Genomic DNA, 144,179 nt, shown 5'->3' with positions numbered 1-144,179 from the left:
AAGAGAATTTGGCTTTACAAATTGCCCTCATTTAGGAGGGGAAAGATAACATGGACTCAGGAGATCACAGGTTTGTTCCTTGCTTTGTCATGGATTTGAGACTTCAGGAAAGTCAGTTTAAGATCTCTGTGCCTCCATTTTCCCATCTGTAAAATGGAGAAAATGCTTTATCTCACATGGATGAACTCATTAACACGGCAAAGTTTTTCTGATGAAAGGTGCTCTATAGATAATTCTTTGTATTTATATCAAAAGATTCTGATCATACAATGTAAAAATGACATACTAGAGTTCATACTTTTTCAAAATTTCATAATTAACTTCCCTATCACTTTTTTGCTTGGTTCACAGTAACAGGCAATGCTAAGTCTATTAAGCTTAAAAGGATACTGTTAAGTCGGTTTAGGCCCCAAAGTCGTCTTGTAGTGAAAACAGACTGAAAGGCTAATGAGATGTTTCAGTGAATTTTTAAAAAGCGTTAAGCAGAAACTTATTTTTCAGGGAATTTGCAGTGTTTGCAATCCAAACTTTGGAATATCTTGGTAGTAGTTAGAAACCAAAATGTGAAGCTGATTAGACACTGACTATAAACAAAATTGAAACGTAATGGTCGACTTTCATTGACACAATCTGAATGAAAGGCAAAAACTACAATATCATAAGTAGTGAAAAGTTTAGATTTGAATATACAGTGATGATAGCTGTATTTTCTTCTTTGTGCATTCCAAAGTCTCTGCCAGCTACAGTAAACTTTGATTTCCAACAGTAATCTTGTTCATGCATATGGCAAATATGCATCTTATTTAAATCAACCATTAGTTCTGCTGTTCTGTATGTATTGGGTTTTTTGAACTACTAAGCAAAACAGATAGGAATTGGCGATGAGTGTAGTAATAAGTAGCACTTACAGTCATAAAGAATGATTATGAAATAGACAGGTACCTAGAATTATAAACTTGGAAATCTTTCAGTTGATATCCAGTTTTCCAGAAACTTCTTTGGAACAACAACATTTTGCAAATCAGAAAGACGTTTACGTGCAATTCTGGTGGTTGTAAAGGACATGTTCTGGCAGGGACAGAGATAGGTAGGAAAAGTTTTCTAAATTTTAAGAGAGGACCAGGCATGCATTTACCAGAATATTGAAAAGGTGAAAACAACTTTCTTCAAATGGGTTGTGCTTCATGAAATGTACAAATTACCATCTGGTAGGAAACCATAAGCAAAGAGTTTGGGTAAAGCATAGCTTCTTTTATGACTGTGGGTTTATTTGGGGCATGACTTGCAGAGGCACTGTTCATCTACAGTTCCCATTGATTTCAGTGGGAGCTGCAGGTATCCAGCACCTCTGGGAAACCAGGCCTTACATTTTGTAGGCCGCTGAAGAGAGTATTTGCATAAATTCAGAAACATGACTTGCAACAGTGGAAAGAAGCAGTTTCTTTGTGACTCATTGACCCACTTTTCCTCCAGTCCAAGTGTTTTATCCCATTTCTATACCTGCGTTCTTAGTAGTTTTAAGATGGGAAAGATGGTATAGTAGCTACACACAAATCATTTGATCAGCATATAATTTAAATGATCATATTGAAGAATTTATTTTTTATTACAAGAGGGGCCCTTTTTAGATCCTCCTTCCATGAAGTCTTCATATAAAACATTCTGGAATTGAGAATGCTATGAAGTAATTATATATAGGATAGTTTCTGTGTTTAAAGGGAGATAGACCTCATCAAATGTTTGATTCTCCATTTTAATCACAGATGTTTCCTATCTCTGAGGTCATAATGGAGTCTGTTGATCTTTGTATGTATTTTCTCTACCTTATATCTAAGATTATTATATTACTTGTAACAATAAGAGTTAAGAATTTTCAGACACAAATGTGATTGAGATGTGATTGGCTCTTTATACAGCACAATGTATTTTGGACAGTCCTGTATCAAAACAAAGGGCCCCCCTGTGCTTCCTATATAATACCCAGTCCCTCCCTCCCTAAATCTGATTTTTGAAAAGCAGTGTTTATGGCCACGGTAGCATGTTCACAATATATGTTATTACAGCTAAAAGAAACCTTAGCAAAGGTTCCGCCTGGCCATGTTGGAAAACCTTTACTGAAGAAACCATTGGGACCAGCTCACTGGGTAAGGAACCAAGTGTGTAAGAGACTTTTTGTCTCCCGTGTCTGGTAGCATTACCAAATACTTTGTGGGGGTTTTTTTTTGTTTTTTTTGTTTTTGTTTTTTAAAATCAGTTATCTTGAGTACAGACTCCTGGCAACAGATAGACAAGAATTCCCTTTAGCCCTAAATGTCTGTGTTTTTGCCCTAGCAGGGACCATTGCTTGACACCCTGAGAAGCCAAAGCGTTTTCAGTGGTATCTTCTCTTTTTTTCTGATTATGAATCATAAAGGAACGTCTTGTTGCTGCATGAGGCTGCCTTGTCTCTGCTGCATCATAGGCTCTAATCAAGATCCTTATACAGTATTTCAAACAATTATCCAAGTACTGCTTTTTATTCTTAGCGCCACATCTCTTGTCTTAAAGACACTTTAGTTTTGAGGAGCTGTGGACTTCAGACTCCCTAGCACTTGAGGGTATAAATCCTTGCATTTCTTTGAGTTTATACCTTGTTCATATTTTTCTCCTCCTTACTTGTTTGCTCTGGAAAATACTGGAGGAAGCAAACCAGCAGCTTAAAAAAAGTGAGACGTTTCATACCTTATGAACAACATTGAACACTGTGCCGATAGGAGGCTGTACTTGGGCTGCCATGAAGAAGGTAGAGCTTTCATGGCAGTCAGGGAAGTAGTGTTAGCAGCTGGGGCTTGCATTTGGGGCCCAATTCCATGACTGGAGAATGTTTAATAGGTAGATAATTGTGTGCTAAAGTCAAATCTGTGTTTAATATCTGAATCTGTTTATACCATTGTCTATCATTTATTGTTGCAATTAGAAAATAATCTAGTGTGTGTGTCACACTCATGAATCTTCATTTCAGGAAAAAATTGAAGCAATTAACCAAGCCATAGCCAATGAGTATGAAGTTCGGAGAAAACTCTTAGTGAAACGTTTGGATGTAACTGTGCAGTCGTTTGGCTGGTCAGATAGAGCTAAGGTACAAATTGCTTTCTGTAAACATGCTGAACATGCAGATCACTTATGCTTTATATAAAATATCTTTTGAAAACTGACTTTCCTTGCACTTAATGGAAAACATCCCCTGATGTAATATTTTTGGTTTATGGATTTCTGAAGAAGTTTACTACAGAATAAGTTGACTACAAAATTCTGTTTTAAAACTGATGATTATTATATGATTTAGTAACTACATATGTGCATATAACTATGTATAGAGAGCAAAAAATAAAGTTAAATGGATAAACAGAAGAATAAATATTAGGGATAAGAGGGGATTCTTAGATTTTTTCATTCATTAGCAATCTTACATTAGAACCAAGAAAACCAAGATTGGAATCTCTTCTTTGCATTGTTTCTGAAGAATCATGTCAGTGAATCCTGCTTCTGACCACCTCTTTACTTAGTACCAAAGTCTGTGCTGTCTGCTGAAGTGCTGACTTTTCCCCAAAATCAAGTTGCATCTGCAAGCCCAGATCCCTAGGTACATTACTGTTATGTAAGGCTGTCTTGAATGTTTCCATGCACTGCAATTTGCTCTGTCATCCTGGCTGTTAGGTAATATTTTGGTATATAATTTTGTTCTTGAATTGTACCATGGAGTGTGATGTGATTTCAACCCCTTCTGAAGTTAATTGGGTATGATCATTCTGGTTTCCAAACTAACTACCTGATCTCCCCTATGACAAAATTCCAAATATACTGATAGCAAAAATTGGGAATGATTATTTTAAACATAGCATGACAAGCATTATAAATCTGGCTTCTAAAATTATCACTATTGTCTAAATAATGTCCATAATGGTGCGATTAGTTAGCACTACCACATAAATTAGGTGGCCATCAACGTAGGTGAGTTTCATAGTCAGATGATGTAAAGTCTCATGTCCAATGTCTTTTGACTAAATAAGTTACTTAAAAATCAACAGCTTAAAAAATAAATTGTTCTGTATTTATCTTCTCTCTGGCTTGGGATCCTCTACCATCACACAGGCGGGGCTATAGGTGTCACACAAGTGATGGAAGGCAGTGGCGGTATGTCAGGTTTCATTGACAAACTTGGAAGAGCTGTGTAATACTTAATGTTTCAACAGAAACTGAAAGCGAGCAGTGAGTTTTGGGCTGTGTTAAAAACACCTTGGGACTTGTGGCTGTGTCATGGTTTTGCAAAACCTGCCTTTTTTTCAAAAGAAGTGTCTTGCAGGGGCTCCAAGTTTTGATCAGCTGTTCAGATTTAGTTCAGGAAAAGCACAGTGTTCTTCACTGTATTTTCAGTAGAAATGTATTGAAAGAGCTGTTATGAATACAACAAGGGAGGACTAAGGACAATGTCTGGGCTGGGGAAATAGCTTGAACTGTGTGAGATTGCAATTAAACTGCGTAGGGAAAACTATATGTGCACAGTATTTAAGCACTGGCAATACGTTATATTTAAAATTTTATTTTCCTAGCAACTTTCAAAGATATGGTATTCATTTTAAAATATGAACTTTTAAAAACTTCATTTTATAATTTCATTAAGAATCAAAGAATGCAGTAGTGGTAACTAATTGCTTAATTGTACAGATAAAAACAGTAAATAGATTTCACATTTGATGACAAATGACCTTGTTTTCTTAGCTGACTTATATTATGTCTTATGTATTAGAGATTTTTAAGGTTAAAGAAATAATTAGTGCAAGAATACTAAAATATTATGGCTGCTCTGTATATTGTATGTGTATTCACCTCAAGGTTGGCTTCATATAAGATCACAAGTGTTTAGATTGTAGGTCAAAAATGGAAAAACATACTGTACTTCTGTTCTTTTTCCCATGCTATTCTGTTCTTTCTGTCTTTGTTTAGTGTCAGGTAATAAAGTAAGGGTGTCATTCAGTTTTGCTATCTTTATGGTAAACATTTTACCTTTAGTTGCTAATGTAAAAGTGTAAAGTTGCTTACAGTGTTTTGTTTGTCCCTGAGTAACCACTTTGATCTACCCACTACAGCTCTTATCATTCCTGTTTCCTGCCTTGAAGGGGAGCTATAGATGGGAAAATTAAAATTTGTTAAGTCACCCTGAAGATGTTAAAATATCAGGAGTTCAGCTGGGAGAACAGATTCTCCCATCCACCTGCCCTCACCCAGTGTTGTCCTCCCCAGACAATCCACTGTTCAGTTACACTAACTATTCAGTTACATCTCTTTATTCCTTTGCTCCACACCTTTGTTATTCCCTCACTGTCTTTTATCCCCAGTTGCATCTCTGATCCTATTCAATTTGGGCTCAGTCTTGATGATATGCTAGTCAAAGCTAGATGCAGCTAACTTGTGTTGTATTGAGCATGTTACTTGGGGCGGGGGACAGGGGACCTTGCCATAGGTACATTTGGGCAGGAGGTCAAGAGAGCAAGCTGTTAATGACAGAAGGCAATCGGGGAGGATGCAAATGGGAAAGTTAATAAGCTGGTATTTTCTCCCGACTGAACTTCTGATTGCTCATATTCAGAGTGACTTACATTTATTTGCCTGTAATATCTCTTCTTGAAGTAGTTTTTTAACTTTCATTACCTTGGTCAATTGTAGCTCCCCTCAAACACAGGAAACAGGAACCGCTGATGGCAGCGGAAGCAGCATGTGAGCAAGAGTGGCTTCTTAGGAAAAAAACGAGGTAAAATATTCCTCTTTTAACTAAACGTTTAAAAAAAGAAAGTTACAGCCTTGAAAATTGGCATTGCAACTCTGCAAAATGTCCATGTAAACTTACCAGCCCATGCACATCTACTTACCTGTGGACTATCATAATTGATAAAAACATGAATATTTTACTAGCCTATCAAACAATTTACTCACACCAGGCAAGGAGAAATGTGAAAGGTTGTATCATATGTAGTAACCACCCACCCTTTCAAATGGCACGCTGACACACTATTTAATGTACGATGTAAGGAAACTGGACAGTTGTGAATTTCAGTAGATTACTTGAGGACGGTGCCCAGACGGTTTTTTGACCATTCAAAGGACCCATCATCAACACATTGGTTTACTGGCTCTTTCGTTCCCGCCCTCTTTGTAATATACAGAGTTTGTTACCGAGGGGAATTATATCTAGCAGTGAACAGGAAACAGGATTATAGCAGCAGTTGGGAAGAGTTAAATAGGTTCCTATTATTTAATATAACAGGTGACAGATTTAAGAAGTTAGCATATGCAAAGCAGTAAATAGCTTTAGCTAATTAAATAACGGTTAAAACTGTGAGGTGTTAAACACAATAGCCACATATTACCCCAGTGTAATGAAATCTGATTATGGTTCAACAAACCATCCCTAAAATAAATGATCCCTTTCCTTTTTATGACCTTCTACGCATTGGTATTATGTAATTAGGTGCTTTACAGACAAATGGGACATCATCTCTGCTTCAGAGAACTTACCGTGTAGGGAAGTTTATGGCTAGCATAAAACTGACTTGAGGGATGTTTTTTTTTTTAAACATCGACTGTTTAGGAATTGTGCGTGTGCAAAAGGAAAAGGAGATGTATACAGTCTGAATCAATAACTTTCATTGGCGTTGTGAGGGTATTGATTAGCTGGAATTCTTTTTCTGACATAGATAACTGATAATACTGACTGCCTACTCAAGACAAATACATAAATGCAGAATAACAAAATATCTTTCTCTCTCAACAATTTTCAGCTGTAAGAAGCAAATGTGTGCAAAGTAACATTTTGGCAATCAGGTTAGAATTATCATCCTTGTGTGACTAGAGTGAAAAAATAATTTGGCTCACGCAGTCCTTATTACAGTAATCCTTAAATTCAAATAAAGTGATTCTTAGCCATTTTGATATTCCTCTTGTATTTTAATAACACAAATATATTTTTATCTAGTTCATTTATTGATCTGGATCTTTTGGTTAGACACGGTCACATACTGATTCCTTTAGCTAATTGAATCATTTGTTTTTCTTTCCTCCAACAGAGTCAAACAGAGAAACTGGCTAAAGTTTACCAACCCAAACGTGCCCTTTTAACTACCAAGTGCACTATTTCCATTGCTCACCTCTTGGCAGCTCGGCAAGATTTGTCAAAGATTATGAGGACAAGCAGTGGGTCTATCCGAGAAAAGACTGTGTGCGCCATTAATAAGGTATGTCTTCAGTGACTGCTCTGAGATGGCAAATGTAACTTCGTACTAGGCTGTGAACATTAAGTCATTTCATTTTAAAATTTTAAAAAAGATTTTTGTCCCGTGAGAGTGAGTGTTTTAAACACCATAACATTCTGTATTTTTCATCAAAGTCAATGTAAACTGGAAAATACGTGATGAGAAACTTATCTTCTTGCTGCTGATCCTTATGCACCAAAGCAAAGTGCGTAGTGTACTTTGAATTAGTTTGTAATTTTAGGAATTGTAACTTCTAATATTTAGGGTCAAATTCTGACACACTTGCAGTGAATAATATCATACTCCACAAGCACCCCCTTTGCTTTCAGTGTGACTCATCCTGGTGTGTTATCCTATTCTGTGTGAGTAAGGGGTTCATAATATCTCCCTTAAGATCAATGTTACAGTTACACTTCATAGTCAACCCGCACAGGGAGTGAGGAAGCTACTTGTATATTTGTGGTGTTATCATTTCACTATCAGGGTTGCAGGTGCTGATATTGCTCTGATGTCATTAACATCACATCTAGAATAAAGAATGCAATCATTTAATTGAATGGATTTTAATTAGACGGGGTATAAATCTGTTTGCAAAATCAGTGTTTTGCTATTTAGATTCTCGTATGAGTTCTGATTAGATTACATTTATATAGTCAAGGTGCATATTTTTGTAAGAGCAAGTGTTGCCGTGGAAAGAATATTGCATAAATTAAGGAATTATACACATGCTCCTCCAAATACCGTTATTCCCCTGAGAATTCAGGCTAATCAGACTGACTTGTACCCTGAACTTGAATCTTATTAGCATTACACTATAGTGTATCTGTTCTTCAAAAGTTAACATGAAACGTCACCCACGAAGAACTAAAGAAAGTTTTTGTATTTCAGTAGCACTCAGTGACTGCAGTCAGGATTGGGTTTTGTTGTACTGAACTCTGTACAAACATAAAAACAGTCCCTACCCCAAAAAACTTGCATCTTGTGCCTATTTAGGCGACAGCAAGGAGGTACAGAAGCCAAAAGGAAAGAAGTGGGCCGACAAGGATGATAGTAATAGGAACACAAGGTTGCATATACTATTCACTAGGAAGATAAGATTTGCCATACTGGATCAGACTGGTGATTGCATGATGATAGTAGAACTCCTTAAACAATCTTTTTCTTACCTTTTCAGGTATTAATGGGCAGAGTACCTGATAGAGGGGGCAGACCAAATGAAATTGAGCCTCCACCTCCTGAGATGCCACCATGGCAGAAAAGACAAGATGGTCCTCCACAGCAAAGTGGAGGCAGAGGAGGAAGAGGTGGCTATGAATCATCATATGGAGGAAGAGGTGGTTATGAACAAGGGGGTCATGACAGAGGAGGGCGAGGAGGTTATGATTCTTCATATGGAGGACGAGGAGGTCATGAACAAGGGGGTCATGAACGAGGCGGTCGAGGAGGAGGACGGGGTGGTTATGACCATGGAAACAGAGGGGGAGGAAGAGGAAACAAGCACCAAGGAGGCTGGACAGATGGCGGAGGAGGAGGCTATCAAGACAGCAACTACAGAGATAGCAATTACAGAGATGCAGGTTTTCAAACAGGTGGTTACCATGGTGGCGGTGGTGGCTACCAAGGAGGCGGCTATGGAGGCTATCAATCGTCTTCATACACAGGAAGTGGATATCAGGGTGGTGGCGGCGGCAGCAGCGGCGGTTACCAGCAAGACAACAGATACCAAGATGGTGGGCACCATGGTGATCGAGGTGGTGGGCGTGGAGGAGGGAGAGGTGGCCGTGGAGGCCGCGGTGGCCGTGGAGGCCCAGGAGGAGGCTGGGGAGGCAGAGGTGGACAGAACTTTAATCAAGGAGGGCAGTTTGAGCAGCACTTCCAGCATGGAGGCTATCAGTATAATCAGTCTGGATTTGGACAAGGAAGACACTTTACTAGCTGAGGCTACTAAATCTTACACTTCAGCAGAGCTCAAGTAATAGAAACCTAGTGTCAGAGGCCTGATCTATTGCTTCTTGAATTAGTAAAAGACCATATGTGGTGGCAAGGCCCTGTCTGGGTGAGAGGTCTTGCTTCAAGCAAGCTGTAGGTTCCCATACAACTCTGATTTTTTTTTTGTTGTTTGACTGAAATAAATAAATTGCCACTCTTCACTGGGATTAACCAAACCTTAAACCAACAGCTTAGCTTTTCAGATGGAATCCCGTTGATCAAATCATTTTGTTCTGAAATTATTACCCTGCTGTGATTGCCTTCCATTCTGGGGGTCTATATACTGACGCTAGCAATGCTTTTCTGATCAAACTTGTAATACGCACACAACATTGAAAACTAATTAAATTATCGTTTATACGTTCTGCATTTCTCTTTTTAAATATCCTTTAGGTGTATATGCTCCAAACACAGTTTTGAGTATTGCTTTTGATTTGCTGCCCTGTCGTCATAATCAAGAAAAGGTTTCTCGCTCATGCTCTCACATACCTACTTTCAAACTGCTCTCTAACTCTCAGGTCTCTTGTATCTATTATATGAGCTCTACTGCAGATACCACATTCAGTAGCCTTATCTTCCACTAATTGAAAATTGTACTCCTGCTCAACTCTGGAGATCTCGCCTGCGGCCAGAATCTGCGAAGGTCATTTTAAAACCAATCTAAGTTGTGAACCGATAGTGTATGTAGGGCTGTAGTAAAGTATAGCAATTCAAACTGACCTGCATCCATCCAAAACAAGTTGCTCCTCTTACAAACCTAATTTTTACTTGAAATCAGCTAGAAGGAACAGCAAAGTGAAATTTGTTTTATGCACGAGTTAATACCACTGGCTCAGCAAATTCAGGGCAATTTGTTTTGGGGGTTGTCTTTTTTTTTTCTTTTTTTTTTTAATTTTATTTTTTTTTGAAGAAATGCACTACGGCCTGGAAAGACTAATTCCTGCCTGGAGGAAGCCCTTTTACTATTGCTGCAGAAAATGAAGCCTGGCTGAGTTTGATGTCTTGACATTTTTTTCCTTTACTGAAAGCCACATAATGCTTCTTGCTGGGATTTTGTGTACATAAACATTGTCAAGCTGTGAAAGAAAATGGCTGAAGGTGTGCTGTTGTATAAAAGGTGAGCAATAAAAGTATCTGTATGTTCTCCAGTTTGTTTGGTTTTCTTTAAATCATGGTAAGGTCTAAAAGAATTGTGCAGTAGCAGGAAATTTATAGAGGTTCCTGGCCAGGTATTTTAAGCATGGGATGGGATGAATTCTGCATCTCTTGACGTTTTCAAACCAAGACTGGTAGGATGCCTTTCTGGAAGACATGCTTTAGTCAGACACAAGTCTGGACTTAATACGGGGGTAACTGGCTGAAATTCTATAGCCTGTGTTATATGGGAGATCACACTAGATTAACCTATGAATAAATGTGCTCATTTTATTTTACATCGTTATCTATTGTTGATCATAAGTTATAGCACCTGAATGCAGCAATTCACAGCATAATAGAAGATAGCTGGACAAATAGTATTACTTGTCACTCACTATACTAATCAGAAGACAGAGCCAGAAGAAATTCAAATTATTCTCTGGCCGCTAGGTGTTGCTATTGATATACAAGTGAAGGTCACTTCAGAAGCACCAATAAAAATATATAGGAATCTAGGTCAATGTCCATTCTGTTCTCATTTAATCTATGGTCTATGTACAAATAGCTTGATGGAGGAAAATGCTTATTAGAGTAGATGGGAGCTTGCACAAGCCCTTTTTTGCAAGCTTAGTAATGTATTTGTCATAGTGTGAGCTTGGTGCTGTTAAATGAATTATGAACTTTCAGCTACAACTGAGCACTTTCACTTCACAAATGTATAGATGGCTTCCAGAGCCAGGCAGTTTGGAGTCTCTAGTTGATGCATTTGTTTTCTGATGGACTATAGTTCTTTGCCCATAGCAGTTTCTGCTGTCAAGTTAAATTTATTTAAAACCCTTCTTTCTCTATCCTCCTCTCCCCTCCCCCCCGATTCTCAGGAGGGTCTGGATAGCTTTGGATTAGCAAAAGGGTGTTGAGCCTTTCACATCTAAGGTCACTGGTTCAGATTTGGTTCAAGTTGGTGGTCGCTACTATTCATTGCTATCGGCACTTCATTTTATAAAATGGGTTGGTGGTCTCAACCTCCACATTTGGAATTTGCTCCTATTTGCTAGCTGCCAAAGATGGAAGGTGCAAGCTGGGTTTGTTCACAGTAGCTTTTTTTCCTCTGATCTTTGCTCTAGCAAGAGATCACTTCCTCACCCTGCTGATGGGTTAAGTAACAGGTAAGTACGTGAATAGAATACCATATTGTTAGTACTTGTCTAGTAGCCATGGAGCTCTCAAAGCAAAGAACTGTAAACAGATCAATCCTTGCCATGGGAGAACTACTTATTCCTTTTCAGGAACATGGTTTTCACTAAGAACAGATGTTTACTAACTTCTAATCTTGATAGGCCCACCTACAGTGTCATTTAGCTTCGCTTTCCCACTCAGATCTTCAGCTTCATGCACTTGTGTGTTCAGGCTGGAATGGCATAGTCAAACAAATGGCACTCGTGCTGAATAATAGTATGGAAGCTTAACCTTTAACTCTCTTCATGGCTTTAATATTTCTGGTTTCTGAAACTTATTTCTGTCAAATAGATGGTGAGGAGAGTCATGTTGGTAGCGTGTGTAAAAGGGTGTGGGAGTCTCTAATCCCCTCCCAGAGAGAGAGGTGTGTGAGTGAGAGACTTGGTTGTTCCCTCACAGGGCAGCCTGGGCTGGAAAGAGAAGATACAGAATTTCCCACACTACTCCTCATCAAGCAGTAGGAGGGCAGAGAGAAGAACAGAGGATCTGGAGGGAGAGCTGTGCCAAGGGAGTAACAGGGCTCTGCTAAGGGAGGGCAGGCAGCAGAAATTGTGTGTGTGATGGGGAGGAATCAGAATTAAATGGTGCTTAGAGGACAAGAGGGAGTGGGGGAAGGAAACCTTCCACTCTGTCTGACCTAAAGTGGACTCTTACCTAACCACTCCTCCTCCTCCTCCTCATACCAGCCCAGTTGTTTTCCTCTCCCACTTTACAGAATGAAGGATTGATAGGGGATGGAAGAAGAGTGCCCTCTTGTGGTGGGGGTGGAGCCAAGAATCCTAGCAACACTCATCCAATTCTTATGGATGTAAGTGGGAGTACATGCTGAAGGTGTAGCTTCCCTAGGTGTGGGTGGGGCCCCCCAATCATATGGGGAATAGTGGGAGCAGAATTGGTATATGGGACCCACTGAAGGGTAGCAGCTAATATCTACTTTGTCATTTGGTCCCCTACCTGCCCCAGGTAAAGAGCTGGAAACCTGGATGCCTTTAGCAAGTACTCTGTTTCCCATGGATGTAGATTCTCAATCTAGTAGCTGCTTGTAGTCAGAAGTTGCTGGCAGGACTGCATGTTACATATTGGCTGTAAAAGACTGCCATGTTTCACTGGTTTAGATTTTGATTACTATCCGTGATATTTAATTGCGCTTTCAAGGGGCAAGAGTGTTTGAAGTAGTTCAGGTCTCAAAGTAATGCCGTCTGTGCCTTCCACCTTATTTACCATCGCTTGTAGATGCTGATAGTCAAGACAGTATAAACTAAACATCAGGGTTTACTTTTCGAACAGGAAGAAAAACACTTTCCTTCTAACACTTGCTATGTTTTTCCTTAATGCTCCATTATTTCCTCTGTCATGTTGCGGCTCCTTGGTTTTTCAGGAAAGCAAATATGTTGCATGCTCTAAATCAGCAGTTTTCAAACTTCTTTGAGCTGAGCTGTTTCTCCCTCCCACCCCCACTCCCCAACCTAGACAAAAATAGACACAATACCTGCCCCTCCCCCTTACCTAGGGAGGTGGTGGAATCTCCTTCCTTAGGGCTTTGTCAAGCCTGACCTTGGCTGGGATGATTTAGTTGGGGATTGGTCCTGCTTTGAGCAGGGGGTTGGACTAGATGACCTCCTGAGGTCCCTTCCAACCCTGATATTCTATGATTCAGGTTTTCAGGGTGGGGGAAGGAATGTGGGATGCTCTCTGCAGGCAGAGCCAGCATTGGAGGTGGAGGCTGCCAGGAGCAGTGGTGGATGTTGACACTGACCCACAGGCTAGGTGGCCTGCTGAGATGAGTCAGAGGGTCAAGATGGTGCTCCATCCCTGAGTCTCACCATTCAGGGGTGGCCCATGCCACTTGGCGTCGCCACGCATCCCTGCCGAACATTCCTCTGTGCCCCTCTTTGAAAACCTCCGCTCTAAATAGAGAGAAGAGAGACACCTTGATTAATGGAAGCAAATAGGGATTGACTCATTATTGTCTGTTTTGTCTCATTAAGTCTCTCTGACTTTTCTGTCAAAATATTTTTCTGTGCTGTTTCACCTGTCCTATTCTCCTTGAGCTGGCAGAACTTGAATCAGGAACTTGCACTGCAGAGTAAGGGTATCAAACTTATATGGGGTGGAGTTTCATTGTCAGCTGGGGTATACATTCTGTATTTCATACGTCCCTCGATCCATAAGCAATCTCCCACTATGTGTTAGAGGGAGGTTTGCAGCATGATCAAGGGAAGAACACAGCCTTCGTGTACGAACTAAACTTTAATTTATTTTGTTCTATCACATTCAGCAGTATTCAGTGAGAAAGTCATTTATCTTTAGGCTCCTGCTCCCTTTCTTCCTCACCCCCAGTCTTGGGCAGTTTCCTCTGTTCTTCCCTTTTGTATTTCTGTCACTACAGTAACTCCCATTTCCGGCTTCCCTTAGGGCTTTGCGCCCATCCCCTTTCCAGGCCATCTGCTAGAATGACCAGCAGTGGATTGCTTAATGTTGACATTAAAGATGACACTCCAGTGCTGACACTTTAAAGCCTAATGAGCTGATTGGGAAGCAGCGCAGTTCACACCCCTCAGAGCTGTTGTAGCAGGCTGCCTACTGACTCTGCGACACCACTGTCTGTTTAGACTTGGGTCACATTTGGAAGTTTTTCTATGCAAGTGTGAGGCTAGAAACTTAGTTATTGTTTTTTCTTTAAATGAAAACTGACAGTCTGTTGACTCTGAATATGACTTGGTGGCTGGAGCTTTGTAATATCCTGTAAGGATATTAAAAATACATAGTAATAGTGTGCTCACATACTCCGCTTCGTCCTTGGATTTAGGTGATGAAGGGCAGAGTTAAACAGAACCGTTGGAGAGCTGTTCAAAATGTAGATCTATCGCCTTAATCTGACAAGCATGTTAGTGTGTCTTAGGAGACAACATACCATACCAAGCTTCTCCCAGGAGTAGTGTACACTAGGTGATATCTTTACCTGTGTAACTATACCTCTGCCTTGTTCTTCATCTTTGGGATTGAATTTTGTGCTGGGGCCTTTAACTCAGGCTGTGGAGACTTACGGGGTAGATCCTCCCTGAACCTGATGAGCTGGTCTCAGATGTTATAAGTGGTGGGCCTGTAGGGGGATGTGAACTGCTGTGGAATTCTGAAGCTCAGGATGGTAACAGCTGTGTCTACTGTCTTCCTAGTGGCATTTTGATGTGTTGTGGGAATGGACAGGTCCTGGTTGTATTTCTTAGAAAGGGGTTTGTGTAGGGCCTAACAGCTCAGATGGCAGTCTCCTCCCTCACCCCCACTCTGCCCAATGGCTCTTGCTCATTGGGTGTGAGCAGAGGCTGGGAGTGATGTTTTCCCTGACTGAGGTGGCCAAAGGATCTTTCCCCTGAGCCCAAAAATCTTTAGCTGACTGCTGTTTGAATTCGCAGCAACCTGTTCTCTGCAGCAAGGTGGAGCAGGTGATGCTATAGGGAATGACCACACCACAGGTAGGATAGGGGTTTCATGGGGGGAAAAGAAAGGAGAGTTAGATATGTAAGGAAGGGATTCTCAGTATCGAGCAACCTGAGCAGGGAGTTGCCTAAATTAGCCAGGAGTAAAATACATATGGCCCAGATCCACAACGGGATGAATTACGATTTATTGGGGCCCTGGGTACAAAGAACTTTTAGACACCATGCACTCTCTTGCCATGGGGCCAGGCTGCTCCTCCACTTGCCATAGGGCCAGACCAGAAGCTGCAGCAAGCTGTGGTAAGAGCTGTGGCAGCCACCCAGGGAGACGGGCTCCCCGCAGCAACCTAAAGGGACTGGAACCTTTGTAAAAGTGGGAGGGGGGCAAGGCCAAAGTGGCAGAGGAATCCATCTCCCTTTGCCCCCAAGCTACCTTCCATGATCTCACATCCCAAATCCACCCTGCTCCTCATGATGGTGCCCACCCATAAGGCCGGTCCCGTGTTCACCTTAGTTCCAAACTCCACCATCTTCATAGCTTGGCATCAGGATACACGTGCCAAAATTAAAACTCCCAGGCTTAGTGTGGCCTAACCGCTAAACAGTAGGATACTGCCCTCAAGATTTATCCTCCTATAGTGACCAAGATGCAGGCTTTCAATATGTTAGGATGCATACAACAGGGCCCTAATGACAGAGTTCACATTAGAGCGATGTGGGGGGTGGGGGGGGAGATAATATCTTTTTTTGGACCAGTTTCTGCTGCTGAGTGAGACACGCTTTCAGGCGTGAAGAAGTGCTCTGCATAAGCTCAGAAGCTTGTTGCTCACCAACAGAAGTTGTGCCAATAAAAGATAGCACCTCGCCCCCTGCTTGTCTCTCTCTAATATCCTGGGACCAACAGGGCTACAAGAACACTGCCTACAAAAATGGATGCTTCACATTAACAGCCCAGTGTGACCATCACACCAGGGCACTATTTTCAGGAGTCAGATGGCTAGCATAATGTTGTGGGCAGCTATGCCTCCCCAAACAGCCCGCCATGGCCTTGACCACACTACGCCTGGAAGGCCCCCTCCTGCTTGCCCTTCTCCCTTGGCCCCCAGGCAGGCTGCTCATCTTCAGGGAAGCGTGCCGGGACTTGGGGCTGGGTATGTGCTGCCCGGCCAGCACTCTGCAGCTGGGGGGAGCCATGCGCCACCTGCCCGGGACTGGGGGGCAGCACGGAGAAGGCATTCGCCACCCACCCAGCACTCTGGAAGGGGGGGACATGTGCCACCTGCCCAGCACTTGGGCTGGGAGGGGGCCATGTGCTGCCCACCTGGTGCTCTGGGGGGCGGGAGGGCTTTGGGCTCTGGTGGGAGGGTTGGGACCAGCCAGAGGCTAGCCTCAGTGGAGGATTTAGAGTTAGTAGAGTCCTGTGCTTAGCTTCATTTTTGAGATCCCCGCCCCCGACAGGACCCAGCCAAGAAAAAGAACATGCTCTCTTATTTCTTCCATCCCCTGTTTTTCATTTTTTTTTCTTCATCCTCCTCCTAAAGTAATAGGAAGTAAATGAAAATAACGTGAGGTACTTTGATTGTTTTGTAGTCTAACTTTTTTTTCACAGCCCACTTGAAAAGTGCTCAGGGTCTCGGTGGACCACTTAATGATCTTTCCAAGTATTTGTGCCATTTGCTAACTATTGTAAAGTGCTTTGGATAAGAGCGCTTTTTAAAAAAAACATCATAACCTTTCCTTGGTGCACCTGAATGGAGTTCTCAGATCACAGTTTGAGAACTTCTGGTCTAGATGAAAGCTAAAATGTGAAAAGTGTGTAAAAATAAAAAGTGTAGATGAATAGAAAAATAAAAGTTAACTTCCTCTGAGGAAACTTATTCAATGAGAAAAAAAATATTTATTCAGATAATTGATGATTTTGTAAAGAAAAAAAAGTTAAGAGGCTTTGTCAATATTGCTGAACTTGTTCCTGACTCATCATATTTCGCAAATAATTGTTAACTTATTTCAATACAGAAAAAGAACATTCACCAGAAGCATTTGTGGCAGGAATTGTAAAAAATATTCTCAGAATGGTTTCTACATTTGGAAAGGTTGCCTACAAACCCTCACGTACAAGTCTATACAAATCAACTGGTGCTCTTGAAGCACAGACCTCTTCATTTTAGATAAAATGAATGAAATATGTCACTTCATCCTCAAAGATTTATGTCTATGTCCTCTCAGTAGAATTCACTTAATTTCTTACTGTAGTGACTTTTAGCATTTTTGTCCATACTTCTGTCAAAAAACACACAAAATAAATCAACAGTTTTCTTTAGGGATTCACCTCTACTCTGCAATTGCACTATTATTGTATCACAAATAACACTGACTGTCTCAACAATGATCTTCTCTTTCCCTTTTAAATTGATTTCATTGTCTCTAGTTTCATCAAAAATAGCTTCCTGTTTTTTTTATGCTTCTCATCAGATATATCAGAGGAACCTATATTTACTGTTAATGTTAGTGCCTCTGCTTCCACCGTGCTATAGTCATTTCAAACTTCCATGACAAACAACTTGTAACTGAGGCTAACAATTGTGCAGCATATAAATAAATTTGTATCAACCTTTTGCAGCATTTACTGATGGCATTAATTCTTTGAAGTAAACGGTCCACAAAAGAGGAAAACCAGCAGCATCGTACTTTTCAAACTTTTCTGCTAAGGATTTTGCTTCAGTTTTCACACATGGTTTTTCAGAATTTGAAGTGGCTATGTCTGATAAGGTTTTCTGTATACCATCATAGCTCATTTTCAAAGCCAAAACAGCATCTGCACAAGCAGACCACCTGGTGTCACATTCTTTTGACTGTCAAATGTGTTCCATTTGCCTGCTCCAAGTGTGATTGTAGCCTACTCCACTGATGTGTGGAAACTGGAAAAAAGACATATGTGTTCTGAACAAAGTAAAAAAATATGTGTAGCTCCCTCACAAGATTCAGCTGCAGCATTGCAGATTAAATTTAAGGAATGGCCAGAACATGGTATGAATAAAGCAGAGGGATTTGCATTGACTAGTCTTGCCTGTAGACCTGAATATTTTCCTGCCATATTTGCGGCGTTATCAAAGCTCTGCCCACAACAATTTTTGATGTCCAAACCTAAATTTGCAATGATTTCTAGAACAGGTGTCTCTAGACATTCAGAAGTGTGGGATTTTAAAGGGACAAAACAAATAAATCGCTCTACAACTTCCCCATTGCTGGTCACATATCTTAAAATTCATGTTAATTGGTCTACATGACTCACATCTGGTGTTGAATAGACTATTATGGAATAGTACTTGACATCCTTTACTTCATCAGTGAATTGGTTTCTGAGCTGCTCTGCCATTATAGTGATGAATTCATTGTAGGTTTGGTGCGTTAAAAAGTTGGTCTTCCCTGAGCCACAATACTGATAATTTTTCAAACGTTCATTGAGAAAATTGTCAAATCCATTAAGATATTCAAGGCAGGTTAAAAAATTACCTTTTCGATTTGACAGTGATGACTCATCATGTCCTCTTAGAGTTAGGCCCAAAGAAGACAGCAGTTTGACTGTGGCAACAACACATCTCAGCACTTTCCTCCAATAAGAACGCTCCTTTTCAAACTGAGCCGATAACACAGAAGCAATTCTTCCAGATACTTTACATCTTTGAACGAATTTACACATAGGATTAATATGAGCTTTGGAGGTTTCATGATCAGCAATATGTCTTGCAACGCTTCTCCAATGAGAGTGCCCGTTGACAAATGTTTGTTTTTCTTTACTGTGGTCAGGGAATAATTTGCAAACATAACAGGAGACTGCCTTGGTGGTTTCCGAAAAAATCAACCAATTTCTCATTTCTGTCATCTCATTTTTCTTCTTCCTCAGAAAATGGGGCTCATGAAGACCTCTACATTGCTTTCGTCCTCCAACCTCATACTCTTTTCTCAAATTTTCCATATTACCGACATTTTTCGGTTTATTGACTAAGAAAAATACTATCATATCCAATTAAACAGATTTTGGCAATAATACAATGGCTTAAGGGTAGGTTTCTTCCCTTACTTCAAAAAAATTACCCATATTTTGTAGTTCCATTGACGCTTCAGAGTCCACTTGTTCAACTTTTGCAGTCGTCGTGGTATCCCCTCAACTCGGCAAGTGATCAGATGTTTCCTCGCCCATATTTTTTGACGAATGTCCACTATTCAATACTTCAAGCTTTTTAAAATAAGATGACAAACTGTCTTTTTGCTTAGCTTCATCTTCTTGCCTCGCCTTCATTTTTTGCATTTTTAACTGCCAGACTCATAGTGTTGCTTCATTATTGCTAAAAAACTGACCTTGATTTTAGGCAGATTAAAAGTGACTGAAAGAGCAGGGACATAGCCATGGGTGGACCGTGGACCACCGAATTAGGTTTAACACCAGTGATGCTGGAATGTTTTTAATAGTGGGGTGCTGAAAGCCAGCCTCTGTCCCTCCCAGGCGCGGGTCCAGACCTGAGCATGGGTCGCAGGGTGGCAGCCGGGACCATAGGCACAGGAACTAGGGGTGGGGGGCAGGGCTGCTGACAGAATTGCCAGGCCCCTGGGCAAGGTGAGGGTGGCTGGCTCTGTGTCCCCAGAAGGGTTGGGGCCTCGGGGCATGGCTGGGGGCCCAGCACATGAGCAGAGCTGCCATGGAGCTGGAGAAGGAGACAGGAGAGGAGACACCAAGATCTCCATGGCCACCAAGGACATCTTCGGGAGCCCCGGTGGTCCTGTGCTGGCTGGCCAGGAGAAGCGGGCAGAGACCCGTGTGGGCTGAACACCCACCTGAAGGTGGGCGGGGGGGGCACAGTTCCATCAGCAGCCACCTGAGCGCCCTGCTGCCTCCACGCGCTCATCTCTGCTCTCCTCCCCCGGCTGCCCACCCCGCCTGTGGGCTCTGGGCCAGTTCCTGCGGCCAGCCCCACCCCCAGGCTGACCCCTCCACCCCGTGGGCTGCACCCAGCCGCCACTCACCAGGCAGGAGAGCAGGGAGGGAGGCTCACCTGCAGCCTCAGAGGAGTAGGCGGGAGGTACGGGTGGCGGTGAGCAGCGCGAACGCGGGCCGGAGGACTCAGGAGGAGGAGAGGCAGCCACGCAGCCGGCGGTGGGAGAGAAGCGGCAGTTTCCTCTTCAAAGCACCGCTTCTCTCCAGCCAGCTGCGCGGCGGCCCCGTGCTCCTCCTGAGTCCTCTGGCCCACGTTCACGCCGCTCACCGCCACCCGTACCTCCCACCTGCTCACCTGAGGCTGCAGGTGAGCCTCCCTCCCTGCTCTCCTGCCCCCCACAGCTTCAACCCCTGCAGTCTAGCCTCCCTGAGCTACCAGGTCACCCGCTGTCCATCCATAATATTGTCATTACACAAGGGCAGTGGCTCTATCAGCACAATGAGCTACAGATAGCAGAGTGCAAATGCCAAAAATTCACAGTTCAAGTACACTGGGATCCACACAGCAGGCTAGCAGTGTCAGACTGCGTGGTCACAATATAGTGGGGACGCACTCAATGCCTGCGTATAAGGGGTCAGCTAAACATAAGGGCACCTGCAACCAGCTGTACTAACAGTAGGCTCTGCACTATTGGCCCAGTAGGAGTTGCATGTCAGGGCACTAATTCACAATCCCAGTGTAATGGGATCCAGGCACCAGGGTTTTTGTACTTCCAAAATAGTGGGACGGACTTACAGAAGTTAGAGGAGAAAAAGCCCTCTGTGATCATCCCGTCTCAGTCTATCTCCCTGCCAATGCAGGGCTGCTTCTTACAGCATGTTTTGTCCCATCTCCTTTTTAAAAAGTCCCAAGCCTTGGGGGTTGTTTACACTAATGCTTAAGTCGATGTAACGAAATCGCTCAGGGGTGTGAAAAAGCCACCTCCCCGAGCAACATAAGTTATATTAACTTAAAGCGTTGTCTACACTGTGCTATGTCGGCGGGAAACGCTCTCCCATCCACATAGTGTGTCTTCACCAGATGCGCAACATTGGCGTAGCTGCATCGATGCAGAAGCAGTGCGGTAGTGAAGACAAGCCTTTGGGGTTTTCAGCCCTTCCCTTGGGAGACTGTTCCACAGCTTAAGACAGAGATCACACTGCCAGGAAGGTTTCCCTGATAGCTTTGAGTTTCCCCCTCTTAATTTCATCCTTTTACTCGGAGTACTGGTTTGTGCAAAGCAGGGTAACAGTCTCAGGCGTCACCTTTCCAGCAATGTGAGAACCGCACGCCAGCCCTGTCAGGGGGATCCTCACCTCCATGGTCTTGGGGAAAGGCATCTGTTGCACCAGAGGGTGGAGGGAGAAGGCTGTCATGCCCTGGGCTCTGGAGATTGGGGAGTGGTGCAACCACTTCTTGCAGGCAGTTTAAACCGCAACAGGGAGATGTCCTGGGAAGGGAGGAGGCCCAGATGAGTGGAGGGTTCTGGTTGTGTCCCCAGGGGATGGGGATGAGGGACTGGATGTGTCCAGGAGATCCTGGTCAGTAGAGGATGTATCCCTCTGGGGCGAGGGGATTCCAGACTGTAGAGAAGGTAGCCCCCTGCAGTGGGGTGATCACAGGCCCTGAAGGCAGGTGTCCCAGGGGATATTGAGCTCTGTGCAGCAGTGCAGAGTAGGCACAGGAGGAGGCAAGGCAGAGGCTACCAGAGCCCCCAGGATTGGCTCTCTGCACTCCGGCCACTGCACTCAGCACTGTAGCCAGGGCCAGCCCACAACATTTTGGCACCTGAGGCCGGGAGCTCAAATGACGTCCCCATTCTCCCTCGCTTGGGCCAAATCTTTGAAAGGTCTCAATTCTGCCTTCTTCCTGTTCTACTCCTCTCATGGTACTGCTCTGCTACCTACCCCAATAAAGGAGAACTAACAACTTAAAATGCCTTGTTCAAAAATTTTAAGTAACACTTAACTTTCAAACGCCTGAACAGCAAATGTAACTTTTCTTGTCTGCATAGTAAACACTGGCATTTTTATCTGTTTGAATAATCAAAGTGGTGCTTTCCGTGCCTTCTTGGTTGTAAAGATTTGAACTGTTTCCTGCTGAAGGTCCACAGTCTGGGCCAGCTCATGCTCTACTGAGATGGTTGCAAGGCCGACCAGCCTCTCCTGTGTCATTGTGGAGCGTAGATGTGTTTTTATTAACTTCAGCTTGGAGAAGCTGCGTTCTCCACTGGTAACTGTTACAGGAAGTGTTAGAAGTATGCGCAGAGCAACAAAAGCATTTGGAAAGAGGGTGGTCATTTTATTTGTGCACACATATTCCAGAACAGCCTTTGGAGTTGATCCCGCTGAAATGTATCTTGAAAGGGCTTTCAGTTCATCCCCTAAATCACTCGCATCAATATCGCGCATGTCATCATGTGTCAGTGCTGTCTCTAGTGCCCTGCATTGCTGGTGTAGGTCTTCTTCAGGTATAGTGTGGAGTTTTGGAATATCATACAACATCCCAAATATACTGCTGTGTTCCTTGAACTGCGTGAAATGTTCTTCAACTGACTGTATTGCACAATCTAGCACCTGGTTAAAGAATTCAACTTTGAATTGTTGTTTGGGGTCTCTTATGGGATTATCCCGTGCCTCGTAATCCAAATGTCGTCTTCTTCGGTGACTCTTGTATTCTTGAATCGGTGGGAAAATAGCTTCAGTGTGAAGTTCCTCTGCCAACTTCTGTGCACTCTTCAGAACATTTTGAAATCCCTCATCTGACCAGTAAGACTGTAGGTATGACTTTGCTTTGTCCAGTTGTTCCATTGCTCCAGATATATCAAAGTCAACACCTTGGAGTCTCTTGTTTACAACATTTATTTCAAACAGTATGTCATTCCACAACACTAAGCCACACAGATATTTGAAGTTGTGTGTGTTTCTGGTGATTCCATTTCCCTTTGCCACTGTTCTCCCACGAACAGTTCCTGTCATATCATTATCCTCCATAATGGCAACTATAGCATCATCTATCTTCCCAATTTGGTGTTTGATAGGCTTTATCACCTTCACTCGACTTTCCCATTGTGTGGCACTCAGTGGTTTCAGTGTCAGAGAGGATGTTCCCAGATGTTGCTTCAAAATTTTCCATTGATGAGTTGATGCAGAGAAAAATTACATTAAAAAATTCAGCAGCCTCACTAGAAGCTGATTCTGCATCACTGACCACCAAGTTCAATGAATGAGAACTGCATGGGACAAAAAAAGCTCAAGGTTTTAACTCTCGGATCCGTGTCTGCACTCCTCTGTTCTTTCCTCTCATGTTGGCACCATTATCGTAGCCCTGACCTCTCATGTCAGCTATCGCAATTCCCATATCTTCCAGCTTTTTAACAAGCACATTTGTCATACCAGCTCCTGTAGTATCATCAATGTCAATAAATTCTAGAAAATGCTCTCTGACAGTCACCATTGCAGGGACATTTTCACTAGGTTCTGTTGTTATTTCAAAATGCACCATTAAAGTAATTTGTTCCGTATGGCTGATGTCAGGTGTGCAGTCCGGAATAACAGAGTAATATCTTGCAGACTTCAGATCTGCCACAATCTTCTGTTTGACTTTTATTGCCAGTAACTGTATGATCTCATTTTGAATTGTTTTTCCAAGGTAGTGGTGTGTGTACATTTCTTGGGTGGTGACTCTTCTTAGATGCTCCTGGAGTACAGCATCAAACTCAGCTCCACAATTTTAATGAAGTTTCCATTGTTTGGCACATACAGCTGATCTGAAGTGCCACGCAGTGCTGGGTTTTGGGTAGCAAGCATTCTCACAATGGCAATGAGCCTTTTCTGAACATTTTGCCAGTAAAGAGACTCTGATGCAATCTTCTCTTGATGCTGATCATCTGTGGTGGCCTTTAACCTTAGTCTCATCTCAAGCTCTTTCCACCTATGGAATGCTCTCTGGTGATTTGCTTCCTTCTCATGGCATGCCAGATTTCTAGCCAGATTTTTCCAGTGCTTTGTTTCTGTAGAACCCAATGTGGCTGGAACATTAGACTGGAAGAGTTTGCAACAAAAACAGTACGCAGCATTCTGGGTTTCTGAGTACATAAGCCATGGCCTCTCCACTTTGTCACCATTGGGGATTTCACGCCAGTAATGTGTGGATGGAAACTTCTATTTTCATTGTCTTTGGGGAACTTGAAGTTTTTCACTTGCTGAGGCCCATGCAGTACAAGGAAGTCCCTCAGGCTACTGCTCAAGTGGGTCCATAGTCCTGGATCATCTAGACTTAAGGAACTAAAATTCAGCAGTCGCTGTTTCTTGTGCCTCCACCACACACTTCTCTGATCTACACTTTTTTTCAGTAAAAAGAAAAGGAGTACTTGTGGCACCTTAGAGACTAACAAATTTATTAGAGCATAAGCTTTTGTGAGCTACAGCTCAAAGTGAGCTGTAGCTCACATAAATTTGTTAGTCTCTAAAGTGCCACAAGTACTACTTTTCTTTTTACGGATACAGACTAACACGGCTGCTACTCTGAAACTTTTTTTCAGGAATGTGCACAGTTACATCCATTTTAGATGGCGATATGGATGCTGCAGTAGCTGCCAGGTCACCTGCACTCTGACTAACTGGAAGATCTGGCATCTCCTCACCACTCACATCCTCACTGGGGCTGGAAGGCTCACCGTGAACATTTGTATCTATGTATCTCAGGAGAGCTCCTTCCTGCTTAGATAGAAAAGCTTCCTTTGCTTTCTTTCTTTTTCTGAATGTTGCCCCAGAGTGGCATTTTCTTCTTTCACTCATGACTGCTGTTCTGTGTCAGTTATATTGGCTCTCAACACTCAATTGAAGGGGACAAATAAGCAGGCTGGTAGCAGGGCCTGAGTGAGGGAAGATATCAGCGTCTTAAGGGCCTAACTGGCTTCTACTACTTCAGTTGACTGCCTGTTCTCCTCAAGTGGGTTCAAGGAAGCAGCAAGAAACAGGAAGCTCCCTGAGAAGCTGGTGTTAATCAGTCCAGGCTCCTGGGGGTGCTAGAGGGGTACATAAGAGGCTCCTCCTCCCCTCTCTCCCTGCAGCTCCTGCTGCTTTCTGTTATTCCCTCTCACCTTTTCTCCTGCCTGCCTGTTATGTCTCTTCTGGCCTCCTTCCTACAGCACAGCACTCCACCATCTCTGTGCATCTAGAGCAGAGAGAATACATATGCACCAGCAGCAGACACAAGTTTCTACACTCTGGGTCCTAGTGGCGCCCCACCCCACAGTCTGGCACCTGAGGTGGCCACCTCAGTCCGCCTCATGGTAAGGCCAGCCCTGACTGCAGGTGCCACAACCTGTGGCCAAAAGTTGCAAAGTCCCGTGCCAGCTGCTGCAGGAAGAAGAGCTCAGAAGAGCTGCAGCCAGGACTGGCTCTAGGCACCAGCAAAGCAAGCACGTGCTTAAGGCGGCACAATTCCAGGGGTGGAATTTTATTTTATTTTATTTTTTGCTTGGGCAGTTCTGCTCTCGGAGCTTGGGTCGGCAAAAAACCTAGAGCCGGCCCTGGCTTCAGCCCCAGCACCACCTGGAGCAGAGTGAGAGAGCAGGTGCCTGGGAGCAGCCCCCCTCTAGTGGCACTGCAGAGCAAGCTGCCAGGCAGCCTGAGCACTGAGGGCATGGGCAGTGGGTGAACTGGCTGTTGGGGGAGGCAAGCTCCCAGCCCCTCCCCTTCTCCCCCACAGGAGCCCAGAGCATCCCCACCACACCTGCTGGCCCCCCAGCTCCGGAGTGCCAGCACCCAGCTGCCCCGAGTCCCAGTGCAGGCCGGCCTGCCCCAGTCAGCCTGGGCCACGGAAGAGCGAGAACTGCAGGAGGGGGTCTGGGGGTGGAGCTTGGGCAGGGCCACACCAGGTTGCTTGAGAAGGCTCAGCCTCCCCTGGATTATGATACCCACTGCCCATGATTGGGGGTGCCAGAGTCAGCTGGGACAGGGGTCAGATGGGCCACAGCTTTAAACACTGCCTAAAGGGCAGTGAGAGCTGAGGTGAGCCCCCAGGGGCAGGTGCATCCTCTCCATAAGTGTAATTTGACTGCTATATTTGGGGTGGGGGGCAAACGTGTGCATGCTGAAGCCAATCCCCCTGGCTCACTGGGTCTCTCCCCCCACCTGGAGTGGTACCTGGGTTGCTGGTTCTGTAGGGGACAGCTTAACAGGTGAGTGGGGGTTGCTGCTATGGCCACTCAGGCACTTCAGACACACAGTGCCTCTCCCCACCCCATCCCCTTTCCTCTCCACACTGTCCTCTGCCCCTTAACCCCCCCCTGCTCCATCCTCATCCCACTTCCCTTCCCCCCCCGGCTGAGCAGAGCTGCTTCACGTGCTCAGAAATCAGGGGCGGGGGGGCCAGTGGCACATGACCCCACATACATCCCCCATGCCTTGACCCTGTTTGGGGGGGGCAATGCCCTCCCCAAACTATATCCATTCCCTCCCAGTCGCCCACCACTGCAACCTCCCCTTCCCCTGAGCCAGGATCCCTCTGCCCTGAGTGGGACTCACCTGCTGCCTGTGAGCCCATGCTGGACGCTGCAGCCACACACAGAGCCTGCCTGCCCGGCTGAGCAGGGGCTGGCGCTGATGAGGCAGCACTCCCTGCTCTCGCCTGCCCTAAGGCAGGTTTCTTTTGTGAAAAAGTGATCAGCCGTAGCCCTCCCACTTTCAAAAGCCGAGGGATCATGCCCCCCCAGCCCCCTCCCCAGTTCTGGCACCCCGTCCGGAGGAGGGGGAAGCTCACGGGCTGGGGGCTGCTCTCAGGCACCCCAGCCCCCCACCCAGGGCAGGTGGAGGATCTAGGGTCCCCCCACACCTCCCTGGGTAGCTCTGGCCCAGTTCTGGCTTCCAGCTTGGCAGGGGGGAGAGAGGAGGAGCAGGGGGAGGGGTCATAGTTCCTGCACTCCTGGGGACCCCCAAATTGGCTGGGGCTGATGGGAAACCAGGACCCTGAGACTGACAGTCCCCTGGGGCAATGCGGAGAGGCCCATGTTCTAGGTCAGCCTGATTGACAGGGCAGGCAGGCCAATGAGGGAGTCAGGAGGCCAGAGGTCCCGTCTCTCATGTGAGCTGGAGCTGCCTGGGCCAGAGTGGGGCTGAGCTAAGGGGAGAGCTGGAGCCTGAGCTGGGGAGCAGGGCCGCGCCAGCCAGAGGGGCAGCCCAAGGAGCTGCGCTGGAGGCAGAGCAGCAGCAGGTAGTGGAGCTAGAGCATAGGTACATGCGGGGAGCAGAGCCACAGCAGCCAGCCAGACCAGAGGAGCAGCCCAGAGAGCAGCTACGTGCGGGGAGCAGCCCTAGAGGCAGAGCAGCAGCAGCAGGGCTGAGACAGAGTGGAGCTGGAGCAGTCCAGAGCCGGGTGCGGTGAGCAGCTGGGAAGAGTGAGGGGGACCCTGGGCAGAGGGCCCAGCACAGGGCAACACCCCAACCAAGAGGCCTTGCAGGCCAGACTGGGAGGAGGATCATAACCTCGATGGGAGAGGCCAATGCTGGGAAAAAGGGCCCTGTCACCCAGACCCTGAGGGCGTGTGGCCACTGCCAGAGCAAGTGTCTGACCCGCGGCCAGGGTCTGGGCAGGAGGCGTGGGACGTGTGAGGAACAGACTGTGAACTTCCCTTACATTCCAGAGATGGCTGGTTGTGCTGTTGCCATGCCACAGAGCTGGGTTACATATATTCCTTTAACCTTTTCCTTTTACCATTTTTTCCTTATTTTTAAAATTGGTTGCTGTTTAATAAATTGTATTTGCTTGCTTGAACTATATGCAACGGTGAGTGGGTCAGGGAAGCATCCAGAGTGGAGAGATTATCCCGGAATGGAGACACCCTATGCCCTGGCCTTATAGACCATGACAAGATTGGGGGTCGAGCCCCACAGGAATCCTAGGCCCAGCCTTGTTGGGATTACAAGGATTTTGCCACACAGGAGAATGGACAGGGAGTCCTCGAGGTCAGGCAGGCCTCACGGTAAAGAGAGTGGGAGCGAGGACTCAGATCCTTTTGCTAGCCAATTCTACTGGTGTAGTATATAAGCCAAGAAAGTTCCCCACAATAGCAGGAACATACCCCCACTTACATAGGCACCAAACTGATAGGCTGGAGGGAGCTGTTCAGCTCAAGGTGGGAGTATCCGCTGTGAGGCTTATCCTGGAGTTAGGTGCCTAAACCGGAGCAGCCTTTTCTTATGAAAAAATAAGAGACAAACCCCTTGATAGCCATTAGGGTGTGGGAGACCTGTTTTTCAATCATTGCACTGCCTGAGTTAGAGCAGTGACTTGAACCTGTAGCTCCCACAGTTCACTAGACTATGGGGTATTGTGAAGTAAAGGGAGGCTCTCATTCTCTCCTGTTGAAGCTGGTGTTCTGTGTATTAACTAGTTAATGGCAAGAGAAAGGAAAAGTAAATAGTTAATCCTACAGCTCAGTGCTTGAGCTCTCACACAGTAGGTGGGGGAGTCTTGGTCAAGTCCCTGTGTTAATGATTAGCTCCAATAGAAGAGTTTGAGAAAACTCCTCCAGTGTGCCTAGTAGCCTGTTGATGAGGGCACTTTACGGGGAGCTGGGAGATCTAGGTTCAGATCTCCTCGTCCAACTCAGGCAGAACAGTGATTCAATCCTGGATTGTTTACATCTCTGCTAAGGACCCTAACCATCAAGTTATAACTTATTACTCTCTGATGCAGCCCTGGCTGCCTTTTGTGCAGCTTAGATGGGGCCTGCATAGTTTAAGAATCCTGCCAGGGCTTACATGTGAGCAAAGGCTCTGAGCAGCATTCTAACTGTGGAAAGGTATCTGGACAGAGGTGGCTTTGTGCATGTCCAGTGGCAGAGACTTGGGCAGCAGTGAGGTGGCACCTAAATGTTGGCCTGTGGTACACATCCTGTTGTGAATCTAGGCCAAAGAGACTTGCTCATGCTCAAACAGGAAGTCTGTGACAGAGCAGGAAATTGAGCTGGGGCTTGCTCAGAGTCCAGTCTAGCAGCCAAAATAGTGGACTGCCCTTCCGCTTATTAGCGCAGTCCTGCCATACCTAAAGAGGGCAAATTTCATCATTTTGATACTGTGGACGTCACTGTCTCATGGTCCACTCTCGTCACGCTCAGCTAATATCCCCTATGGCAGGGGTGGCCAACCTGTGGCTCCGGAGCCACAGGCGGCTCTTCAGAAGTTAATATGCGGCTCCTTGTATAGGCACCGACTCCAGGGTTATACAAGATGCCAACTTTCCAATGTGCCACAGGATGCTCAGTGCTCAACCCCTGGCTCTGCCACAGGCTCTGCCCCCACTTTGCCCCTTCCTGTGCCCTCCCCTGAGCCTGTTGTGCCCTCACTCCTCCCCCTCCTCCACAGAGCCTCCTGCATGCCACAAAACAGCTGATTGGGAGGTATGGGGAGGGAAGGGGAGGCGCTGATCGGCGGGACTGCTGGTGGGCAGGAGATGCTGGGAGCAGGGGAGCTGCTGGGGGGCTGCTGACGGGCTGCTGACGTATTACTGTGGCTCTTTGGCAATGCACATTGGTAAATTCTGGCTCCTTCTCAGGCTCAGGTTGGCCACCCCTGCCCTATGGCAACTACAGTAGCTACTTCTTTGGAAAATAGGTATGTATCTTTAAGTGTTTTAATGTACTTTAGCATTTGGAAACAAGGTGGCATTATAGGACTAACAGCTCTTACTCACCTGCAAACAACTTTTGGTTCACAAACTGCTGAGTTAGATCAAATCAGCATTGCTGCAAAGAGCATTACACTGAAATAGATATGAATATTCTATTTCCGAGGCTGGTCTAGTTTGGGAATCTGTACTCTGTCATTCTTTAGGTTGTGCCCTTTCAAAGGGATAGAGTAAGATGAAAAGAAAATCACACTGCTTGCTCTCTGAAATAGTTACTGGCTAAGAGCTCATAAAAAAACTCTCCCCTCCCCCACCAATAACAAACAATACCTCACAACACTGTACCAAGCAAAATGAGAATGGAAAATATTTTTCTCACTTATTTACTTTGACACCCCTGTGCACTGTAAAAAACACAGTGTCATGGTTTCCTCTTCATTGTCAGTCAGTTTCCTTTGTTGTCCACGTGGGTCTCTCTCACAACAGGTGTGAGAAAAACAAGTTTTTTAAACATTAGAAACTTATTGTAAAACCAGAGCCAGGGTTGTGGGAGTGTGTTCAGTACAGGTATAGGTCCTTTTCACACACCTAGGAAACTTGAACATCAAGTTGGTGGGGATCCTTTAAGCTTTCCAGGAATGACCTAACCTATTGACAGGTTTCAGAGTAACAGCTGTGTTAGTCTGTATTCGCAAAAAGAAAAGGAGGACTTGTGGCACCTTAGAGACTAACCAATTTATTTGAGCATGAGCTTTCGTGAGCTACAGCTCACTTCATGGGATGCATACTGTGGAAATCGCAGAAGACATTATATACACAGACACCATGAAACAATACCTCCTCCCACCCCACTCTCCTGCTGGTAATAGCTTATCTAAAGTGATCATCAAGTTGGGCCATTTCCAGCACAAATCCAGGTTTTCTCACCCTCCGCGCTCCCACAAACAAACTCACTCTCTTGCTGGTAATAGCCCATCCAAAGTGACCACTGTCTTCACAATGCGTATGATAATCAAGGTGGGCCATTTCCTGCAGAAATCCAGGTTCTCTCACCCCCTCACCCTCCTCCAAAAACCACAAACTCACTCTCCTGCTGGTAATAGCCTATCCAAAGTGACCACTCTCCTTACAACCTGCATGAAAATCAAAGTGGGCCATTTCCAGCACAAATCCAGGTTTTCTCACTCCCCCACCCCCATACTCACTCTCCTGCTGGTAATAGCTCATCCGAAGTGACCACTCCCCCTACAATGTGCATGATAATCAAGGTGGGCCATTTCCAGCACAAATCCAGGTTTTCTCACACCCCTCCCCCCCCCCCCCAAACTCACTGTCCTGCTGGCAATAGCTCATCCAAACTGACCACTCTCCCCACACTGTGCATGACAATCAAGGTGGGCCACTTCCAGCATAAATCCAAGTTTAACCAGAACATCTGGGGGGGGGGGGAGGGGGGGAGGAAAAAACAAGGGGAAATAGGCTACCTTGCATAATGACTTAGCCACTCCCAGTCTCTATTTAAGCCTAAATTAATAGTATCCAATTTGCAAATGAATTCATTTGCAAATTGGATACTATTAATTTAGGCTTAGCCACTCCCAGTCTCTATTTAAGCCTAAATTAATAGTATCCAATTTGCAAATGAATTCATTTGCAAATTGGATACTATTAATTTAGGCTTAAATAGAGACTGGGAGTGGCTAAGTCATTATGCAAGGTAGCCTATTTCCCCTTGTTTTTTCCTCCCCCCCCCGACGTTCTGGTTAAACTTGGATTTATGCTGGAAGTGGCCCACCTTGATTGTCATGCACAGTGTGGGGAGAGTGGTCAGTTTGGATGAGCTATTGCCAGCAGGAGAGTGAGTTTGTGTGAGGGGGGAGGGTGAGAAAACCTGGATTTGTGCTGGAAATGGCCCACCTTGATTATCATGCACATTGTAGGGGGAGTGGTCACTTCGGATGAGCTATTACCAGCAGGAGAGTGAGTTTGTGTGAGTATGGGGGTGGGGGAGTGAGAAAACCTGGATTTGTGCTGGAAATGGCCCACTTTGATTTTCATGCAGGTTGTAAGGAGAGTGGTCACTTTGGATAGGCTATTACCAGCAGGAGAGTGAGTTTGTGGTTTTTGGAGGGGGGTGAGGGGGTGAGAGAACCTGGATTTCTGCAGGAAATGGCCCACCTTGATTATCATACGCATTGTGAAGACAGTGGTCACTTTGGATGGGCTATTACCAGCAAGAGAGTGAGTTTGTTTGTGGGAGGGCGGAGGGTGAGAAAACCTGGATTTGTGCTGGAAATGGCCCAACTTGATGATCACTTTAGATAAGCTATTACCAGCAGGAGAGTGGGGTGGGAGGAGGTATTGTTTCATGGTGTCTGTGTATATAATGTCTTCTGCGATTTCCACAGTATGCATCCGATGAAGTGAGCTCTAGCTCACGAAAGCTCATGCTCAAATAAATTGGTTAGTCTCTAAGGTGCCACAAGTCCTCCTTTTCTTTTAACCTATTGAAAAACCCAATACAGCTAAAGCTGTATGATCTGGAAAAAGGGGTAAACGGAGGTGTCAAAATTTGCAGATGAGACAAAATTACTCAAGATACTTAAGTCCAAAGCAGACTGCAAAGAGTTACAAAGAGATCTCACAAAACTGGATGTCTGGGCAAGAAAATGGCAAATGAAATTCATTGTGGATAACTGTGAAGTAATGCATATAATAAAACATAATTCCAGCTATACATACAAAATGATAGGGGTCTAAATTAGCTGTTACCACTCAAGAAAAAGATATTGGAGTCATTGTGGATAGTTCTCTGAGAACATCTGCTCACTGTGCAGTGGCAGTCAAAAAGGTGAACAGAATGTTAGAAATCATTAGGAAAGAGAGAGGTCAGGGTTTCTCAGAGTGGAGTCCGCAGACCCCTGGGGGTCTGTGAGGGTACTCCAGGGGGTCTGCAAGTAACGTCTGGAGTTGCTGGCCCCGCTGATCAACTCCTCCTCTTCCCTCCCAGTGCCTCCTGCACACTGTGGAACAGCTGTTCAGTGGCATGCGGGAGGGGGAGGAGCGGGGATGGGGCGTGCTCAGGGATGGGGTGGAAAGAGGTGGAGAAGAGGAGGGGCGGCGGGGCGGCCTGGGGGAAGGCATAGAGTCGGGACAGGGCCTGGGTCTGAGGGGGAGCTTGGTGGGGGTTTGTGAAAATATTTAAATCAAAATAGTGATCCTCGGGTTGCTAAAGTTTGAGAACTGCTGGGATAGATAATAAGACAGGAAATATTATAATGCCACTATATAAATCCATGGTACACCCACAGCTTCCATCCCAGACACACCACATGATCCATTGTCTACAAGCACTGAGGTACAACTGCGTTTGCTCCAACCTCTCAGACAGAGACCAACACCTACAAGATCTTCACCAAGCATTCTCAAAACTACAATACCCACACGAGGAAATAAGGAAACAGATCAACAGAGCCAGACGTGTACCCAGAAGCCTCCTGCTGCAAGACAAGCCCAAGAAAGAAACCAACAGAACTCCACTGGCCATCACATACAGTCCTCAGCTAAAACCTCTCCAACGCATCATCAGTGATCTACAACCCATCCTGGACAACGATCCCTCACTTTCACAGGCCTTGGGAGGCAGGCCAGTCCTCGCCCACAGACAACCCGCCAACCTGAAGCATATTCTCACCAGCAACGACACCGCACCATAGTAACTCTAACTCAGGAACCAATCCATGCAATAAACCTCGATGCCAACTCTTCCCACATATCTACACCAGCGACACCATCACAGGACCTAACCAGATCAGCCATACCATCACTGATTCATTCACCTGCACGTCCACCAATGTAATATATGCCATCATGTGCCAGCAATGCCCCTCTGCTATGTACATCGGCCAAACTGGACAGTCCCTACGTAAAAGGATAAATGGACACAAATCAGATATTAGGAATGGCAATATACAAAAACCTGTATGAGAACACTTCAACCTCCCTGGAAACACAATAGCAGATTTAAAGGTAGCCATCCTGCAGCAAAAAAACTTCAGGACCAGACTTCAAAGAGAAATGGCTGAGCTTCAGTTCATTTGCAAATTTGACACCATCAGCTCAGGATTAAACAAAGACTGTGAATGGCTAGCCAACTACAAAAGCAGTGTCTCCTCCCTTGGTGTTCACACCTCAACTGCTAGAAGAGGGCCTCATCCTCCCTGATTGAACTAACCTCGTTATCCCTAGCCTGATTCTTACTTGCATATGTATACCTGCCTCTGGAAATTTCCACTACGTGTATCCGACGAAGTGGGTGTTCACCCATGAAAGCTTATGCTCCAATATGTCTGTTAGTCTATAAGGTGCCACAGGACTCTTTGCCGCTTTTACAGATCCAGACTAACACGGCTACCCCTCTGAAAAATTATTAGGGGTATGGAACAGATTCTGTATGAGGAGAGATTAAAAATCCTGAGACTGTTCAGCTTGGAAAAGAGACGACTAAAGGGGGATATGATAGAGGTCTTTAAAAACATGACTGGTGTGGAGAAAGTGAATAAGGAAGTGTCATATACCCCTTCATATAACACAAGAAGCAAGTGTCACCCAATGAAATTAATAGACAGCAGGTTTAAAACAAACAAAAGGAAGTACTATTCCACACAACGCACGGCCAACCATAACCTGATAATTGCCTTGTTTTGTTCATTCCTTCTGACTTTGGCCACTGTCAGAAGATGGGCTAGCTGGACCATTGGTCTGACTCAGTATGACTGTTCTCCTGTTCTTACTCACTAGCAAGATCTCCGCCTATAACAACAGCAGCCTTTCACTGGTGGTTTTTGCACTAGATTCACAAAGGGACATAGGCACCTGCCTGCCTCTTTAAGTGCTTAAGGCCAACATTTAGGCACTACTGCCATCCACAACAATCCTGATCAGCTGCCACCTACCCCTGTATCCATTTCAGCTGATCCACTAAACTTGTGGTCCCCAAACTTTTTCAATTGTGCCCCCCCCAATCTGGCCTGAACCCCCCGGGGAGCTGGGGTGGGGAAGGGGGAGTGGGGCAGGACAGGGGAGGGGGAGCTGCATTCTGGGGTGGGGGGTGACTGGGGAAGGGAAGGGGGAGCTGCACTCGGGGCAGGATGGGGGAGCTGCCAGTACCTCTCTCACCAGAGCTCCTCCAGGATCCAGCAGCACCTGCTGCTCTTCCCACTCTCCTGCTGACATACATACTGCTGCTCATTAGGGTTGGTTTAATTATGCTGGCGGGAGAGCTCTTTCCCGCTGGCATACAGTGGCTACACATGAGACCTTACAGTGGTGCAGCAGTGGTACAGCTGGGCTGCTGTAAGGTCTCTAGTGTAGACATAGTCTGGGGAAACCAGGGGAGGTCTGCAGACTCCCTAGGAGAGGTGAGGAAGATTCAAGAACTCTGGCTGCCCTGGCCATGCTGGGGCAACCACCTTTATCCTAGCTCCAGCTTGTCTTATTTTCATTACTCTCATTTGTTGAAATATGCTACCTGAGTCCCCACCCCTGGTTGGAGGCCTCCAAGATGATTGTTCCTGATGGAGGTGGAAGGTTGAAAGCTACCTCCTCAGAATGTTGAATCCACTACATCAAGGATAGCAGTATTTTTCTTGGAATGGTCAGCCAGGTGGGACATTCTATCTGCACTTCGTTTGTAACTTAACACCAGCCAGTGCTGCAGACTTCTTATCCTGAGCAGAGCCTAAGGTGTGACAAAAGTGACTGAGGCCATGAGACACAGAAAGAAGATTGCTTTCTGAGTAGGATTTTGATGAAGAATCTCTATGGTAGATTGAAACTTAAGAAATCTTTCCTCTGGCAGAAAGGCTCTACCTTACAGAAATAGATAACTGCTCCTTTAGAAGAAATACTTTGTATATGTCACACAAGAGATTTTTACTTGTTCATCTTGAGTCCTAACCCCTTGAAGAGGGAACATGTGTAAAATATGTCCTTGGGAAAGCCCTTCTTCTGAGGCTTTGATCAGCTAGCAATCTAAATAAGGATAGACAAATATACCCTGCCATCTTAAATGAGCTGCTACTTTGGATATGTACTTTGTAAACACATAGGGGAGTAGATAGACCAAAAGGTAAGACTTTGTACCAATCAGTAAACAAAGATAGTGGTGGTACTTGACAGAGATATGGAAGTATGCATCTTTCAGATAGAACCACAAGCCAATCTAGGGTAGGTGGGGAGAGTATGATGGATACTAGTGTCAACATGTGGAAACAGAATTTTCTGATTAAAGGAGCTGAGATTCCATAGATCTAATATTGGACAAAGCCCTCTATCTTGTATCCATATCAGAAAATATCAGGAGAAGAATCTTTTGACCTCTGAATTCCCTTGGCACGTCCTCTAGGACTCCTGCTTCCAACAGAATGTGCACCTCTGCTCTTAACATCGTCTCATGAGAGGGGTCCCGGAATAGGGATGGGAAGTAAAAGGGAATTTAATTGAATGGCATAACCATTTTCTATGATCTCCAGAATCCATTTGTCCATTGTGAATTCCAAGTGTTGACGTCTCCAAAAGGTAGGAATGAAAGGCAGATGCAGATTGGTTTGAAGCTCCTGATCTTACATTAAACTTGAGGCTTGATGGTTGAATCTAAAGTCAAAATTGAAGGTTGCTTTCCCTTCATTCGAGGCTTAAAATACATCCTCCTCTACTCCAGTTATGTATAAGGAGGCTGCTGGTGTTGAAAATGACATCTTTGTGAACAAGATGATTACAAAGAAGAAGGTGTTAGGACTGCCTATGGCACTTGAAGCCAAGTTCCAAGATCCTTCTCCTTGGAGGATGGTAGATACCCAGAGATCTTGCTGTTGACCTCTTGGGCTTCATCTTTTCCAGTGGCTCATCGGTCTGATTACTAAATAACTCATCACCTTTGAAGGGAAGGTCTTTTACCTTCCATTTGGTTTCAGGTAGGAAAGTAGAAGGTCTCAGACAAGCATGTCTGGGTAGCACGATAGTGGATGCAATTGCTCACACATTGCTGAATCTGACACATGAAAAGAAGCTCTAAGCATATGTTTAGCTACTGTCTGACCCTCCATTACCAAGGCATTGGCCAGCTTCCTTTGCTCTTTGGCAACCATGGACACTTTTTTCCCCTTTAGTGATATTGATAACCTAACATCACTGCCTGGTATTTTCTGAGGAGGATACTTACCACAGACCTTCCTTTTATCCTCTTTAGGGGAAAGAAATAATTTTTGTCCCTTGTGGATCCAGCAATGGATTCAACTGTGGATCTGTGTGGTGCACTTGCAGCACCACAGTAAAGGTTGGTGCAGAGTAGCAGGGTGATGTAGAGATGACTGCTGGCTCTGGAATGATCTTCAGATCCAATGCAATCTTCAGAACTGGGGGATGACTCTTAGGATCTGATGTTCCTGGATCCAGATCTGAGGAGTCTCCTGAATGTGATTTGGCTCTGCTAACAGGAGCTTTATCCAAAGGTTTTTCATGCAGTTTGGCTCTGATTTCAGAGGTCGGCACCAAGGGAGTCTCTGAGCACTTCGGGGTTGAATCCGATAACCTGGGAACTGACTGCCCTGAGGTGTTGAATCCTGATGTTGGGGCAGATATGGGAATCTTTTGTATAGCTCTCTTCATCCTAGCCCTCGAGGTGTCAAGAGCAGATACTCACTAGTCTTTTCACCTTAGACAAAGACCCCTTAAATGGAGTCAGATCTGGGAGCTGTTGCAGACAGAACTTCTTGCAGTAATAAGGCTTGCAGCCTGTTCTGCGTGCTCCTTATGCACCTTTCGGGTAAACATGCTGCAGACAGAACACCTGGAATTAGAGTGATTCTCTCCAAGGCAGACCAAGCATCTGGTACAGGCAATGGATTCTGGGGAGACCGCTGGACAAGAGGTGTACACCTTGTAAAGCCAGTCAGAACCAGTCTTCCCTAGTTTAATCTCAAGAACAACTAAGCAAGCCTAACATTATATTAATACACACTAAAGATTCACTAAGTGACTTCTTTTAATCTGGGTCCGATGGATCTGGAGAGGCTCACCTCCATCTGCAGTTGGCAGGAACTGAGGGTGCCACACCCCCTTTTATAGCCTTGCTCTCAGAACACTCAGGAACGGTGTGGGGTTGGGTCGAAGGGGCATGTGAGTACTCCCCCAGGCACTGCTCTGAGAAGGTTCCACCATCTGAGTTGCACCCACCAGCAAATCCCATGAGTGGGAATACCCCTGGGACACTCAAGGAACAATTTGTTACAAGAGAACTATTCTCCAGTTAGCTGCTCTATAATCATCTCTCACTATCCTCACCTTAGGCCCCTCTCCTGTGAAGACTTTTGCTCATAAGTAACTTTACACATGGAAGTAGCTCCCATTGAACTCAATGGGCCTACTCCAATGAGTCAAGTTAAGCATATGGATGACGTATTTGCCAGATTGAGGCCTGTTTAATCAAAGGAACTGTAGGATCAGATTTTTTGTCAGCATCTCCAGAAAAGGTAGGTTAGACTAAGCAGTGGCCAGCAATATTTTGTTAGAGGAAGGGCTAGCTCACAGCATGAGTAATGGGCTGTTCTACTCTGAAAAGTGACTGTAAAAATGGTACCTTCTTACTCAACAGATCTCTTTCCTGGGTGTATTCAAAGACCCATCTGCCTGCTTGAGTGGCCAAAATAAGTTTTTATTGTTTTACACTCCTCTTGGCCCTGAAGAGCCAAGAAAGATGAGGGACAGAGTGCACTGGATTCTGTTCCTGCTTGTCCATCATCAGTTGCATTAGTCACTAAATGCCAGTCAGTTACCCTTGTGCACAGTTGACACTGAAAGGTTGTAGAACCTTCATTTACTGATGTGTGAAATGGGAGTGAGCCCAACTTCACTCTCCAACCCCAGGCTGAGATTTCAGGGCTGGCACCTGGGAAGACACAGCTTTTGCTCAGAGTAGGGTTTCCACATGGCTGTTTTTTAATCAGCCTGGCCAGTTTTTGCCAGTGGGAAGATTTAATGTGCCAGGGTTTGTTTTTTCACTCGGGATTTTTCAACTGCTAAAAGTCTGGAGGAAAGATTGTTGCAGTTGCTTAGTTGACAGATCAGAGAAATGCTTTCAGGACCTGTAAGTGTCTCCAAGCACACATTCCTGGATTTGTGATGAGGAAGAAAAACAGGTAAAGGGAGAGACTGTGAATTTGAGCAAGATGCTGCAGCTAGTAGTCAGTAAACGTTTACACAACTGCACTGGGGCTCAGTGTGTGCTCTAGAAGTTACACAAAAGGACAAGTGTGCATTCTAACCAGTTTGGTTATTCATTTAAATCTTAACTGTATCCATTTCTGCCTAATTTATAGTAAACCAAACCAGGCTGCCAACATATTTCCAAATATGAAAATAATCCATGTTTTCTAATTTGTGAATTAGGGTATTTACTTTTCATTCCCAAATGAATGTAGTCAGTTATCTACATTTTATTTAAGAAGCATTAATAGGAGCAATTCAGGTTAATTCCATATTTCACATCATAGCCAATGTACTACAGTACATTAAAATCCTCTACCAGATAGATTTTGTGCATGTGGAAGCTGTGTGTACTGATCCCATCATGTGGGTCATGTGACACAGGTCAGGAAATCTAGACCAGTGCTTACTGGCACTTGTGTGTGTCACACACTGAGGTTAACACAAGAAGGACATAGGTCCCCTCCCTCAACCTGGCTTGGGAACTCCATATTGTCCCACAGCTCTTCCTCCTCCCAAAGTGGTGCAGCAAGAGCTCCTCCTGCTCCTATTTTAATTATGGGTCACAGCTTTATTACAAGCTTCAGTTACTGATTTCCAAGCAGGAGAAACATGCAGGATACAGGTTGTGAACCAGACAAGGCAGCCTGTAACCACAAACTTCATTTAGAGACATGCAATCACAGAGGAGTCCTTTGGAGGCTGATTTATGGGTCAGTTAGTTTACAAAGTAGTTGCCTGATCTTGAGAGATGAGATTCTAATGAAGAGATCCCACCTCTCAAGCCAAACCCTTAGCTAGCTCAGGTCCTCAGGATATCTTAGAAAACAGCTTCTTTCTGGCTGGTTTTTCCTCTTCTACTATCATGTGTAAACGTGAGTTAATCCAAAGCAGACTGTCAGTTTGAGTTGTGAACATTTAAGGGTGGGATTTTCCAAAGTGCCCAAGTGATTTAAAAACATAAGCCCCTTGGGGTTTTTATTTTAATAGGACTTGTGCTCCCAAGTTACTTGGGCCCAAACTAGTAATTCAATACACGTGGTTCATGGTACAGGTCCAAATACCAGCTCGTGAGGGACATTGATTATGATCAAGCTGACACAGAGACAGTGAAATTCCTAAATTCAAGGTTGCTGTTAATTAAATCTAGTGTTAAATTTTATTTAGGTATTTTCAGTTTGATTAAAAGAAGGACATTAAAAAAAAGTGAAACTAAAATGTTTATTACATGTTAATTTTACCATAATCAGTGCTGGGGGAAAAGGCATCTGTCCATTTATTGTCTAACCAGACATATGAATAATGATATTTGTCCTGAAATTCCTACCGTTCTTTGACACATGCTGTATGTTTGAAAGACCCTTCTCATATGGCCCTGTATTATAAACATGTGCTGCACATCAATACACTTAGGTTTAATGAGAACAATGTAAACATCTTAAAAGTTTGAAAAATGGTGTGCAAAGGAATGCATCCTAGAGAAGGATTTTTAATTCTGACATTTTCAAAATCTCCTGTTTGAGATTTAGCAATGAACATAAACTCAGTTCTTTCCAGATAAAAGAACATTATGAGCACCTGAATAAGGAGCTTTATCAAATAAACTTGGGTACTCAGATGCCATCCTCATCACCTTCGCCATGTATAGACACAATGAGCTGATGTTATGCTTTCAAAGAAGAGAAAATCCATCCTCATTGGTTTGTAGAACTGTAGGACTGGGTGTAGAGACAGTTTCCACCTTAGGGCATATAGCTACAAAAAAAATCATAGACCAGAAGACTGAGTCACATAACACACTGTTGTGCTCTGTCTAAGCAGTGTTCACCAGATGACTTACTCGTGAGAAAATAAATAGTGCATTTTGACTCTAACATCCTATTAAATAAGATAACAGGAAGGTCTGCTGGATTCATAAGGTTTAAACATGAGGTACAGGAATATTCATTCCCATGGCCAAAGGGTGGTCTACCGAATTCCACATCTTGCTGTGTTCTAATGGCCATCTTAATTGTCCTCCATCTTTCAGGGCAAGCGATCAGCTATCCTGTAACCAAAAAACAAGCACTCTTTACACCTCAGAGTTCCACTGCCATTACTGACCAACTGTGCTAGGATATCATCTTTTTTTACTGCTCCTTGCAGTAACTGGCCATGTTCTGCTTTCACATACACTAGTGTCCGTCAGGTCCAAATTCTATTGAACCCAGTGATTTACTCTGTTTTACACTGGCACAACAGGACAGAATATGATCTGATTATTCTCAGATTATTCTACTTATTTAATATCTCAGAAGGAAAATAATTCACAAAAGTAGAACATCTGACTTCTAAGAGCGCACTTGGCCAAAGCACAAAAAAATCATCCCCAGTGTTAAGAGTAAAAAATAATACACACAACGAAGTTTGGGTTTATAGAAAATAGAGGCTTATATATTTTGATAGTTTAGTGTTTAACGAGTGAAATCTTATTAAGTGATAGCAAAAAAGTAAGCAAAGAACCAGCATTTAAAAATGCACATAAAACAGTTTTATGCACTCCTTGAGTAGTAGCAGATTTTCAAGACATGCTCATGCTTTATTACCCACCTCAGGTTCTTGTCTTTCTTGGAGTGTTTCTATTCCATTCTCATCCAGCATATGTTCTGTGGTCTCTACCTCAATATCCACATGGGCCTGTAGGTTGGGTTTTTCATTCTCCCATTTTGCAAAGCCTTTGTTCTTTCCAGCTTTGCTATGGAACTTGGACTTCATTTTGGGGAAGGTGTGGGAACCCGACTCACTCCAGCCAGGTTCATGCCACAACGGTTCCGTCTGTGTTGCTTGGCTGGTGGTAGCCCGCTGGAGACGGACTGAAATCTTTCGAGAAGAGCCAGTCACTAGGGTGATTGCTCTGCTATCTAGGTCCTGATGCCCTGTTGCAACACTGGGGAATTCAAATACTTCATCTTGTACTACAGGAGAGAGATTGCAATAATTTATTTTCAATATACAACTTCAAGATCACTAAACGCTTCCAAGATCTTTTAGCAGGGATCTCCTAAGCCAAGTTCCAACTCTTACTAATTCATTTAACATTTAGGATTTGATTCTTCCACCCTTACTTAGACAGAGTAGCATCTTACTCCCTTGGGTAGCCCCACTGATTTTTTAGCAGGACTCTTCTTGGCGTAAGTTGCTACTCAATGTGAGTAAGGGTGGCATGATCAAGGCATTATATAGCGCAATGGGTTTGCATGGGGCTTTATAAAATGGTGTTGTTTTTTTTAAAGAAGGGAAAATTAGGGTTGGGGAGGGGGAAGAAGAAGGGGTCACTTTGCAGCAGTAAGCCACGAAGGAGTTCTATCAGACTCAGCCAAAATTCTTCTTGGGGTGGAATGGCAACTCTACCGTGATTTGGAAACACACCTCTGGGCCCCAGAGCAGCTCCAATAAGGAGGTGGTATGGATAGGGCTCCCAGACCCTATTTGCAGTGTCCATACTCCATTTTGGGACTGCCACTGGCCTTGCAACATGCAAATGGGGAGAGAGGGTGCAAGGGGAAGTAAAGGATTGGGTAAGGCTGGAGTAGTGTCACTACCTTTCCCAACTACTGACAGCAGAGCTGGCCTGCTACCAGGTGGAGCGAATTTTACTGAATTATTACTTACATGTTAGGGTGTCTAGAGCTTGCAATAGGTATATTTTTATTATTTAAATTTTTAAAAAGTATAATACAAGCTGCAACCTTTCAAATGGCAACAGAGCTGTTGCTCCAGCATTCGCTCCTTCAAAGGCCCCAGAAGCACTGCTGTTAGGAGTCCTGTCTGTGAGGACTGTAACTATGTCCTTGAAGGATACAACAGGTCTTAATGTAGCTGGGAACTACAGTAGGATGTGCTGATGAATTATGGGAATACTTTTAGGCACCCAAAAGTCTGCTCTATGTGCAGATATAATGATTAAATTAGAGCTAACGCAGTTTGGATGTTGGGTGCTGTCAAAAAGCATTCAAAATGAGTGTAAATTAGTAATAAAGGCTGCTTTTACCTGGTGGCAGAGATGGACTGTTAGGCAGAGAACCATGATTACTGCCCATGGAGGTACCTCTGGCAAACTTCCTGCATGCCAGCACAAGCAGGTCTCTACACTGCTTATGGCAGTTGGCACCACAATCTGTTAAAAAAAAATATTGCCAAACCATTGAGAGTTAGGGATTACCAGACACTACAACTAAGGGCCATGAACAAACATACACATGCAAAAGTTCTGATAAAAAAGATTTGGAGAAAACAAAAAGCAAGGGAAATTTGTGGGTTACCAAATGGTTAGTTTCCAGGACAATTAGCCGTTAGCACGAATAAGTCAGTCAAGGTGGGGTTTTTTGTTTTTAAACGGCACCAGAAAGTGCACTGAGGCTAAAGGCAGATCTGAGCAGGTCACCATCTTCAAAGAATCTGTTCCACTGGACCAACCTCCAAAATGGTGGATAAGTTGGGTCTTTTGTTTGGTGTGGCAAACACTGGGTGTTTCAAGGAGCTTCTATTTATGTTTAGGGCTTCTGAATATTGGGTTTAAATGATATGCACTGATAAAATACCCCCCAATTAAAAAAAATCAGCATTTATCCAATGAACACTTGAAAATCCATCAGATATGGTTACTTGTATCTAAGGATTTGTCTCCATGTATCAGTAATGTGGACTACGGTAGTGTGATTTCTAAAGCGCACTAACATGTTGTGTATTCATTGTTCTGCGCAGACCCTGCTTGTGTGCAGTAAGTTCCCTAATAGATTTTAGCTTAGTCCTGTTTCAAACATCACCATGTTCACGTTTGCTAGGAAACATTACAAAGAGATTATTCATTACAATATATACTACTGTAATGAGTAACGTACATAATATACATTACATTACTCATTGCAATATATACAAAGAGAAGGCCCCGAAAATCCCTGATTTTTGGACAGCTACATAAAACTCAAATATTGCTACAAATAAACTCCCCCAAAATTAAACAAACCCCGAAAAACAGAAGACCTATTTATATTCTAAATCTGCACGTTTTGGACACATTGTTACTTTCATACTCTGAGCCTTTGGCAGCGCAGTTGAGAAAGAAGCCAGTTAAAGGACGGGCATTTTTAAAGGAGCCTATAGAAGATCAATGCCCAAATCCCATTGACTCTCCCTCACTCTCTTAGGCTTCTTTGAAAATACATCTTATTTATGTCTCTCTTATAACTAACTCTTTATGCATCGCTGTTAAAGTACAGTTCCGCTCCGATAAGTGACTCTAAAAAGGACATTGACTGGATCCATGCTTATTCCTTTGCTGCAGCTTCCAAATCTAATATGCTCACTTTACTTGTACAAAAGTAAAGTTACCTTCCTTACTTGGAGTTTTATCTTCTCTGAAGGTAAAAACAAATAAAACTGAATATAGGATCCTGCTTGGAGATGGTTAATCTCTCCCAATGTCTATTAATCAGAACACAGAGTTATCTTCTTGGCTGTGGCACTTGGTTGGGGAACTGGGGGAGGGATGTAAGTTGTCATCTGAATTGGCAATTACCCTTGTTGGCACAAGGTCAGTAAGCTTAAAAATCGAAAAAGGAGACTGTGGCTTGGAAGATGAGGAGGAAGAACACATTTGTAATAGTTCATGGAGCAGCAGGTGCTCACAAGGACAGGTGGTTCTTGAAATTGCTGCCCTGCAAACTCAACTGGGACCTGAAAGTCAAGCTGAACTCTCTCCCGGTCATTCATCATTACCTGTCACCTGGGCTCTGCAGAGAAGCACATTTCAATTTCATGTTAATAAACAAAACAACAATAAACACCACCTGGCTCTTATGCAGCACTTATCAGTGGGTCTCAAAGCACTTTACAAAGGAGGTCAGAATCATTATCCCCATTTTACAGTTGGGGCAATGAGTCACAAAGATGTGAAGTGTCTAGCCCATGGTCACCCAGATGTCCGGAGTCCCACTCCAGTGCTCTAATCACCAGACCATACCGCCTTAACTACATCTCAGTTGAGCCACTGTATAGGTGATGACGTGTGAACAGGAGAGAGTTCAGCTTGACTTTCAGATCCCAAATTGAGTTTTCAGGGCAGGAATTATAAGCCCTGCCTACCCATCCTTTTATTAATAAAGATTTGTATTGGCTGCTTGCCCTTGTGCTGTTGCACATGGGAACAGAAGGCAGTAAAGATCCAGTCCCTGGCATGACCAAACAGTGGCTAGCCACAGTTGCTGCCATGGGGCTCCTGGGAACAAATGGACTGTGCCATGGATGCCTCCCCCAGGCGCAACTGAGCAATAGTGAGCAGGCAGAGATGGAGGATGGACAGAGCCATGGCCCCCTCAAATACAGGCCAATAGGAATGGGAGTATGCTTCACCTTGAAAACAAAAGTCCTAAGTTACTTGTCCCTGGGAAGTCTGGGGAGGCAAAGAGAAGGAGCCTGCATGCATCTAGGACCACTCAGCACCAAAGTGAGCCCTGGAAATCACAAAAGTGCAAGAATCATGGAATCCACAATGCTGTTTTCCATGTCTCTTACTGGAGTAGACCTGTACTTCATGAAAAATACATGCTGATTCAACAATTAGCGACAAAGTTTCCAGAAAGTGTTCAAATGCCAGGAGTACAAGAGTTGCAGGTTGTGTGGTTTTTTTAAATGAAATTTTTATTGGAGGGGGAAGAAACCTGGAAATGAGATCTCAATCTATCAGGTATTCTAGGAATTAAAAAGTTGACTATCTGTATTGCAAGTAGCTCATTCTTGCTATTGCATTTTGAGGCTAGTAGACTTATCTGACAGACAGATAGGAGGAAGACAAGAGCACTGCCAGCCCACATGGATCTCCTGAGCTTCAGGGCCAAATCAAAATGCTAAAACACTTCAGGATTTCTCTCTACTTCACATGGAGTGAATTAGTTTTACCAATATAAATTCTAATCACTAGCACTAAGCTACATCCTTGTGAAACCAGAGATCACACTGGATTTCTGGCTTGTAGTGTATGAGCATGCAGCTAGTGTTTTATAACAGTAAAACTTCACAGATTACTGAGAATTTTGTCGCAAATGACACATCAAAATTTGGATGAACAGAATGTTTTTGCCAAAAATAGGAGTCTGACTTATTTGTGCTAAACATCATAATACCTATGTCTTGAAAACAACATCCATGCATTATGTATTTACCTTTACATTTATATCCTTGTTTGATTATACCCCAGAGCTGTAATGAAAGACAAAAGAACATCAAGGAATCAGAAAAGAAAGCTGGAAGGAAAACAAGGTCATAAATGAAGGAAGTACCCATAGCTACAAAAGCACAAACAGGATATAACTGCTCTCAACACCCTTCCTGTTAGATAGAACTCCCCCTCCAGTTGTGATAAACTTAGACTGGCTTCCACCCTCACTTCTCTTACCTACAATGGAGCTAGCATAGGAAAGGAGACACAGAACATGCCTGCTTCCAGAAATGGGTAAAAAATTGCCATCTTGTCAGTTTACCTAAATGAATCAGCATAAAGTATAACACTGCTTGGAGTGCTTAATGTAATCTAGCTATGCAATGCTAATATAGCCATTCTCTGGCTACTTGGATGGCATGTGACGTGCAGGTATGTCAGGACAAAATAACACAGATTAAAAATTAGGCTCTCATTTACTATAGCAGTCACCAACGCATCCACTGTAAAGGACAGTTCTGGCCATCTTATTTTTTCCCAAAAATGGCTGAAGTCAAATGTCAAAACTGGCTTGAAAATAGGCTCTGGGGGTCAGCCCTGCAACCCTCCCTCCCATGATTAGTCCTTGCTCACCCCAGAAGTCCCCCAGAAGTACATGAGACGGCTTGCACAAGCAGAAGGTGTAGTATTAGACTCTTAACAAGCAACATGTGCATTGCTAAATTTGAATAAAGTTAGCTTGAATGTAAGATGTAAAAATCTAGATAAATTCATGGAGGATAGGTCCATCAATGGCTATGAGCCAGGATGGGCAGGGATGCAGAACCACGCTCTGAAATGTCCCAAGCCTCTGTTTGCCAGAAAGACAGAGAATGGATCACTAGAGGGGACAGCAGCAGAAATAAGGGTGGGTGGTGAATTTAGTCTATAATTTATACCCACTGCTATATTGCTAAAGTTCTCCTTTCCCTTTGTTTTCTCTTAATACTTATACACTAAAATTAAACTTGGTTTACGTGGCCAGATAATGAGAATGGTACGCATTTGTATTAGTTTGGAAAGTGACACCAGAACTGACACTTTTTGCTATTTTACATGGCTTTGCCAGCCCTTTTTGCTGATAGCTATTTATGATTCTTCATACCAGGAAATAGTTTTTGATAATTATTTGCTTCCATTAATCTTTGGACCAGTAACACTGAATATCATTTTGCTTTAAATTATCCTACCCATCCAACATAGTACCTTCTTTAGCCTCTAATTTGACATCACTATGACGGTTACACAATGGAGATTAAGTTACAGATTCTACTCCAGCAAGTTTGAACATGTTGGACACAGATTTTCTGAGAGCTAACTTGAGGTAGCTCTAAGCTAAGCGGAAATGTCTGAACAGTCCCCATTGCATTAATACAACACTGGATACAACTTTGACCTGTAATAGCCACATCAGTTCAGCATTGTCAAATGCCAAGAGATTTTAGCTTGACATTTAATGTTCACATGTGTTTAATAATAGATATTTTATTGGCTAGCATTGACCTTTAATTGTCATTTCAATTCAGCCTTGTACACTCTCTGTGCACATTATTTTGACTTTGAATCACCACATCAGTTCAAAACAATGCACTATCCCTGAATGAACAGAACTGAAATGCAGGAGTAATGCATGAAGAGCTTTTAAGTTCAATTTCTTTTGCTCTCATTACATACTCTGGGACAACTTCACCTCTGACACAATGTCACTGGATTCAGTGAATTTGCATCAGGGATATCTTTGACCCTCTCTCTTTACTCAAAATACCACCTTTTCTCTTCAGAAAAATACAGCTGTACTGAATTATTCCAGAACAGGACAAATAGTAAAAAGCTTAGTCCTCTGGAGAACAAGGATGGGCTTGTGGATAGGACACTGGAGATCTGGGTTTAATTTCCGCTCTGCCACAGACACACTGTTTGACTGCTATTGAAATCTCAGCTCATCTCAGGAGCAGGCCCCAAAAAACTACTCCTAAAATGACATCAATGGAAAAGGCAAGAAAGCAGATCAGAGAACTTGGGGACCATCTCAAGGTGATAAAGTTTTCTTCTGGTTTGCTTTGTGGAATAGCCTATTGTCTCATTGTAGGAGATTAATTAATAGATCTTAACATTCACAGAGTTTAAGCCCAGGAGGGACCATTAGTTCATCTAGTCAGACCGCCTGTATATCATAGGCCATGGAATTTCATCCAGTTACTCCTCCACTGAACCCAATAACTGTTGACTAAAGCATATCTTCCATATTAGAAGGGTGCATTATATGCAAAACAGCTTTCAGTGGTTTTCAGATCTTTAATAGCCTGTAAGATAAATGTATTGCCTCTTTCTAACCATGAGATTTTTAAATTAAAACAAAGCTGTAAGCCCTCCATAGTTTACTTGTCAATATACCGAGATCCATTAACAAATCATCTGCTTTCTCCACAACGAAATAAAACAAAAAGTTTTTGAACAGGCAATAGATCTCTTAACATGAAATGCTCTCATTCATAGATGCCTAACATATGGCCCCTGGGCCAGATCCATCTTGATTGGTGTATTTATGTGACCCACAGATTTTGCAGCATCACATTTCCATTTAAAAAAATACCAAGTTTTTAGCCCTCATGTTTGTGAAGAAAATCTTCCAAATGTGAATCAAGTGTAACCAACGCAGTGATGTCTTCCTGCAACTGCAGATAGCCTGAAAAGGACAGATCTAATAAGTGTGACCTCCTCTACTCTCATGAGGCCACTTCAACATTAAGTATTCCACTGCTGATCATTTTAGCAGTTAGAATGGGAAAAAGTGCGAGTGAAGACCATGGGGAGGTGGGAATTGCTGCAGGGAAGGAAATACAGAGGGAAGAACAGAGAAGACTCACAAAGATAGAGAAAGAAAGGAAGATGCAAAAAGAAGGGAAACAACGAGCAGATATTGGTCCTAAAGGAGAGTGGATTTTTGCCACCGAGTGATATGGAAACCAATTATGTGTTGAAAAAACAATACCTCCTCAATGGAAGTTCAAATGGGAAAATAGTAATCCAGCATAATATTTCAGATTGTACTTTACATTCATTTAAAAGTAACATTTAAATCCTAGGTTTCAGAGTAGCAGCCGTGTTAGTCTGTATCCGCAAAAAGAAAAAGAGTACTTGTGGCACCTTAGAGACTAAATTTATCTGAGCATAAGCTTTCATCAGATGCAGTGGAAAATCCACTGCATGCATCCAGTGAAGTGAGCTGTAGCTCACGAAAGCTTATGCTCAAATAAATTTGTTAGTCTCTAAGGTGCCAAGAGTACTCCTTTTATTTAAAGCCTACTGATTCATTCTTTTATTATGACTTGTTTGAAGCAGAACTGGTGAAAGGTTTATTATTGGTTTTAAAAAAATATTTGGTTTGCTTGACTATTCAGGAAATGCTTCAGTAAAGAGTTAATTTGTTTAAAAGATGGTACTCTATCATTAATTGATGGCATTCTGTATGTTATGTTGGAGAAATCAAATAATTTTTCATATTTTATACATGTTGCTAAAAGTGCCATTGATTTATTGGACATTTTTTTAACATTCTTCTCAATCTGAGCAGAGTTATGGTGCCAAGAGCAATTTAATGAAAAAGTTCTGCCTCTTCTTCATCCACATCATCTACTCCACACACCCACTTTCTCTAGTTAATTTGGTTTAGCTCCCTGTGTAGATAAGCTCTCTGTGAGGATTCTCTCCCTCCATCCTTTAGGAATCTCCAGACCCTTATTTCCTTGGCCATCACCTCTCTTTCCCAAAGAGAAAGTCTTAAAATTCAAAACATCCAAAAGCCAAAGGAAGAAAATATCGACAGCACAGAGTAAACATTTTCAATGTCTCATTGTAATGAGATATTAGGCCAGGATGAAGACACTATTCTTCCTTCTAGTGTTTGGGGCCCATTTCCTCTTTGTGGTGTTAGTTCATCATATCCTGAGTCTGACTAAGTCTATACGTGAAGCATGAGAGTGCTAAAAACATACTTACAAATCCTGCACAGTGCTCACAGAAAGTTGGTTTAAGATAGGTCATCTCATGAAAGTTATGAATAAAACCTGGTCCCATTTTACACTGTAGCTGCGATTTAGCCCTCAGAAAGTAGGCCATCATTTCTTCTTTGCTGATAAGACCATCCCTGTTCAAAGAATTTCAGGGTAATCTATTAATATGTCGCCACTTTGGACATTTTGGGGTTCAACTGTTTAAAAACGTATAGAATACACATGTACAGAACATAATATATAAAAGAGATGGTAGAGAAACCAAGTCTCTACTCAGATGCTCTAAAGAGATAATGTTGCCCCTTATTAAAGAGCTAAAACTAAATTCATTGCCTAGCAGGCATGGCTTTCTCTCCTGATGATAGATCAGCGTTGTAGTGCTAAACTTTATGGTGCAGGAGCCCTTCAGAAGTGATTGCAAGTTGCTAATTCTCTCACCCATGAGATAGATTTGGGAGATTATCTTGTGTTATCACCATAACAATCAACCAACATTTTACCCGTTCATTTTATCTAACTGAAACTGTGCAACAGCAGTTATGAGACTTCACACCTTAATAACAAACACACGTATCAAAAAAAGACATGCTTAACTCAATATTTATATGCCAAACTGTAAACTAGGTAGCAAGGCACATCCAAAGCACCCATGTAGTTTGTCAAAAAGCCCATTGATGGCATATGTAAGATACCGTTTTTACAACATTAATAGTTTGTACAAACTTCAAATAAGGGCAACAATTGTTGGTATGCTCCATCTATGTTTGGGCCACTCCATAAACCAATTTAACTGGCTGGCCAGATGAGGTTGGCAATAGTTTTCCATCAGCCCCTACTTATCCTGACAGCCCACCCCCAACCCGTGGCATACATGCCATTCACAGCAACCTCCCAACCCCTCAGTCCCACAAGCCACAGCCCCCAACACCCCCGTACCTTCACCACATCAGCACTCCCCACTCACTCCACAGCCCACCAGCAACTAGCCCACAGCCCCTCAAGGAACCCTTCCGGCCACTCATCAGTACTCACCAAGCACAGCATTTCACTCCTGTCCCAGGCTAGGGCAGCTCCTCCAGATCCCAGCCACCCCGTGGCTCCACTCACTCCCACGGCACAGGTCAAATTTGAGTGATGTGATCCAGCACATGGGATCATGGCAGCACTCAAGTTAGCCTGGGAGGTCGCGCCTCTGTCTTTATCGGGGGCAGCTAGGCCAAATTTGTGCAGCGTTGGGCTCCACCTGCCCTGTTGCAGTGCCACTTAGATTTGGCCCAGCTGCTCCTCTGTCCATGCTGGAGGGGCAGCCGTGCCAAATTTGAGTGGTGTTGCAACCCCATGCACCAGATGTGCCAGAGTGCTGCTTCATCCTTGATTTCAGGTGCCAGGGCAATGCTACAGCTCTCCTCGTGATAATGTTGTATTCTCTATCTTTCATACTGATTTTAAAGCATTCATATCATATGAATGTAAACCGATTTAGCAGTGCTTTTGTGATCAGCCAAATTAATATACTTATTATACTTACAAGGATACTGTCAAAACTTCTTAGGCCCAAAAAGCCTCCTACCCTTCTTCCAATGATTGCTGATTCCCCTTAATAAATACTCGATGTTTCCCTCTTCCTCTGTGCCCCACGCAAAAAAAAAAAAAAAAAAAGCCATCTCCCATTAATTTCCTTGAAGTGTCACTCTAAAGCCCAGCAAGATAACTTCCATGTCCTCATTTCCCTACAATACCACACCAGTGCACAGTGATTCAGGAAGGTTCTCTTATGTAACAAGTGTGTTGATCAGATACCAGACCTTCAGGACAGGCAAGGTGATTGTTCTGATGTAACTGTTCATGCAGCAGTCACACGGTGTACCATGTATGTTCTTTAGACTGAGAGATATGACATCTATTTCACCAACTGAAAATATTTTAGAGCAGCTGTACAAAGCAGATGGCTTGTACAATTTTGATATGAAAAGAGTCAGGCCTTTAGCTGTAGTGGCCTAAACTAACCCAAACATAGAACACCCCCGGGGCTCTTAGCTTGTAGAATCACTGGGTTTCATGAGGTGCTCAACTGGGGCAAGTTAGAGCAACTCTGATGTCCTGGCCCTGATCTGCTCCCAAGAAGATCTGGAGAAAAGGCTACATCTTGGTTTCAGTCAACAGGTCCAGACTACTCTTACTAAGTAATAAGGATGGCAAACAAGCATGTAGCTGTGTATCTGGATGGGACCTGCCTTTTAGAATTTGGTTCTGATTGGCTGGACATCGTTAACTACGTGGAGGTTGTGTCTCTTTCCTTCCAAAATATAAAAGTGGCCTTTGTATTTGTGAAAAATTGACAGATGATAGTAATAAAAAGTATTGAAAAGTTTTGAAATTTTGTACAGGTGCTCCAGAGTTTACAGAAAATTCTCAAACCTCCTCCCAAAACAAAACAAAAACCCCAACAAATTTCATCGAAGGAAACAACAAATAAATAATCAAAAACCCCTTCCAGTTCATATTCTGGATCTTTTCACTCTTAGCTACATCTTTAAGAGGAAGCAACTGAAAAAGTGTACAAGGTACTTCACATGAAGGCAAATCATAATAAGATATTTGTTCGTAGGGTGCTCATTGCCTAGGATCTGCGTGTCTTGCATTCCATTAAAAAAATCCCCAGTCACATCTAATAAATGTTAATCACTCAAATGGAGGCCTTAGAGTCGTACACCAAGGTACAGATCCAGCAATGGCACATCTCACATGCTGATGTGCTTTATACTATTGAGGGTTAAATCCACACCTAACCAAGATGTTAATATTTTCAGAGGCCTAATTAAACAGGAAAGCCTTACACCACATCACTCTGGTATTTTCAGTACCATTTTCTGTTCTTCTTTTACACGTTCTAAATGGTTTAATTAGCTAATCAGAGTCACCTACTTGTGTAATCTGCCAAATCAAATTTAAATAATTATGATAACCACTCCCAATTGGCTAAGAATTGTGCACATTCTGTACTATTTGTTACCATCTCTCCTGCCCCTACCTGCCTGCTTCTTTGTTTTATCCATCTGATATATCACATCTTTTTGACTGTAAGCTCCTTGGGGCAGGAATTGTCTAAATGTGAGCACAATTGGACCCTGAACTGGAGGGCTCCTAGGAACTTCTGCAATATAAATGATAAATAATAATAATAAATAATAAAAAAATAACAAAAGGTAAAAGATTAATCATCATTACTCTTCCAGTTTCTGAGTGAAAAGCCACATATATAAAAAGTTTGGAGGTCTGGGAGGCATTCTGTGTTCTTTAACTTAAAAATGCAGTGAAACAAAGAAAGAAATTAAAGAAAAATATAAACTTACTGGTCTTTGTCCAATACACAAAAGGAGTCCAGGAAAGGAAAGTTGGCAGCTATACTTTCAAAGTCTTCTTGAGAGATATAACCATCATGGTCATGATCATAGTTCCTAAAAACAGACTGAAAGATGAAGGAAGTGACTGTCTGTCTCACTGACAACACAATGGCAAAATAAAATCCAATCAATGCACATTTATGACTCCAAACCAGTTTTGGAGTTACATGAGTTAAATGTCCAACCCTATTAACCAGACACTGCTGAACTGGTTCATTTAATCCAATGCACGCTATTAGTACCTGGTACTTTCATGTTCAGATCTGTTAGACTGTAGGGAAAAGGCCAGTTCTTCAAAGAAAACTTGCCCTCGATAGTAACCTAATGTACATACTGCTGTGCTCCCACCACACGTACAATAATCCTACTACTTTTATTCACACATGCTGTCAAATCATCCCCCTGGCACCACCCTTTTCATCCTGCATCATGTACTTGGTAAAAACACCACACACCCATAAGAAACTTTCTTTTCAGTATTACAGATTTTCTTGATTACGTTTTATAAGTTTATGACCAGAGCTGTTCCTCTTCTCTCCAATATAATACTTCATAAATCTACTTTATTTATAAATACCCTGACATCCAGAACCCCTACACTCAAACACACACACTCAATCTATGACATACCGCCTAATGTAAACACAGATAGTGTCCCAAATTCACAAGGTGGCATAAGGTAGTGTAAGCAAGGCCCTCCCCCGCCACACTAATTTAGTTTCTTTGTAGCTATTTGCATTTGCATAAGGAACTCTAAGTCACATGCCATAAAACTGGGAGAAAAGTATATGTCAAAGTCAAAACAGTTTTATGGAAAAATAGATCTTGTTAAACCATCTGATTTCATTTTTTGATGCAGTTACAGATGTGGTTGGTAACGCTAACTATGTAGATTTATGTATACTTAGATTTTTGAAAGGCATTTGATTTACTACTGCATGATATTCTCATTACAATGTTAGCACTATACAGTATCAACAGAGCACACACTAAATGGATTAGGAACTAGATAACTGACAGATTAAAAAAATTAGCTGTCAATGGGAAATGATCAAATGGGGTGTTTTCAGGAGGGCTTCCACCAGCCTGATGCTATTCAACATTGTAATCAATAATCCGGAAGTAAATATAAGATCACTACTGATAAAATTTGCAGATGATACAAAATTGGAGGAATGTTAAATAGGGATGAGGGCAGTACAGTCATACAGAGCAATCTGGATTGCTTGGCAAGGTGGTCCCATTCCAACAAAATGTGTTTTAATACAGTCAAATGCAAGGTCACATGTCTAGGAACAAGGAATGGGAAACTGTATGCTGGAAAGCAGTGACTCTGAAAAGGATTTAGAGATCATAGCGGACAAGCAACTCAAGACGAACTCCCAGTGTGATGATTTGGCAAAAAGGGCAAATGCAATCCTTAGGGGGTATAAGCAAGGAAATAATGGATTTTTTCCCTCTCTATATTACCTTGGTGAGACCAAGGCTTAGAATACTGCACATTTGGTTTTGATATTCACACTGTAAAGAGGGTGTGGAAAAAGTGGAGAGGGTGCAGAAAGGAGTCACAAAAATGATTTGACAGTTGGAGAAATGACTTGAGTGACAGACTTTAAGAGCTCAATATGTAGATTATCAAAAAAAGAAAAGAGGTGATTTGATTACAGTGTATAAATACCTTTACAGGGAGAAAATCCCAGGTAATAAAGGGCTCTTTGATTTAGTGTAAAGGGTCATGACAAGAACCAATGGCTGGAAGCTAAGGCCAAATTCAAATTAGAAATAAGGCACACATTGTTTTTAACAATGAGGGTGAATACTCATGGAGCTAACTACGAAGGGAAGTGGGCGATTCTCCATCTCTTGACGTCTTCAAATCAAGACTGACTAAAGCGTATCTTCCAGAAAGCCATCCAGACACTAATGCAAGTAATTGGGCTCATTAGAATGGTAAAAACTGACTGAAATTCAATAGCTTCTGTTGTACAGGCGGACAGACCAGCTGATCTGATGGTGTCTTCTGGCCTTAAAAAATCCCAAAACAAACTAGCACTCTCTGGAAAGTAGAAACCTCCTACTTTCCATAGAGTGCTAGTTTGTTTTGGGATTTTTTAACTTTAATGTAGGTCTTCTGGCTCCTCGGTATGCAAATTAGCCCATTAAGAGTCTGTTACACTTCAGTGGAGCAAATGTAAGTAGTTCTAAAGGAATCTAAATTAGCAAAAAAAATGATTTGTTCCACCTTACATATCCCTTCCAAATTTGGTCCGTTAGCTCCAGAGCACAATTCTCAACCTAATTATGCCCACATGTCTGACATCAGCCTCTAAAATGGGAGACAGAGACTGACTATGCTACCTTCAGCGTGCACAATATGCTCCAGACACTCAACACCAGTCTAAATTTAAATCCGAGATGGGCCACAGATTGCCTTGTAGTTTTTATTTTGCAAATCCCAAAAAAACCAAAAACCCCAGGACTGTTCAGATCCAGCTCCCATTTTATCTGAACCACCAAGGTCTAGTTATAGCTCATCTCTAGGATTAATGCAGCCCAGATCTTTGCACTCAAAGGCCTGCTCCTGCTCCCATTTAAATAAATGGCAAAACTCCTATTGACTTCAATGGGAGCAAGAGCAGGTCCTAACTGTGCCGCAGCCGCAATTAGCACAGGCTTACGGTGGTTTTATATCACAGGATCATATGAGCTAATCTTAACCAATGATTAATCTCAACCAAGTCATAACAACAACAACAACAAAAAAACCTATTGACCATGTGGCCCAGAATAGAATGGAGTTGAGGTTTATAGTAGAAAATTGTTGTCCTGATGTTTGGAAATACTGCTGATGGCACCAATAGAATGCTCAGGCTACCAAATGCTGCTAAACTAGGCATGGCTTCTCTCTGAAGATGGCTCATTGAGGGGAAGGGAATTTAGACTAAGTTTGTCAGATCCTGAACAATAAAATAAAATAAAAATCATTTCTGCCCTTTTGGTTCTGAAGTACAAATTTGACTTGCCTGATTTTTAAGCTGTCAAAAAGTTGCATACACACACCAGTGCCAAGAATCGTGAGGTTTGCCAGCAAGTCAGGGCAAACATAAGTTACTGTAGCACTTACAGATAAGATTTCAGAAAGGGTTGCAGTTGCATTGGTGCCTGCCAAAATCCATTTGCACCTCATTTTACAAATAGAGCCCATAAAAAGGGAAGCCTGACTTCAAACTTCTGAAAGTTTATGCTTTGGCATCCGGATACTGGGTTGCTGACCTGATCTTTGATTTTCAGAGTAAAGTTAAAGTCTGACAGTACAAGCATGAAGATCACAAGTTACTATAAAACAGAAATTCATCTTGCTCTTGGAAATCTTAGGAAAGGCAAAGTTGCTGTCCCCTTTGAGTAATATAATCTCTCAAATACTTACATCCACTAGCTTTCTTATGTGCTTGTTAATGATGGTTGGGTCAGGTTTTGGTAGCACTCCAGATGCCCACTCCAGTGGCACTACTGGCTTGTTAGGGGTCGTTGGGGAGGTAGGTTGCTGACAGAAATTAGAAAACAGTATTTTTCAAATTTTAATGATAAAACAAAGTTCATTGCTAAAGTAACACTGCAGTCCAGAATGACAAATTATCGGATCAGCGAGGCTGTGAAAAACCTGTTTGGTAAGATGTCAAGTAAGGTCTCAAGGAAGAGGGGAGTTCCTTACCTCACACAGCTCCAGTTCTCAGACTGTATTGCCCCCATGCTGTTGGAGTCCTACACCTAAGCATGCAGCCACCAAACCTCCAGAAGCAGTGACAATTGAGGGTGCATGCATGAATAGCCTTTCCCTGCTAACTGTCTCCGGTTTCTTTCTACCGCCAGGTGCTTCAACAGTAACCAGGCTCCAAAATAGAGGGGCGGAGGGAAGGTCAGTGTGGCACTGTAGAGACAAGACAATCAGAGAACAGGAGTTACACAAGGTAAGTAACTTCCTTTTCTCCTTACTGAGGTTGCCTCCACAGAATCACACCACTAGCAGACAACTAGCATTGTCCTCTCTGAGGAGGTGGGACAAGGAGCAGTGCTTGTTCAACAGTGATGAAAGCAGCGCCCTCCTGAAATTAACATTTATGCTTCGTGTAGTGTCAAGAGAATAGTGGTTTATGAAAGCATTGACAGAGTTCCACATAGGAGCCCTATTGACTTCTGATAAAGGCATGTTACGACTGCCTGGTTGGCTAATCCTAGTGGAACAAGTCATAGATCTTTCTGGCACAGGGACTTTAGGGAGGTCATAAAAGGACTGTGGACTCAGCCTAATCCATTTAGACAGCCTTTGAGCAGGGGGACTAACCTTTGGATTTCTCTCCAAAGGCGCCAGCCAGCCTGTTTGATTTTCAGAATAGCATGTTCTTGTCTAAACAGTAGCTGACAGCTCATGTGACTTGAGTTGGGTGAATAACTGATTTTTTCAGTTCGTTGGCAGTTCTGAAAAGTTGGGAAAAAAAAATTCAGTTTGACCCAAACCGACAATTGTGCAAAATTTGGATGAATCAAAAAAATTGACAAAAAACTTCATTTTGGATCAAATGAAACATTTTATTTGACCTGCAACAAAACATCTCATTTTGTTTAGTTTCTGGGCACTGAAAGCAGAGGGAGAGTTTGGTGGTGGTGGTGGCAGCGCTGCTAGCGGTGACTAATTAAATAGTCATTGGAGCAGGGACTTGAACTTGGGCCTGCAATCTCCTAGGTGAGTGCCCTAAAACCTCCCTCCTGTTTTGTGAACAGTGCTTAAGTTCCGAAAAATTATTTTGCCAGAACTATTCACGAATTTGTGTCAATGTCACAAATAGTTTTGCCTTGACCAAAGCTGCATTATTTGGCAAATTAAAAAGAAAAACATACACCCAGCTCTACATGTGATACCTAGAATACAATCTGACTCACCCTGAGTGACTGTGTGGTTTAGGGAAGAAAAAGGACAAGATGGACTTGTTCAAGTGAAAGATCTGAGACAGCCTTGGTTATAAATTTCAAGGGAGGCCTCAAAATAGCCTTATCCTTATGAAAAATGCCAGAAGGTGGACTTGTTTATTTATGCCTGCAACTGAGAGACACCTGGCTGAGGCGATGGCAACCAGGAAAGAAATCTTCAGTGAGACATTGAAGAGAGATCAAGAGCCCAAAGGCTCAAAAGGTGTTTGTGTAATTTTAGCAAGCACTGAATTCGAGTCTCACAGATTGTCAGGCTTCCTGGTAGAAGGGTACTGGCTCATGTGACTTGAGGCAGAGCGAGTTAAACTATCTAAAACTTAGGTAGTGTTTAGAATTTGTGTTTAAAAACTATAAATATAGCTACATATAATAAAAGTATTTTACACATTGCCATTGAGGGGGGAAAAAAAGGGGTAAAGGTTCCTATGCAGCTGTGTTTGGCAGAAAGAGAGGACCTGGGTGCATCAGTGGGGTGGATTAGTTATACCGTTGGCCCAAGGCTGTTAGGAGTTGAGGAACACACACACATTCCCCCTCACTGCTCTTGTAGTTTCTGTAGCTGCAAACCTAGGTATATAACTCCTACAATGAGACTGTGGAGGCAAGTTTAGGAAAGAGAAATCTCTATACTCTCAAGTCCAGAGAGCTCAAGTTAATTCAAACAAGAAAGTAACGTGACAAATGACTCTCCACATCTACCGTGCTCAAATCGTTGTTTTATCCCAAGACTAACATGCAAGGAACTTTCTTTGCTAGAGTTCATGTCTCAGAGGAACAGTTTGCTGCACCCCTGCAACTGCAAGTTCCACATTTTTGAAGTACACAGTCTTTTAAAATTAACACACTAAACTTATAACTACTCTGAATGAGAGTCTAGCTGATATTACTGCATTCTTATTGCTGTGGTCACTCTTTGACATGTTCCTTCCCTTTAAAATAAAAAACACCCTCCCATCAGTAATAACTCCCAAACCCCAGAGCTTAGCAGAGTGATGTTAGGGTGTCTGGGAACCATTGCTGTATTAGGGAATGATCCTGTGAGGTACAGACCGCTCTCAACTCCTGCAGACCTCAGCATATAGAAGGCATTTAGTACCTCACAGTATCTCTCAGTGGAGCTGAGTGGGAGGTGCTCTTCCCACCCTGTGAAAGTTTGGTATTCTGAAAATGTTCCTGTTCTGCATGAGGATGAAAACTTTTCAAGCTGAAAAGAGAGAGAGCAAGGGAGACCCCAGAATAGCCAATAGCTTGGTGGTTATGGCACTCAACTGTGAAGTGGAAGACCCAGATTTAAGTCCCTGCTCTAAGTCAGGCAGAGTAGGGACTTGAACCTGGGTTTCTCACATAGTGGTTGAGTGCCCTAGCCACAGGCTATTGGTTATTCAGAGAAGGGGCCGGGATGGTGTCTCTCTTGTTTTGACCAGAAATTCCATCCTGGGCCTGAGAAACAATTTCTTGATGATGATGAAGTGTTGTTGACACTGTTAGGTTACCACAAAAAGTTCTGATTTTGATGAATTAGCTTTTCAGACAAAAAAAAATTGTTTCATCACAGTTTCCCGACCAGCTGTAACTCTCAGTTCATAGGAGTGCTGCCGCTCCTGCTGGGAGAGAGTGCTGCTTGTGACACATGCTGAAGGATTAGGCAGCCACCCAGCATGCACAGCAGGTCCGATTGGCTGCCCTTCCCTTGGAGGTGGGGTAATGGGGAAAGAGCCTCTCAGAAGGGAAAATCCCTAGTCCAACAGGGAATCCCTTGCAGACCCACATGAGGGTCTGAAAACTTATAGTCTGTGGGGAAAACCCATATAGCTGGCAGGAAGTCCAAGAGAGCTGGGAGGCACTTAGCATCTTGCAGGATTGGCCTGCAAGTTTGGTATCTTATTGCTACATGACTATTGATGGAGACTATGGAGGTTTGGAGATAATGAACAAACCAAAGAACCCCTGCCTTATAGGTCCGTTGTTGCTATCCCACATGATTCAACATGGATTCACCAAGGGCAAGTCATGCCTGACCAACCTGACTGCCTTCTATGATGAGATAACTGGCTCTGTGGATATGGGGAAAGCGGTAGATGTGATATATCTTGACTTTAGCAAAGCTTTTGATACGGTCTCCCACAGTATTCTTGCCAGCAAGTTAAAAAAGTACGGATTGGATGAATGGACTAGAAGGCGGATAGAAAGCTGGCTAGATTGTCTGGCTCAATGGGTAGTGATCAATGACTCGATGTCTAGTTGGCAGCCGGTATCAAGCGGCGTGCCCCAGGGGTCGGTCCTGGGGCCGGTTTTGTTCAACATCTTTATTAATGATTTGGATGATGGGATTAATTGCACCCTCAGCAAGTTCGCAGATGACACTAAGCTGGGGGGAAGAGGTAGATACGATGGAGGGTAGGGATAGGGTTCAGAGTGACCTAGACACAGGCCACACCTGGAGTATTACTCCAGTTTTGGTCCCCCCATTACAGAAGGGATGTGGACAAATCGGAGAGAGTCCAGTGGAGGGCGACGAAAATGATCGGGGGCCGGGGCACATGACTAATGAGGAGAAGCTGAGGGAACTGGGCTTAGTTAGTCTGCAGAAGAGAAGAGTGAGGGGGGATTTGATAGCAGCCTTCAGTTACCTGAAGGGGTGTTCCAAAGAGGATGGAGTTTGGCTGTTCTCAGTGGTGGCAGATGATAGAACAAGAAGCAATGGTCTTAAGTTGCAGTGGGGGAGGTCTAGGCTGGATATTTGCACACATTATTTCACTAGGAGGGTGGTGAAGCACTGGAATGGGTTACCTAGGGAGGAATCTCCATCCTTAGAGGTTTTTAAGGCCCGACTTGACAAAGCCCTGGTTGGGATGATTTAGTTGGTGTTGGTCCTGCTTTGAGCAGGGGATTGGACTAGATGACCTCCTAAGGTCTCTTCCAACCCTAATATTCTATGATTCTATGATATTTTCTTAACATCCCAGCTCATGGAGTTATGCAAGAAAATCAGCTTTAACCCAATAAATGGAGTGAACCCTAAATGCTCAAACCAGAAGATAAATAAAGAGAACCCCAAACATTTTTAAAGCTGTTAATTTTTAAGCCAACCTCTATTCTTTTTTGGGGGGCAGGAGGAAGGTGAGAAGAAATTAGGTTTGTTTTGGGGGCAGAGGGGTGGAGGGGAAAAAGAGGGATTGAAAAGGGCAATATAAACAAGATTGTGCAGTGGCTCAGCTATTGTGTACACTCTTGTCAACTTAAATTTTTTTATATAGTTACAATTAAAATATAATTTGAGCCCAATTTAAAGGATACACTAGCAGAATGCTGTTCCTTCTAGTAGGGTGACCAGATAGCAACTGTGAAAAAACGGGACAGGGGGTGGGGGGTAATAGGCACCTATATAAGAAAAAGTCCCAATTGATTGCAGTGCTCATTGATTTAAGAGCCTAAGTCGCTTTTGAAAATGAGACTAAGAGCTGGTTTATACTTGAGTTTTACCAATAGGACTACGTCAGTTAAGGGTGTGATTTTTTTGGCAACATCATTATACCAGTAAAAACCCTAGCATAGATACAGTTCTACTGGTATCAAGATGCTTTAACTGGCAGAACTTATTTTGCTTCCCAAACCAGAATAATTTATACAATATCAGAGCTTTTATACTGGTATAACTGCATCCACACTACAGGGTTTTGCTACTTTTTAACTATACTGGCATAGTTAAAACAACAAAAAACTTTCTAGTGTAGGTGCTTTTGAAAATGTTACCCCGCTTTTCTAAATTTGGGTTTATAACAGTATATCATTATTGGTACATTGCTATCAAATGAAAATTGCTATAGCATTTTTTGGTACTCTGTTGCAAATGCTGAGTGTCCCTGATTATTCATTAATTACTTATATAGAAGTCCCTGATCATTCATGGTATTGCTAAGGTCATAGAATCATAGAATCATAGAATATCAGGGTTGGAAGGGACCTCAGGAGGTCATCTAGTCCAACCCCCTGCTCAAAGCAGGACCAATCCCCAATCAAATCATCCCAGCCAGGGCTTTGTCAAGCCTGACCTTAAAAACTTCCAAGGAAGGAGATTCTACCACCTCCCTAGGTAACGCATTCCAGTGTTTCATCACCCTCCTAGTGAAAAAGTTTTTCCTAATATCCAACCTAAACCTCCCCCACTGCAACTTGAGACCATTACTCCTTGTCCTGTCCTCTTCTACCACTGAGAATAGTCTAGAACCATCCTCTCTGGAACCACCTCTCAGGTAGTTGAAAGCAGCTATCAAATCCCCCCTCATTCTTCTCTTCTGCAGACTAAACAATCCCAGTTCCCTCAGCCTCTCCTCATAAGTCATGTGTTCCAGACCCCTAATCATTTTTGTTGCCCTTTGCTGGACTCTCTCCAATTTATCCACGTCCTTCTTGTAGTGTGGGGCCCAAAACTGGACACAGTACTCCAGCTGAGGCCTCACCAATGTCGAATAGAGGGGAACGATCACGTCCTTCGATCTGCTCGCTATGCCCCTACTTATACATCCCAAAATGCCATTGGCCTTCTTGGCAACAAGGGCACACTGCTGACTCATATCCAGCTTCTCGTCCACTGTAACCCCTAGGTCCTTTTCCGCAGAACTGCTGCCTAGCCATTCGGTCCCTAGTCTGTAGCTGTGCATTGGGTTCTTCCGTCCTAAGTGCAGGACCCTGCACTTATCCTTATTGAACCTCATCAGGTTTCTTTTGGCCCAATCCTCCAATTTGTCTAGGTCCCTCTGTATCCTATCCCTGCCCTCCAGCGTATCTACCACTCCTCCCAGTTTTAATATCATCCGCAAATTTGCTGAGAGTGCAATCCACACCATCCTCCAGATCATTTATTGAGGTCACAGGACTGCTCCCTGCAGTATTTGAAAAAAAAATATTTATATAATCTTTATTTTAAAGAGAGACTGGAGAATAAAGCAGTGAAGTGTTTATTAATTTTTTTCATAGTAATGACCCATCATTACTTCTTGACACATTGCTATAGCAATTCAGTGTTGCAGTTGTTGATGGCAATGGAGGCATATAAGGGGTTTAAAGGAGACAAGGGATGAGAGAGATAGATTGATTAATGATCAAGTAGGTGTGCATTTTTACTACCAAATCATACCCTAGAAACCATGAAGAACAAAGAAGCGTTACATTAATTCCAGGAATTGAGAGTGAATTAAAATCGAAAGCCTGTTGAAATAGTCAGAGGAGAAGTCCCCATTATCAGGTATTTTTAGAAAAAGGTTTCTTTTGTTCTACATTTGACCAGAGCAAAGATGACCTTACAGCACACTGTCCACAGTAACAGTTTTTATTCATGGGCTCAGCACTATGATTATATCAAGAAACTTGATTAATCCCCCAAAATGATTTGCTACAGACAGGGAAACAATGTATTTGGGGTTGCAAAGCTTTTAAAACCTACATAATGCAGACAAGCTTTGAAAAGACTGGATTTACATACAATCAACTTAGAAGTTTTGGGACCCAGTCCTGCAATCTGCTAAACATCTCCTAGAAGGTGCCTGGGCTCCCTCAATTTCCACTGATTTTAGAGTTGAGACATGTGGCAGGACTGGGCCCTGGATGAGTAAAACAATATTGGAATTAATAAACTGAAAGTGGACTTCTTTGGAGTCCTAAGATTTTTACTGGAGGACAAATAGTAATAATTTAAATTAAGGGTCCATTAATACAGATTGAATATTTACTAGATTCAGCTACATTCTATTCTTCTTAAAGCACAATAAAAAAAATGCACCAGTTTCTCAGGGTCCACTCTAATGTGTTCTTTTAAAGCACAGGAAAAGTACAGATGTTAAAACATATTCCTACTGTAATATGATTTACATTATTATGAATCATGTTTGAGAGTGCAATAGAGTTGATGTTTGTATAAACAAAGTTAGAATGTGATGGGATATAAAATACCAAATCATTAACAGCAGACCAACCTTTGGACTAATTTTTTTTAAACAAAATTTTATCAATCATCGTCATCCAAAAATCAGAGAAAGGGACCCATGAAAAATATTTAGTTAATAGTAAAATTGTAAATGGTGTCTTAGCATAAAACACCACTAAATTTCTTGCAACCTGTTGAGGCTTGGTTAAAAGCCATTAGAGATGAAATCTGGGACATTTTACAAGAAGCTTCTAAATTATTCCGTTTACAAATGCATATAAAAACTATAATGAGTGACTACCTTCATAATAAAAAACACATGAAAAAGACTTTAATTAAACTTGAACCAGGCAAACACCAATGGGTCTATTTTCTTCTAATTCCCAGGCATTTAAGGGTATAATCTCATTATTGCTACTATAAATATACTAAAATTGATATGCAACTGTATCCCCTTCAAAATTCAATAATAGTGACTTACTGATTTAGAATTCCTTGGTTCTAGCACCAATGAGAGCTTGTAAATATCATCTTCTGTGTGGTAGAGGTCCAGGGAAAGCTGTAAATAAGCAGGTAGGAAAACAGTGATATTTATTCGATCAGGTTGGAAATGACAGGCAAGCTTAGTAGTTTAAAATAAGGGACTCTTTTTGCTCCTACAAAAGTCAACGGGAATTTTCCCATTTGGCACTCAGCGTAAGTAGGGAGGCTTTGTGTGTGGAGGTGCACAGATATGCAAGAATACTATTTCTGATGGAGCTATTGTAACCCACTAGCAAATGTGTTACAAGTCGCCCTCTGTACTAGTCAGCAGAGGATATGAACTATTACAGTCCCCAGCTGTAGTATGTTACAACACGTCACATTTGGCAGGCCCACATTTTGACCATTGTCAAAGGATGCAAACATGTGCAAAGAATTACCCTGCCACAAACGCTTCATTGTCAGCAGCTCAGCAATCAACAATCCTGGAAAAAGAATCCAGTGTATATGAGAGATGCAAGAAGGAAACAAACATCCTGGTCATGTATTTGTAACATAAACAGAGGTAACATTTTAAACCGTGCTGATTAGAAATTGGCAAACTATTTGCAACAAACCTATTTGTTCATCTCGGATATTTTTACCTCCCAAATTGCTTGCAAACATATCACAGAGTGGTTCTGGTTCAATGTTATTTTACAAGTGTTTTATATAACGTATTTCAGCCCACGAATCTCCTGAATCTATTTGCAGTGAGCACTAGATACAGGCAGTTCAAAACTCAAGCTGCTTTGATTGGATATGTAAGTCTCATGGTCCATTTCTATTCCCTGACTGGATGAACATAAAACTCAGCCTCAAGCTGCTGGTGCAAATACTTGTCATTACAAATTCAAAATTCACCTTCTGCCCATATTCTATAGCGTCACGACAAAAAACTTCTGCAAGCAAACTTGTTTTCAAGGACAGACATCAACAGTCAAACCTGTCAGTTTTGTCTTACCATAAATTAGACTTCTAAGAAGAGGAAATCCGCTACTCTGGAGGATGAATGTGTTGACTGAACCCATCCAGGCCCACAGAGGCAGCTCGCTCACTTGTGAAGAGCTTCGGTGCCATCTTACTCCCCCTCCCCCTATATAAAGTCTGGTAACTGCATCACAAACTCCATTCTTCTGCACTTAATACAAGCAGATCACATTATGCTCTCTGCTGGGAAGTCCAAGGACTTTTTTTTTTTTTTTTTTGGAGGGGGTGGGGAAGGCAGTGGCAATCTTTCCCTTTTGTGTTCCTGCTTCCGCTATCTTTTCCTCCTTTTCCTTCCTGGCAGGCTCAGACCCTCAGGACTCAGCAGAGGAGAAGTTTAATAGGATCAGTGCTGCTCACGGCTCCAGTCCAGTGATGGTTACTGCCGAAAGCAGGGTACTATACGCTATCCACTGCTTGTGAGCAGCAACGACCTGGGAGGGTCCCGTGCATCAGAAGCAGGTGTGTTATTGCTGCTGCTCTGCAGAGATAATGCCAAGTTGTAACAAAGGAGGAAGTCCCACTGCTCAGATAACTCAAGAGAAACCCTGGAGACTGAGGACACTAGAGCATAGACCCTATCTCATGAGGTACACAACTAGATGCAAGCCAAAGGAGAAGCTTCTTCCTTCTGTGGATCAGCAGAGTCCTCAAATCCACTGTTTCATTCCCAACCAATCCAGTCACTTCATCTCATGTCTCCAGTTCCTACTCTGCTCACTATGAATACCACAGGCACTCCCTGCTTATGTGGCCTTAGATCTTCATGTATCTGAATGAGCACCTTCTCCCTCAGCTCCATTCCCAGACCCTCCTGGATAGGCGTGATCAACCCAATAGTCCTCCAGGCTAGCGGATTTGCTGTGCAAATGAGAAAAAGGGCACAAATACAGTAAAAATTGTTTGCTAAAAATGGAAACAAATGTTTGTGAATTACTTTAGCAGCTTTCACTCAGCTCTAACAATAATGATTTATCATACACAACGTCTTACCCACTCTAAACTATAAAGGAAAGAAATCATCAACACTAATGGCTTGGAGTATGCAAGAGGCAGGAGACAACATTACATGTTTCCTGTGATCATGTCACTGCATTAGTAGATTCTGGAGTAATTCTGATATGATTTGAAGTTATCTACCTTGCAAAATCAGGATTATTTTGTTCAAAGATTTGAAGAGGTGCTGTTTACAGAATTATCTTTGACTCAAGATTTATGAGGAAAAAATATTCTGAAAAAGACTGGTGCAAGTGATACAAACAAGTGATAGCTAAATTTCAAAATCCTCACCCAGAACTCAGCTTCATTTTGGCAGAACTTCAGCGGACACATTAACAACAACAGATGCTTGATAAAATTTTCAGAAGGCCTAAGACACTTAGGAGCCTCAGTCTCAATGAAAATGGGACTTAGCCTCTTGTGAAAATTTTTACCTATTGTTCACATTTGAGAATAAATAGGGCACATTAGAGATATTTGGATTCATTTCATACACGCAACATTTAGTAAGATCACACACTCTAGTGGAAGAGTCTTCCACTCATTCAGCTTCATTAATTTTACTGGTACATTGCCTTCTGAGCCTTGCAAGCCCATATTGGTGGGTGAGTGAGAGTGCAGCATTTGCCCCAGAGACAATAAATGTACTATGATGTAACTGTTAGAGAGAGACAGAAGCTTTTGAGCTACACAGAACTCTTTTATATAACTGTTGTAATATGTTTTGTTCATGTAGTTATTTACCCAAGTACATGTACATCCAAATTCTCTGTTCATATAAACAGGCAAAACTTCATTAAAGCCAGTGATATTTAGTAGATCAGGTTGCGAATGACAGAGTTAATAGTTTGAAATTTAAGGACCTTGTCCCTTTGAAGCCAAGAGAAGTTTTGCCATTTGGAGATAGGGTAAGACGGGAGGGTGTATGTCTGGGGAGGGAGAGTGTACCCATATTGCAATTTTTATCATTGATATTTAATTGTACCCATTTACACCAATAGAGATTTGGCCTTTAATGAGCAGATATGTTTAGTTTAATAAACTTAACATGTAAGTAAAATGTAGGACTAAATATTGTCTAATCATAAAATCTTTTAGGGGTTGGGATTAGTTACTCAATTCATTCAAATACTAGTAGATAATTTAAAGATATACAATTCCTATGTAGTTCTCAATACATCATACAGTTACAGAATAGTTACACAGCATTTCAGTGAAAGATAGGCAAAACTGCTGGGGAAAAAATACCCTACTACTCCCTTTATAATGGAAAGTAGCTCTTAATTTTAAATTTAATTATCATTCTTGTTTTATTTATAAACCATTTTGAAAAATAAAGAGTTATAAATTAATTTTCTGTTTTGTAAAAGAAACTTCACCAAGCAAGAGTTTGTGAGGGTGACTGACTTTCCATTCGATTTTTAGGTATTTGTCACTTTGCTTCGCTAGACTAAAAATGATGGGGACTTTCCAGTTATTTGCATAATCTCAGAACAGGTTAGTTAAGTAACTGTTAAAGCTAAAAATAGAGAGAAAACAAAAAACTCTGGCATCAAATGTGGTTAATATGCTGTTGTATTAAATGTGTGGTAGATTAGCAAAGTACCTATGCATTATCTTCAGTCCTTTTAAGGAATTCAACAGCTGCCTACAGTCAGATGCTAATCCATGTTATAAGAGTAAAGGGAATGTGAAGTCACATCAATATTGGAGAGATTGTGCAGCAGGTATAATTATCCCAGCATTAAATTAAGCCTTCCCACGCTCCTTTCAAAATTATCGTTTCCCAATAATACTCTTGGGGGAGGGGGGAATGGCAGGGGGAGAACAGTATTATTCTTAGAGCTACTCTTTCTTAATGTAGAGCTTTTCCTAGAACCTTTCCCAGTTCTGCTGCTGCCTGACTACCTGCATCAGTTTTAAAGAAACTCTATACAGCTCACCTATGAATTTGGCCCACTCAGTCAATGGGAAACTAAGGGCATGTCTGCACTGCCCTGCAGTTCGGATTAAGGGGATGTGTTGATTTCGGTGTGCACCAAAGTTCCATGCTGTAACTTTCCTGTGTGGACACTGTGTACTAGATTGTACTAATGGAGTCCTGTTTGAAGAGGATTACATTAGTGAGAACTAGGGACCTTTAAGTTTGTCTGGAGTGTACAGTGCAGCACTTCGGTGCACATTGCTATTCACCCCAAATAATCCAAACTGCAGGGCACTGTATACATGCCCTAAACTGGTATAGCTCAAATGTCGAGGAGTCAGAGGGGAAGGGAGCATAGCACAGACCAACAGTGTAAGACCCTGAAGTGAGATTAAGCCACCCCCCTCTTTTAATTTACACCTTGTTCTTGCCTCAACTTTTAAGTCATGCCAAGGTTGATTTCCTTGCACGTTAGTAAGGGTGTATAAATACATCTAATTTACACATCACCTCTGAATTTAGCTTCTAGTGCTTCAAGCCGTTTCTCATTTTGTCACAGTCTCCTATACCACATTAATATGGGGAAAAATGTGACATGCACCAGTATAACAATACTCACTTTTGTGACATTTTAGTTACCACACAGCTCTTTGATTTGTTTTCAGCTTGTACAAGCAACTGACTTTCTAGCTCACAGTATGTTCGTTTTTATACTGAAACGCAAAAGGGCCAAGATTTTAAAAAGTGGGCTCCTAAATTCATATCTTAGGCACCTAAAATAAGTGGCCTGACCTTTAAAGTGCTGAACACTCAGCAATTACCGCTGACATCAGTGAGAGCGCTACATCTCATATGGGTGTTCTAAATAGTTTTAGATTACATTGAGTTAGATTATTGGATTAGGACTAGATTATTGGGCTCAATACAGGAGTAACAGGATGAAATCCTGTGTTATACAGGAGGTCAGTCTAGATCAGTGGTCCCCAACCTTTCTGTGGGAATAGCATATTTCTATTCCCAGAAGACTGTGGTGGGTGCCAGACACCCCGCTGCCGAAATGCCTCCGAGAAGCAGCAGCAGCAAGAAGCGTCGCCGGTTTCTTCTGGTCTTAAATCTATGAACCTCAGCAAGTGCTGTACCGTGATAGTTTCATGGGCTTCCTGTCCCTTATTCCTCCCCTCACTGTCCAAAAGGAATTAGATTTTTGCAGTGCTAAAATGGCTAACTTTTTGGCTGTTGTATCCCTAAGAACTCCTTGATGAAGTAGCCTCAAACTGGCAGAAACTCTACCACTGCCCCTGTGCTGGTCTACCCACTTTCAAGCTAATCTGACTACATACGTGGATTTTAGAGGGGATGTAAAATTCATCTTTAAAGAGAAATTTGGGCTGCAGCCTTTATCTATGGAGCAAGTAGATGTCATCCCTTAATCATTAACATTAACATTGTGCAATCATCATCATCATCCAAACTACTCAAAAGAGTAAGAGACATGGATTGATCAATGAGAAACGCCAGAGAAGGCAACGGCAAAGCCCCACACGATCATGTTCTCAGTGAGATACCCATTTAGTTTAGTTTTGAACTGTCTGACCAGCAAGTATACATCCAATGATTAACCTGTCAAGTAACTGAAGGCCAGATTGTTGGCAGTTGAGAGCAGTGAGAATGCTTGACACGTTAAAGATCTCCAATCCCTTATGGTATTGCAGTCATTTTACACGCGGGTATTCAAGCCTGACTGGGGAAGTCATGTACAAAAGTTTCTGAAGAGAGTTAGTGGGAAAGTGGTGCCAGTACATAACAAACAGGTTGATTGGCTGATTCACAGTGAGATGCACAATACTGTACCCATTTACTGGCTCCATAAGGGAGCTAGCTTCTCTAGGCAAGTTAAAGATTAGAAGGAAGTTGACATTAAACATGGAAAAGGCAGCAATAGATTGAATACAAAATTATCCTTCTGTGTAGTGGAAATCAAGTACAACATTTAATAGTGAGGGAGGAAGAACACACTGGAAGAGCTCATGTTTTAGCAGGGGTCAACTATATTTAGTATGCAATTCTTTCCAGATTTTGGCAGCAAATCTTAGCTTTTCTCTCCCCCCGTGATCAAACTATTCTCATTGACTTATTGACCAGTATATTTCAGAAATATTTCAGCTACTGTATGACTTTGCTATTAGAGTAGAATAATAGATTCTTTTGTGAAAATTTTAACAGTTTATTTTAGTTATTTATATGGTACCAATCTGAGTAGTATCTAGATGTTGAAAAAATATTCATAGTATGACTCCAAGAAGGGGTTACAACCCCTGACTTCACTGAAGCCAATGGCAAAAACTCCCAAAGGTTACAATGGGGCCAGGATTTCACCCAAGGAATTTTAGGATACATTGAGCTATCTATTCTACTAAAGTTTTAAAAGCTGATGTGACACCACCGTGTTAAAGCTGTACACTCACTAAATGAAAAGCAGGTGAAGCCTCAAATAAATGTTAACTCATGACCAGAGTTTAGGGCTTTAACATTGCAGTATGTAATGCCACTCAATTACAAAGTCAACGTAATGGGTCAACTTTAACCCTGGTGTAACTGAAGTCAGTGGAGTTATGATAGAAACGCATCTGACCCAGTATCATAAAGAGGCAAGCACCCATCTCTTACTCAGTTGTGTCTCCCAGTGGATGGTTTAAAAAAAGGAAAAGGAAAATGGGATCCAACTTTTTGAAGGTGACTAACAAATGAGGAAAAAGATTAAAAAACAAAACAAAAAGTATTAGAGGCAAAGGAATCATAAGAATACAAGTGCACAAAACTATGGGCCTGATTCTGCAAAGTCCTGAGAGGTGTTAAGGCCCCTCAGGTCCCAGTGAAATCAGGATCAGGCCCTCTATGAACACAGACAACAGTAGTTCATGTAAATGTCAACAGGTAAATAGTACTTCAGCTACCACTTCACAGGATCCAGCTCTTGCCCTTCAGGCTCAGCTTCCTATTGCTTTGGTTTTTCTGTCTGAAGTCCCACTTCCTCATATTTAGGTTTGAAAGAATATGCAGACTTGAAAATGTACAGCAGATTTGTGTGTGTGTATAAGTAAACAAGAAAATTCCCCACCCCCATAAAACAAATGAAGGTTAAATTAAAAAGGTATATTTTAACACAGAAGTTAGCATGGAATCCATGTGGACTATCTGCATAGTCATATAGGGTTTTGTTTGTTTGTTTGTTTTACAACTCTGGTTTGGTAACAGTGAAAAATGCCAATGTATGTTTAACAACTGTAAATGGTCAGAACCTCTTTTTACATCTCACAGTATGGAGATGTACATCTCATCTACAGAGTAGGAAGTCGATCAATTCAGTTGTCTGTTCCAGCTTCTAGCTCCAACTAGCCAAGACTGTATCTTGTCAAAGTCTTCTGTGACCTTATTCATGTTTTACCTAGACTGGCCTCTATTTTATATATTTGTCCTATTTATCTTCACCTTTATTTAAAAAAAAACCCAACATACTAAGAGTGCTGTCCTGCAAATTCTTGCTCTCATGAATAGTCCTATTAACTTGAATGCACCTACTGGGCTGTGACAAGAGGTGAATCAGAACCTTCATGACACTTACTGTTAGCAGGTTAATTAAATCCATATTTGGCTCTAGATGATGAGTAGCAGTCTGCAGGGAAACCAGTTCATTCAAGGTAATAGATAGTTGCTGCATTTTCACTATGTTTACTTTGTTCTCATCTATCCAGTCTGGAAAGACGACATGAACGGCTATCAAGTCTTTCAAGTGAACTCCTAATATGGGGATTTTGAAGCCAACAGAGTCAGCAAAAGCTTTGCGGTAGTTGCAGTAGTTTCCATTGGAGGAGACCAGTTCTGTCATCTCATTCCAGTCCTATACACAGACATAGAAGCAAGACTCTGTAAGACCATTCATAACATTTGTTTGATCTATTCTGAGTGCAGCTTAAGCAAGTCACATCAGGACGCTGAATACGTCCATTTTATCCCCACCACAGTCACCCAAAAACAAGTTCCCCACAATCAAATAGTTTTCCATCAAGAGCAATCTGACTAGTCTGCCTTTTAGGCTGCCCCAGTACAATGGTTCAAGTGTTCTGCTGCTGATATATCTTGTAATACCCATTACACACTACAGATATTACACAGTAAAGTCCGATATTTATATTTTGAATCCCTTCATATTAGAGACACTCTTGTACCTTTGTAACCTCGGAAGATAGATGAGAGTGAGTTTCTTTGAGACGAGAAATAGAGCTGTGGCTTAGGCCTCCCACAACTGCCATCAGCGTGTTAAAGTTCTGGAGATGAAGCAGCTTCTGCAGTGGAATTAAACATATCAGCAAAAAGACTGAGGGCCTTTATTGTAGGATACTGACTACTGCTGTACCTGTGCTAAAGCAGATAAAGTTAGTTACTGCTAAAATGCAATGGAAATTCTACAGAAATATAGATTTGATCATAGTACATCATAATGACCTAGTTTAGCATCTCTGATTTCCTGTAGAGCAGGACAACATAAAAACATTCAACTGACTAATTCCCAGAATGTCATCTTGAATACAAGAAGCCAAAAATGTGAACAGTAATGAGAAGTTACTATCAAATTTTCATATCTAGGAACATCTGTTTAACATTTTGATTTACAAATAGCTCAATGAATGAGCATCAGCTATGACTGAATAAGCTTTCAGCAAGAAAGCACCTTGCCTGCACGTCTAGTTCATCAGTTTTCTGTAGCATTAGTTTCTATTATTTCATTCGAGCAGACAAAACCACTCAAAGGTTAGTCTTACCTCTGCAACATTGATAAACTTTGTGATTACTTCTGCCCTTTGCTGGGGCGTTGGCTTGCTAAGAACCATCAGCTGAACCCACTTAGAGATACCGTTAAATAATGCAATTGATCTCTCCAGGGTGGGGTTGTTCTCCAAGCAGCCATGAATCACATAGCTTTGGTAATCTGTAAACTAGCAAAGGAAAGATTTACAGTTAAGGATTGTATAGAGTCAAAATGATATTTAAGCCACTTTTCTTTTAAAAAGTCCCACTGGTTAGAAAGAGACTACCAATTTTATGTTATTTCTTTAAGATGTGTTAATTTTTTTTTAATGAGGAAATTATAAAACATTACTCTCCTCTCTCTTTATATATAATCAGAAATACAGTAACAGACATTGTGAACATGAATTTATCACCTTCAGGAAATCAAGACTACAAGGAATGGATCAGCAAAGAAAGCTACCTTGTGAGAACTGCCAAAAGCCAAGCAGAGTTGGACCTTGCAAAGGTCTATAGCCAGAAATAAAAAGAAAACAAGAAAAGAAGCTGTGGGATGGCTAAACACTGAGGATGGGGTGGATATTAAAGATAATCTATGCATGGTCCAACACCTAACCCAGTGGGTCTCAACCTTTCCAGACTACTGTACCCTTTTCAAGAGTCTGATTTGTCTTGAGTACCCCCAAGTTTCACCTCACTTAAAAACTACTTGCTTGCAAAATCAGACATAAAAATACAAAAGTGTCACAGCACACTATTACTGAAAAATTTCTTACTTTCTCATTTTTACCATATAGTATAAAATAAATCAATTGGAATATGAATATTGTATTTACATTTCAGATTATAGTATATAGAGCAGTATAAAGAAGTCAGAGTTGGTATGAAATTTTAGTTTGTACTGATTGTGCTAGTGCTTTTTATGTAGCCTGTTGTAAAACTATGCAAAATATCTAGATGAGTTGATGTATCCCCTGGAAGACCTCTGCATACCCCTGGTTGAGAACCACTGACCTAAACAAATATTTGCCTCAGTTTTTAATAAGGCTAATGAAGAGTTTAGGGGGTAGTGGCAGGGTGGCTAATAGGAATGAGGATATGGAGGTAGAAATTATCAGAGCCATAATAACGCAAAAATCATAATAGGACTAAATTGTGGGGGCCCCAGATAATCTCCGTCCAAGAATAGTAAAGGAAATGGTACATGAAATTGCAAACCCAATAGCAAGGATTTTTAATTAATCTGTACATTTGGGGGTCATAGCCTCTGACTGGAGAACTGCAAATATAGTTCCTATTTTTAAGAAAGAGAAAAAAAGGTGATCCAGGAAATTACAGGCCTGTTAGTTTGATCTCAATTGTATGCCAGGTCTTGGAACAAATTTTGAAAGAGGAAGTAGGTAGGGACATAGAGGTGAACAGTAATTAAGATAAAATACAACATGATTTTGCAAAAGGTAAATCATGCCAGACCAACCTGATCTCCTTCTTTGAGAAGATAACTGATTTTTTAGACAAATGAAATGCAGTATATCTAATCTCCCTGGATGTCAGTAAGGCATTAAATAATTTCCCATGTGGAACTGTGTCAGTTAAATTGGAGAAGATGAGTATTAATATGAGAATTGAAAGGTGGATAAGGAAGTGGTTAAAGGGGAGAGTACAACAGGTACTACTGAAAGGTGAACTGTCTGGCTGGAGTTCCTCAGAGATCGGTCTTGGGATCAATCTTATTTAACACTGTGATTAATGTTAATTTTTTAAAAACATTTTTTTAAGGTTTGGCACAACAGTGGGAGTGTGCTAATAAAATCTGCAGATGACACAAATCTGGGCGGTATTGCCAATACGGAGGAGAACAAGTATTATACAAGAAGATTTGGATGACCTTGTAAACTGGAATAAAAGATTAAATTTAACAGTGCAAAGTGCAAGTTCATGCATTTAGAAACTAACAAGAATTTTTGCTATAAGCTGGGGATGTATCAGTTGGAAGTGACAGAGGAGGAGACAGACCTTGGTGTATTGGTTGATCACAGGATCACTATGAGCTTCAAATGGGATGTGGTCATGAAAAAGGCTAATGCAGTCCAAGGATGCATCAGGCGAGGTATTTCCAGTAGAGACAGGGAAGTGTTAGTACCATTATACAGAGCACTGGTGATACCTCATCTGGAATACTGTGTGCAATTCTGGTCTCCCATGTTTAAGAAAGACTGCAAAAACTGCAACGGGGCAGAGAAAGGTTGTTAGGATGATCCAAGAAATGGAAACCCTACCTTAAATAACTTGGCTTGTTTAGCCTAACCAAACCAAGGTTGAGGGGAGATATGATTGTTCTCTATAAATACATGGATAAATACCAGGGAGGGAGAGCAGTTATTTAAGTTAAGCGCCAGTGTGGACACAAGAACAAATGGATATAAATGGGCCATCAATAAGTTTAGGCTTGAAATTAGGTGAAGAGTTCGAACCATCAGAGGAATGAAGTTATGGAACAGCCTTCCAAGGGTAGCGGTGGGGGCAAAAAACCTAACTGGCTTCAAGACTGAGCTTGATAAGTTTTTGGACAGGATGGTATGATGAGACTACCTACAATGGCATGTAGCTGATCTGTGACTGCTAACAGCAAATATCTAATTGCTGGTGATGGGACACTAGCTGGGGAGGGCTCTACGTTACTACAGAGAATTCTTTTCCAGGTGTTTGGCTGGGGGTCTTACCCATGTGCTGAGGGTCTAATTGATCATCATTTTGGGGGTTGGGAAACAATTTCTCCCCAGGTCAGATTGGCAGAGACCCTGGGGGTTTTTCACCTTGCTCTGCAGCATAGGTTATGGGTCACTTGCAGGTTTAAACTACTGTAAATGGGGGATTCTATGTAACTTGAAGTCTTTAAACCATAATTTGAGGACTTCAGTAACTCAGACAGAGATTAGGGGTCTATTACAGGACTAGGTGGGTGAGGTTCTGTGGCCTGCACTATTGAGGAGATCAGACTAGATTATTATGATGGTTCCTTCTGACCTTAAAGTCTATGAGTCTTTGTCTTTCCCCACAATTAATCCCCTTCCATTCTTTATATTTTTCTTTTAATTTTTGCTGAGGAGTTAACATTCTGCCATCAAATATATATTAAAGAAATGTTCTCTTATCATGCTACACTTATGAGGGCATGAATACAACAATTTCCTTTCCCTAGAGTGAATTCCTCTCCAGCATGCTGACAGATGGCATTGTTGACATAAAGAGTGAAATCCCAGTTCCATGGCTATCAATGGGAGTTTTGACATTGACGTCAAGGGAGAAAGAATTTCACTGAAATTAGACACAGCACCTATATCCTTCCCAATTTTTTATTTTTATCACATTTATTCCAATAAGAACTTTCTGTACAGGATAGGGTATGTCTACACTTGGTGCTTGGGCTGTGTTTCATAGCTCAAGAAAAAAGAAAAGGAGTACTTGTGGCACCTTAGAGACTAACCAGTTTATTTGAGCATGAGCTTTCGTGAGCTACAGCTCACTTCATCGGATGCATAGCATATCGTGGAAACTGCAGAAGACATTATATACACACAGAGACCATGAAACAAAACTTCCTCCCACCTCACTCCCCCGCTGGCCAGCAGGGGAGTGAGGTGGGAGGAAGTTTTGTTTCATGGTCTCTGTGTGTATATAATGTCTTCTGCAGTTTCCACGATATGCTATGCATCCGATGAAGTGAGCTGTAGCTCACGAAAGCTCATGCTCAAATAAACTGGTTAGTCTCTAAGGTGCCACAAGTACTCCTTTTCTTTTTACGAATACAGACTAACACGGCTGTTACTCTGAAACCTGTCAATAGCTCAAGAAGACACACTCGTGCTAGCTCTGATTGCACTAGCACACTAAAAATACAGGTTTCAGAGTAGCAGCTGTGTTAGTCTGTATTCGCAAAAAGAAAAGGGAGTACTTGTGTGCCACAAGTACTCCTTTTCTTTTTACTAAAAATACAGCGTAGCTGTGGCAGTGCAAGTGGTGGGATGGACTAGTCGCCCTGAGTTTGTGCCTAGGGTCTCTGACAAGCATGTACTCAGAACAGCTAACCGCCTCCCTTCCCCCCTGCAGTGCCGCTAGCATTACTGCAGTTACCTTCTGTTTTTAGTGCCCAAGGTTGAGCTGAGCTAGTGTGAGTATGTCTCCTTGAGCTGGGAATCCAAGTGTACACATATCCTTAGTCTGAGTTCTTCCAGGGCTTGCTCTCTTTGATGATAGTCAATCCTTTAATGTTCATAGATACTACTTTACAGAAGAGCTACTGTTAGTAAGTGTTTTACTTACCTGAATTTTTGGAAGTTCCCTCCCCCACCCACAATTGTCCCATAAAAATGGGTCTCTGGCAGATTATGGCCTTACTGTAATTTAAGTACAATATTCCTCAGGATACCAGGCCAGAATGCCTTTTTATCAGTCTAGTGATAAGGAATTGCTTAGGCCATCAGATGGCCTCCTAGTACACCCATGCATTATCAGACACTTCAGTGCTGAAGGTACCCAGTATCTCACAGATGCTGCTCAGAAGCTTTCATATCTTCTCTTTGTTTAAACAATCTCCAGTCTCCTTTTCCTCCCCTTATCTGTATTTTTATGCCTTTATTCCACTGTGAACCCTCCAAAATAAAGAAGTAGTTTGACTTTCCTGGACAGATTGAGAATTACAACAAATTCAGTGGAGTTATATATGTTGCCCCCACATAACAGCTATCTGCTTCTCTGTGACAACTATCTGACTGCTCCTCTGAGAGTCAGATAGAAGGCCTTGTGCAGAGCCCAGTGGACTAAGTTTATCTATCAACCTCCATCTTCACAAGGCTGCCCTTCCACCCACCCCGTAGTCCCTTTTAATTGTCAGTGTGCTGCCACCCTTATTACTTACTAGTAACCAATCTAATCTTTATTTAAAAATTAACACCTCGCAGTTAACTTCTGTATCATGCCAGAAAGAAAATGTAAGTTTAATTGACTTCAGTCCTGAATCCTAAAAAGCCTAACTAGTTATGGAAAAGTATCCGAGCTAGTAAATTCAAACAGAGGCATTAGCTATTAGTGTAACTGTCTGATTTCAAATATCAACCACCAACATAGCCACCATTCCTGCAGGTCTGAAGAGTCCCTGTTCTGGGAATGCCACAAAACTTTCATATATATATATAAAATTGAAAAAGCCATCCCCCTGTTCTTTGGCATTGCCATCTGCCAGAAAGCCTTTCCTCTTCCTTCATGTTTTCACTGGGCCCTGCATTATACAGTTCATTATCATTTATTCTTCAGCTCAAATTCTTCCCCATTTTTTCACATGCAGAATAGTGTAAAGTTTACTTTGAATTAATGTAATGATTTAAAAGAGAAACCCCAATTATACCTGTTTCTTTTCCTCATCTTGTTTCCCTCTCTTGAAGAATCAAGGAACAAAGATTTTGGACAAAGATTTCTTTCATTTCCCTGATCTTCCTCATAACACCATCTTTCTGCTGAAAATAATGGAATCTGGAAACCATACTCTGGGATAGTTTCTGTTTACTACTAGAAGAGCTACAGTCATGACAGCTTTGTCTATGGACACTTCACTAGTTGAATCCAGGTTTAACAGATTTTTAATTAGTGTTGGTACATACAAAACTGGGTTACCCTTTCTGAGGTTCTTGAACACATTTAATTCTAATATTGTTCCTCTGGTCTCTGTTTTAATTGTCATCCAATTTTGTCTGAAGAATCTCCTCCTTTTGTTCCAGATGTATGACTCTGATCAAGAAAGGTGATTAGGTTTGAATTTTCCTCAGTTCCCACTTCTACTGAGGTCATTCTCCTCCAACCGTCAACTCTAAGGAGATCTTTTACATCTGGCTTTGTAGCAGGCATTACTGTCTTTCAGCACAAGACCTCCTTAGTGCCATCTTGCCTAGCTCCTTGGGAACAATATCATCTTGCTGTAGGGTTTAATCAGTTTTTGCAATTTAGTAAAATACTACATATTAGCAAGAGCTGCAGAGTGAGCTGATAGAGACCAATACAACAGCTGCTCTGCCAACGTAGCACACTTATGCTTACATTACTAGTTTAAGCATTTGGGATCCAAGATTTTGTTTTGTGTGGTGGAGGGATTAGAGCAAATGTAGGGATCAAATTTAGGGCCTACCAACCCCAACAGTTTCCCTTTAAGAGTACAATGCTGGAAAGTTATCCATAAACATTGCAGTCCATAAATCAAGAACTAAAAGAGAAGGAAATTTGCAATATGTTTTAAGAACTAACAAGTCTTAACAATGGCCCCTTTCTTCACCTCTCTTATGCATCATGGAGCAAAAATCAAGTCACCCGGTAGATAAGCACATTTATGAATCACTAATCACCATAATAGCTGGATACCTTTTATCTTGTTTATATCAAGATAATGAACAGTTGTCCCCAAAATAGGGAGTGTTGACTCTTTTTCTCCTCTTCTCAGCAATTGAGAACTTGGGTGGGTGGTGGAGAGAAGCCACTCCCTTCAGCACATAAATTCTGAGGTTTCTCTGAATTCAGAAGTGGGAGAGTAGGGAGAACTACAAATTCTGGGGGAAACACTGGAACCGGCAAAATTGAAATCAGCTAATAACTATGTGTAAGGATGAGCATCAGAATGGAATTATTCCCATAATGCAATAGCTAAGGGCAGCCTATTGACAATGCAAAGAAAAGGGAGTTGAGAGGATAGGAGGATCTCCAGGGGAGAGGGAAATGAAGCCAGGAGAATGAAAGAATAGTGTTTCAGAAGGTGAGGAGGTTGGGAGTGGGGGGGTCAGATGAGCTCCAGGCTCCATCTGAAACAAAGCCTTTGAGGGTTGCTGATCACTAGTTAAATATTTCCCCAAGAAACAAAAGGCACTGATTTGTTATTTTAAGTTTGGTCAAAACAAATCCTTGCTCATGGTTGTAGCCCTCACTCAGAATTACTGCAGAGGATTAATTTTTTGTGGTAAAAGTTATAACTCATAAAAATATAATGGAAGTATTGATCCAACCTTTGCTACAGTATTATGAATGATGGGATGTGATACTAGAATCACGCAAGTGTAGGACCAAGAAAGAACCTCAAGAGGTCATATAGTCCCCGCTCCCACAGTAAGGCAGAATTAAGTACTCCTAGACCATCCCTGACTGGTGTTAGTCTAACCTGTTCTTAAAAACCTTCTTGGATGGCAACTCCACAACCTCCCTTGCTGCAAACTAGGCTGATTGCTTGTTCTCGATGTCTACTGAGGGTAGAACAAGAAGTAATTGTCATCCTCTGCATAACATTTTATATATTTGAAGAATTTATGTCCCCCTGCAGCTGTCTCTTCTCTGAACAGTGGGGGAATGGTAAATAATTAAGGTCACTGATTCAGAGCAATCTGGATCACTTGGCAAACTGGGTGCAAGCAAACAATATGCTTTTTAATATGACTAAATGTAAACGTATATGTCTAGGAACAAAGAATGTAGGCCATACTTACGGATGCAGGACTCTATCCTGGGAAGCAGTGACTCTGAAAATGATTTGGGGGTCATGGTGGATTAGGGTTGCCAACCCTCCAGGATTATCCTGGAGTCTCCAGGAATTAAAGATCAATCTTTAATTAAAGATTATGTCATGTGATGAAATCTCCCGGAATTCGTCCAACCGAATTTGGCAACCCTATGGTAGATAAATCAGATGAACATGAGCTCCCAGTGTGACTCTGGCCAAAAGAGCTAATGCGATCCTGGGATGCATAAAGAGTGGAATCTTAAGTAGAAGTAGAGAGGTTATTTTTACCTGTGTATTTGGCACTGGTACTACCACTGCTGGAATACTGTATCCAGTTCTGGTACCCACAATTCAAGAAGTATGTTGATAAAATGGAGAGGGTTCAGAGAAACACCATGAGAATGATTAAAGGATTAGAAAACATGCCTTGCAGAGATAAACTAAATGTATTGAGAATTTCAAGTCTAACAAAGAAGGTCAAGGGGTGACTTAATAACAGTCTATAAGTATCTATATCGAGAACAAATATTTAATAACGGGCTCATCAATCTAGCAGAGAAAGGATAACAACATGATCCAATGGCTGGAAGTTGAAGCCAGAAAAATTCAGACTGGAAATAAGCATACATTTTTAAGGGTAAATAGTTCCAATGGTTAATTACTCTCCCCTAGGATTGTGGTAGATTCTCCATCACACACAATTTTTAAATCCAGATTGGATGTTTCTCTAAAAGCTATGCTCTAGGAATGATTTTGGGGAACTTCTACGGCCTGTGTTATATAGGAGGTCAGGCTAGATGATCACAATGGCCAATACTTTCAACCTTTCCTTAAGGGCATGTTTTCTAAACTTCTTACTTTTGTTGCCCTCCACTGGGCTCTCTCCAATTTGTTCACATCTTTCTGAAAGTGTGGTGTCCCAAACCATATTCAATACTCCAGCTGAGGCCTTACACCATTGCCAAATAGAGTGGAATGATTACCTCCTGTGTTTTACATATGACACTCCTGTTAATACATCCCAGAATGGACATTTTCCTTTTTCGCAACAACATGATATGGCTGGTTCAGTTTCCATTTGTGATCCACTTTAACCCCCAGATCCTTTTCTGCAGTACTGCTGCCTAGCCCATTATTTCCCATTGTGTATTTCATAATTGCAGTACTTGGCACTTGTTTTTATTGAATTTCATCATATTGATTTCAGACCAGTTGTTCAATCAAGGTAATTCTGAATTCTAATCCTGTCCAAAGTGTTTGCAATCCCTCCCGTTTTAGCATCACCCACAAACTTTATAAACATATTTTTCACTCCATCATCCATGTTGTTAATGAAAATATTGAACAGTACTGGACACAGGACAGAAACCTGCAGGACCCCACTTGATTCATCCTCCCAGGTGTTATAAATATTTGCTACAATTAAATGGGGTACAACATAAAAGTGTTATAAATGTTAAAGCTGGCAGACTCTCTCAGTTTAAGCATATAGCTCTGGTCAGATTATAACTGAGTGAAACAAGAAGTTGTAGGCTTCTTACAGCAATCCTTCTAAAAGATTTATGCTCCAGAAAAGTGAGGTGTTCAGCTAATTCAACGGGTTCCAGGTGGTCAAACAACAGGCAGGCTTTTCCCTTCTTGGAAGTTTTTTTCCTCTGTGTGACTCTTCTCATCCAGTCATAGGAGGGACTGCAACAGAAAAGAGGTACAATCAGCAGATCCTGTCAATGCAAAAAACTCATGTGAACTGTAATCTGGGTGCACAGAATAAAGTTAACCAAGAAACTGATCAAGAGTTCCCTGAACTATGACATCCAGCATATTGTGAACATTCAGAATAGAAAGATCTCTTCCAGTTTGCAATAGATTATATGAACTTAATAGGTACTGTCTGAACTGATATACAGCAGTAGAGCTATATATCTGGCACTCAAGAACAATTCTTTATTCTGTGTTACATTGTATGACCTAATTCAATAGGACCTAATGGTTACATTTCATCTAAGATCAAATTCAGACCAGAAATTGGATAATGTCACATGTGTGGTGTGTTTTTGTTTTGTTTATATCTGGAAGACTACAAGCCCTGAAAAATGGAAAAAAAGAAGAAACGGCATCTGTGAACTACATATGACAGCTAGGAGAGTACTTTGCTCTGCTGACATACAACTGAGCTTCACATATACTCACTTTACTGAACTTTTGTTTGCATGTGTGTGTTTTGTTGTTCCTCCACAGGCCCATCCTTTATATTTGGCTGCTGTAGAGATGCACCATTAAAATGCTATTATTTTATTCTAGTACGATGTAGACATTTAGGAACCCCTTTTCAAAAACAAAGCACTAGGACTAAGCCTCCTAACTTTTGGATGTCCATGGGAGTTAGGTAGCTAAATCCTAGAACTAGTGAGGAACTGGAATTTCTATTTTGTGGGAAATGCCAAGATTTTAACTTTGTTTTTGTTCCAAATTAGAATGAAATCTCAAATGTGAAAATTTCTTGCAAAAGAAACATAGTATTCTTTACATATCTGGCATGAGCTTTGCAACATATAGAACCAGGAACAGTGTATATTCATATTTATATAAAAATACAGCAATTCTTCTTCACTACAATTCAATATATGTGACACTTGCCAGTCTATATTATCCCAAATGGTATTTGGTGTTTTAGAACTTTATTTCAGTTTTGGAGAGATCATCATCTTTTTGAGAATTACTTCCTAGTGCTCACTATACCATCCCTTTAAACCAAAATGGGATCCTCAATATCACATAGTGCATTCTGTACAGAGTAAGGGCTCTGGTGTTACAAAATATGGAAAGAAAGGTGCCTGTGGAACCTGACAAATAATATTCTTACATGCTGGAGATGTCAATAAGGTGGACGTGTTCCTCATAACCAAGCTGGCTGGCTACTTCCCGGAACTCCTCAGTCAGACGAATCAAACCAAGATCCAAGTTAAATTCTGCTGGAAATTCCAAAATCCAGTACCTGAAATTATGGGAGAAAGGTTATCCAAAGATCCAGACATAACATTCTGTGGCTGCACAGATGCATGCCATGATTACTCAGCCACCATTCACATGGCACTCAGAAGAAATCATTGGTGATCCAAAGTCACAAATGTGGTAAACAGCAGTCCCACCACTGCTTCCAGTAACTGAACGAGTATGCTTGACAAATTCTGACATGCTTCATCCAACAGAAGACAATGATACATATGCAAAAGCCTCTTATTGCATACTTTCCCCAAGTTAGCACATTCCCTTCAGTGGAACACAGTGGGATTCTTCTGAGGTGCATTTTAATGGGAGTTAGGCACCTAAGTGACATTTGCACCTTTCAAAATATACTCTACATTTAGGTGTAAGGCCTTGCCTTTATGGTTGATACTGAAAAAGCTTTCCCGAAGTGTGAATTTAGACAGATATAGTTATGCCAGTATAATACTCCATGAGGACACTTTTGTTCCAGTATAAGTGGATTTTTTTTGGCTTTAGCTTAACGCCTTCCCAAGCAAGATAAGCTACACCGAAAAAAGCTCCTCATGCTGGAGCACAAGCATCCACATTGGGATGGGCTACAGGAGGGTGGTGTTAACCAGCATAGCTCTATCTGTTTAAATTCACACCTTACCTTGTACTGAAAAAAGAAAAACCCAAACTAAACAGTTCCGTTCAGAGGTGGCCTTACTAGATCAATATTCAGGTAAAGATGTCAGAAAATTTTACCAATTTGACAAGGCAGCACCTGCCATACATTCTCCTGATCCTATATACCAGATACTTGGGGCATCACTGAAGTTGCTAAAGCATCTTCTCTTAGGGTATATTTCATTGCAAATAAGTATGTTAACATGGGTTAGCTAATTCACATTAAAATAGCAGTGAAGACAAGGCAACTTGACTTTTAACTCAGGTTAATAGCTCAAGTTAAAGCCTATAAGGAAGCTGGGTGTTGAACTTGAGCAGCTAACCCAAGTTAAAAGTCAAGTTGCCTTGTCTTCATTGCTATTTTAATTTGTGTTAACGCACATTTTTGTTTGTTTGCTTTGCAAAGACATACCCTTGGTTTGAATTATCTACGGTTCACATGAACTGAAGTGAACAATCCAGGGACAATCTTTCTATACTACTCTAGATTACACTATGACGTACCCCTCCCCCCAGCTTTGCGTGCTGTGCCAATCTAGTCTGAGTGTTAAACCTCAAAGAACAAATACCAGTCAAACTGTAGCATGAGTTTTCAGTAAGCTCTTTAGCTTGATACAGTGTAAGTGTTCAAAAACCTGAATAACCCTAGTTGAATAATTGTGCTCTGAATAGGATTTTCCCCCAACCCCATGTTTGTAAACTAGTCCAAGAGAAAGCATTAGTAGAGGTAGACTGACTTGGTTTAGGATTTTTTATTATTTGTAAAAATTGACTATTCAGAGCTATAAAAACCAAATCCCAGTGAAAAAAAATCAGCATTTTTACCTCATGAAACAGCAGATTTTTAAGCGGAATTCACTGCATTTTTCGCCACTGGCATCTCTATAGGTAGATTAGTTAAAGAATAAGCTTCATAATCATGGTTTCAGTAACTTTTTTTTTTACTCTGCAGCAGTCTTGTTTGTTTAGAGAGTTTTCACTTTTGTACAGGATAGAGTATTTTTTGTACGTTATTCCTCCAAATTAAAATGTGCTATACCTTGAGATGAGATAACTCACTGAAAAATATAGACACTATTTCCAATTCGGCAATTTGCCATTTGTCTTAGCAAAAACATGCATCTAATACACACTATTTCTGACTATTCTGCTGGACAAATAATTTCCCACTAGTACAGGCTAATCAAGGATATCAGTAGATATTGAATGATTACACAGGAGATTTTCAAAGTCACAAGTGCCAGGCAAGCAACTCCCATAGGAAGTCAACGGGAGTTAAGTGCCCAACTTCCATTTGTATCTCTGTGTCCTTAAATATTTTTGTACATCTCAAAAGCTAATTCAAAGTACACTGCAGCAGGCTCATAAAAGACCGGATCCAAAGTCTATTGTAATCAGTTGAAAGGATTTCAATGGGCATTGGACCAGACCCATAAATTGACGAAGAGCCTTATATGCTGATGGCACTCCAATACTACTGTTTAATGCACAGATTTTACATGTTATCACAGTTTGTCTTCCAAAGTGCTAATGCTAGGCTATATGGATCTTTGAAAGGATATATGGAGAGAAGTTTGCCAACCAGTTCTGTGGAAGGCAGATACCACCGGTGCATTAAAAGAACCATTCTTGGCAAATGACTGGTGCCCAAATGTCCTTTATTATCTGTAAAATAGAGACACCATTTTAAGTTAAATGACATGCATTATTCAAGGGCAGAGATCAGCCAGTTTCCAGATATCCATGATCTATTACCTCTCTTAAGGGAAGTCAGATGTATTAATATTCAAAATGAAAATATATCTAGTGCATTATTAATTAAAATATCTTCAGAACAGAAACATAACAAGTAAAATGCTCCTCTAGCAGTGAGAGTCAGGAAATTACAATGGTTGTAGCACATCAATTATTAAATAACAGTGTAAAATGAAAGAAAATATATATTCCCTTCCTTCCCCAAAACCTTTATTAAATATTACTTAAAAAGTGGCAAAATAGCAATGTTGCTGTTTCAACAGGAGTAACTTCTTCAAACTCCAAGTGGAATTTTTTTTAAAAAAGCTTTGAACAAGAGAAAATTGATACCAACTGATTATAACCCATTACCTAAAATGCACCCAAACCCCAGAATTCTAGATTAGTAAAACACTATAATTAGAAGTTCAGTTGGATGTACCTAATTTTGAATTTTCTGATGATCACTTTATCTTGTCATTCATTGATAAAAACTGACCATGACAACCAAATGTCACACTCAGATGTGTATGTATTGGGAGGGGCTAGCTGGGGAGTGGAGAATAGTTCTTCATTAAATATTCTCTATAACTGGAAAAACAGAGTAAATCAGGACAAAGAGGAAAGGGAACCACACACACATATGATGGACTTCAGTACTCAAAAGAGAAGTGTATGTATGTATTTGGGGGAAAAGGGAAGGAGGAATGATAATTCAAAATATGTAAAATGTAGATGGCCTCTGCTATCTCTGGTTAAGTATGCCTTATATGGGATTTGCACCATTTTAGGGCCAGAATTGGCAATTGGATGTGCATGGATGCAGTGGTGTGTCTGTTTAGATTCAGGTGCAGTAACTGGTCCTTAGTGATTTCATCTCTGACAGTGAGAAGCTCTCGCTCTCAAAAATGAAATCAAATTATAACCTTATTCAAACCAAGTGATCACATGGTCTTTAAATAAAATCATTTTGATTAAGGCCTCGATTCATCAAAGCACGTAAGGCCTAGTACCTTTTAAAGTGGAAAGAGGTGGTGTATATTCATGTTCCGTAAAATGAAAGGTCCTAATATGATAATTTGTTTTTTCTTACTATAACTAGCAATTTGTGAGTTAATATAATTGCTCCTAACCTGAGATGTGGGGTCATTGTTTTGTTTTTTCAGAGGATTAGAATTCATTTCTATATATGACAATCTATAAGGGCATCCAAGTATGTAAATTATATGCTTAGCAACAGGCTCACATAAATGATAGAAAGTTCTATAGGTAATGGTTGATTAAAATGAGAACCTGCAATCATATTACTACACAATGCATGGGGAAAGCTTCCAGAAGTAGCTCTAGATTGAAAAAGATCCAGTGTAAACAACACAGCAAAACAAAAAAATAAATAAATCAGTGTATCAAGAAATATATTCCTATTTCTTTTGTAAAAAATCAGAGGCAAATTCATAAAACAATCCAACTGTACAGTTATCTAATCTTAATACAGACCCACACGTTTAAATCATTCTATCAATCTGTCTTGTGTTAAATGTATTAACTTTTTTGGTATTATGTAATGTATATTATTAAAAATACACAGTTTGAACCCATCAGGACAGGAGAGAGACTCTCCCGCCCCCTCACTTAGACAGATGAAAGAATTTTCTTCAAACTTTTCAAGACAAAAGTTTTCCTCTGGGCTAAGAGACAAGCATGGAAAATTTCACAGCAAGAGGAATTTGTTTGCCAAACGAACGATCAGCTGAAAAAGATAATAGCCTGGGTGAGCTTATAATAGTAGTTGAATTTCAAGAACAGCAAGCAATGAAACAAAAGATTGAAGAATCATACCAAACATTTCAATGCAAGTGTTTAAAAGTTCATCTAATGTTGCAGCCTTCCCAAGTGTATTTGACCCCATTGTCCTTTAATCGTTGTCAAAAAATTAGAGTCATTTTCACCGCGTAGAAGAATATCTCCACAGCTGCACGGGCCTTATCAATGTATTGCTGGTTGCGTATTTAGCTAGGCTTCATGGAAAATCTGGAGAAAGAAAGCAAAGGAAATGACCACAATAGGACTGTAATGCTGCATCATGAAGACAGAATGTTTACAGTTTAGCGCATCCTTTTGTAGACTGATTTTTTTCCCCTCACACAACATAGAGTAAAAAGAAAAGGAGGACTTGTGGCACCTTAGAGACTAACAAATTTATCTGAGCATAAGCTTTCGTGAGCTACAGCTCACTTCAGTCTCTAAGGTGCCACACGTACTCCTTTTCTTTTTGCGAATACAGACTAACACGGCTGCTACTCTGAAACAACATAGAGTATACATCAAAGATCGCCATGCATTTTTAGTTCATTCCAACTATTATTTTAAAATATATTGTTCAATTTTTGTCCAATAGTCCAAAAGAAATATGTAGTGATGTTGGAAAACAGAGGTTATACTAAGGCACATGTCATATAATTGATGCACTCTTTTACAGCCCATTTTATTTTCTTTATGCTTGATAACCCACATTTTGTTAGTACTTCAGTTATATGTAAAACAGAACAGATTATAACAAAATTTGTTTTATCTAGTATTACTGTTTAATAATAGATTTTTAAGGTAATGCATTTATTGATCAGAAACCCACAAAATGATTAATAATTAAGTTTACAGGCACATTCTACAGAGCATACACTAATGTATAAGAGGGAGATTTTCAAAGTCACAAAGGGGGAAAAGGTGTCCAGTTCCCTTTGACAGTCAGTCAGAGTTGGGCTCCTAACTGTTCTTTGTAAATCTCTCCTAACAATTTACAAGACCCTGGAGTAGCACTTTCAACACCTACTAAAATGCATTTATTTTAAGGATTGCACATTTTATTATAGATGGCAGATTCCAAATTTCTAGAAATCTATCTAATCAGCCTTTTAAAAAGTCTACTATTAGAGAGCAGAAGGGAGTATTAAATGGTATATAGATTCTCCATAGAATTTCTTGTCAACCTATATTTCAAATCTCAACTTGTTCTACTTACATAAGTTTCTTTTAAATACAGACATGTAGTGAACAATATGTAGCATATCCAGCCACTTTTCAGAATCTAAACATTGCTGGAATTCTGACAAGTTTCTTTTTAAAGGATGCGACATATTACCTAACATTTTGACGTTTTGTCAGGTAATTCACTGAACAGGATATATTCTGTACTCCACCCATAATTGTACACTTTATGGCAACTATCAGATATGACATAGACCACACCCTTAACTCTGCCTCCCTAGGGACAGTATCCTTTCAACACCCTTTTTACCAAACTACCCGACCAAACAGGCTATCCCCGATCTTCCCCACATAAACCCCTTCACCACATTATTATAAAATAACTCTCACCTCACAGAAATGGCAGAAGGTACTGCTAAGAATTCACTAGGAATGAGGCTGTTGAATTCACCATGCAGTTATGTTACAGTAAAGGTCTTAAAAGGAAAATATAAGGCGAAGATTTTCAAAAATATAAGGGGTGCCTAAAGTTAGGCTGTTATATCCCTATCTAGGTACCTAAATAAGTGGCTTAATTTTCCACAGGATCAAGTACTCAACAGTTTTAAACCTCAGTTGACATTTATTCCCACCCCTGCCAACTCCCCCACTCCTAAACAAATCTTTTACAAAGGTAAGTTACTGCACTTTAAAATACTGCTTCAGTCACTTCTTTAAAATCACTAAAGTAATCACGGCACATTTCTTGGGGTGAGTAATATTTGCCTCGTAGAACTGTAGGAAAGCAAGCGATTCAGTCCTGCTTTTCAGTTGGTTAGTGCTGCTTTACATTGTAATAGCCCAAGATGACACAGCAAATTAAAAAAAAATTCAATTATGCTATTGAGAGGGTGAAACAGCAATAGCTAATGTCCCCATGTTAATTTCACTGAGGTTTTTCTACTATGGCATCTACTTATATGCCCTCCTCATCACAGTATCTAAGCTCCTCACATTCAGTAATGAATTTTTATCCTTATAACACCTATGAGATAAATAGTTTCCATTTTTACAGACGAAGAACATGGTAGACTAAGCGACTTGGACAAGGTACATGTCTGTGGCTGAGCCAAGAACTGAACCCCAGTCTTGAGTTCTAGTCCAGTGCCCGAACAATTAGATCACCCTTCCTATTCATTATCACCATTTGTATTATGTAGAAACCTCAGATTAAATAATATTGCTACATTATTGAAAGATTTCCTATCACCATGGTATCAAAGTGCTATCCCACAATTAAAGATAGTTTTGTGGTAACAATGCCCAGTGCTAAACAGCAACAAGAATACTCAGTGCTATATAATTACAAACATTCAAGATTCATAGACTTCTAATGGAAATTCCACATTCCCAGGCGTGACCCTGTAAGGTGTCAAGTGCTAAGTATTTTCAGTTACCATTGGCTTCAAACGGAAGTTGAAGGTGCTCAGTCCCAGTATTTGGGCAGGGACTGGAAGCATAATTATTTTTATGCAACCCAAAGTGTTACCTAGACAGACTTTCCAAAAGGTTAAAAAAAATTAAAGGGACAGGACAAGAGAAGGTAGAGATTCAGGAGGAATGCAATCAGGTCATCAGACATAGTACGTGGTGTGAATTTTTAGGGTACTTATTTGGAAAGCAACATATTACATTCATAAAGCTCGTGCTCTGTTCCAAGCTATATGTATCATTCCCAGAACAAACAAAAAAAATCTTCATTGAGCGAGAATTGGAGTTACAAATATAAAATCTTAAATGGAACCTCATTTGAGTGTATTTCAAAACAACAGAAAGGCTGGAAATGTAGAGTTATGGTTCTGGTAACAGCATTAATGCTTACCATGTGACCCTGCCCGCTAACACAGGAATATCATAGAACAACATCTTTACAAACTTTTTAACATAATTGCCTACAAAGGAAATTGGCCTAGATTCTAGACGCACATTGATGCCTATTACTCCTTCATGGAGAGCTAGTAAGGTTTACCCTTCAAATTTTGATCCTTAGCGTTCTTTTGAGAAATGAAAGACACCTGGAAGAGTGCAGGCACCTCTTAAGAGTTTGAGAGGGCACTGTGGGTAATGTGCAACCTTAACTTTTAGCGGAGTGAAAATATAATATGTTCTGGATTGCAGTCTTTCAGTTCATAGGAGCAAAATCAGAGAGGAGTTTTGCCAATGAGTATTTTTAAAAACAACTTTTTCCTCACTGGCAAGATGAAATGGCAATATTTTAATTGCATCAGAGAGTGTGCTAGGAGGTTCCAAATACAGATGAGAGACAAAATCCCTGCCCCAAGCATCTTCCCAATTTAGTTCTGAAATGACACAAGGAGACGGGGTAATGAAACAGCAGTTACAGTAAGGGTAGGGGAGCACAGACAAAGGCAACTCCAATAAGATTATATTGTTACTCAGCAAGGCTAGCTTATCCCATGATGGGTTGTTTTTTTTTGGTCTTACCATAGAAATGCAATAAAAGTCATAGCTGGTTAATCATAGGTTTAGAAGAAGATAATAAAAAAGTAATTAATAACTGTCCATCGGACACAGGTAGCAACACCTTGTAAATAACCTTACTGTAATTCTCTGGGGCTGTCCCCTCTAAATTCTTAACAAGTTTGTTTCAAAGGAGATAATTTACTCCAAATTTTACAGTGTACCCAGTGTTTGCTGGGACAGGATCTTAAGAGCTTAGCTGGAGCTGAGTGAACACTCAGACAGCATAGATACAATTGACATAGTTATGTACCTCACTACCAATTCTCAGTGCTTTGTTTTAAGGTGCTCCTTGTAACTTGGGACACAATACTAATATTTCTGGGGACTGAGTCACAGTGTAAAATATGTTATGTTTGTCCGTGGACACATCACCTTTCTGGATAGATGTTGGTATTCAGAAGTGCTGTTTCTGGGAAGGGAGAAAGGTCTATGGTGACATAGGGATTGGTAGGAAGTCATAATGAATTAAGTTATCTATCCTTGATCCCACATATGCAGGAAGTTGCAGTCCCACATATGGAGAAACTAATCAGTTTGCCTTATCTCTAATAGTTTTGTGGCACAGCTAAATATTCTGTTCTGTGATTGTAATATTATTGGAAGTTATTTATATGGTGGTGTTATGGTCTGGCTAGTTCTGTTTAAATGAACGTACAGGTAGTGAGCTCTTGAGATAAATGCTGTGACAGAGTTCTTTTTAGAAACAGAGTATATTGCCAGTACAACAGGTGATCTTTTTCATACTTGTTGAATCACTTTCATAAGTGCTAGCACAAACAAACAAAAACATTACATGTTGTGAACACAATGTGCATTTAAACTTTAACAACTTAAGTCATGGCTACTGTTGTCAGTAGTAAAATCAAAAGACATCTTCACTGCAAGAGGCTACTAAGAGGTGGTCTACATACACAAGTTATAGCTGTTTACCTTAAATTAGTTTAAAATTTGATTTAGTCAAACCAGTGCAAACCCCCTATGAGGGCACTCATATTGGTTTAAAACTGGTTATATTGGTTAGAGATGCACTAAACCAATAGGTCAGGTTTAAATAGATTTCAGAATGTCTAGACACAAAAAGTTACATTTAAACTACCCCCTTACTTAAACTGGCACAATTGTATGTGCAGAATTTTCCCTGCAAATGAAGTAAAGTAGCCTATTTTTCTTCTGCCTAGTGACAGAGACACAGATGAACATTCCAGCTCTGACATTCAAGCACCTCAGTGGTTCTTGGTTCACCCATAAACTTCAGGGAGGAAATATGAAGGAGACATTCTTTACAAGGTTAAGGCATTCTTTGTTTTTTTTTTTTTTTTTCCAGTAAACCATTTTCTAAAAGAAAAGGTATACTCTTATTAACAGGAACTTCAGCCACATGATTGCTCAAGGGAAAGACAAAAAGCTGAGTGCAAGCAGCAGAACAGGGAAATTTAATAGCAGCAGAAAGCACAAGAGAGCTCAGAAGAAATTAAAAATCTCAAGAGAAGTTGCCTATAGAATATCCTCTATATTTTTACTCTTTTCCTCTATATCTGTCATGTCTATTTAAATTGTAAACTCTTCAGGAGAGGGACTGTCTACGGCTCTGTGTACAGCACTAGCACAATGGGGTCCCAATTCTTGATTGGTTCCTAGGCACTATTGTAAACAAACATGACTACTAATAAATAAATAAGAAGAGGGAAGAGCACATGGGCAAGGTAAATGCTGTACCTTTAAATTCATGGTGGGAAAGGGCAAATAAGCCATCTGTTTGGACCACAGTTAATACAGGCAGTAGGATGGGCAAGTCACTGTTCTAGATGTTTTCCCTCTCCACTAGAGAGCTTTTCACAAGCCTTTAAGTTTACATGTAAGTGGTCAGTACTTTTACTTATTACTATGTAGATAACTATATTTTTACTTCGAATTGCTTGCATTAGCAAAGTATTGAAACTCCTCCACAGAGTGTTTAAGAATTGATCATATTAGCCTCACTAACCACAACTGAAATCATTGACATCCTCCAAAGTTATTAAAAATGGTATAGGCCCAGTTCAGATGCTGCAGAGCTTTGTTCAACATTTATTGCATTCACTGAACAAGGGAATACCTATGTCCAAAAGACCTTGTTGTAAGTGAAACCAGATACTGTGGAATCTTTTATAGTGAACTCTGATCCAACAATACTGTACCAAATACAGTACTGTACTGTACTAGGACCAAAACGTAGTTTGGAACAAGGAAGGACTGCAGAAGGCCGTAAACACAGTGGAACCTCCATCTTTTAGCAGCATGGGGAGGGTAGGGTTCAGAGAAGCCATGCAGGGGGAACTTTGCACACCACAGTGCTCCATGGTAGCGTTCACAGGGAGAAGGACAGTGATGTGGCTAATTGATCCAGGACTGGTCAGTACTGCCAAGTCCTCTAACAAGAGATGCTACTGTATCCAACAGGCTGCATAAGCAACTGCAGAGCTGCTCCACAGCTTAGGGTTTTGGACAAAGGATTCCATCTGCCCCTTTGAGCTCCCCTACCCAAAACTGGTTTAGAACCAAATATGTCGACCAGTTAGACTCTGAGCATGTGGGCAAGACGCATCAGGCAGATACCTGGGAAAGAATTACCTGTAGTAACTCAGAGCCCTCCCTACCTAGAGTTCCATCTCCAGCCATTGGGGATTTTTGCTATTGACAGTTGCCGATGGGCCACATGCCATTGTAGGCAGTTACATCATACCATTCCCTCCATAAACTTATCAAGCTCAGCCTTGAAGCCAGTTAGGGTTTTTGCCCTCACTGCTCCCCTTGGCAGGCTGTTCCAGAACATCACTCTTCTGATGGTTAGAACCCTTTGTCTAATTTCAAGCCTAAACTTTTGATGGCCAGTTTATATCCATTTGTTTTTGTGTCCACATTGGCGCATAGCTCCTCTCCCTCCCTGGTATATTTATCCATATATTTATAGAGAGCAATCATATCTCCTCTCAACCTTGGTTTGGTTAGGCTAAACAAGCCAAGTTCTTTAAGGTAGGTTTTCCATTCCTTGGATCATTGTAACAGCCCTTCTCTGCACCTGTTCCTGTTTGAATTAATCTTTCATAAACATGGGAGACCAGAATTTCACACGGTAGTCCAGATGAGGTCGCATCAGTGCTCTGTATAATGGTACTAACACTTCCCTGTCTCTACTGGAAATACCTCACCTGATACATCCTAGGACTGCATTAGCCTTTCTCATGGCCGCATCACACTGGCATCTCATAGTCATCCTGTGATCAACCAATATACTGAGATCTGAAACCTCCAACTGCTAAGTGCCCAGCCTATAGCAAAAATTCTTGTTGTTAGTCCCTAAATGCATGACCTTGCACTGTGCACTATTAAATTTAATCCCATTTTTATTACTCCAGTTTAAAAGGTTGTCCAGATCTTCTTGTATGAAATTCTGGTCCTCCTCCGTATTGGCTGTACCTCCCAACTTTGTGTCATCTGCAAATTTTATTACATACACTCAGTTTGTGCGCCAAAGTCAGTAATAAAAATGTTAAGATTGATCCCAAGACTGATACCTGAGGAATTCCACTAGTAACCTCCCTCCAGCATAACAGTTCACTTTTCAGTAGGACCCGTTGTACTCGCCCCTTTAACCAGTTCCTTATCCACCTTTCAAGTCTCATATTAATCCCCATCTTCTCCAATTCCCCACATGGAACTGTATCAAATGCCCTACTGAAATCCAGGTAGATTAGATCTACTGCACTTCCTTTGTCTAAAACAGAGGTGGGCAAACTATGGCCCACGGGCCACATCTGGCCTGCAGGACAATCCTGCCTGGCCCCTGAGCTCCAGCTGGAGAGGCTAGCCCCCAGCCCCTCCCCCGCTGTCCTCCCTCCCCCGCAGCCTGAGTGTGCTGCACTGCCAGCGCTCTGGCTCGCTGCTCTTGCCGGGCAGCGCGGCGCCATGGCTGGCTCCAGCATGGTAAGGGGGCGGGGAACGGGGGGTTCCGGCAGTCAGGGGACAGGGAGCAGGGGACAGTTGGATGGTGTGGAGGTTTTTGGGGGGGCGGTCAGGGTCAGGCCCTCCATATAGTTTTGCAACCCCGATGTGGCCCTCGGGTCAAAAAGTTTGCCAAAAAGTTTGGTCTAAAAAGTCAGTTATCTTCTCAAAGGAGATCAGGTTGGTCTGGCACGATCTACCTTTTGTAAAACCATGTTGTATTTTATCCCAATTCCCGTTCACCTCTCTGTCCTTACCTACTTTCGCTTTCAGAACTTGTTTTTCAAAAAAGTCTCCCATAATCACACAATTCCTAATAGTATTTATTTCATTAAAAACACAAAAAGAGGTCTCTGTCCATATCCAGATTGGAACCTGGTGGTCTGTAACACATCACAAGCACTGTATCGGGGAACCTCTAATAGCTTTCTTCACCAAAGTGATTCTGGCCCAGACTCTGTCTTATCCATTTCATCACTTCTAATTTCTTTACTGTCTACCTCAGCGGATCTCAAACTTTAGCAACACAAGGACCCCCATTTTGATTTAAAATTTTTCATGGCCACCAAACCGCCACGCTAATTCAGAACAGTTTTTTTGCATAATTAAGGTCTCTAGAAATGGCTGAACTAGAGTATATTTTAATAGAAGTAAATAGAAGTAAAACCAGAAACAATTATCATGATTTGTAAATACAATCTCCATGGTGAGGGGTGATCATGTGCCTATTTTTCCTTTTGGCTCCAATTACTTCATATATATTACACCTATAATTCTGTCTCTGAAATGCACATTTAGTTTCAGATACATTTGTGGCCTCCGACTGTAAAGAAGATAGCTTTCGCTACTGCTGACCATAAAACGTTACATCACTCATCTTCTCTCTTGTGACTGTGTGCCGTGCGAAGGTCAGGTTCAGAAATACTTTAACCATGCGTAAGCAACACAGGAGGCAGTTAGACTGGGGGTGACAGCAAGAGACTTTCAAAGCCCAAGAGGGTAGGAAGGCAGGTGCCTGAGAAAAAGGGGGCTGTACAAAAAAAATGGGGGCACAGGGTAAGGATGCTTACATGTCATAACAGCCAAGCAAGGAGAAAGAGCTATTCTGAGCTATTATGCTTGATCCTTTACCTTTGATGACCACAGAGAAAGGCTCTCATACAACTGCTCCTTCCCCAAGCAGGAGGGGAGCAAAGACTGGCCCTTCAGGACTGATACATAGTACCCTCTCTGCTTCCTGGCAGCAGTGTTCCACTTAATCAATAAAAGCTAATCTTTAAAGAGCCCCTAGAGTTTCAAATTATGCATTAAATTACAGAGGCCATGTAGAGGGACATGACATCAAAGCCAAATGCCTGACATCTGGCAGATCTGCTGTGGGACCCTGGGAACTCATGCAAATTCACTTGAGTGTGCAATGGACAGCAACCACAGAAATTGGCACTTGTGCAAAGTCAGGATTTTGCATTTGCACAAAGCATCGATGGCTCATAATTCACACATGAATGGCCCAACAGGAAAGTAGGCAGAAACCTGTGTATGAATTAGAATTGGGAGGATTCGACAAGTCATTCTTTTAATAAATCTGGCCCACAGACGCTGAACATCAAAACACATGAAGAGCCTTCCTTCCTAACCTATTTTTTGTGCAAGCTTCCCTAGGGAAGGGGAGTGAAACAATGGCAGACTTACAGTTTCTGAACAATGATGCAGGGAGAATATTTTTAAAACTGTATATAAATGGTGTTGTTTGAAACCAAACATTTCAAATGTTCTTAAAATATTAATTCTTTCCTGAAGAAATGGTATTATTCATGGTGAGGCAGAAAAGACACCCCACTTTTTTTTCAGTAGTTAGTTTGATCAGATTTAGATACATATTTTGTTTTGTTTCCTCCCAAATAAGAATCAGCTGATTAAGCCCCATTCCCTTGACAACAGCTGTCATAGGAGACAAACTGATCAGTACAATAACATAAAGACAGACAAGTTTCCAGTGCTATTTATAACATTCTGAAATCAAGTTGAAAGAGTAAAGAATTAGAAGACACAGCATCAATGCAGTTCCTTCCCTCTGCCTACTGCTAAAAATTAATGTAGATATCTAAGCTACTGGCACACAGCTAGCATTATTAATAAACAGTATACATATCACCCTGATAATATTATGAAGGTTACAACAGTGGACTTGTTAAGGATTTAAAACCCTATTTTGCAAACTTTACTAGTTACAACAGATTTTCCTCCTCCCATTAGAAGATTTATGACAATGAAATGCAAGGTTATTTGAGTAGGGACTAAAAACAAAAAGAATAGCATAACTACCCCCAAAAGGGGAGGGATGTGTGTGTTTTAAAAGAAGAAAACCCTTTTCCACTGCAGGAAGGAAAAAACCAACGTATTACAAACACTCACTAGAGAACAATACTTAAGCATACAGTACATCAAACAAGAATGGGAAATTTGACCTTCTTTGCCTTGACTTGTAGGGGTTCCTTCCTAAAACATTCTTAACTAACAACTATTCCAACACAGGCCCAGTTCCACAAGAACAACAACATATACTGCAATAGATCTCATGAAAATATAAAGCATCATTGGTCTATCCAGTTGGTTTTCACAATGTTTGTTTACTAACGTACATCACTAGAAGTCTGTAAAACAAGGGGAGAGAAAAGAACAATATTTACAGCCCAAGCTATTTTCTCCTGAAAAAAGTCTGTGGGGGATATTAGAGACATGTATTTTTTGCAGATTTCGTGCCTGCAATATTCTTTTAGCTTTGTCATTCTGTAACAACTTCAGTATATAAATTACTCTACCTGTAACGTACCAGAGTTTTATATTCGACTAAGGATTTGGCTGCACTAGAAATTTTTAATCCTGAGTTAAACAGATTGCCAATTAATCTGAGGTAGTTAACACCTTTGTACAGGCTAGTGCGGGCTCTCCCCAAACATTTGTAGACTGGACCATAACTTCCTGACCAGCCTAATTAATTCATGTATTTTGGTGAAGGGCACTGGTAAGAGATTTTACCCTCCTCTTTAGCATGAGAGCATTAGTGTCTCTTGAATTGATTATTTTAATCAGAAATTTTGGAAAGGTTTGTTTGGTCACCTGACAGAGTATCTGCAGTGGTAATTTGGAAATATATCAGTCTAACTATTGTGTGAAAACCTGACTGCATTCTGTGTAGAGAAAATCCCAGGTGAAAAAGGAGCTCAGATTAGAAGAGGAAATTAAAGCGTGGGAGGAATTAGAGTCTGTGACAACAGGAAAGGCTTGATTTAGAAATCATGGGCTAGATTTTTTTTTTTTTTTTTTTTAAAGTTACAACCATACTTTCAAATATTGAGCACCCAATAGCAGGGCCAGATTTTCAAAATAACTTCCCTTCCATTCAGACACATTTATAGTATAGCAGTGTCAACAGTAGCAACTGCACCAATTTTATTCTATGCATGGAATCCATGAAGCTACTTCGACACCTAAATCCCATTTTTGGCACTTAAGTCCCCCACTGCGATCCCATCACATCCTGTAGGTGCCTAAACTTACTTCGTGCGTAAATTTCTCACAGTAAAAATTCCCTTGGTGCCTACATTTTTGTCTCTAGACATATGCTGAGCTGTCTCTTTCCAAGCTTCCCGGATGCCCATCTCCCACCTGAGTGCCAGAGCAATTTACAACCCGGGGGAAGGCCGGTGTTCAGCCACCTAACTTATCCAGGGGCCCGATCCAGTATGCATGCTCAGAGAGCACATACAGCTTAGATCCCATTCAAAATCTGGCTGGGAGGAGTTGGTGCTGCCACTCACCTTATAAAACTTTTAGCCTGGGAGGAGGAAGACCAGGTTCAATTCTCTCCTCTCTGCTTGAGAGGGTGGAAGGATTTGAACCCATGGTCTCCTGCCCCGCAGGTGGGTGCCCAAATTACTGGATTAGAGATGGTCTCTCTCTCCCCCAATCACTCTTTGTTCACAATAGATCAGCATCAATAGGAGAGACTGAGGGAGACTGAGGCAGGAGCCTAACTCTCTCCTATAAGAAACTATGTAGGTCCCTAAGCCAGGAGAGGGGTTCCCATTTGTGGATTGCCAGCAGAGCTAGGTGTCTCGCTGCAGCCTGGATTTAAGAACCTATCTCTGAGAAAGGGGCAGGGCATAACACATCAGCATCTCCCCCTTGCTTCTCTTAGGCAGGGAGCCACCTAGCATTCCGGCATTTGTGGATCCCCTTCTCAGTGTCTGCCTCTCCCCATTCATTGTATAGGGAGCCTAGGTACCCAAATCAGGCTTTTGGAAGTAGTTTGCTGTTCCTGTGATTTTCTAGGTACCTATAAACGAGGCACCATAATGCTCAGCACCATATTGCCAAAATTCTTTTGCGGATTCGATCCTATCAGTTTCTAAACTGGATTAGTTCAATCAGTACAAAACTGTACTGCCCTCAGGCGCAGATTTTTGAAAAGCGCTCAGCCTCCAGTTGTTTCCATTGGGACACATAGCCAGGTTTCAAAAGAGCTCTGCTTTCTGAATTTATTTGAAAATCTTGCCTTTATTTTGGTACCTACCTGGGAGCTGAGCTCCTTTGAAAAGATGACCCAGTAAGCCATAAATTAGCTGTTGAAAAAATGAAAACAACTTTCACAAAGCCTCTTCCTGGGGTGTTTAAAAATAATTAAGGCTTGATCAGATATGGTGATTGTCAAGTTTTAAAATAAAGTGTTGTCACTGAAGGAAGCGTCCTAAGCATTGGGATAAAAGGACTGGTGAAGACAGAAAGAGGGAATGTTTCCTAAGAATGAGAAATAATAGTGAGGCTTAAAGACAACACTAAGAAGAGACTTATAAGAAGTCTGGAAACTGTAGTTACTCCAGAAAATAGGCTATTGTGAATTTCACAGGTAAGAGTGAGTGTTTGTGCTAAAATGAGCAAGAGGTCTCTAGTAACTGAGGGGGTTATTAGACTCTTAAGGAAGCCACCTGATAAGCAGTACAGTAAGCCCAGAAGCTAAGTGGTTATTCTGATCAGGATTGTAGTTCAGTATAGTGATAAAGCCTCTACAAATTCTAGAAGGCTAGCTAAATGATCTAGTTCCCAATCCCGCAAACACTTACACATGTAATTAATCCCACTGAATTCAGTGGGGCTGCTGATGTGCATAAAGTTGAGCGTGTATGAAAGTCACTGCAGGATCATGGCCTTACTCTGAGGGCTACGATGTAGTACGGCCAACCTAAACACTTCAGAAGCAAGAGTAAGTCCCCTTCCCCCAAAATCACAAGATTGGCTTAAAACCATGAGAATTAAAAAAATAAAAAAAGTTCTTTTTCTGAGCCTTTAGGTCACATTTGGGTCATGTTTCCAAGCTTTTATCTGCAACTAAGAGCTGGAAACTTTCATTTAAAAAAAAATAGTAAGCTGAGATCTCAAGCACTCTCTTGCTTCTGCAGCTGAGGCTTTAAGGAAAACATCAAGTGTTGTGAGAGCTGGCACCAATGGCTTGGGGCAGAGAGGAGTTAAATACTGGCCTTCAGGAGTTGATTGGTAAAATTAATGAGGCGATGAGAGAGTTACGAACTATGGTGAGCAAATCTCTAAGACTCATGTATAATGCTGGCTATTTCAGGAGGATATAGTTATATGCAATGTTGCTGTAGCAGTGTTGGTCCCATGATATCAGAGATAAGATATAACCTCACACATCCTGTCGCTGATATTCGAGTTAGTGAGCTGGAATTCTTAACTGTGGAAAAGCCATTTCTTTATATAAAACGTAGGGGGATGCCAAGAATATGGTATAATAGCAAGAGAACGGATTGTAACCTGTAGCTCAAGACCCTTGTATTAGAGCAAGTAACATGTTCAGCAATCTATCAGCCAGAGTCAGACGTCTGGCATGCCTCTAAGCTATCCATAGATACACATTTTTAATGCTGCTTTTACATTTAGTGTATGAGAAAAAACAGAAAATATTTGTTGCATGTCAGAATACATGCCTGTTTTACTTCGGCATATATAACTTCCACTACTAAAGTCTGCTCATTGGCCTGTAACACTGAAAATCAGCTGTCTGCTTACAATAAGTGATGAGCTCTCTCGCTAATGAAAAATCCATGTTTCTCTGGCAGAACCTAGATGGGAGCTGCTATTTCATGCATTCTTGCGGCTGCCATGCTCTTTGCTTTCCCCCACCCTCCTTCCCCCCTACTAGGTCTGTGCTTCACATAGTGAAGCATCACCTCTTACTATAGGAGCTTCAGGGGGAAGCAAATGCATCACCACTAGAAGGAGAAAGGCTAAGGTATAGTTATATACATATATACTGGTATAGTTAAAGCAGTACAACTTTTGTGGTATATCCACATCTGAGAGTACACCAGAGACTTCTGAACTACCAATATCAATGAACCATTCATGCTTATTTAAGGCGAAGTGGTTGTTTTCAGTTTGTAATAGAAAAATATACCAAATCTGGACCAGAAGAGCTCAAGTGCTTGAGTTTAACACTGACTAATAACTTGGGCAGATTCTTCAGACTTTGGAGCAGTCTTCCCTCAGCTTTGAAATTCCATATAATTAACCAAAAAGAAATGAAAGCTCAGAGATGGGCGTGTACAGTGTAGAAACAGTCAAACCAAAATATTTTTATTTGAATGTGGTCAGAGAACACAGTAGAAGGGGAGTAGTGCTTCAGAGAAGTGAGACACCAGATGTCCACCAAAACAATCAGAGTAATTCTCAGAGGAAGGTGTATTTTCTGATGAGCCACCAACTTCAGAGCTATGGGTATTTCCACACTCCCACACACTGACCCCCAACCTGAATACACTTATACATATGCTTAACTTTTCACATGGAAGCAGTCCCATGGAAGTCCTACTCATGCCTGAAGTTCAGCAGGAATGCACTTACTTGATTTTCTTGAACCTTTCCTAAAGTTTCATTTCTCTCTAAATTTAAAATCAGATAAAAAACTATGTAGAGGCTATAGACTGGATTTTGAATTCAGTTAAAAAAATCTGGAGTTAGTTCATTAATTTCAATAGACTTGTCTAGATTTATGTGAATGTACATGAGATCAGAATCAGGTCATTATGTTTTAAGACTTCCATGCCTTTAATATGTGTTTTATAACTATTACTGTCTGATCTTTAAGAATTATACAGCCACAGCTGCAATTAGTAACAAGGTCTGAGGTCTGGAACTGCCTGAATCCCTAAATGCTATTGACTGAACACTCAAAATAACTTTTATAAAAAGTTAAAAAAAATTCTTATACTGTAAACATTTATTTTTGCTAAGCTAGCACTATACTATTGGACACCAAATATTGTATTGTTCACCAAATACGTTGCCATGAACTGCTGTCTAAAATAAAGGGCTAACTTGAAAATACAGCAGTTATATTCAACAGTGGAAAAATCAAAACATCATAATACAGATTTACCAGCAGAGGAACAATTAATTTTAAAGGTACTTGGGTAACTTTTTGTAGCCAGATCAAGACAATTTTGGGAAAAAGTCAAGCAAACCCCCACAGCATGTTCAAATCTAGTTTCCTTTCTTTATCTGGGGATTTCCTAGGAGCTGCCCTGTTTACAATAGCATTTTCAGTGAAAGGATGGGTGAAGCTGTATTCGCTCTTTGGTTAGTTTGTAAAGCAGCAACATGCTTGTCCAGAGATCTGTAAAAGCAAATTTTTAATTTCCACTTATTTGTATTTGACCTTCAATATGGATTTTTAGTTTAATAAGAATACATAAAAATGTTTTCTAAACTCTATTAATCATGAAAAGTAAAAGTAAAATCATATAGTAGGAAACTGCTAAAGTTCTGTGAGATAGGAGCATGTGCATGGTTTCTAAAGATGGACAAGGATGCCATCCTGCTAACAGAATCTGTTCTGTCTCCTCTCAGTAGAACCCAGTGTAAAGTAATTACACACTTTCCACGAAGTGGCACCAATATCATTCCTGTAATTACTACTATGTAACCAAAAAAAGACTCCATGGATTGTTCGTCAGTCAGGTCCTGATCCTACCAAGTGGTGAGCAGCTTCTGTGAGGTACTGAGCAGCCTCTATTTCTTTTGCAATTAATGGGAGATGCAGGTGCTCAGCACATCTGAGGACTGGGCCTTTACATCCTGGTCATGCAAAGACTTGACAACGGTTAGGCTGTTAGTGTGTAGACACCACTGCCTGTCATGCTAACCAATACTCGTTATTTCCTTGTTCTTCCCCCCACATCTGTCTACATCCATCTGTTGTATCTTCTACTTGGAGTGTAAACCCTTTGTGGGCAGGGACAATGTTTTCATTCGGTGTTTGAACTGCACCTAGTATAGTGAGGTTCTGGTCCAGGATAAGGTCCCCTCACTGCTATGATAATAAAAATAAACACATGCTCAACTTTACACAAGAGTAGTCCCATTGACTTCAATGAAATCAATGGGACCACTATGCATAAAGCTGAGTGCATACTTCAGTTTTTGCAGAATCAGGTCCTTGATGGTAAGACTTCCCTAGTGCACAGATCTTAACTTCCAATTGTCTGTAATGCGCTCGACAGTCATACGGTACTTCATGAATAGCAGCAGTAACTATCCTCACAATTACAGTAGCATTAACAGAAACTCATCAGAAAGGCCAAGAACTGAATAGTCTGAAGACTGCAATACCCTCTCATCCTTCAAAGCACATGGTCATTGCTTAAAAAACAACAAAGTGAACTTGAGATAAGGGTTGAAACAAAATAGCAGCATGGAGAACTTTGGGCTGTCATTCCTCATGTTTTCTCTGTTCTGTGGATAGAGGATTTGAGTACCTAGTTCTATCAGTCGCTCATTTTCCTTGAGCACTAAATTGTATTTATAATGAAAAGATAAAAAAAATAAAATAAAGGTACATTACAGATTAAGGCTAAATAACATTGATTACCTGTGTGTGTATAGTTTAGAACTTTTAGTTTTGTTTTCAATTTCATTGTATAAATCTGCAAAATTTAGATGATCTTAACAGGAAATATACACAGTGGGGAGATTTTCAAAGGCACAAACTGTGTGCCTACAGTATAGTGAAATAGTTACTTCATTGCTGTTTTTTCAGAAATAACTCTCCGGTATCTGCCGATTATCTTGGCACGGTGTAGTTACATCATTTTCACCATGTAATAATCACCAGTGCCAGAGTCTGTTTTATAGAGCAGACTATGCTACTGACTGCACAGAGAAGCCCAAAAGGGGCTAGAATTAGCCCCACAGAGTATTCTGATAGTCTGAAGGTTCTCCAGCTAGCACAGAGCAGGTATAACAGCTTTTTGCCAGCCCTCCCCCCCGCCTCCCACTGTTCCTGGCATAGTGGGTGGGTCAGGTTTGGCGAAGGGCCAGAGAACAGAAGGATGGGGTGTGGCTGACGTACTTTGTGCTCCACTTAGTCTGTGCTAGTGTTATAGCCAATAAAAAAAAAGATATTTGGAAACTGGTGGAATTTCAAGCAGCCCTGATTTTTTCAGCTTTCACATAGGTGAAGAATACCCGCCAGTTTGTGGTGAGATAATATATGGAAAGCAGTTCTCATCCCAGCCTACCACCTCCCACTCCCAAAATACCCCTCTCTACCATAGGGTGAGGGAAAGGGCAGAGGTTGTACTCCAGTATATTACTACCTCTTCTGGGGGCACTGGGCAAGAATGTGCTGATTTTCTCCTTCCCCACCTTGTGGTCTTTTTCATGGTGCTGTAGAGCTCGAACCCTTTCAATATGACAGAGATGCTTTCTGGAGGATTTCAGGCTTAACCTTAGCATTCAAAATAACATCCTTCATCCAACTTTTTAAACTTTCCTCGTAATGTGGTTAATTTAACATGTTCCTCACAAGTATACAATAAAGACTAAAATCTTGCACACACTGGACTTTTCATGGCTCTAATCATAACCAATGGAATTCAACTGGCAACACCATAAAGTGGTTAAAAGAAAAGATGTCAGAGCTAAATAAATAGTTTCCTGCTTTGCAAGTCAAAATCTTTGGACCTGTTGGCAAGCTGGCATCAGAATAATTGTTCCGCCCATCTTTGTAGGACAATAAAGGTTCAAAAGCTAGCTGGTGTTTGCATTTGACATAACTCTGAAATTGCCTTCTGACTTTATATCCATCATCTTGGACAAGATTCCACTGCTCTCCACACTCACCCCTTTTCACCTTCCTCTGAAGCATCTGGTACAGATCAACTCTCTTGGGAGGATACCAGACTCAATGGCCCATTGATTTGTTCCAATATGGCAATTCCTATGTCCTAGGCCTAAATAATAGCTGGTTGTGGTGTAAAAATTCATCTATTTTACAGTGTGTATTGTAACACTTATGTTTCTTGCACATTTCAGACCAATACACAGTGATCCTGGGATGTTAGGACACAAGTTATCAGGAAGTGAAAGAAACTTAAAGAATCCAAATATAAATTGGATTCTGAAGGCCAGAGATATTTAGGAGGCTTGGTGGTCCCTGTTTTTTGGCAGGATTGCACACATCTATTATCTAGGATTGTCAATCAGTGAAGCCTTTATTGGCTCATCTTATGCTTTCCTCCCTGTATTTATCTATCTGCCTGTTTCTATTTTTTTCCTTTCTAAAAATCCAGTCTCATTCATCAGCATACAACACAGAGTAACATCAGTCACAAGTAACTCTTTAAAGCTGGATTGCATTGTTTTGATGGAATTCCTTTGTAGATTTTCAACATTAATATTGTAAAGTCAAATATAATAATGACAGTACTCCCCCTTTGTGCCCTAATCCACTTCAGAGTTCTGTTTGGAGGTCAACAGAGAACAGAAAACACATGGACCATAAACAACCTTTCCATATCATCATCCTCGTAAACAAACAGCCTTTTCTCTTGCTAGAACTAGGGCAAAACAAGATACCCGTTTCATTTCTGCAACAGCGAACAATGTTGTTACTAACAAAGGGTCCAGAAAAATATAGTCATTCTCAACACGAATGACTGTTTATCAGTGAGGTGACAAAATATGCCTCGCCCTTAAGTGTTTTTGCAAGAAGTCTAAAATGAAAATAGGAAAGCGCTGGCAGTTAAAAAAACAACAAGGAAAATCACTTACTGTACTTGGTTCTGCAGAGGTATTCAACACAAACATCACCCTTCCTTGTCCAACTGCCAAGTGCTAAAGCATGAAATGAGCAGCTGTTTCCTTCAAGCTGGGGCTGTGTGTCTTAACTAGTCACATGCCCCTTCTGATAAATCTCACTGCTGTGCCAGGAGGTCAGAATCTGAAGATCATTATTCTCCTTATTAGAAAACCTTTTCATAACAGCAGTCTTTGCTAAAACATTTGACTGGAACGTGGGGAAATGTGCTCCAAGACTAATTTATTTTTTTTTAAACTTGACAAACAGTAGATAAGCCTTAAGCCAAGGCAGGGGCAGCTCAAATGGAAAGTTAAACGCATCCGTGGTGGTCATTCAGTTTTGTTTCTCACCTTCCATGGTTCTGTATTTTAATTTGGCCTTAATGCCGGGAGCAGGATAATCCAAATGTTGTGTGGCACTAATCTCCCCTTCAAACAATGCTATGCCAAGCTTCCAAAGACCATGCACATTTAAGCTGAGCACAACCCTAAAGTTGGTTTGGGAATAGTTGGATTTCGTGGGAAGCATGGTATCTTTGATGCTCAGATGTCAGGGTGAGAGATGCCTAATTAATACCTTTGATAGATTTAATATGTGTACTATGGTAGCACCAAGATAGGGACCCATTGTGCTAGGTGCTGTCAAACACATAGGGCCTGCCCCAAAGAATGTACACCCTCCTAAACAGAGAAGACAAACAAGGGCAGATGAAAGGAAGCATCATTATCCCCTTTTATAGATGGGGAACAGAAACAGAGAAATTAATGCTGAAAATTTTCAAAAGAAATTAAGGGAGGTAAGCACCCAAATCCCACTGAAATTCAATGGGACCTGTGTGCCTAATTGCCTCAGGCTCTATTGGAAACCTCAGCTTAGGGACCAAATTTGTAAAGGTACTTCAAATCCTAAAGATGCAGATAGGCACCTAAAGGGATTTTCAAAAGTGCCTAGTCCCACTTAGTGCCTATCTGCATCTTTAGGATCCGAAGTACCTTTACTGTCCTAAGTATCTGTCCTAAGTGACTTGCCCAGGGTGACACAAAGTCTGAGGCATTGTTGGGAATACAATCCAGACTGCAAATATACAGCCTTAAACACAAAAGCATTTTCCCTAGAGAAGACAGGTTGCAAAATAAGAATTCAGGATGGAATTTAAAAAAGCATTTAAATGAATAAGCAGCATAGGTCAGTGGGGACAGGGCTCCTAAGTAACTTGGGCTCTCGACAAATCCACCCTTAAACTAGCAGCCACCCAAAAGTTTTTTTTCCTGAAGATTTGTTTATGGGGCTAACCAGATGGGGCTTCTCTGGAGACAGATCTGGAATTTGCAGGTGATAGGGGCTCACACACCACTGGTTCCCAATTAATAAGTGGGTAAGTGTAGGTGAGAAGATTGAGAGGGCGATTCTCTAGTGACAGTGCCTTTTGTGAAGATGAGAAAGACAAATAAAAATATAAACTGGTTTTTAAATTCAATTTTCACCCAAAATATGACATAGAATAATGTTTTGATAACCCAGACCCACTCTGGGACAGAGTTAGGGCTGCCTGTTTAGCCAGTAAGTGGTTTTCCAGAAGTTTGGAGTTGAAATCCAACCTTCCCCTGCCCTGCTGATAGCTGTGCAACTGGAGTACAAAGGGCAGGGAAAGGTAACTTGAAGCCTTTTTTGGTCTCCCTGCTGCTGGGTCCTGCTAGATCCCTGGCACAAGTTAATTTACACCAGCTGGCCATGATCCCAAAGGACCATTACAGGAACCACATCCCTTTCCCCCCCAGCAATACCCATGAGTGAGGGAGTTCCCCATGTGCTGATGGGATGGGATCCTCTGAGTCAGATCTGAGTAGCCCTAAGCCCCAACATACCACAGAAATGGAGATTTAAACAGGAGTCAGCCTTTGTCCAACTCTTCTCTGAAAAGAAGGGGTGAGGCAGTAAGAGGCAGGAGACCATGGTTTCAGCTTTAGGAAATAGAAAACTCAAGTGACAGTGTTATTTGGATTTCAGGATGAGACACTGTGGCGGACTGGGTTTTAATCGGTCTATTTAGATTTCATCTAGGAGAAGACTTACTGGTAAGAATGAATTATGAAAGAAATGAAAACGCCTGTCTCTTTAAAAGCAGGAACCATCAGCTAAATCAGGGACATCCTTAAAGAACTTTAGCTTGGACAATCTCCCAGAAAGTAGGTAACGCAAAATGTTTAGACACCCCTACAGTAGAACCTCAGAGTTATGAGCACCTCGGGAATGGAGGTTGTTCATAACTCTGAACAAAACGTTACGGTTGTTATTTCAAAAGTTTACAACTGAACATTGACTTAATTCACCTTTGAAACTTTACTATGCAGAAGACAAATGCTGCTTTCCCTTTATTTTTTTTAGTAGTTTACATTTAACACAGTACTACTGTATTTGCTCTTTTTTTGTGGTGTCTGCTGCTGCCTGATTGCATATTTCTGGTTCCAAATGAAGTGTGTAGCTCACTGGTCAGTTCATAACTTTGGTGTTCATAACTGAGGTTCTACTGTAATGTATTTGTACACCCTCAAAGAGATTAGAGAAACTGTAACCTACATTGTGTAGGTAACACTGATTACAATGAGGAATGACTGGGGAAAACAGGAGCATGAGACCAGGAGTCCCCTGAGGGAGACAGCACTTTGGCAGGCTGGGGGTGCCTTATATGATTAGTTGGGCTAATCAAATGAACTTCTAAACGTATAATCAGAGAGAGGGGGAAGGAGAAGAAGATTGCAGAAGAGACAAAGATGTTTGGCAGCAACTCAAAGACACTCTAGGAAGAAGAACTTGACATGAGACTGTCAGGCTGACTAAGGGGGTCATAGCCAGAGGTGAAAGTAAGCCAGTATGGCGTACCAGTAAGAAAGTGGCCACTGGTTCACAGGTGACATTAAAGCGCTGCTGAGGCAGCTGTTTAAGCACTATACCGGTGGGGCTCCTGACGAGGGGGGAGGGCAAAAGGGGCAGCTGCCCCAGGGCCTGGCTACTTAAAAGGGCCCAGGGCTCCCGGCAGCGGCTGGAGCCCCAGGCCCTTTAAATCGCCATTGGAGCCCCAGGCGGCGTGGGCCGGGCAGTACTGAAGGACTGGCTGGGAGATGGCCCAGCCCATTCCTTCCGCCCTGGGCCCCGCCCCTTCTGGGGCCCAGAGCCACCCCACCCTACCTTGCCCAGGACCCCAGGCGTCCTGCGTACCGGTAAGTCATAGAATCATAGAATCATAGAATATCAGGGTTGGAAGGGACCTCAGGAGGTCATCGAGTCCAACCCCCTGCTCAAAGCAGGACCAATCCCCAATCAAATCATCCCAGCCAGGGCTTTGTCAAGCCTGACCTTAAAGTCCTTGAAGTTACTTGCACCTCTGGTCATAGCACTATGTTTCCTCTCATTCACTGTAACTAAATTTCAGGTGAGCGTTGCAAAGTTCCATATTAAATTTGTTCCACATACTATTTCTTTTGTTTTAAGATAACCTTCTTAACAAATCTTGGGCCACATTCTGGACCCTATTCTGGGCCCTTTGCACCATTCCTACAGTCCAACATGAACAGACAGCTGCAGAACATGCACTGAGAAATCTCCAGCTGGCATAATGTTGGGGGCAGTAGACTTAACCCTTGAGAGAGCAGCTGAGGATTCCAATAGCATAGTACCAATATTATGCCAGTTCATGCCTGCTCCAAGCCTTGCATTTTGTGGTATGCTGAGGGCATGTAAAGGGTAGAAGGGAGCAAGGCTGGAATGTGTAGCCTGACAGTGCTGTGCCAGGATCATTATCCATTAGTGTTTGTTAGAGCAGTCTCAGGGCTGTTCTAACTTGTAGTGGGCGGACAGTGATCCCAAGTTTCCCTCATGATCAGGGTGGGTGGAAAATTGACATAAACCCACCTATGTCAAACACTGCTATGGCACAGCTGTGGATCTAGAGAGAAAGAAAGAAAATGGACTTGGGAAGATTGATTTCAAGAAAGTTTAGAAATAGAGTTTCTCTTGTTGAGGCCTTAACTATCCTTAAAATTTTTGCCAGCATAGCTTTGTCAAGAGCACAAGGGGGGCAGGGGGGGGGGGGAGAGAAACACACCCTTAAAGGACATAGCTATTCCAGCAAAAGCCATCATACCATCAGAGTCCCTTTGGCAGAATAGCTTATTCACTTTGGGGAACTGGATTAAGATATACTTGTTTAAAAACCAAACAAAAGACCCAAAAAACTTCTCTCAGCCTAAGCTGCGTCTTCTCTAGGGGGGATTTGCTGGCATAGCTGTACCAGTATATCTATACCAGCAAACACTTCCAAGGATAGACAAAGCCTTCATTAACACCCAGCTCACTTATTCTTCAGAAGTCCCTTCTGCAAATGTCAGCAAGACCAACTCACTAAAAAGCCTGTTTAATGTACCACTGAGGGATCAGGATGAGACTCTCACTACTTTGTGGAATTGTCTTTCCTTTCTTCTTTTTCTAGAGATCTTTTGTTTTTTTGTTTTGTTTTATTGTCTCTCATTTCAATTTCAGCTGAATTTGGTCCTTTTTCTTATCCTTCATGTTTGTCTTTTTTAGCAAAGGATCAGCAAGGACACTTTTGGTTAGATTGACATTTCACATACACCAATGTAATTCTGGAATAGTACACAACTTCAGTTTCTTGCATTGTCATCTTTGTTACTCTGATGTAAATCTGCTGTTCTTGGTACTGGAACACTAATGTCTAAACCTAAGCAAAGCAGAAATTCAGTGGAATCTAAACTGAAGTGCACTATATGATATTTTCATTATAGCACATTTATTGATTATAAATATTATTATAATGAACACCCTCAGGCAAATTCAGGGAATTGTTTTGAGCAGTGTTAAGTTATTAATTTATTTTAATTGTATAAAAGTAATTAATCTATTTGCTATTAATGATAACCGAGCAATTAAGTGAAAAGTTCAGACTGCCCCTTTGTCCTTGGCCTACTATATTGTGCATACGATTTAACATGTTACATAAACTCACTCACTGTTCTGAAAGCATGCAATATATCAGGCACCTCTATTACAGCGTGAGTCAAGGAGAGAGGGATTTCAGCCTTAACTGTCATTATCCATGCTTTTGTGGGGTTCGCAGATTTTTATTATAGCAAAACTGCAGTTTTTCTTGAAGAGTTTTCTTAAAAAAGCAGCAAAATGTATTTTCTAAAAATTAAATTAAGGGGAAAAAAATCTCAGATTAAATCCAAACCAAGGTGCTTCATAAGTGATGCTTTCTCTGTATCCTACCTGTATGTGGACAGATGGCCAACTGCAGAGATGAGGATTTATGCATATAGAGGGGGCAGAACTGCAAGGTGTGCAACATGCATTATCTTCCCCAGGCTCAAAGAAACCAGCAGGGAATAAATAGAAAAATGAATCCTGCCCAGGACTGGTTTAATGTTTGCATGCCCCTTTTTCCATGATGGAGCCCTACTCTCTTTTGCAGGTGTGTCTGGGTGCAGTTGCAGGCAAGTGAAGCTCTAGCCAGCTTGGCTCCACCATGTTCATTGGACAAGCTGGGATGAAAGAGGCAGTGGAGCAGAAGGAAGCATAGAAGCACCTGACCTCCAGTGTATCCCCACTGATCTTAGGAGAACCATATATTTTGGGGATGAAATGCCTACTTGTTCCACAGGGATGGGGAGGGATAAAACCCCATCTCTGTTAAAAAGATCTGGTGGAAACTCCCATAAGAAGCTCAGGGAGTTCCATTTCCCATGTATGCTTTTCTACTTAGGGAATGATTTGGATCTAAGTAAAGACCTGATGATTTGTTTCATTGACTTTAATGTGCAGTTCTACTCTGAAAAGTGACTCTAAAAAACATACCGTGGGCTGTTACCAATTCCATAATAAAGACAGTCAATTTACAAGTGAAAAGCAGCTTTTTTCCTAACTGCCCATCCTGCAGCATAGCTGGGGCTTTAAGGGTATGTCTACACTGCAATTAGACACTGTGACACTCTGTACCTCAGGGGAGCACCCTGTAACCCCCCATATTCATTATTTATATATAATTGTGATATTCATTTAAAGTGTGCCATTTAAGATATCATGGGAAAGGCTATGATCTGCTGAAAGCCATTGTTCTATCTAAATATGTATATCCTTAGTGCATATGAAGTTATGAGATTGTGTCGTATGGTTGTCACTAAAATATGCTGTGAACTGGGGAATCGCCAAGATATTAGATCCCCAGAAACAAGAACAAGGGAGCTAACCAATGCCCAGGCGGGTGTCGAACAACTATCAAAAGCCATGGTCAAGCAAGAGAGTTACAATTCAAAGACTCACTTGCACAAAGAGAGATTACTCAACCAGAGAAATTACTCAACCTTGTCTGGTGACTGAGCAATGCCCACCAGACGTGCCTTGACTTAGGTTCTCCAAGCACAGGGAACAAGGGTATAAAACAGAACACAGTGGCCCCATGCTTCGTCTTTTCTCTTCTCCCCCATCTACGCTGAGGGCAACGAGAACACTGGAGCTGAAGAGACTGGTCCTGAAGCTAAGAGGGAAAGCCTGTGTATGAAAAGACTGTGACCAACCTGCAATATCCAGTGGGGTGAGAAAAACTGCTTAATCTAGATGTTGCCCAGTCTATAGGTTGAGAGTTTAGACTGCGTACTTATATATTTTATTTTATTTTGGTAACCACTCTGACTTTTTGCCTATCACTTAAAATTTATCTTTTGTAATCAGTAAACTTGTTTTGCTCAGGAAAGGGTCTTGAGCAATGCAAGAGGGTATATTACTAAGGAACAAGGATGGAAGCTGTGGAGATTTGGCTGGTGCCTTTCTGGTGTGATTCATGAGTGGCCCTGGGAGCATTCATACAATCCAGCCAGGTGTGGGGCTTCACATGCAGTTGTATGGAGTGGTAACAGCACCTAGAGGGCTTTGCTACTTGCCACCATTGTGAGAGAGACAACCCAGATTAATGATTTAAGGGGGAACAGCAGTCCCACAGTCCCAGGTTGTACCCTAGGGATCCTGTTACAGACACCCATGGCGGGCCCATGCCAACTGACAAGCTTGTGTCAGCTGACAGGCTTCCCGGGTAGACATTCGGGGCAGGTCTACACTATGGCAGAGATCGACACTCTGAGATCGATCCACTGGCAGTCGATTTAGCAGGTCTAGTAAAGACCCGCCAAATCGACTGCAGATCGCTCTCCAGTTGACCCCTGTACTCTACCCCCAATGAGAAGAGTAAGGTAAGTTGATGGGAGATTTTCTCCCGTCGACCCCCCGTGGTGTAGACTCTGCGGTAACTCGATCTACGGTAAGTCAACTCGAGTTGCACAGCGTAGATTGACTTACCCCAGTAGTGTAGACATAGCCTCAGGCTCAGTCTACAGCCTGAAATCTGTGTCCCTCCTACTTTGCAGAGTCCTAGGGCCTGCACTCCAGCCTGAGCCAGAACATCTACACTACAATTAAACAGCCCCTTAGCCTGAGTCAGCTGGCACAGGCCAGTCATGGGTTTTTAAACTGTAGTGTAGATACAACCTGGGACTCAAGCTTGTTTCTTTCCTTTGTCTGCATCATCCCCATTAATAAAGGTTCTGTTATTATGGTCTCACTCCCATAAGACCATAGTTAAGGAAGCAATGGAATGTTCTGTTTTAGAGGGTCTGTACCTCAGTGCGGGAGTAGTGGAAGGTCCCAAAAGTGTGGGGGCACCGGCGCCTGAACCATGGCCTTGCTCCCGTGCACCACCCCTTCCCCCGCCCCAGTCCTCCCCCCCCGCCCCCCGCCCCGCATTGCTCATGTGTAAGGCCAGTAAAAAGTGTGGGCCATGGCCTTCTGTCCCCCCAGTTCCAGCACCCCTGCCTCAGTGTCTCATCTTTTTTCAGATTCCTTTTTGTAAGCATGCTGTGAGGAATTTGAACCAAATTTCAGCTACAATGAATGTTCATGCAGTGACCTCCCATGTGTTTGTATGTTGTTGGCTTTTTAGGAAATTTGGGAAAAACTTGATTACTCTTCCCACTGAGTATACATTTGCTGCCATCTCCTGCCATTGTGAGATCAGAGATAATCAACCACTCACCACTCCCTCCTTCCAGTTCATTTGCATACCTGTGGAGAGTCACTAGTACCCTGGTTGTCATGGCAATGGCTGCCTTTGGTAATGGACTTCCCTCTGCCGACCATAACATTACCACAAGGAAGAGTCCACGAGGACCTGTAATGAAAGCTGGCAGAAGTGACTGCCTGGGAAAGTTCAGTGCAAGTGACTTGCCCAGCATCCAAAAGGAACCCTGTAGCAGGGGCGCCACTTTTTACTGGCTGGCCGTAAGGGTAAACAACGGGAGGCTAGGGAGAGGGGGCGGGGCAGCACAGGGCCCCTTACTTTCAGGGATCTTCTGGTGCTCCTGCCTCGTTGGCATTCAACTGCCTTAACTGAAGAGACTGGCCTTTCTCTTCCTGCAGTCTCCTGCCTCATTCATCACAAACCTTCCAACTGCTGCAACAGAGGAGGTAAATGACAGCCTCCTTTGTTTCACTCATTCCTTTCCAAAGTAGGTCCATCCTGTGCGCTAAGGGTAGATACACACACACACACAACCCCATGGCTGTCCCATGTCAGCTGACTCACACTCAACAGGGCTTTGGCTGCAGGGCAATAAACTTGCTGTGTAGATATTCAGGCTGGGGGGGGGGGGGAATAAATAAATAAATAAATTCAGCACACCCAAATATAAGGTTAAAAAGCTGAAGTTAAGCACCAGGTATCTATAACTTAACAAAACAAGCCACAAAAATCGTGAAGAAAATGGAGAAGTTACCCTATCCTTTTGCAAAAAGAAAAGGAGTACTGGTGGCACCTTAGAGACTAACCAATATATTTGAGCATGAGCTTTCGTGAGCTACAGCTCACTTCATCGGATGCATACTGTGGAAATTGCAGAAGACATTATTATATACACAGACACCATGAAACAATACCTCCTCCCACCCCACTCTCCTGCTGGTAATAGCTTATCTAAAGTGATCATCAAGATCATCTTGATATAAGCTATTACCAGCAGGAGAGTGGGGTGGGAGGAGGTATTGTTTCATGGTGTCTGTGTATATAATAATGTCTTCTGCAATTTCCACAGTATGCATCCGATGAAGTGAGCTGTAGCTCACGAAAGCTCATGCTCAAATATATTGGTTAGTCTCTAAGGTGCCACCAGTACTCCTTTTCTTTTTGCGAATACAGACTAACACGGCTATTACTCTGAAACCTATCCTTCTGATTCATGTTGGGGTCAACTGCAAGTCATTCACTTTGTGTCTTTGTGTACTTTGCAAAATAAAGTGCCTAGAACACTGTTGGTGCCATAAATAAATAATAAAAGAGCAAAACCTCTCCTTTTTCAATATTTTATGGCTTGTTTTTACTATTAAGTGATTCTCTTAGCTTTTTAGACCTATTTGAGTGTGTAATAGCTCTGTTCTATTAATTATTCATATGAATGTTTATTAATTTGAGCACTGATTAATGTGCTCAATTCAGTACAGGTCATGGAATTATTTTGTGAATTATTGGCATTTGGTGACTGTCCTTTTGTGCACTGTGGGGGGATTAAGAACCTTTACAGAATTTAAAAAACATTCTGCATTTTGTATAGTAATTGGCCAGATTTTCAGCTGGGGTAAATCAACATACCTTCAATGGAGTTATGCCAGTTAACAGCCGCTGAGGATCTGGTCCATTATATACATCCATTTCCTAACTTACAAGAGTCATTTGACTGTAGTCATTCGAGTATGTGGAATCCAAGTCTAAAAAACAGCTGCTGGGCTTGCTGATCTACTTCACTGGTCCACATAATATATATCCTTTCACTAGCAACAGAACTGAAAGAAAGAAAACTGGAAATCTTCACCAGACAGGATGTTTTAATAATATCTAAGTGTGATTAAAATGCCGACTATAAATAACCTAACAGCTCTCACATGAAGTTGTTCAGCTGAAGGGCATCTAAAGGACATGATGGAAAGTAAATCTTGAAGCCAAGGGTTATCAGTTTTACAGCAAGCTCAGTCAGACTGCAGCATCTATAAGCTACATTAGTGATGAATAGTTTAAATAAATCAACTCTGAATTCTACAAAATACTTTCAGCTTTGGGGTGCTATAGTTCTGCAAATATTTGCATCCATTTATCTAGGATTTCTATCAAGACATGTTCCTTGTATTGATATTATTGGGAGGGGGGAACCCCATACCAATATTAAGGTTGAGAAATCAAACACTGAAAATCAAGAGATGCAGAGTTGGAGTCAACAGGTCAACTGTATCTCTACCTCTAAATGCTTATGCCTTGAAATATGTCCTCTCTTTACATTAGAAATTATTTGTCAGTTAATTATACGTGGTACAGTTAGCAATGACTACAATTAAGCTTGAGTAACACTTTGCATTGCAAGACCCTGTTTTCAGTTATTTAATTTAATTGTTTGGCCTGAAATTCTCTATGTTGTTTGTCTGCCTCAGGTTGATTTTTTTGAAAATTTAAATAATCTGAAAGTTCTAATTCTCAGAAATGAAGGAATAAGTATTTTGTGTTGTCATGTTAAAAAATTTGTACAGGAGTTTTGTTCAGAAGCATTAACTTCATGCTTCGGAGCACAGAATAGAAATGTGTCAGGGAGATGAGACTGGCATTGTGGTGCCTTTTGTTGTCCGTGTGAAAATTCACACAAATTCGGTTAAGTTATAAGCCCTTTAAAAAATCTCAGTGCGCACATGCTCAGTAGAGACCAGTTTGCCAGCTAAATTCTCATCTGCACTGGGCGTGCTCCAGCACTTCACAGCTGCCATATGCTGAGCAGGCTGCATAGAAGCGCTATCCCCACAGATCAACTGAGCATGCACCAACCCAGAGCTGCAGGATTTTCCAGTGTGCATACTCACATTCATGATCTCAGAATTTACTTTCCACAGGTATTCTGCAACGTTGCTAAAACAAGGACTTAAAGCTGAACATTTTTGCTAATAAACATACTAGTTAGAACATTTGTGGGAAGTGAACACAAACTGGGCGTTAGAGTCAAAACGAATGTATTTCTTTTCATGCTGAGTGGTTATTTAGAATGATTATATGTTGTGGGGCTATTATTTATTTTGGTATACTGATTTAGTGTATTTAAATAATTGTCAGAGGTACCTAGACTTATAGAGGCACCTCTTATCATTTTATAGATTGAAATAATATATTCTATTGAATACTAGCATTTTTTGGTAATATTCATAGAGCTCTCTTTTCACAACACCCTTGAGAAATATCAATCCCATTTTTCAGAAGGGAAGACTGAGATGCAGGGAGTTTAATACTTGCCCTAGGTCATACAGGAAAAGTGTGGCAGAGCTGGGAACAAATTTCATGGCTCTGTCTTGTGACATCACAAGACTAGACTTTCTATCTGATTTTATCTTCTTTAGTGGAGTTTCTGGGTATATCACATAATGCTGAGTACTTACATTAAGTAAAAAAGACACATACATAGCTAATCTGAATAGATAACTTGGAAATAGTGCTTCTGTGTCTTTCATAGTCAAATGCATCCCACAGTTTTCCAAAGACAGTGTGATTAAAAGCCCATATAAATAATGCATAACATTTCTAAGAAGGGGCCTTTTATTCCCCAATCAGCCCAATGCTGCTTGTTCTGATAGAGAGATTCATAGCATATCATAAGATGTTTGTGAATCATCATGTTGTTAATTATCCAGCTCAGAAAGCTTTTCCCAAAGCAAGGCTAGACTACAAGTTATTTATCAAGATTTGCATTATACATAAGCAGGTGAAAAATGTTCTGCTTGTTAATCTTTATGTAAGTGCTGCCAACCACAGCATCACAACAGCGCCTAACACTGAGAACTTTGATTGTACAATCTGCACAATGAGATGGGGACAGGCTGATACACCTGATCTTCCTCTACCTTGCACCAAAATACCTACAACTGATACAGACAATCCATAATAACTTGAAACAATCCATTTACAATGAATTTACAAGAGAAGGAAAGAGGATTAAAAGGCTAAACTAGAAAGCTGCTGAAAGTTAGAGCTGGTCCAAAAAAAAAAAAGCTGAATGATTTTTGTCAGTGATTTGAGTTTTTGAAAAGTTTTCATCTGTGCTACAGAAAACCCTCAGCTCCCTCTGCAGTCAGTCGATAAGACTAGAGAGCACTCAGCTCTTCACATGGAAGAGGCTTTCTCAGGCTGTCACTACAATGCTCACCATTTGTGCTTGAGAGGATAAGCAAGTCTCATCACGTGTGGCATTCTACTCCATAGCCCCGCCCCCTAGGGTCTTAAATTCCCTGCTTCTATGACTCTGTTGAAGTTATTCAACATGGTTGAATCTGGACCTTCACCTCTTGCTGAGATTTCCACATATAGCCTTTAACAGAGTAAAGATGATATCTTGCTTTGTTATCCATATGTGAGTATAGAGTATCTATTCACTCTTATACTCTGAATACTGCACACAAATAAAATGTTTCACGATGTTCAGGATTCAGTACAGGTCATATAGCAGCTATGAAATCACACTGGGATGAAGACAGTATGAATGTTTAACCATCCATCATCAATCTCTAAAATTCATTCATCACTTGCCTTGGAGGGAGAAGGCAGAGATATTGTCATGTAACTGTGACCTGTAACTAAGGCCTAGCAGTAACTATGAAGAAGGCAAAGTATTTTTGAAAAATCCAGCACCAGTCCAAAGCTTTGCCTTCCCACACTTCTGAACCAGTCAAGAATACTTTCAAATTCAGTTGTTTGGATGTTGTTTCAAGTTCCCGCTTCCATTATTACTGAGCTACTCAACCCTTGGAAACCTCGCCCATACCTCCTTATTAAACAACTACAGCATTCTGCAGAATAGTCCAGAACAGTAGAGTAACACAATACAAGATTACACTGGTACAGTACATTAGTGTGAGATTCCAAGAATGCTGGGCAAAGAGACATGCTGCACCATCAGCAAAAGCTATTTACGCTTAAAAAAGGGAAGTCACATATAGGGTGAATACAACCCATGATGAAATCTGACACAAGCCTATGCACCCCTTAACTCCCATTCAGTGGCGTAGCCTCAGGGCCGTCCTTAGGATTTATGGGACCCTATGCAGTATTATTGAACTGGTGCCCCTATGCCCGCTGGCAGCCTGGGCTCACAGCCTGGGGGGGGTGGGAGGAGGGATGAGGCAGCAAAGGATATGAAGACTCATGGCGGTGGAGAGTCACAGTTCCCCACAGAGACCCCCGTACCCTCTCCCTCACGCAGAAAGCATGGCGCCGGCACATTAGGCTCTGTGAATATGACCCCTGCCTAAGGAGACTGCAGCGTGCTCTGGGTATGCGGGAGCCAACCCGCTTTTACCTGCTGTCATGGGCGGCGGGTGAAGTTGCCGCTTGGGGAGGCTAGCTCCCCTGCCCACTTCTTCTGCCTTTGGGCCTGCCCATACTCCACCTGCTCTGGCTCAGGCCCCGCCCCCACTCTGCCCAGGCCCAGCCCTCTCCCCACTGTCTCCCTCCTCTCTTCCCTCCCCCTCCCTGCTCACCCCCCTTCCAGCCAAATCCCTGAACCCAAATGAAGCAAATGACATTTGGAGGGAAAACAAACAAACAAACTAACAAAACCCAACCACACATACTTTTGCAATTTCTTTCTAAAGAAAATGAATAATGTTTTCCACTGCATGCCAGATGGTGAAGACTGGACATGCAGAAGGTACCTAATTAAAAGCACTAAATTTGGGAATAAAAAATGTCAGTCACAGGTTTTTTGATATGCCCTGAAGTTTGTCAGATGTTTATTTGCAAAAACTTTGTAGTAAGGGTGAGTCAGCTGTCTTGCTGAATACAACATTAAATATTATGGAATACATGATGCAGCTCTTCTCTGTTTTACATTTTCTTAATCAGTATTTCTAAGCTGATTTTATATTTTAAATGTACTCTTAAGCCTTCATTAAGTAATCATTCCAGATTACTACATATTTAACTCACTGAAACAAAGACATTATTTTAAATTAATCAGTCACAGAGTGATTGTGTTCATAACAATGTTCATTGCTTTTAGAAAAAGGGAACACTAATTTACTTTGTGTGATCTCCGTAACAATAGACATGTTTATGAAATTTCACCAACTTTAAAAAATATGTTTCCAAAGATTTTAGGCATAACAAAGGATTTTATATCTTACTAGGTACCGATTTTGCAGGAGAGTTCTCTTAAAACTAGTTCATCAGATAGTCCAAGGTAAAGAAAGGGAAACTCTTTGTCCAGCTATCTGGAAGGAAAGGGGTGTTGTCCCTTTAAAGGCTCTCTTCAACGTGGGAGGGGAAAAAGGTGTGTGGGAAGGGAGAAAGGGATGGGGAGAAAGGACAGGAAGACTTTGGAAGCAAGGTTTTTTTACTATAGTAATTAAAATTAAAATGTATATTTTAGATAAGGGTGGTCTTTTGAAGGATTTATTTAAAAAACTATACATCTGACGATCCAAGCATTTAAGGCTAAAGATGATTGTGCATCTAAAAAACTATGCAAGGATTTCTTAAGAGATGTGATTTTATAATCTTCACCAACTCACTAATGAAATATTTTTCAAGCAAATTTTAAACTAAGGTCCTGTAGCCCAACATGTTCTGAATAAACATGACAGAAATGCACAACTGTTTTTGTCAGTAAATTCAGAAACTGACAGTATATACCTGTGGGTTGGTAAATGCCTGTTAAAGGGCTTCATTACCACTTGAATGGTTCTTTAACAGTTTCAATGTTGCGCAAATAGGTCTGGAAGGCTTTTTCATTTTTAAGTTACTAGCGGCTTGTCTACACTTACATTTTATAGCGCTCTAACTTGCTGGCTCAAGGGTGTGAAAAATCACTCCTCCCCCCCCCCCGAGCACAGCAAGTCTGAGTGCTTTAAAGCGCTAGTGTAGACAGACTCCAAGTGCTGGGAGCCGCGCTCCCAGCGCTCGGAGCTAATCCCCTTGTGGAGATGGATTACTCGCACTTCAAAGTGCTGCCATGGGAGCATTCCCGCGACAGCGCTTTGAAGTTTCCAGTGTAGCCATGCCCTAGGCCTCCTCCGGAGGAAGACTCACCAGGCTGCAGCAGCCTGCTGTGTGGGAGCCTGCAGGAAGGGTCAGAACAGGGATAGGAAGAGCTGGGAGGGGGTGGACACTAAAATCCAGGGTGCCCCAAGTTTTCAGTTGCCCTACGCAGCCACATATGCTGCGTATGCCTAAGGATGGCCCTGTGTAGCCAGGATGGCACATGTGGGTGGGCCCCAACTTGGGGTGGGTGTGCAATGATGTGGGGTAGGAGCAATCGGGACCACGTCTCCCCTCCTCTAGCCAGCCTTGCAGGGGGGAATAGATGCTCTGGCCAGGGCCCCTGGAAAAATGGGAGGGCCAGGAAAAATATGCCACCATTCCCGCCTGGGGCTTGGGGCTTGCCCTGCTGTGCCTGATGCTCCAGCCCAGGAGCAGGGTTGGGGGCTTACCCCGCTCTACCCTCCCAGTGCTCCAGCAGGGAGCAGGATCGGGGCACGAGGGCTTGCCCTGCTATGCCCACCCAGCGCTCCCGCCGGGGAATGGGGTCGGGGGCTTGCCCAGCTTTGCCTGGCGCTCCAGCCAGGGAGCAAGGTCAGGGGCTTGCCCCGCTCCGCCCTGCCCACCTGGCACACCAGCAGGGGCACAGGATCAGGGCACAGGGGTTTGCCCCTCTCTGGTGCTCCAGTTGGGGAGCAGGGGTCGGGGGCTTGCAAGCCCCCACACCCTGACCCCTGCTCCCCGGCTGGAGCACCAGACAGGAGGAGTGGGGCAAATGCTGGGGTGGGAGCAGAGGTGGGGCTGAGGGTGTGTGCCTGGGTGCTAAGTGGGTGGGCCACAGCTCACCCAGTCCCACCAGTGGCTACGCTCCTGTTCCCACTTAAACTAAGAGCTTTTTATCACTCTAATTAATCCTCACTATTCTGATCCTTCAAGTTTATATAGAATATTATCATGTTCCCCCTTAAATCTTGAACTTGCAAACACTTATACACAAGCTTTACTTTAAACAGGGTATGGGGCTCAACAGGGTTCACTGGGTGAAACTTAGTGGCCTGGGATATGTAGGAGGTCAAACTAGGTGATCTAATGGTTTCCTCTGGCCTTAAACGCTATGAATCTGTTGAAGTTAATGTGACTACTCACCAACTTGAAGTTAAACACCTGCATAAACATTTGCAGCACACTGGGCTTTGGTCAGTTCTTAGCCAGCTTATGCTTATTTAACATTGTCAGTATTTCATCTGATATAAGCTTTTAGCATTAGCCTTATTTGTTGTTCTTCTTTTAATTGAATGTCATTTGGCAATATCTTTATAGTATTGACACACCCAGGACTGAAAGCTCTTTATCAAGTGGTTAATTCCCCACAATGTTTTGCTTGTCCCCCATGTGCTGTGCTAGGCTGTTGCATAGATCACCACATTCACATGTGTTCTAGGAAAGCTTCCTTTAACTGCCCCCTAATAAAACACCTGCATTTCCAAGATTTTGCTGCTTTCTGATGTTATTGGATCATTTAGTGGGGTCAGCCACCTCCCATGCACCCCGCTAATAATTTCTCCCTCAAATGGCTTCTTAAACTCCACTCAGGAGTTACTTGCTCATTCACCATCCCATCTCAAGGGTCCAAGTTTAGTCACATAAATAAAGCTCCAAAATAAAACCCAAAGTCCCTAAACACAGTCCATCAGTTTTACTCTCTTACCAGGTCACTTCCAGACTTTTCTTGTCTGTTATCTCAGTAAGGAAACACTACACCTTACATCCCTCTGTGGGAGCCAACTCATTCCTAGCAGTCTCCAATTCACTCTACTCCCAAGCCTTCCAGCCTAGGTCCTTTCCTGCTTTGACAGGCCCTACCTGTTTGGAGCCTCAGGGCTTGGGCTCTAGCTCCCTGGGAGCAAGCTCTTCCCTACAACAGCTTATGGGTTCCTGCACTTTCCCAACCCTCCCCCACCTCTACAACCACCTGCTGCCCTTATAGGGAATTACCTGATCGGATCCAGGCATGCCTCCTTAATAATCTGGGTTGGCTGGCCCCAGGCTCTCCAGCCCTTAAGGGGTAAGCCGCCCTGTTGCAGGCCAGAATGTGACAAGAGTACAAAGAGATGCAAGGGAGTAGCAATCTTTCCTACACAGTTAGTTAGGGGGGCTAACCAGACATTGAGTCCAGAAATGTACGAATAAATGAGGAACATGCAGCATAGCTGGTGGGTTGGGAATGGATGGACCCTTGACTCCCCCTTTCTTATTCACTGGCCAGAGTATCTGAGCTATCTTATGTTGTGGAGGCAATAATTTATTGATGGTACAGGTCAGTGGTAAATTACTATCTGCTCAGGAGCAAGGAGGGAGCAGGGAAGGAATTATGAGTCACAGGGATGTCTCTCAGTGAATTCCTGGCTTCGCTGAATCTCTTGACAAAACTTTGACCATTGACTTCAAGAGGTACAGGATTTTACTAAGTGTCTCCTGGAACTTCTCATAAGGGCATGCATCTTAAAGTATCACCTCTTGCTCAGGGCTGTACCCAAATTTACAATCTAAGCTAATATGTTCCCGAGTCATTAAACTCACAGAATATAACACGTTTGGCCCTGTGCATTTAATGTAGGTATCTTAGAATAAATCTTGATATTTTTAATACTTCAGTTAATGAATACTGAAAAAAGATTATTTTAGGCCTACAACACTTAAGCATAGACACATTAAGGGCAGGGTGGGTAGAAACCAGCAGCAGTAGGCCTCACTTTAAAATAACAGACCAAAATCAATACAAATGTTTGCATTTCATTGTTTTCCATATGATTTATGACTGTATTTTTCACCTCTCTCTATTCAACAAAAAAGCAGAGAGGAAAATCATTAGATTAGAGAAACATAAAAAAGCATTCTTTACCATGTTGTTTTATTGTATTAGTTAACTCCTGACAAGCCTGGAGCTTATTCATAACCTAATGCATGGGGAATTTAATAACATAACTCCTGTTAACTCTAATGGAAGTTAAGCACATTAACTCCCTGTGGAATGAATGGAGAATGAAGTTAAAGTTCTAGCTTTCTTGGTTGTGGAGAAAAGCTTGACAACATTAACCCTAAAATGTCAAAGACCAAACGGCAAATAAAAAGCGCCTGACACTTATTGTATTTAAAAGTCTCATGGTTTTTAAGACAATCTCATGATTATACGGAGCTTGACTCATAATTTTTGAACACTTGATTTTGGCAGTACTGCAGACACAATGACCCTGATTTTTAGTTGCTCTGTTCCCATGCTGAGTGCAGGTGTGAAAGAGTGTGGGAGTGGGAAAAGGTAGCTTTACATCAGCTTTGCGTTCCCCATAGTGTGAGAAGCAGAGAAAAGTGGGTAGACAGTCTGCTATGCTGCGTGCACTTAACCCTGTGGGACAAACTCTGTCCTCGGTTACCCTAGAGTAACTGTATTGACTTCAGTGGATTTTCATCAGTGTATACGATCAGAATTTTGTCCCTAATTCTCCTTTCTAAGAGTATGAATTTATTAAACGTATGTGTGATGGGTTGGACCCCTTGGGAAGTCACTTGATGTGCTGAGATACCACTGAGTCTACCTGTTCTGCCAGCATGGGCCCCCTTTTACCTGTGTTGCTGAGCCAGATTCTTAAAACCTCCTCCAACACACACACAGGTAGGGACACACCCAGCTGCAGATCAGCTCTGGGAAGACTCAGTTTAAGGGACTCGCTCCAGCACTCAGATGGCCACCTCACTTGGAGTACAGGCCCACAGATATATTATATTCGCCTCTTCTCTCAATGTCGAAGAAGGTATGCACAATTTCTCAACCCCCCTCCCCCCCCAGTTAGAAATCACATAAACTGGGTTATATTATAAGCCAGAAATAAATTTATTAACTATAACAGGTGTATTTTAAGTAGTTAAGGAGGTAGCAGACAGAACAAGGCAGATTACTAAGAAAATAAGACAGAGCATGCAAACTAAGCTTAATACACTAACGAAACAGGTTACAGGTGGGTTCTCACCCTAAATGTGGTTCTAATAATCTTCTTCACAGGCCAGATGCCCTTCCAGCCTTGGCCCAGTTCTTTCCCCATGTTCAGTCTTATTTGTTTCCAGCTGTCGTCTTAGATGGGGTAGCAGGGGAGAATTGATGACCTGGATTACCTCACTCCCCACCCTTAAATAGGATTTGCATAAAGTGGGAGTCCTTTGTTTCCTAGTTTGACACCTCCCTCACTTACAGTGGAAAGTTACAAGAAGTCCCAGGTAATGTTTTAGCATCAGGTGACAAGACCACCTGACTCTATAGGGCCCTCATAGCCATTCTTCACAGGCAGACTCACACGTTCACAGGAAGATTAAGCTCTTTTACAGTCCATTGTCCTTGTTGATGGGCCATCCTCCCTGTCTGGCTTTTCCATTGTTGTACAGTAACTCCCCACTTAACATCCTCTCGCTTAACGTTGTTTCGATCTTACGTCCCTGATCAATTACAGAACATGCTCCATGTAAAATTGTACAATGCTTTTCTATAACATCGTTTGGCTGCCTGCTTTGTCCACAGCTGGCAGCCCCCCTATCAGCTCCCCTATGCCCCCGCACAGCGCCTCCCGCCAGCCGGCATACCCCGCGGACCAGCGCCTTCCCCCTCCTCCCCCTGCCTCCCGAATGCCGCAAACCAGCTGATTGCCATGGGCAAGAGGCAGGGGAGGGAGCGGGGAGGCTACGTGCCAAGTCCTCGCTCCTCCCCCCACCCTCCTGCCCCCTGAACATCGCAAGCCAGCTGATTGCCGCGGGCAGGAGGGAGGGGGGAAGAGCAAGGACACGGCGTGCGGACTAAAGGGGGGGGGAAGAAGAGGTGGGTTAAGGGTGGGGGCTTGGGGGAAGGGGTGGAGTGAGCGGGCCGAGGGTTGAGCCCCCTGTCCCTGGTGCTTGCAGAGTAGGGGAAGCTGCCCATGCTGCTGCGCAATGTGCTTCTCCTAGCCTACAGCACCGTCAGCTTCCTTGCCTGCCTCAGTATCTCCAGTGCCAGTGGGCTGTGCCTGTGTGGGGTAAGGCGAGGGCACCTCCCAACTATAGTACTGTACTGTACTGTATGGCAAAAAAAATTTCCCTGGAACCTAACCCCCTCCCCCCATTTACATTCATTCTTATGGGGAAATTGGATTTGCATTTTCCAGGAACATAACTACAACATTAAGTGAGGAATTACTGTACCTAAAGTGTTGGCAGTGGGCATCACCCAAAGTAGCATAGTTGAAATACAGGTACATAGTCAATATTCCTAATTTCAGATACAGAAATGATACATGCATACAAATAGGAAAATCACATTCAGTAAATCATAACCTTTCCAATGATATCTCACATGAGCCATCTTGCATAAAGTATATCTTAGTTATGTCATATTTATATCATAAGCATATTTTCATAAAGAATATGGAATGACACATCACAGTATGAATTAAGTAATTTCTAAGTAACCTCTATAATATACTCTCTCTTTTTCATAGGCGCGCATGAAACTGCCTCAGTACACTATTCTGTCATTTTAAGCCATATTAACTATTATAAACTAACAATATAAAATGGCTGGTTCCCAAACAGTTTTCCTCTTCCTGGCTAAACAATAGTCTCAGATTTTGTACACACGTACAAGCCAAATGTACTTTTAAAATAATATTGTAGTGAACATCTCAGACCTGAAAAATTCTGAATGTTTGATGACTTATGCAGAGAAAGTGATCAACTTATCCTATATTTTCTGGAATTAACATGCATTGTATAAAGAGAGAATAGTGTTGCTATTCAGTTGGGTCCCTGAAGCCTAGCTGTTAATATTAATTAAACCAATCGCATTCACTTAGGGATAGATTTTGCAACCCTTACGCAGTTTGATGAGCACTTACTCATCTGAGTAGCCCTACTGAAGTGAGCAAGAGGTAATCTGTGTTAATAAGGATTGCGGAATTTACCTTTTTTTGACTTAAAAACTATGGGCCAAATCCTCTCTCTGTTTTTACTCAGTCCTTATGCAGACAAAACTTTTACTGAAGTCAAGCATAAATAGCATTGAGTAAGAACAAATTGACTATCAACCTTCTCCACAAAAATTAATTGTATCTACCAAGGCATCCATTGCAAATATTTTAATAGACCAAAATCCTGTGCTGTGCTTATTCTATCTGGTTTAAAGCGCTGCTTGTTTCCTTACAACAGTTGTCTTTTCTAAGAGATTGTGGTCCTCCTCCTGTGAAGTGTGGAGCATCTCTGGTGAGAATGAAGTCAATGGCAATATAGATGCTCCATACTTCACAGGAGGAGGACCACAATCTCTTAGAAAAGACAACTGTTGTAAGGAAACAAGCAGTGCTTTAAACCAGACAGAATAAGCAACCTGATGCCATGAAATCCTAGCTCAGCACTAAACAAGATCGGGCCATTAGTAAACAGCACGGATTGTCACTATTTACCATTGTCCTATCCCAGCTTTTTACCTCCATATGTATCAGCAGACATCCTGCCTTGCTATCTTCACAACAACAGACTCTAAATATAACACCATCTTACCAGGATAAAGTAGTGTAACAGCATACACATTTCCTTTTCTTTTCCTCACCAGTAACATTTTACAATAACACACTAATCCTTAATAACATGAGTAATAGGGATTGTACCAAGATAGACATAATACAGTACATCACTGAAACCAGTATAATGATCACTGTCATGATTAATTCAAGAATGGTGAAAAACCCATAGTACTGTCCACACCCTGTGGAGATCACTGAATATTTCAGAATTATACGATATATCCTGTATTTCTACTATTTTGACTTCAAGTCACACCACCACCTCCTATTTTGGCATGAGGCAAAGCAATTTTGAAATGAAGAAAACAAAAACCAACCTAATCTAGATCGCCATCAATGAGAGAAAATCTGTATTTTTAGGACTTTCCTCTAAGAGTCTTCTGTTCTTGTTAGTACCCATCCAGTAAGATGATATATTTTAAACCCTGACATTTTACAATGTAGCTTTTATAGATAATTTCAGGTTACATTTGTCATAAGATGATATAAAATGTGTAAATAATATACCAAAACAAAAGGCCTACATTTTCTAATCTATTTCAGTCTGCCATTGATTACATTGGACTTTGCAATGGCTGCTGCATCATTTTGAAATTAAATAAGCAAGCAAATAACTAAATTAATCCCAAATATGTAATTTGCCATCATGTTTTTAAGAACAATATAAACTTTCAGATGCCTCCATTTTAGGTTGATTCTTTTCTATGGACATGTCTGACAAGATTAAATCTTTTATTTTGTGACATTTTTAATAATGTACATTTTGGTGTTGACTTCATGTTTTTCTTTATAGGAAAAAAGCGTCCATCAAAATGGATGTAGTAATTAATAACTGTAAGCTCAAACAGAAGACAAATGTATCAGAAATAGCAAAATTATCTAATAGTAGTTGTTTGGAAAAGATTTCTATTGCTTAGGAGGAACTCTTAAGGATCTATAACCAAACCACAATTATTTCTCAAGCAAGGTTTATCATTAAAAGCCAGTTAACCTAGTAATCTGTTTGTGTGGCAAAATTCATTCTCCGAAGCTCATACTAAAATGTATGGAGAATGAATTTTGCCACACAAACATATTATTATTACTAGCTGCTAGACTGAAAAACCATGGACAACTGCATTAACAGTGTAGCAAGCAGAAATGCCAAAGGAGATACTGACCTTAATTTGACACAGTCCACCCCTTTTCAGAACTGTATAGTTCTTCTTTTTCCCCACAATAACTTCTCTTACATGTGTTGAGCTGCTGAGATTTTTCTTTCCCCTTCTTCAGTACTTACATTATTTTCATTATTCACCCCCACCCTCTTTTAATGATTCTAAAGAGAAAAACAGAATTGTGCTCTGTTTACTCTCAGCAGCTACAGTAAAGCTGGAGAGCTTTTAAGCCCAATTAGTTCTAGATTGTTTGGCTAAATGGCAGTCACACTTCCTGCTATTCTTTCCCAACTTAGTTTTTCTGCTTCCAGTGGAGGTTTTTCCTTTTCTTGGACTATAAATAGGTCTGCCACTACACAGTATATAACAATAAAGAAGGCAGGAAATATATTTAAACAAAGGGGAGATCTTGTATTTTTGCTATTGAATACTTAAATGTATATAAAACTTTTAGAAGAAGTTTCTTGTTTTTCAGATGCTGTTCTCATCTATATGAGCAGAACATTATTGGTAATAAAATGTTATTAGATTTCATCCAGATCTATTACACAGCACAGTGATGGGACATAACAGCATCAGACTTCTTGACCTTACATAGTTTTCTTTAGTTACTAGTATTTCATTTTAATATTAATTTTGCTTACCCTCAAACTCCAGTGAGGGCTTTGTGGGATTAAACAAAGATTTCATGTGGGGATGTTTTAATAAAAGCAAACTAAAATGAACAAAACACTGTTTAGGGAATGCTCTAAATTAAGATTCCAAAATGTATATTTTAATAGGTGTAGGAATCACAGACCATATCTAATTTTGTGAATTTAGACCAATCCTCCAATTTGTCAAGGTCATTTTTAAATTCCAATGCTATCCTCCAAAGTGCTTGCAACTCCTCCCAGCTTGGGGTCATCTACAAATTTTATAAGCATACTCTCCACTACATTATCCAAGCCATTAATGAAAATATTGAATAATTTTGGAGCCAGGACTGACCCCTGAGGAACCCCACTAGTTACGCCCTCTTAGTGTACGTCTACACTACGGAATAAGGTCGAATTTATAGAAGTCGGTTTTTTAGAAATCGGTTTTATATATTCGAGTGTGTGTGTCCCCACAGAAAATGCTCTAAGTGCATTAAGTGCATTAACTCGGCGCAGTGCTTCCACAGTACCGAGGCTAGCGTCGACTTCCGGAGCGTTGCACTGTAGGTAGCTATCCCACAGTTCCCGCAGTCTCCGCTGCCCATTGGAATTCTGGGTTGAGATCCCAATGCCTGATGGGGCTAAAACATTGTCGCGGGTGGTTCTGGGTACATATCGTCAGGCCCCGCTTCCCTCCCTCCCTCCGTGAAAGCAAGGGCAGACAATCGTTTCGCGCCTTTTTTCCTGAGTTACCTGTGCAGACGCCATACCACCGCAAGCATGGAGCCCGCTCAGGTAACCGTCACCGTATGTCTCCTGGGTGCTGGCAGACGCGGTACGGCATTGCTACACAGTAGCAGCAACCCATTGCCTTCTGGCAGCAGACGGTACAGTACGACTGGTAGCCGTCCTCGTCATGTCCGAGGTGCTCCTGGCCACGTCGGCTGGGAGCGCCTGGGCAGACATGGGTGCAGGGACTAAATTTTTAGTGACTTGACCAGGTCATTCTCTTTAGTCCTGCAGTCAGTCCTATTGAACCGTCTTATGGTGAGCAGGCAGGCAATACGGATTGCTAGCAGTCGTACTGTACCATCTTCTGCCGGGCAGGCAAGAGATGACGATGGCTAGCAGTCGTATTGTACCATCTTCTGCCGGGCAGGCAAGAGATGACGATGGCTAGCAGTCGTACTGTACCATCTTCTGCCGAGCAGCCATGAGATGTGGATGGCATGCAGTCCTTCTGCACTGTCTGCTGCCAGCCAAAGATGTAAAAGATAGATGGAGTGGATCAAAACAAGAAATAGAACAGATTTGTTTTGTACTCATTTGCCTCCTCCCCCATCTAGGGGACTCATTCCTCTAGGTCACAGTGCAGTCACTCACAGAGAAGGTGCAGCGAGGTAAATCTAGCCATGTATCAATCAGAGGCCAGGCTAACCTCCTTGTTCCAATAAGAACAATAACTTAGGTGCACCATTTCTTATGGAACCCTCCGTGAAGTCCTGCCTGAAATACTCCTTGATGTAAAGCCACCCCCTTTGTTGATTTTAGCTCCCTGAAGCCAACCCTGTAAGCCGTGTCGTCAGTCGCCCCTCCCTCCGTCAGAGCAACGGCAGACAATCCTTCCGCGCCTTTTTTCTGTGCGGACGCCATACCAAGGCAAGCATGGAGGCCGCTCAGCTCACTTTGGCAATTAGGAGCACATTAAACACCACACGCATTATCCAGCAGTATATGCAGCGCCAGAACCTGGCAAAGCGATACCGGGCGAGGAGGCGACGTCAGCGCGGTCACGTGAGTGATCAGGACATGGACACAGATTTCTCTGAAAGCATGGGCCCTGCCAATGCATGCACCATGGTGCTAATGGGGCAGGTTCATGCTGTGGAACGCCGATTCTGGGCTCGGAAAACAAGCACAGACTGGTGGGACCGCATAGCGTTGCAGGTCTGGGACGATTCCCAGTGGCTGCGAAACTTTCGCATGCGTAAGGGCACTTTCATGGAACTTTGTGACTTGCTTTCCCCTGCCCTGAAGTGCATGAATACCAAGATGAGAGCAGACCTCACAGTTGAGAAGCGAGTGGCGATAGCCCTGTGTAAGCTTGCAACGCCAGACAGCTACTGGTCAGTTGGGAATCAATTTGGAGTGGGCAAATCTACTGTTGGGGCTGCTGTGAAGCAAGTAGCCCACGCAATCAAAGATCTGCTGATATCAAGGGTAGTGACCCTGGGAAATGTGCAGGTCATAGTGGATGGCTTTGCTGCAATGGGATTCCCTAACTGTGGTGGGGCCATAGACGGAAACCATATCCCTATCTTGGCACCGGAGCACCAAGCCGCCGAGTACATAAACCGCAAGGGGTACTTTTCAATAGTGCCGCAAGCTCTGGTGGATCACAAGGGACGTTTCACCAACATCAATGTGGGATGGCCGGGAAAGGTACATGACGCTCGCATCTTCAGGAATTCTGGTCTGTTTCAAAAGCTGCAAGAAGGGACTTTATTCCCAGACCAGAAAATAACTGTTGGGGATGTTGAAATGCCTATATGTATCCTTGGGGACCCAGCCTACCCCTTAATGCCATGGCTCATGAAGCCGTACACAGGCAGCCTGGACAGTAGTCAGGAGCTGTTCAACTACAGGCTGAGCAAGTGCAGAATGGTGGTAGAATGTGCATTTGGACGTTTAAAGGCGCGCTGGCGCAGTTTACTGACTCGCTTAGACCTCAGCGAAACCAATATTCCCACTGTTATTACTGCTTGCTGTGTGCTCCACAATATCTGTGAGAGTAAGGGGGAGACGTTTATGGCGGGGTGGGAGGTTGAGGCAAATCGCCTGGCTGCTGGTTACGCGCAGCCAGACACCAGGGCGGTTAGAAGAGCACAGGAGGGCGCGGTACGCATCAGAGAAGCTTTGAAAACCAGTTTCATGACTGGCCAGGCTACGGTGTGAAAGTTCTGTTTGTTTCTCCTTGATGAAACCCCCTGCCCCTTGGTTCACTCTACTTCCCTGTAAGCTAACCACCCTCTCCTCCTCCCTTCGATCACCGCTTGCAGAGGCAATAAAGTCATTGTTGCTTCACATTCATGCATTCTTTATTCATTCATCACACAAATAGGGGGATGACTACCAAGGTAGCCCAGGAGGGGTGGTGGAGGAGGGAAGGAAAATTCCACACAGCACTTTAAAAGTTTACAACTTTAAAATTGATTGAATGACAGCCTTCTTTTTTTTGGGCAATCCTCTGTGGCGGAGTGGCTGGTTGGCCGGTGGCCCCCCCACCGCGTTCTTGGGCGTCTGGGTGTGGAGGCTATGGAACTTGGGGAGAAGGGCGGTTGGTTACACAGGGGCTGTAGTGGCAGTCTGTGCTCCAGCTGCCTTTGCTGCAGCTCAACCATACACTGGAGCATACTGGTTTGGTCCTCCAGCAGCCTCAGCATTGAATCCTGCCTCCTCTCATCACGCTGCCGCCACATTGGAGCTTCAGCCCTCTCTTCAGCCCGCCACTTACTCTCTTCAGCCTGCCACTTACTCTCGTCAGCCCGCCACCTCTCCTCCCGGTCATTTTGTGCTTTCCTGCAGTCTGACATTATTTGCCTCCACGCATTCGTCTGTGCTCTGTCAGTGTGGGAGGACAGCATGAGCTTGGAGAACATTTCATCTCGAGTGCGTTTTTTTTTCTTTCTAATCTTCACTAGCCTCTGGGAAGGAGAAGATCCTGTGATCACTGAAACACATGCAGCTGGTGGAGAAAAAAAAAGGGACAGCGGTATTTAAAAAGACACATTTTATAAAACACTGGCTACACTCTTTCAGGGTAAACCTTGCTGTTAACTTTACATACATAGCACATGTGCTTTCGTTACAAGGTCGCATTTTGCCTCCCCCCACCACGTGGCTACCCCCTCAACCCTCCCCCCTCCCTGTGGCTAACAGCGGGGAACATTTCTGTTCAGCCGCAGGCAAACAGCCCAGCAGGAATGGGCTCCTCTGAGTGTCCCCTGAAGAAAAGCACCCTATTTCAACAAGGTGACCATGGATTATATCTCACTCTCCTGAGGATAACACAGAGAGATAAAGAACGGATGTTGTTTGAACGCCAGCAAACATACACTGCAATGCTTTGTTGTACAATGATTCCCGAGTACGTGTTACTGGCCTGGAGTGGTAAAGTGTCCTACCATGAAGGACGCAATAAGTCTGCCCTCCCCAGAAACCTTTTGCAAAGGCTTTGGGAGTATATCCAGGAGAGCCGAGAATGCCAGGGCAAAGTAATCCTTTCACATGCTTGCTTTTAAACTATGTATAGTATTTTAAAAGGTACACTCACCGGAGGTCCCTTGGCCGCCTGGTCCAGGAGGCAGCCTTGGGTGGGTTCGGGGGGTACTGGCTCCAGGTCCAGGGTGAGAAACAGTTCCTGGCTGTCGGGAAAACCGGTTTCTCCGCTTGCTTGCTGTGAGCTATCTACAACCTCGTCATCATCATCATCTTCTTCGTCCCCAAAACCTGCTTCCGTATTGCCTCCATCTCCATTGAAGGAGTCAAACAACACGGCTGGGGTAGTGGTGGCTGAACCCCCTAAAATGGCATGCAGCTTATCATAGAAGCGGCATGTTTGGGGCTCTGACCCGGAGCGGCCGTTCGCCTCTCTGGTTTTCTGGTAGGCTTGCCTCAGCTCCTTCAGTTTCACGTGGCACTGCTTCGGGTCCCTGTTATGGCCTCTGTCCTTCATGCCCTGGGAGATTTTGACAAAGGTTTTGGCATTTCGAAAACTGGAACGGAGTTCTGATAGCACGGATTCCTCTCCCCATACAGCGATCAGATCCCATACCTCCCGTTTGGTCCATGCTGGAGCTCTTTTGCGATTCTGAGACTCCATCATGGTCACCTCTGCTGATGAGCTCTGCATGGTCACCTGCAGCTTGCCACGCTGGCCAAACAGGAAATGAGATTCAAAAGTTCGCGGTTCTTTTCCTGTCTACCTGGCCAGTGCATCTGAGTTGAGAGTGCTGTCCAGAGCGGTCAAAATGGAGCACTCTGGGATAGCTCCCGGAGGCCAATACCGTCGAATTGTGTCCACAGTACCCCAAATTCGACCCGGCAAGGCCGATTTAAGTGCTAATCCACTTGTCAGGGGTGGAGTAAGGAAATCGATTTTAAGAGCCCTTTAAATCGAAATAAAGGGCTTCATCGTGTGGACGGGTGCAGGTTTACATCGATTTAATGCTGCTAAATTTGACCTAAAGTCCTAGTGTAGACCAGGGCTTAGTTTGACAGCGAACCACTGACAATACTCTTTGAGTAATCTTTCAACCATTTATGCACTCACCTTATAATAATTTCATTTAGAACACATTGCTCTAATATGCTTATGAGAATGTCACATGGGACTGTATCAAAAGTCTTACTAAAATCAAGATATATCACATTTACTGCTTCCTCCCATCCACTAGGCCAGTAACCCTGTAAAAGGAAAGTAGGTTGATTTGGCATGATTTGTTCTTGACAAATCCATGCTGGCTCTTCCTTATAACCCTATTATTCCGTAAGTGCTTACAAATTGATTGTTTAATACTTTGTTCCAATATCTTTCCAGGTATCAAAGTTAGGCAGGTCTATAATTCTCCAGGTCCTCTTTGTTCTCCTTTTTAAAAATAGGGACTATGTTTGCCCTTCTCTAGTCCTCTGGGACCTCATCTGTCCCCCAGGAGTTCTCAAAAATAATTGCTAATGGTTTCAAGATTGCTTCAGCTAGTTCCTTTAATATCCTAGAGTGAATTTCATCAAGCCCTGCTGACTTGAATACATCTCACTTATGCAAATATTCTTTAACCTGTTCTTTCACTATTTTGGCTTGGGTTCCTTTCCCCTTTTTGTTAATTGTATTGATATCTGTTCATCCTTATTATTTTTAGTGATGACTGAAGCAAAATAGGCATTAAACACCTTGGGCTCCTTGATGTCATCAGTTATTATCTCTCCTTTAATGCTAAGCATGGACCTACACTTTCCTTCATCTTTCTCTTGAGCCTAATGTATTTAAAGAACATCTCTGTATTGCCTTTTATGTCCCTTGCTAGGTGTAACTCATTTTGTGCCTTAGCCGTTCTGATTTTGTCTACATGGTTGTGCTGTTCTTTTGTACTCCTTAGCATTCATCCATGTTTCCACCTTGTGTAGGATTCCTTTTTTGCTTCGCAGGTCATTAAAGAGCTCCTGATGCAGCCATATTGGTCCTTTGCAATTCTTCACATCTTTTTTTCGCATCAGGATAGTTTTGCAGTTGTCCCTTTAATATTGTCTCCTTGAAAAATTGCCACCTCTCCTGAACTCCTTTATCCCTTAGATTTTCTTCCCATGGGGCCTTACTTAGCAGTTCTCTGAGTTTTGAAGTCATTGTCCTTATTCTCCTGCTCTCATTCCTTTCTTTCCTTAGAATCATGAAACCTATGATTTCATGATCACTGTCACCCATATTGCCTTTCACCTTCAGATTCGCTATCAATTCCTCCCTCTTGGTCAGAATGAAGTCTAAAATGGCTGTCCCCCAAGTTACTTTCTCCACTTTTGAAACAAAAAGTTGTCCCCAGTACATTCCTAGAACTTACTGGAAATTTTGTGTTTTGCCATTTTTCTTGTCCAACAGATGTCTATGTAGTTAAAGTCCTCCATTACTACCAGGTCTTGTGTTTTTGGATATTTCTGTTAGTTGTTCTAAAATAGTCCCAATGTTGTGTTTTTACATGGTCACTTTTCAGAATACCACCGGACTTTAATGCAGAGGGTGCTCAGTGGTGTTCCGCTTGTATAGTCCCTTATTCAAATCCATTTATGCCATGAATCAACTGAGTGAGTTGCCAATGTTTTTGGACATAAATTCACATAATCTGGCACTATTAGCACCTTGTGCAGTCTATGCCCAAGAGAGACATAGGGCTGAAGTGGCATGGATGTGTGTGTTAGGACTGTGGGAGAAATCTTGCATGATGTCTGCCTATGCTGTTAGCCTCAATTTTCTTGAGCATCAAAAATCAACTATACCTTTCCTCAACATTAGTCAAAAATATTGCCAAAGGGTTAAGAATTGAATGGAAGGCTTTAAGAAGGATTTCTTGTTGGCACTCTGATGTCATCAGACACCAAGAGGAAATTCTCAACCATGGTGTAGTGCTTTTAAAAAAAACGTATTCCCAATTAAAAAAAAAAAACAGAAACAAAAAAACTCTCCCCAAGAAGCTACTTTTACTCCCTTCCCTCATGGAAGGCCTGGTGGAGACAGCTTACAACTTCCACTTTAAAGAGCCCTTTGGAAAACAAGTAGCTGATGGAGCTACAACAGCTAATATAAGGACAGTCACTAGGAGGAAAGAGTGTGTGACAGAGTTGCTGAGGAGGAATAATCAGAAGAATTGTGTGTCTCAGAGCAGAACAGAGATTTCTTTTTGTCTGACAGCACCATTCCTACTCTGTGGCTTTCCTAAATTGCAGAAAGCTCAATTATGCCTTTTTGCAAAATCCTGTGTTTGTGGCAGTGTAGAGCATTGGCTCTCAACCTTTCCAGACGACTGTACCCCTTTCAAGAGTCTGATTTGTCTCGCGTATCTCCAAGTTTCACCTTACAAAAATACAAAAGTGTCACAGCACACGGTTATAGAAAAATGTCTTGCTTTCTAATTTTTACCATATAATATAAAATAAATCAATTGGAATATAAATATTGTACTTACATTTCAGAGTATAGTGTAGAGAGCAGCATAAAGAAGTCATTGTCGGTATGAAAATGTAGTTTGTACTGACTTTGCTAGTGCTTTTTATATAGCCTGTTGTAAAACTAGGCAAATATCTAGATGAGTTGACGTACCCCCTGGAGACCTCTGCGTACTCCCAGGGGTACATGTACCCCTGGCTGAGAATCACTGGTGTGGAGTGTATTACCCAAGGGGGGGGCACTGGAAGGTAGAATTCCTCCTGCAGCTCCTCGGCACATAAGTCAAGTGTGCAGGCTGCTATACCCCTATATGGGGTGCAGTATACGCTTCCACCCTACATGCTGGTCCCATTCTGCAGCCAGTGTAAAGAGGGATAGTTCCATGGTGTCCTCCCTTCCCACCTCCTTTTGTTTGCATTGCATTGCTGGGGGAGTACAGTGTTAGGGGCTGATTTAAATAGCTGCCAGAGGAAACCATTTGTAGTGCACAACAAGTTTTATTAGTCCAACAAAACCCAGGAACTATGCTATGTATTATTGAGTGCCATCCACTGGCACTTTAATCTATTGACATTAAGGGTATGTCTACACAGCAATCAGATGAGTGACTGCAGCATATGTAGACATACCTGAGCTAGTTTTGATCTAGCTAGCTCAAACAATAGCATGGCAACTGAGGCAACATGGACTGCACAAGCCTGTCAAGGACCCTGGGTATGTACTGGAGTGGCTGCCATGGCTTCACAATCCTAAAGCTTGACATTTCTATAATGTCCTCCATCCAGTCTTCTTACACACCTGCAAACATTTGGGACTTAAGCCTTACAACAGGCCTATGAGGTTAGGAAGTATTACCCTCATTTTATTGAGGTGGAAATGGAGTGTAACCCCTAAGGAGTTTACCTGGGCTCCTGGTGCTCTGTGTGCTGGTACTGGAAGCTCAGGGAGAGGCGCACTGTCCCTGGGAGGGGGAGCCAAGGCAGACTCAGAATCTGCTTGGCAACCAATAGGGAGTGAGATGCTCCCCTGCCCCACCCCGGGAGCTGAGGAGAGGGGAGAAGCCATTTTTGGAGCAGTCTGGAGCTATCCTGGGAAAGCAGGTCTGGTTGTGTGGGGAGCTGGAGAGTCTCAGGCTTGCATGCAGGGTTCCCCCTGAGAACTGGCCTCTGGGGACCTAAAAGCAAGACCCCTCAGCTTGAACTTTTCCCGCTCCGAGGTGACTCCCAGTTTGTAGCGTTTTGCTGGGAAAACTTCTCCCAGCCAGGCTGAGTTTGCCCTCCAGCTCTCTAGGTCACAGATCAGGCACCACATGGCACTGCTGCTCTGGCTGCCTGCTGTGAGTGTGTCTGAGAATAACGTTTGGATTTTAGTAGAGTTGTGTAATCTGCACCTTGAGCCCTGCACCCGTTGGTGGTGAGGGGAAATCCTGGGACTCGAAGCAGCCTGCCTCCTGCATGAAGAGCAGGCCTGCCAGCAGTAGCCATCATCTCCTCTGCGGTGACTGAGGAGTTCAGAGCCATCTCTGAACCTGAGGATCATTCACAGAGTTTGTGAGTATACCATCTTTTAGTTAGCTAGTCAGAGAAGTTGTTTGGGAGACCCCTTACTCCCTAAACTCTGTCCTCAAGCCAGGGGGTAAAGGGTTGGGGATTTTATTACCTGCTGCCTATTAAACCTAAGAAAGGACTTACCACCATATCCCATTTGTGAGTCCTTTGGGCTGTACTGAACCCAGCAGCTACATGGTTAACTGCTGCACAGAAGATATCGTGGTCACAGTATTTCTTGGGAGTTTCCAACTATTTGGCAAGTAAGTGGGGGTTGCCCTGTGGTTAGAATTTTCCTGCCAAGGTGCCCTACTGACACTGCCAGGAAAGAATGAGGGGAGTGGAGGCACTGCCAAATACATTCATATGGGAAGAAAATAAAGGAGTTACACCCTGCTGAGTGGGTGTTGGGATCCAGAAGAACCCAGGCCTGTCCATCAAAACCTGTAAGCAGATTGGTATTAAAGGAGGTAACCAGGTGGAGTGGCTGCACTACAGGAGCCACAGCGTGATTTGCCTACGATCATACAAACAAATGGATAGTACAACCAGGAATAGAAGATCTCATGTTGCCCAGTTCAGTTCTTTAACAAGACTGTCCAGCTCAAAAAAATAAATAAATCCCCATTTACAAACAAAATATAAGAGCAGAATTAAAACTTCCAAATAAAAGCATTTGAAACAGAGTAAAAACTAGGCCTGTCAATTAACTGCAGTTAACTCACGTGATTAACTCAAAATAATTAATCACGATTAAACAAATTAATCGCGATTAATTGCACTTATAACAATAGAAATACCAGTTGAAATTTATTAAATATTTTTGGATGTTTTTCTACATTTTCAATATTGATTTCAATTACAACACAGAATACAAAGTGCACAGTGCTCACTTTATATTATTATTTTTGATTACAAATATATGCACTGTAAAAATGATAAAACAAAAGAAATAGTATTTTTCAATTCACTTCATACAAGTACTGAAGTGCAATCTTTTTATTGTGAAAGTGTAACTTACAAATGCAGATTTTTTGGGGTTACATAACTGTAACTGCACTCAAAAAAACAAAAACAAAAAAAACCCCATCAGTGTAAAACTTTAGAGCCTACAAGTCCACTCAGTCCTACTTCTTATTCTGCCAATCGCTAAGACAAACAAGTTTGTTTACATTGACAGGAGATACTGCTGCCTGCTTCTTATGTACAGTGTCACCTGAAAGCGAGAACAGGCTTTCGCGTGACACTTTTGTAGCCTGTGTTGAAAGGTATTTACATGCCAGATATGCTAAACATTCATATGCCACTTTGTGCTTTGGCCACCATTCCAGAGGACATGCTTCTATGCTGATGATGCTCATTTAAAAAATAATGTGTCAATTAAATTTGTGACTGTACTCCTTGGGGGGAGAATTGTATGTCTCCTGCTCTGTTTTACCCACATTCTGCATATATTTCATGTTATAGCAGTCTCAGATGATGACCCAGCACATGTTAGTTTTACGAACACTTTCACAGCAGATTTAACAAAACACAAAGAAGGTACCGATGTGAGATTTCTAAAAATAGCTACAGCACTCGACCCAAGGTTGATGTGAGATTTCTAAAAATAGCGACAGCAGTCGACCCAAGTTTTAAGAATCTGAAGCACTGTCCAAAATCTGAGAGGGATCTGAGGTTTGGAGCATGCTTTTAGAAGTCTTAAAAGAGCAACTCTCTGATGCAAAAACTACAGAACCCAAACCACCAAAAAAGAAAATCAACCTTCTGCTGATGGCATCTGACTCAGATGATGAAAATGAACATGCGTCAGTCCGCACTGCTTTGGATCATTATCAAGCAGAATTCATCATCAGCATGGAAGCATGTCCTCTGGAATGGTGGTTGAAGCATGAAGGGACATATGAATCTTTAGTACATCTGGCATGTAAATATCTTGCAACGCCAGCTACAACAATGCCATGTGAACGCCTGTTCTCCCTTTCAGGTGACATTGTAAACAAGAAGCAAGCAACATTATCGCCTGCAAATTGTAACTAACCTTGTTTGTCTGAGTGATTGGCTGACCAAGAAGTAGGACTGAGTGGACTTGTAGGCTCTAAAGTTTTACATAGCTTTATTTTTGAATGCAGTTTTTTTGTACATAATCCTACATTTGTAACTTCAACTTTCTTGATAAAGAGATTGCACTACAGTACTTGTATGAGGTGAATTGAAAAATACATATTTTTTGTTTTTTACAGTGCAAATATTTGTAATCAAAAATAAATATAAAGTGAGCACTGCACACTGTGTATTCTGTGTTGTAATTGAAATTAATATATTTGAAAATGTAGTAAACATCCAAAAATATTTAAAATAAATGGAATTCTGTTGCTGTTTAACAGCACGATTAGTTTTTTAGTCACTTGACAGCCCTAGTAAAAACATTTAATTCTTTGTTTACCTATAATGATTACTGTACTAACCAAAGAATGCTAATATTTTGCCCAAGTATCATTCTTAGTAAGAGGCGACTTCACTACAGTATTGTGTACGCTGTTAAGTATTTGCTAAAAAGTAGGTGCAGATAGCTGTTCTCGTGAAAATAATGCAGTGCAAAAATGAGCACATTATGGATTAGTAGGATTCATTTGAAAATGAAAAACATCTGATGAAAAAGCAATGAAAAATTGTGAAACCCCAAATCATTTTGTTAAAAAAAATAGAATGAAAACATTCCTAAATTTTCAAAATTCCTGCAAATTTTGTCTTCTGTTTTTTGATGAGCTCTAGCTGCCATCTCTTACCCAAATGGTGATAAAAATCTGTTGCTGGTCTCTGTTGCTAGTTAGACATCAGGGGTTAGTGTGGAATCCAGTAAGACCCCAAAGTTGCCATCATTTTTGCTGACAGATTAGCTCAGGTGTGGGAGCAGCATGTGGGCCTCATTCTCTTCTCACGTCCACCAATTTGACACTGGTATAACTGCATTGACTGTAAGGCAGTTACTCCTGATTTATATTAGTGTCACTGAGAGGAGAATCAGATTAATTTTCTTTGGCAATATTTCAGAGTGATTCCATTTGCTTACCAGTGTCACTTAAATTTTTTGGCTTGAATTAGAGATACCTGGCCTTTATTCAATTCCGTATCTCTGCCAAGCGCTGGGAGAGCAGGGAACAGTTCTGTTAGGGACTGTTGAAAAGGAGACAGAGCTGAGGACCATCAGCATACAGAAGACTTGGTAGCCCAAATCCCTTCTCCATCTCTCCTAGTAGTTAGAGATAAACCCTAAACAAAAGTGGTGATAGGACAACGCCGAGCAATTCGCCGGTGCCATCACTGGTGAGCTTTCTGAAAGGAAAGTGCAGAGGGGTGATTCCACCCTCCCCTACCAGATTACATAGAGTAGCATCTCGTGAGTGATGGTATTGGAGTTTTCTGAAAGATCCAGATAATACAGTATATCAGCATTGACACTTGGGGTGATATCTTGGCTCAGCTGGGATTTTGCCATTGACTTCCATGAAGCCAAGATTGCACCATTAGTCTCTGTCCATGACTGTTTACTTTGCTTCAGGAGGGACCTTTGGTGAGGGACCTTCTCAAAGCCATGTTGACTCTTCTCCAACATCATGCACATTGTGTGTCTGATAATTCTGTCCTTTATTAGAGTTTCAACCAATTTGCCTGGTACTGAATTTAGGCTAACCAGCCTGTAATTGCCAAGATAGCTTCTGAAGCCTTTTTTAAAAATTGGGTTACATTAGCTATTCTCCAGTCTTCATCTGGTACAGAGGCAGATTTAAGAAATAGGTTACATACTACAGTTAGTAGTTCTGCAATTTCATATTTCAGTCCCTGCACAACTCTTGGGTGAATCCCTTCTGGTCCAGGTGGCTTCTTATTGTTTAATGAATCAATTTGTTCTTCTATTGACACCTCAATATGGGACAATTCCTCAGATTTGTCACCTAAAAAGAATGGCTCAGGTATGGGAATCTCCTTCACATCCTCTTTAGTGAAGACTGATTTAAAAATTAATTTACTTCTCTGCAACGGCCTTGTCTTCTCTGAATGTTCTTTTTGCACCTTGAGTGTCCAGCGGCCCCAC

The 144,179-nt window shown here is 42.0% G+C and overlaps 2 protein-coding genes across 12 annotated transcripts in view; one reads left to right on the top strand and one right to left on the bottom strand.

The window, feature by feature from the left end:
• FAM98A (family with sequence similarity 98 member A) overlaps window positions 1–10,423 on the top strand; it is a 19,043-nt gene extending 8,620 nt beyond the window's left edge. For 5 of the 6 annotated variants that reach the window (XM_043543440.1, XM_007071646.4, XM_037895456.2 and 2 more), the window contains 4 exons: window positions 2,064–2,144; window positions 3,002–3,118; window positions 7,101–7,268; window positions 8,461–10,423. In XM_043543440.1, coding sequence (XP_043399375.1) covers window positions 2,064–2,144; window positions 3,002–3,118; window positions 7,101–7,268; window positions 8,461–9,225 — 1,131 coding nt within the window. In that variant the 3' untranslated portion in view covers window positions 9,226–10,423. The remainder of the gene's footprint in view (window positions 1–2,063; window positions 2,145–3,001; window positions 3,119–7,100; window positions 7,269–8,460) is intronic. The other variant, XM_043543441.1, reaches the window with a different exon arrangement.
• Window positions 10,424–40,157: 29,734 nt separating this feature from the next.
• On the bottom strand, window positions 40,158–130,456 carry RASGRP3 (RAS guanyl releasing protein 3). Of its 6 annotated transcripts, none has more exons than XM_007071645.4 (17): window positions 130,191–130,456; window positions 88,515–88,706; window positions 86,504–86,606; window positions 85,767–85,829; window positions 84,148–84,279; window positions 82,826–82,973; window positions 73,768–73,941; window positions 73,174–73,290; window positions 72,570–72,845; window positions 64,997–65,074; window positions 57,034–57,150; window positions 53,556–53,671; window positions 50,189–50,336; window positions 46,155–46,191; window positions 42,986–43,111; window positions 41,545–41,909; window positions 40,158–41,002 (listed from the first exon to the last, which is right to left on the bottom strand). In XM_007071645.4, the coding sequence occupies exons 2-17, from the start codon at window positions 88,582–88,584 to the stop codon at window positions 40,994–40,996; spliced, it is 2,079 nt and encodes a 692-aa protein (XP_007071707.1). In that variant the 5' UTR covers window positions 88,585–88,706; window positions 130,191–130,456; the 3' UTR covers window positions 40,158–40,993. The 6 variants fall into 6 exon arrangements, with proteins under 6 accessions (XP_007071707.1, XP_043399370.1, XP_027689697.1 ...); XM_043543435.1 differs by lacking the exon at window positions 130,191–130,456 and adding an exon at window positions 124,143–124,388; XM_027833896.3 differs by lacking the exon at window positions 130,191–130,456 and adding an exon at window positions 107,295–107,408.
• Between the last annotated feature and the right edge of the window lie 13,723 nt (window positions 130,457–144,179).

Source organism: Chelonia mydas, chromosome 3 (genome assembly GCF_015237465.2).
Source record: "Chelonia mydas isolate rCheMyd1 chromosome 3, rCheMyd1.pri.v2, whole genome shotgun sequence".
NCBI lineage: Eukaryota > Metazoa > Chordata > Testudines > Cheloniidae > Chelonia > Chelonia mydas.
The sequence above is the reverse complement of the archived record's forward strand: the minus strand, read 5'-3'. Positions and strand labels throughout refer to the sequence as shown.

Excerpts from the sequence above, each read along its gene's own strand:
- RASGRP3 (XM_007071645.4), bottom strand. The coding sequence starts at position 88,584 with ATGGGGTCAAATACACTTGGGAAGGCTGCAACATTAGATGAACTTTTA. Across the intron at positions 57,151-64,996 it reads AACCAAGGAATTCTAAATCA|CAACCTACCTCCCCAACGAC; the intron begins GTAAGTCACTAT and ends AATTTCTGTCAG. Across the intron at positions 46,192-50,188 it reads GTGAGCACTGTGCAGGATTT|CTCTGGGGTATAATCAAACA; the intron begins GTAAGTATGTTT and ends CTTTCATTACAG.